This window comes from Humulus lupulus, chromosome 6 (genome assembly GCF_963169125.1).
Source record: "Humulus lupulus chromosome 6, drHumLupu1.1, whole genome shotgun sequence".
Lineage (NCBI taxonomy): Eukaryota > Viridiplantae > Streptophyta > Magnoliopsida > Rosales > Cannabaceae > Humulus > Humulus lupulus.
The window spans coordinates 32283625-32415420 of NC_084798.1; the positions used below are offsets into that span (position 1 = coordinate 32283625).

A 131796-nucleotide genomic window follows, 5' to 3' on the forward strand; every position below is an offset into this window, starting at 1 on the left:
GTTACTTTCTTAGTGTTCCTGTACAAAGTTGTTGCACGCATGCTTAAAAGCTTAAATAAACATTGATTTCAGGTTTGACTACTCTGTAGATGCCACTCGTGCTGAGCGATATTAGAAAGTACTACCCAAATTTGAAGGATGGTTCTCTTCAGCCCGAATATGCAGGAATTCGACCAAAACTTTCAGGTCCTGGACAGCCACCCGTCGATTTTGTAGTACAGGTCAGTTCTTGTGCTTTTCTTATGCCTGATATTATTTCTTAGTATGTGTTTTTACTAGACTATCTGTAATTAATATTGATCAGAAAACATATACCGTAGTTGAGGGCCAGTGCTAGCATCTTCTATTGTATTGTTATATTTGTACTTCTTAAGGGAGCATATTTTACTTATAGTTTCTCAGTTGAATGCTTTGAAGAATCTTTATAATTGAATTTTTATCTTATTTTGTGTCCAATTTTGAGGTACATAGCCATTTCTATATTTTTCTGTTATCCATATATTGGAGATTTAGGCAGGGAGCCCAATTTCTAATTTGGACCTGCTGTGCAAGTTTGGGAGATGTCTGAGTAAAAAAACAATCGCGAGGAAGATTCAAATAATGTGTAATAGCTTGGTGATTTGATTGTGAAATAAACTAAACGAAGTAATTACAACTTAGAAAATGCATCAATAGTTTGTGTGGAATTGGCTTAAACCTTCAAGACAAATATGCTTGGAGAGTATTGGCAGAAATCAAGAAAAATCAAAATAGATTTCAATATTAATTGTATTATATTCTAGCAGTAGAATCAGTTTGTGGTTTGCCATGATTTTGGGAATAGTCATTAGCATTTGTTTGATTTGTTTTTCTACAGTCTATATATACCATTTAGAGGGATGTTCTAACGCAATCTAGCCAAACTGATTTTCCTTTCCTAGTTTGGTTTTATTCAGCTTTCAATGTGCTTTGTCTAAAGATTTTGGCTGGTAAATTTGTTTGATTAAAAACAAAATTACTACTTTGATTTTCTTCATTCAGGGGGCGGATACCCATGGTGTAGCTACTCTTGTTAACCTCATCGGAATCGAGTCACCGGGTTTAACTTCAAGTTTAGCTATTGCAGAACACATTGCAACCAGATTCTTATGATGGAGAACCAATCTTTAATGTGTATTGAAGATTTCTGATGTAGGACATTGAAATACTACCCTCTGTTTCAACATATGAAGATCCTAACATCTTTGTTGTATCATGTACTCTTACCTGTTGTGTAAAGAGCAAATAAGATTAGTGAGTGCATAACAAGTAAATTTGTACATTTTCATTCTAACTCGGATGTCAGATTTATAATGAGAAGAATATCTATGTTATAAATATGTTATTTTATTTTTGTAAAAACGTTCTTAAAAATCATTTTAATATTATAATATACACTTTCATATTGTTATTATTTTCATGATCTTTTTATTGTTCCCCATTTTAATTATTACTTTCAATGAGTCAATCAATAGCAAGCCTTAATCTATCCACCATTCCAGCATAAAAATAAAGAATAATATTATTAAATATTGAAAAATGATGTTAAAATATTATATATTGATTGATGTCATTCAGAATGAATTATTGAGAGGCCAAAATAATCTGTGTAGATTAAAGTTTAGGTCCAAATTGAGAAGTTATTGTAGACTGAGATGATAAATAATAATATAGCAAAGCGTTGAAGAGAACAAGTTAAGAATCGAGTATTGTATTGTTTTGTTTGAACCTGACAATATGCCACGCCCTCGCACTTAATTTGAGCTACTTTTCTTTGTTTGTCCCACATGGATTAGAGAGAGTTAGGTTTTGCTTGAGTTGTAATATAAAACCAATTGGAAGAGCCCTGACAAAAGCATCTTTGCGCTTGGGGCAATGACGCAGCTAGTGAGGTTATAACCGAGGCGCGTCTATTGCTGGTTGAAAACTATTTCCAAACCCCCTCTTAGGCCTGGGTTTTGCTCAGGCCTTCGAGAATTTCTGGAAGGGCTCCCTTTGGGGTAAAGTCCTACAATTTTAGTTCTAATATTTTTCCCTTTTTTGAAGGCGTTTCTAACTCTTCAGTCGAGCCATAATTCCGTGGGGCTTTCCCAAGTCATTTTTTGAATATATAGTTTTAATATTGTTTGGTGTTGAATAATGTTAAATTAGGTCAAAATGCAGTCTTATTGTATATACAACCTTTGGTGGATTTTCATCAATAGTGACACCAAAATATTTAGTTGAATCCATTTCTAACTACTTTTTTTTCTATTTTACCTCTATTGGGAATAGTTTCCGAGACATTGAAATTTTTTTGCTCTAAGAATTTAGTTCATCATCATTGGAGGTCTGCAAGCCACCAGAGTGATCATTAGTGGTCGTATATGTTGGGGTTTTATGCCCTAATTAAAACCCAAATTCTTTGTAATCTCATTTTATTATCAATAAAAGAATATAAATCATTTTTTTACTTGGTCAATCACTTTGCTCACGTGTTTTATTTTCATGATTATTTGTTTAATATAAACTTCTATTAAATCCCGAGCATATAACTAATCTTATTTATAGTGACGTAATCACATTGGAATATAAATATGATTATATGTTCATAATAAGTTAGTCCTATGATTAGTCAGTGCACAGGATTTACATTGACTTGCCAATCTACGATATGATCTACTTACACATTACAGTGTTATGTTCTTTCCAGAACATTAGCAAAGTAGATAAGACCGGATGTATTTGTTACATCGGACATGACCGATATTGACAGTTGATAAGATAAGTAAACATATCGTTATTATCTATTCTAGTCATATCATATAGTTGACCGTATGTCAATTCAATCTCAATTCTGAGTGGTTAGTATTCTAACTGATTGTATTATTTGAGTTCTTTGACTTGTTCGTTACCAGCTTACCCTACGGAATAGCCCGTACTTACATCTTGGGAACCCGGTAGTATAATTGAGTGGGAGTGTTAATCATAGATATGAACATCTATAGCTTCTGATGAAGAAGTGAAATGATAGTTTCATTTTAGTTTGGTTCAAGGTGTTAAATGATAGAGATCTCATTTCAGTAATTAAATTAGTTTACTGAAATATCATTTATAAGGAACTAAGTGTTTTAAGGATAAAATATAATGAGGGGTAAAACGGTATTTTAGTCCTATCTCATTGTAGACTGTCTATAGAGGATTGAGTGACAATTATGGTTGTAACAATGGATAATTAATAGCGTATCTATATTTGTTATAGAGCGTTCTATGAATTCAAGAGTGCAATTCCGAGTCTATAGTGGAGTCACGAGGAATTAATAAGTTAGTAAATTTATTTATTAGATTTATGATAACTTATTGGAGCTTGATTTCATAGGCCCATGGTCCCCATTGTACCTTGGATAAAATCATCTAGATAGTCTCAATTAATTGATTTAATCATCAATTAGAATTATCAAAGTTGACCAGGTCAATTTTGAATAGCTTCACAGAGTTGTGTAATTTTGAGAAGAAAAGAGAAATTATGGCAGATTTATTAATTAAGATAAATTGGTATCTAAATTAATAAATAAATTTAAATCAAGGTTCAAATTATAAATAATTAATTTGATAAAGGATTTAAATAATTATTTAATTAATTAAATCAATAGAAAATAATACATGTCTTGATTTTAAGTCCAATGGGCTTATAATCAAATGGGAAATTTCACGGGCTTATAGCCCATGATAATTTCGACCTAGGGCTTCAAAATGACTGTTATTTTATTGATTTTTTAATTAAATTAAATGGCCTAATTAAGTCTGTAAAATGAGTGCTTAGAGAGAAATCAAAACATAAGTTTGATAAGTCACAAGTTAGATTTTCTGATAGTTGTAGATTCTCTCTAAACACAAGTCATTTTCTAAGACTCTTTGTTATTTTCTCTTATTCTCTCTATATATATCTCATGTGTTGAGAATTACCCACACTAGTCTAGGTGGTTATAAGGATACATTGGCAGATTGTGAAGAAAATAGAAGATCGGTTTAGTTTCTTGATAATACTCTGCGACAGAGAGGATACAAGAGTTAGAGAAACTGAAGGAAGGACTCTTTAATTCCGCTGCGTATACTGTAAGTATTCTATTCTTTGTTTCTCTTTGAATTCAATTTTAGAAACATGTTTTAGGCTATCTCGTATTAATTTCTTTAATATTAGATATACAAGAAAATAAATAAGGATCCTGTATAAGCTTATCCCACAACTGGCCTCAGAGCCTTTGGTAATCTTTATTTTCATGCATGAACATGTTTAAAATTGGATTATTTGATATGTTTAAATAATTGGATGGTTTTCATGTTTTTATGAAGCATATTGATTTTATGTGAATTTTAGCAATTTTTAGGTTATTTTGTTGTGTTTTCTATGCTATTAATTTTTATATATGCTTTATTTTGTGTAAAACATGTTAAAAATTAATTAGAAAATAGTTTTGGTTTGAAAAATTGCTCAAAAAAGTTTTGGAAATTTTTTTTGCACGGGCTCCCATGCGCACGCGCACCCCAGCCATGCGGGTGAACAGTACTCGATCCAGTTTTTTTTTTTAGAATTTAAAAAAAAAATTAATTGTGAAAATACATTATTTATTATCAAAACCAAAAATATCTTTTTTTTTGTTTTATAATTTAATTATTTTAAAATAAAGATATTTTTGTTAGTTGAGATTTAAATAATTAGATATTTTCTACAAAGATTCAAATTCAAATTTCAAAATAGACTAACAACTTAATTTTAATTCTTTTAAAATATTAGAATTATGATATAAGATATTTTAGATATTTTCATTTAAATTCTTGATTTTTTTTAAAATCTTTATTTGAAAATATAAATATCTTTTTATTCTATAGTTTTTAATATTTAAATTTTTTGAAATTTGAATATTGTTAGTTAGATATTTTTATAGATATTTGAATTTGTTTAACTATTTTGAGATATTTTAGGATTGTTATAACTATTTATATTTTATTTTTTTAAAATGGTTAAAATATTAGCAAATAGTTGTAACAACACAAGATATTTTGGAAAATAGTTAAGATATTGATTTTAAAATTTAAAATTGGTTAAATTTTGAAAAATATCATTTTTTTTTTCAGCCAATTAATAAAATATTTTTTTTAATAAATAGGATTTAAATTAACTTTGGTTAATTGTTGATAAATCCTATTTAAATTAAATTAATTTTTTTTTTCAAATTAACCTAAAACCAAGTTGATTGTTGATAAATGAAATTTAAATTAACTATTGTTAATTATTGATAAATTTCATTTAAATTGACTTATTTTTTGTAAAAATTTAATTAATTAAATTTTTTGTGATAAATTCTAGATAATTAATTGTGGTATTTTTGCAAATGAAATCAATTGTGGTATTTTTGCATAAATTCATAGAATTGCTCATATAGTAACATGATTAGGCCCATCCAATTATAACATGTCTGTTTGCACTATATGTGGTATTTTGGCAATTGGGCTTAGATGCATATAGTGGCTCATATGTTTGTTAGATATATGATATTTTGCCAAATAAAATATTCATAAAATGATAGGCTTTATTTGGGCCCATTAGAAAATGTAAAGTTTAAATTCCTCTCTTGTAGGTGATTCCACTTGTGAATGCTCATTTGCTTTGCATGACTATAATGGGCCTGATCAATTAATAACAATTAATAAATCGAAGGTTTAAATTCTTGTCTCTTGGACCTTGTATGGAAGATAGAGGGTCTTTGTAGTGGGAACGACATGCTGAACCCAGCCCTCCTCCATACAAGTCCAATTGTTAATGCTCATTTACCTGAGTTGGACTTAATTGTATAGGTTCATTATATTAGTTAAACTTAAATATTTATTAACAACAAATTAATTCTAAATTAATTGAATTTGTTTCAATGTGACACTTTAGAATTAATAAGAAATTATAGGACTTTGGTTTTAAAAAATTTTAATCTGTTTAATTTTTTTGGAAAAACCATAGTCATTGATTTTCTAAAAATAAATAATAAAAATACTATTTTAATTTTATAATGAGCTTATTTTAAGGATTTTATTCGATCTCCACCGTTGGTTTAACATAGTCAATAGCTTAATGGGGCCTCGAGGCGCTTTGATTCGTCCCCCTACGGAAGGTGTTCATTAGTTATTTTGACAAGGTTAGATTTCGAAAGATAGATAATTATAGGTCAAATTCTACTAGACTCACCCCTACGGTGACTACTATAACTAAATCTATGATTATTGAAACCGTGGGTCTAGCTCATAAAATAAGAGATTTTGTTTTCTTATTTTGATCGAATAGTAGGTTGTTAATAGTGGTGTCCATTATTAAATGAGTTTACAACTCTATTTAACTAGTTGTATTTTTTACTCTCGCCAACCAGGACAAGTGTATCATAGATTAGTTAAAAACCTAAAGAAATAGAGATATGATTGTTTTTGGTATTTTTTCTCATATCTTACATATTTTTGGTATATGTTGTGTTATTTCTTGAAATTTGTGTGAATAGAAGTTTTATTGAGCAAATGTGATTGATTTCTATTTTATTGGTAATTTGTAGTTTTGAGTTATGGCTGTGTCTACTCCCATCCTTTCTCAACTTTCGATGGAAAAACTCACTGGAGAAAACTTCCTTAAATGGAAGCAAAACATCAACATTGTGTTGATAGGTGACAACTCCAAGTTCGTCATGACTAAGGAATCCCCGAAAGTTCCAGCTGAAGGAGCTACCAAGTCTGTGAGGGACAAGTATGAGCGTTGGCAGGCGGCTAACAACAAGGCGTGGTACTACATGTTGACTAGTATGGTTGACACTCTCAAGACAAAGATGGAGAATGTCGAGACAGCCTACGAAATCATGGATTAGCTCCAAGACATGTTTGGTGCCAAGTCAGTGCAGACTCGTTTTAAGGCCACCAAGAAATATGCCAATGCTCGAATGGCACCTTCTCAACATGTTCGTGATCACCTGATCAAAATGACAAACTACTTTCAAGAAGCTGAACTGCACGGAACCATAATAGATGAGGAAACTCAAGTTGTCTTAATCCTCAACAATCTTTCTTCAGCTTTCCTTCCATTCACCACCAACTATGTGTTGAATAAACTCAACTATGGTCTGACGTAGCTCATGAATGAGCTTCAGACTTTTGAGTCTATCATGGGTGGACTTAGTAAGGGAGGAGAAAAGAAGACAACTACTACTACTGCTGCTCATCCAGCTAAGGCTGAAGCTAACCAAGCTTCTTCTTCAAAAGCTGGAAACAAGAGGAAAGGTGGGCAAAACAACAACCCCAAGCCTGCAAAGGCGAGTGCACAACCAAGTGCGCAGACGCCTAAGGGGAAAAACAAGAAGGGTAAAGGTAAATGTTTTCACTGCAAAGAGAAGGGGCCTTGGAAACAAGATTGCCCCAAGTTTCTAGCAAATAAAAACAAAGGTACTGATTATAGTTCATTTATTTTGGAAACATGTGTTTTAGAGAATGATAACTCTATTTGGATTATTGATTCTGGATCTACTAACCATGTTTGTAACTCTTTACAACTTCTTGAATCGTGGGAGGAAGTGAACAAAGGCGGCTTAAAGCTTAGAGTTGGGAACGGAGCATTCGTTGCGGTCCAAGCTAGAGGAAGAGCTCGTCTGAAGTTCGGAAATAAATTTTTAATTTTAAAAGATGTATTTTTTATTCCGGATTTTAGTAGAAATTTAATTTCAGTTTCCATGTTGCAATTAGAACGATTTTTTTTTACTTTCACAAGTTTTAATATATCTATTTCTTTCAATGGATCACAATTGTGTATTGCATTTTTGGAAAACGGGCTTTATATTTTGCGATCTAACGAACCCCTCGCTCTTAATAATGATTTATTCAAAATAGATAAACCTAGGACCAATAAACGTCAAAAGACCGATAACAATAATATGACGTATTTATGGCACTTGAGACTAAGTCACATTAGCTATGATAGGATTCAAAGACTTACAAAGGACAGACCTTTGAGGGAACTCACCTTAGGTGAATTACCTGCCTGTGAATCTTGTCTAGAAGGCAAACTGACCAAGCGTCCATTCTCTGCAAAGTGTGATAGGGCCAAAGAACCACTTGGTCTTGTGCATTCAGATGTTTGTGGACCTTTGAATGTACAAGCCAAGGGTGGTTTTGAGTATTTCGTCACTTTCATTGACGATTACTCTAGATACTCATGTTTACCTAATGCATAGGAAATCATAAACATTTTCAAAGTTTCAGGAATTCCTAGCAATGGCTCAGAACCAATTAGGTAAAACGTTAAAGATCTTGTGATCTGATAGGGGTGGAGAATATTTGGATATGCAGTTCCAAGATCATTTAACTGAACTTGGGATTTTATCACAACTTACTACCCCAGGTACTCCGCAACAAAATGGTGTAGCGGAATGCCGGAACAGAACTTTATTGGAAATGGTTAGATGCATGCTTAGTTACTCAACTTTACCAACTTCGTTCTAGGGACATGCAATTGAAACCGCGAATGACATTCTCAATGTCGTGCCATCAAAATCAATAATGGTCGTGAACCTAGTTTACGCCATTATAGAATCTGGGGGTGTCCCGCTCACGTCCTGAGGAAAAAGGAGGGAAAGCTAGAACCACGAACTGAAGTTTGCATGTTTGTTGGCTATCCTAAAGGTACTCGGGGTGGACTTTTCTATAGTCATTCAGAAAAGAAAGTGTTTACTTCTACAAATGCTATTTTTCTGGAAAATGACTATGTCCAAAACTTTAAACCTCGCAGCAAAGTAGTTTTAGAGGAGATGGTTAAAGAATTGACTCCAACCAATGTTCCATCGTCATCAACGCAAGTCGATGATGAAATTCCCACTCTTCATGTACAAAAGGCACAAGTCGATTTAAATGAAGAAAGTACCACTGTTCCTGAGCAAACAGTCACGAAGCCTCGTAGTAGTGGGAGGGTTTCTAGGAACCCGGTTCGCTATGGTTTGGATGGTGAAACCAATATGGTTGTTGGTGACACTAGTGATGATGATCCATTGTCTTTCAAACAGGCAATGGCTAGCCCTGAAAAGGAACTATGGCTCGAAGCCATGAAACGACAAATGGAGTCCATGCACTCAAATTCTGTCTGGGATCTTGTGGAAGCACCTAGTGACTTTAGGGCCATTGGGTGCAAATGGATCTACAAGAAGAAACTAGGTGTTGATGGAAATATCAAGACTTATAAAGCCCGATTAGTGGCAAAGAGTTATACCCAAAGAGAAGGCGTGGACTATGAGGAAACTTTTAGTCCGGTAGCCATGCTTAAATCCATTCGCATCCTCCTATCCATAGCAGCTGCTCTCGACTATGAGATCTGGAAAATGGACGTCAAGACAACTTTTTTTAATGGAAAGCTTGACGAAGTCATTTATATGGATCAGCCAGAAGGATTTAAAGTATCTGGACAAGAAGGAAAAGTTTGTAAGTTAAATAGGTCCATCTATGGACTTAAGCAAGCTTCTCGTTCCTGGAATCTTAGGTTTGATGAAATAATCAAAACCTATGGCTTTGAACAAAATATTGATGAGCCCTGTGTTTACCAACTAAAGGCAAATCAAATAGTGGTATTCTTGGTTCTTTATGTAGATGATATCTTACTCATTGGAAACAATGTTAAGAAATTATCAGATGTGAAGAATTGGCTGAGCACTCAATTCCAGATGAAGGATTTGGGTGAAGCAAGTTATGTTCTAGGTATCCAGATCATCAAGGATAGAAAGAACAAACTTTTAGCTCTATCTCAAGCAGCTTACATTGATAAAGTGCTTGAACGTTTCTCAATGACAAATTCCAAGAAAGGCGTCTACCGTCCCGCCATGGAATTCATCTTTCAAAGAAGCAGTCTCCCCAGACTCCTGAAGAGGAAGATGCAATGAGAAAAGTTCCTTACGCATCTACAATTGGAAGTCTGATGTATGCCATGTTGTGTACTAGACCAGATATCTACTATGCAGTGGGAGTAGTGAGAAGGTATTAGTCAAACCCATGACTGGAACATTGGATAGCAGTTAAGCATATCCTGAAGTATTTGAGATGGACTAGGGATTATATGTTAGTCTACAATAGTGGTGTTCTGAATCCTATAGGCTACACCGATTCAGATTTTCAGACTGGTGTCGATGACAGGAAGTCTACTTCTGGAATGGTGTTTACTCTTGGGGGTGGAGCTGTGATTTGGAGAAGTGTAAAGCAGTCTGCAATCTCAGATTCCACCATGGAGGCTGAGTACATAGTTGCGTCAGAAGGAGCTAAGGAAATAGTCTGGCTAAAGAAGTTCTATTCGAATCTTGGTGTTATTCCAGAAATGGATAAACCGCTTGTGTTGTTTTGTGACAATACAGGAGCGATAGCCAACTCGAAAGAACCTCGAAGTCACAAGAGGAGTAAGCATATAGAAAGGAAGTATCACATTATTCGAGAATATGTGGCTAGGGGAGATGTGAAGGTTATGAAGATTGCAACTGAAGACAATCTTGCGGATTCGGTTACAAAGACACTACCAGAAGCTACATTTGATAAGCATATCAAGGAAATGGGATTAGTAGAATTAAGGCATTAGTTTCAATTAGTGCAAGTGGGAGTTTGTTGGGGTTTTATGCCCTAATTAAAACCCAAATTCTTTGTAATCTCATTTTATTATCAATAAAAGAATATAAATCATTTTTTTACTTGGTCAATCACTTTGCTCACGTGTTTTATTTTCATGATTATTTGTTTAATATAAACTTCTATTAAATCCCGAGCATATAACTAATCTTATTTATAGTGACGTAATCACATTGGAATATAAATATGATTATATGTTCATAATAAGTTAGTCCTATGATTAGTCAGTGCACAGGATTTACATTGACTTGCCAATCTACGATATGATCTACTTACACATTACAGTGTTATGTTCTTTCCAGAACATTAGCAAAGTAGATAAGACCGGATGTATTTGTTACATCGGACATGACCGATATTGACAGTTGATAAGATAAGTAAACATATCGTTATTATCTATTCTAGTCATATCATATAGTTGACCGTATGTCAATTCAATCTCAATTCTGAGTGGTTAGTATTCTAACTGATTGTATTATTTGAGTTCTTTGACTTGTTCGTTACCAGCTTACCCTACGGAATAGCCCATACTTACAACTTGGGAACTCAGTAGTATAATTGAGTGGGAGTGTTAATCATAGATATGAACATCTATAGCTTCTGATGAAGAAGTGAAATGATGGTTTCCTTTTAGTTTGGTTCAATGTGTTAAATGATAGAGATCTCATTTCAGTAATTAAATTAGTTTACTGAAACATCATTTACAAGGAACTAAGTGTTTTAATGATAAAATATAATGAGGAGTAAAATGGTATTTTAGTCCTATCTCATTGTAGACCGTCTATAGAGGATTGAGTGACAATTATGGTTGTAACAATGGATAATTAATAGCGTATCTATATTTGTTATAGAGCGTTCTATGAATTCAAGAGTGCAATTCCGAGTCTATAGTGGAGTCACGAGGAATTAATAAGTTAGTAAATTTATTTATTAGATTTATGATAACTTATTGGAGCTTGATTTCATAGGCCCATGGTCCCCATTGTACCTTGGATAAAATCATCTAGATAGTCTCAATTAATTGATTTAATCATCAATTAGAATTATCAAAGTTGACCAGGTCAATTTTGGATAGTTTCACAGAGTTGTGTAATTTTGAGAAGAAAAGAGAAATTATGGCAGATTTATTAATTAAGATAAATTGGTATCTAAATTAATAAATAAATTTAAATCAAGGTTCAAATTATAAATAATTAATTTGATAAAGAATTTAAATAATTATTTATTTAATTAAATCAATAGAAAATAATACATGTCTTGATTTTAAGTCCAATGGGCTTATAATCAAATGAGAAATTTCACGGGCCTATAGCCCATGATAATTTCAACCTAGGGCTTTAAAATGACTGTTATTTTATTGATTTTTTAATTAAATTAAATGGCCTAATTGAGTCTATAAATGAGTGCTTAGAGAGAAATCAAAACATAAGTTTGATAAGTCACAAGTCAGATTTTCTGATAGTTTTAGATTCTCTCTAAACACAAGTCATTTTCTTAGCCTCTTTGTTATTTTCTCTTCTTCTCTCTATATCTGTCTCATGTGTTGAGAATTGCCCACACTAGTCTAGGTGGTTCTAAGGATACATTGGAAGATTGTGAAGAAAATAGAAGATCGATTCAGTTTCTTGATAATACGCTGCGACAGAGAGGATACAAGAGTTAGAGAAACTGAAGGAATGACTCTTTAATTCCGCTGCGTATACTGTAAATATTCTATTCTTTGTTTCTCTTTGAATTCAATTTTAGAAACATGTTTTAGGCTATCTCGTATTAATTTGTTTAATATTAGATATACATGAAAATAAATAAAGATCATGTATATGCTTATCCCACAGTATGAAACTAGCATGCATCCTGACTCCCGAGACTCTTTCATAGAAATCCAACACTTTCTCCCGCTTTTCTCTTCTAATGGTTGGTGTTCTGATGATTTCGACAATCACCTTTTCCCCGAGAAAATGCCCTACCTATGAGCCTTTGCGACGAGACGCGGACATTCTCCATGCTGCAGTTCCCTCCGGTCCATTCCCAGGTTGGGTTAGGGGAACATCCGAGTGATTTCCTTCATGGATCCTGATGTCGAATTTTGATTGAAACCTACTTTTAACTCAACACAGACGTTGGCACATCACTTTGACATAAGTTACATATGTGTGCAAAGGTGTCGGCCAATTTCAGGCTCTTTTTAAATCATTTCTTCAGTGAGAAATCTCGTTCCTAAATTTGGTAGTTACTCGTTTAAGGGTTCAAAAACTTTTTTTTTTCCTAATAATTGTGTGTGATCCTGCAGCGGCTATCAGAGGGACATTACATGGACAATTATAGGTGACCCTCCTCCATTTCGAATAGAACGATTTCTCATGAGAAAAGAAAGCTTCTTCTCGAGGTTGGACGAGCACTACTAACCAAGCCAAGCCTAGTTCTCACTGATAGGTGCTACTAGCTTGCTTCCAAGCCTTGCCTTATATAATAGTTGTGGCCATGGCCCGAAGGAGCCTTAAGCACTTGTACAATGCTCAAGTTAAGGCTCTAGGCAACGAGGAGGATGGATCCTTGACTTGATATTCTATTAGTAAAGCATGCCATATATATTGAGGGAAGGGAAAAAGGGGGTCTCTTTCCTCCCCCAATGGTAGAGGTCGATCCCCTATCACCTTCGGTGCCTCCTTGAGGTCCTTCTCTTTAGCTTTCCCTTGGCCTTTAGAGCTAGTGATAGGCTACTTTCCACATCCGTTGCATCAAGATTTCATCTTGGATTTCTAACCTCATGCCTAATTAAGCAAGGGATTCGTTCAAGCCATTGCGCATAAACAATTGGTAGAACTTCGCAACTTGTTAGGAGTGGGCGCTTTCTTCTACGCTTCTCTCCCCCTATCCTTTAAAGTGAAGTGCAACCTTTTGAGCAAGCTTTGGGTCTAAGCAGAGGGTAGAAATTTCCCCGCTACCTTGATCGCATCTTGTCTCATGTACTTCCCTTTGCCTTTCCGCTCATGCCTTGCTTGGACTTGATCCCACCAAATTAAGGCATGACCCGTGCTCAGGAATTTCACCTTCGCACACCTCGGATAATTCTTTCCAATCAAAGAACTTCTCCATGCTACTTATCCAATCAAGAAAGTCCTCAGGATGCAGTCGACCATGGAAATCGGGAACGTCCACTTGGATCCCACGATCTCCTTTATCTCAAAGCCATTTTATTGCCCTAAAGAGAAGACTCGGCTTCTTCTTCTTTCTTTTGCGAATCCGGAAAGCGAAAACCCTTTCTTCTCTTGAGTGATTTCTTGAGTTAAGCCTTCTTGACTAGTTTTGAGTCTCAATTTGAAGTCCTTGGATGATCTTTAGGGTCTTAGTACAATGGATTCCATAGGCTTTTCCTATGCTCTTCCGAAAGAAGCATCTGGAAATGACTTGTCATGGGCTTATGCGATGAAGAATGATTTTCTCGGGAAAAAAATTTGTGCTTATGTGGATGGGTCGCTTCAATTTCCCAAGACTAGAAAAAGGGATCTTCCTACAAAAGATGAAAAGTGCTTAGCTTCAAATGTGATTACTTGTGTATTTCCTTTGAGCCCCATATACACCATCACCTCTTTTGCGACTGCTAAAGATATTTGGGATTACATAAGTAATCTTAATTCATAGGATGATTCTCCATCTTTCTATCAGTTGCAACATGAAGAGCATGCCTTAGCTTATGGGGAAAATAAAGAAAGAAGTGTGCTTCACTATTTATTATTACTGAAGGCTTAGGCTTCTATGGGACCAGCTGAACATGAGGGACTCCTTTTAAAGATAGGGGCTCTGATTCTAAAAGCTTTTTTCGGGAAGAATTTCATATAACATAGAATAGCTTTATTTATAGAGTATAAAGGGGCTCTCTAAAAATTTTATGGGCTTGAGACCTGAGTTCGAGAATGTTAGATCCTCAATTCAATTTCATTGCCTCCACCAAACATTGAAAGAGCAGTTGCTGATGTGAGATCCTAGGAGACTCAACTTGCTCCCCTTTACTAGGTTGGGTGCTGAGGGTCGATCTTCTATTACTCAGGGTGCTTCATGTGATTGGAATTCGTTTTTCTTTGTTTGTATCACCAAGACACCCAAAGGGCCAGCCATATGTACCTCGGGAGACTCGACCCATTCAAATCAAAATAGAATGAGCACCCACGACTAAGGGGAATGGAATGTTGACCACGGGGTGAGATGATCTTCTAATACAAGGGTGAGTGACTGGTCAAGTCATGAAACTTAGTCATTTTGATCAACATGGCTGGAGTGGTCTGGGTTTATGTGTTTGAACTGACTATGACCAACTTCAACCAAAAAAAGGGCTACCCCCTATTCAAATCGAAAGAAGTACCTCACCTCGCTTACAAAGAAATAGTTGGAGCTGGGCTCCAACTATGAGAGTTTGCTTTTGTTAAATCTTTTCAAAGAATAGTAAGCTTCTTTCCTTGCTACTTGAAAGAATGCATTGGCACACTCATAATAGAAGTCAAAGAAAGAACTTAGGTCTAAGCTCTCAACTTCAAGGAAAGAAACCGAAAGAGGAGAAATGTCATCTACCTTTCCAATGGAATCTTTGACCGGCTAACGTGAGTTCTAGGAAGAAAAAAAATTGAAAAAAAAAAAAAAACTAATGGAGGGAGAAAAATAAAAATAAAATTTAATAAAGTTGTAAAAGCTTAGCTATATTTGGTGAAAAAAATATTGGTATTAGAACCTATGTTTTATAGCTAAATATTTAGATTAGAGCACCCAAGGAAGTTGAATTTTAAGTTCTTAGTTAAAATGATTTCAATTATAACTCGATATCTTCATATAACAATCAGACAAAATTGGGTTGCCTGGTAATATTGTGTTTGTTTTGGATTAACTGAGGTTTCATTAATTATCTTTTTCCTCGATGTGAATTTATTGTATCATGTTGCTAGGTAGTCGATGTAGGAGCTAAGCTACGTTTGCATTAGGATTAGATAATAATGAATAAATATAGGATGATGTTTATCAATATTCTACTTTTATTATACTTGTACTTGATGCTTTATCTAATTGATGGATTTTTTTTCTATATATAAGAAAAATCTTTATACAAATATGATTAAATTACGTAAATAGAAAAAATTACATTTAAATTAATATTAAAAGTCAGGATATGATTAGGGTGATCGCAACTGTTTTATTATTATTATCTGAGTAGTAGAAGTGCTAATTATTTTGTCATTTCAGGCACCGCATGTCCATACTATTTGCCAATGATTTTTCAAATGTGAGAAAGAAAAAAAAACAATAATACACTAACTTTTGTCCAATATTTACATTACAAAGGCCTAAAATCTCATATCATATTAATTGATAGCACATGAAACACATATAGGCAGTCCAAACCATTATATATTACATATAATTTATGCCAAGATACCTAAAATTAAGGATATCAATACAACAGATATCAACAAAATATTTTAGTATCAAAGTGGTTAACAATTACTATACAAAACACATATATGGATATGAGACATTAGTTGATATATTTTATATCCTTATGTTATCAATGCAGGATTTCATATAGCACTTGCTGCTTTGTTGAAGTTGTATGTACTCGTTGTAGGACATGCCGGAGTACGCCGGAGATTGGCCTTCTCTCTCTAATAACTCCGGCAATGGCACGACCACCGTGTTGACCGACGGTCCATGTGGCTCTGCTATGGAGATCCTTGTCCTTGTGTTGTTCACCACTGCTCTATGACATACACTCTTGTATTTGCCATTGGTCAGCACCTATATATATATATATGTACATACAAACAATAACACTTTATACACATTATAATAAATTGTTCTAATAAGTATGAACTTTTTTCTTTACCAACATTACAATTTGGTTCTCATGATTTTTTTTTTAATTTTAAATTAATGCTGATAAAAGGGTAGAGATCATTAATGTTAAAAATATAGATTATAGAAAGTCAGATAGAATATAGTAGAGCATATGTGACTAGCTTGTCAATAGATTGGGTTACATCTCAAATAATCTACTTATTTTAATTATATCATCATTTTACGTATATGATTATTTACTATAGAACTATTCGTAATATTATAACTATAGTGCTACAAATATATATATATGTATATATATGGAAAAGTTCTCAATGGTTATTACCCACACATGGGTACCTAGATAAATGTGCAAATATGCTGACATGGCATGTAGGTGACTTGGTACATAAAGTTACCAACAAGTAAAGATTCTTTTTTTTTTTTGCATTAATTTCGAAATTGGTTTTTTTTTTTTGGTCATTAGGAATGGTGATACCAACCAATAAAAGGTAAACTCTCTTTTCAAGTTTTGAATTAATTTAAAATTTTAAAAATTAGGGTTTCATAATAAATGCACATTCATTTCTTAAACTCTCTATTCTTCTTCTTCTTCTTTCAAAGTAAAAAAATAAACATAAAAAAATCAAAATTGCACCATCATTTTCGTGAGCATGTGAAGGAGAGAAAGAAGAAAAAAAAAACGTGTGAGGAAAAAATAGAGGGGGAGAGAGAGAAAACGTATGGGAGTAAAGGGGAAGGGGATGAAGAATAAAAGAAGTAGATCTAAGGATTTAGAAGGAAGGGTTGGAAAGAAGAGACAATTTTTTTATGATAGCTCATTGTCTCCTAATCGAATCAGGTCAAAATTGCTTTTAGATCGCGCTCGTCGGTATAGATCTCCTATGAAAAGTTTGGAGTCGTCATCTTCAATGTTTGAAAGTAGAACTCGGCGTTGTCTTCATAATGAGTCTTATTGTTCTTTTTGTAAGGCAATATCTTCATATCTATATATGTGTCTATGATTGAGATCTCATTTTATGTTTATATTAGAACACTTAGATTATATTTTTCTAAAATATTTTTTCTATTTAAAAATTAGGAATACGAAAACCATGTATGTGTAGATGAGGTAGACCGTGATGTTCCTATCCCACCATGGAGTTTTGTCATACCTGATGAAGATGGTGATGCAATGACCATTAATATACCATCAGATGTAAACAAAGGGAACCTTCAAATTCCAGACCATGTAAAATGTGTATGTATTATTTTTATTATTATTATTATTATTTTAATTATTTTTTAAAATTTATATTAGTTTATTTTTTATAGGTTGGGGTGGCAAAAGTAAATGCTTTGCTCACAATGGTTGTTGGTTTGCAAAATATTTTGGTTACAAAGATCCTTGAATCTAGAGATAGGTTAGATGGTTCAAATAATATTATCCATCAACTTCGTCGTCGTCTGGTTGGTATATCTTAATTAATTTCATAATTTTACAGTATGAAACATTATCTGGTTGGTATATGTTTATCTAATTTTATTTATTTATTGTTTTGTACAGCAACTATGTGAAGCATCTCAAATATCTGAAGACCATAATCAAGATATCATTGATAGTAGCAATGTAATCAATAAATATAGAGATGTGGAGTAGTAATTTGGTTTACTTTTGTATTTTTATATTGTTGATCGAAATAAGTTTGTTTAATTTCCAATGTAGCATTTTAAATATTATTTGGTGCAAGTATATGTAATTTCCAATGAACTAATTGAAATATATTTTTTTAATTTCTTTAATGTATTAAATTTTAATTTCAAAATTATTATTTCAAATTTGAGATTTTATTATTTAAATCTTATATTGGAAATCACAACTAATTAATGATTTTTTATGTACCCTAAAATAATGGATGACTATTGGTTTTTCTAACAATAATAGAACATCAAAACAAAAATAAGAAATAAATATTTCCATATTACAGTATAAAATACAAATTTAAAAAGAAAAAACAACTTTGATTTATGCCAAAGTACTTTGATTATAGGTAAAATGAATCAATACAACTCTTCATTTTTTTCCAAAAAATGTTAACTTAATTAATTTTATTTTTTCCATAAACTACAAAACAATACAACTTTTCAAATTTTCTATTATCAATAAATGAGCATTTATTGATAAGATTACATCACAACCAATAACTATTGATATTCTTTACCTTGAAAATATATTTTTTAATTGAAACTTTTTTAAAATCATTATTTTCGGCATGCACTAATTAAAAAAAAATTCAGCTAGCATTAAAAAACTATTTTGATTTTTTAAAAGAAGCATCTCTTTGTATTCTCTTGGGAAAATCAAATTATGATGTTTTGAAATTATATATTTATTCATTAGTCCTATATTGCCCAATAAGGAATCTTATTCATTTAATATAATTGGTTAGGTAATTTATAAAATCCATTAATTTAGAGATTGCTTAATGGTAAATTGTTAATTTTTAATTAAAATTTTACATTGAAAACCGAAAATTAATATACAATTTCGGCATTAATTTAAAAAAAAAAATTGGACAATTTCACTCCAAAAAAATTATTAACATTATTAATAAATAAATAATAATAAGATTTTATCTGAAGACCCAAAAACAAATAAAAGTTTCTTTTCATAACAAATCCTCATAAGAAAATGTCCATAAAAAAAATTAAAACATAATAGAATAAAAATATTATAGTAAGACCTAAGGAAACACATAGAAACAATAAATTTAAAAATAAAAAAAAACACTTGAAGCATTTTAGAAATTGTCATTCTTCTTTGTCATCTTCTTCTCCTTATCCTTCAAATATTTCTCCCACACCTCGTTCTTTTTCCTCTCTACATCAAAATAGTTGGCCACTGATTCATGCAGAGTTTGCATCGCAAAAGTGCATCTTGTCATCTCTAGAACAAATTCATCCATGTTGTTCTTCAATTACAGTAGACGACTGATATTTTCATTAAATTTTTGGAACATAATATCGAAATATATTACTTTTGGATTGTACTCTAGTTGAGCATCAAGTGGATTCACATCTTTTTCACCACCGCTAAACTTCTCAGTCTTGATATTCTTCAATTGAGACTTTGCATCATTGTCAAACTTCTCAACCTTGATCTTCTTCAATGGAAAATTTACTTCATCATCTTTAGAATCAAAGGGTGAAGAGTTATCTTCATTCTTTGAATATGTTGAATATGATATGTTGATGATAGACATGGTAGTTGAATGTTTGTAAAACTTGATTTAAAAAAAAAAAAAAAAAAATAGGACAATCGATTTTGGCTATATGGGAATATATTTATAGTGTGTGTTATGAAGAAACAATGCAACCTTTCACATTCTTAATAAAATATTTTGGATTTATTTAAAAATAAATAATAAAATATTATTGAAAGAATAAATAATTAATATTTGGTAACTTCCCAATGTAAACACTAATCATGCATTCACATTAATTAAATATTATTTCTATTTTATAAAAGAGACCCATTAATTTCGGCCACCTATATTTCAATAAGCAATTTCACAAATTAAATGCATTTAACAAAAAAAAAATCAAAAACCGAAAAAATAATAACAATATTAAACTATGTCATATAATACAAGAACCACACTTTCTTAATTTAATGAATAAATAATTAATATGTTATTACTTCCCAAATGTAATTAGTAATCATGTAGCAACATTTAATTTAATATTGTCTTTTTGAATCATTTATCAATAAATTTCAGCTACAACCAATTTTTATAATTTAATATTAAATTTTTAATAAAAATCACTCATTAATTTCAGCCACTATGTTTTTATTACAAATTTGACCAATTAAATGCTTTAAAAAAACAAAAAAATAAATAAAAAACCGAAAAAATAATAACAATATTAAACTATGTCATTTAATGCAAGAACCACACTTTCTTAATTTAATGAATAAATAATTAATATGTTGTTACTTCCCAAATGTAATTAGTAATCATGTAGCAACATTTAATTTAATATTGTCTTTTTGAATCATTTATCAATTAATTTCGGCTGCTACCAATTTTTATAATTTAATATTAAATTTTTAATAAAAATCACCCATTAATTTCAGCCACTATAATTTTAATTACAAATTTGACCAATTAAATGCATTAAAAAAATAAATAGAAAATAGAATTAATAATTTAAGACACTTAATACAACTACCACAATTTTTTGATTTAATGAATTTAAAAAAATAAAATTAAATAAAAATTTGATAAGGTGAAACTGTATAATTTTATTATTGGTAGATATTTACAAATTTAATTAATTCTTATCCTAAACTAAAAAAAAATTCAGGAATTTAATAAATCATTAAATTATAGTATTGATTTTATTTTATTAATAATGATAATTATTTTAATAATACAAAAAGAAATTAGAATTAAAAAAACCTTAATTGAAAATTTTAAAATAAAAAATATATATTTATTGTTATCCAATAAATTAGCATTGATGACGTGGCAAGTAATCCCTGGACACGTGGCTGACACCTGGAAGCGTCTGCTAGAGTATCGACCAGAGGACACAGTAGAAGCAGGGTAAGCCCGTCTTACCCGCGACCAGTCTGGTCGATGGTTCCGTGTACAAGGCAACATTTATGGGAAGATCTTTGTAATCCCGAATTTATCTCACTCAATCTCCTGGGTACCTGATTATTCAGGGGAGAATATCTGTAACAATCTTTTGTAACCCCCCTTGAGCCTATAAATAGCAAGAGATAGCTCAAGGGAGGGGACTTTTGGCTTTTGAATCATTCGAAACTATAGCAATTCTCCTAAAAACTTGTATTGTTCTTCAGAGGTTAGTGAAACTCATTGAACCCTAGTTCTTTGATCACTCTTCTAATTCTTATATCAATATCAGTCTAAGTGGACATAGGTCATTACCAGATCCTGGGGCCGAACCACTATAAAAATTCTTGTGTGATTTACTATTTTTTCCATACGTTCTTCTCTATACATTCATTCATATCAATCACATTTTGACTCCGTGTCAGTTGGCCAAATCTTGGGTCAACTTTCTGGTGCTTTCATTGAGAGATTGATTTATTGCTGTTAAGAAAACTAATGGCGAAAGCAGGAAAGAAAACTGGGCAGGCGACCGCCGCTGCACCGTCAAACCCGCCACCTCCTCCTCCTCCTGCAAGCATAGCAGAAGATGAGCCGCAACTGGATTTTGAAGAGGAGGAAATGGATGATGCGACGCTGAAGAGTACTCTGGGCGCGTTGCAGGAAGAGCTGGCTAGTCTGAGGGCCAGTCAAGAGACCGCCGCTGAAGTTATGGCGCGGCAGCAGCAGGAGATTGAAAGGCAGCGCGCGGAATTGAGCGAAAGGCAGGCGGAGGTGGATCGCCGCCATAACGAAGCCATGGCATCCCTGGAGGCCGCCTTGCTGTTGGCTAGAAATCAGCCTGCACCTGCCTCGCAGCCTGACCAACCGGTGAATGGGCCACCCTAGAGGGGTCCTAATCCGAGCCCACCGATTCAGCCTTCGAGTCCGCAAAGGCCCGAGCAGCCTCAGATGCCCCATGACGATGTCCCACAGGATCCTGAGGCACAGCCACCATCCCAAGCTGCTCGGGGTAATCCCCCGCAACAGAGGCAGAATAGGGCCGAGCGTCAACCTCGCAGCCCTAGACGCCATAGAGATGATGGGCCGAACCTACCGAACAGAGGTCAGTACCCTCCTGGCAACAGGAGAGACTCGGAGTTAGGCTCTGCGGTCCGGGGCCCCCCACGGCACGATGGTGCACGGGGACACCACGACCAGCGCAGACCACCCTCTAACGCTCGGGATGGTTCAGCCAAAAACGGGCATCGAGGGAACAATCGATCTCACCATAGCCAGTCAAGGTTCAGAGATGACCACGGATACAATGAGGCTGACTCAGGCAAGGGAAATGCCGGTGGGAGGAATGGAGAAAGAGGTAAAAGCAGGAGCCAAGTACCTCAAGATGACCAACCAAATAGACAAGACGCTGGGGGGCAGCCCAGACAAAATAATGTCTTCAACCGGCTCGGTGGTAGCGAGCAGCGAGGAAGAGAAGAGGACCTGAGAAATGTACTCAATGATCGCCGCGAGAGACACGGCGAGAACGTCCTCCCAGCAACAGAGGCCACCGCGATTCCTACCACAGTGCAGGCCCAGATAGATGCACTCAACCAGGCTGTGCAGCAGCTGGTCGGAGGAAGGACTTCTTACATCGACCACGACAGGAGGAAAGGCACTCCTTTCGTCCAAAGGATAGCTAACGCCGAAACCTCCAGCGAATTCAAGATGCCTACGCTCCCAAACTTTGATGGATATGGGGAGCCAGTCTCGCATGTGAATAAGTTTGAGATTCAGATGGACATTCAGAAAGTGTCCGAAGACGCTCGGTGCAGGATCTTCCCTGCAACACTTTCTGAAGCAGCGCAGGAGTGGTTCTTTAAGTTCCCGCCTGCAAGCATAGTCTCTTGGGAAATGTTCGTAAGGGAGTTCTACGGACAGCTCTATGCAGGTCGTGTGCACCCAACCGAAGCAAACAAGCTAGTCGAAATTCGCCAGCAGGACGGGGAGTCAGTGAAGGATTACGTCTAGCGCTTTATGCTAGCGGCAGCTGGAGCAAAAACAGTCGGAGATGAAGGCAAGATGATGGCCATTACCGCAGGGGTTAAACATTGCTCTCCCCTCTGGAAAAGTCTCCGAAAGGAAGGAGTTAGAACAACCCAGGAGTTCTTGGACCGAGCTGATCGTTACATCAAGCTCGAAGAGGCCATTGCTGATGATGGAAAACCCTCGAACAAGGGTAAGAAGGCCGCCGAGCTCGCCAAAGCCGCCAATGGTTCCAAACCTAATGGCAACGGCAAAGGCAACGGAAACGGCAACGGTAATGGCAAGAATGGTGGAAAACGGCCGTATAACGAGCCTTCCACCTCCGACAACAAACGAGCCAAGGGTAATCGTTATGAACCTAGGTTCACTAACTACACTGCCCTCGTTGAGTCTCGGGGAGAGGTTTACCAGGCCACAAGCTCTAGTGTGCCTTACAAGAAACCTGGACCCATTTGAAAGGACATTTCGAAAAGAGACACTACCAAGTTCTGTCGTTACCATAACGACTACGGACATGACACTAATGAGTGCAACCAGTTAAAAGACGAAATCGAGTTCCTTATTAGACAAGGACACTTGAGAAGATACGTACGGGCCTCGGGAAATTCTCAACGAGAAGCTTCAGGTGGCAACGAGCAGGCGACCACACGCCAACGCTCGCCACCATTACAGCCTGCCCCCGTAGCTGGAACACTCTTAACCATCTGTGGAGGCCCGCACCTCGCGGGAAACAGCGGAAAGGCCAGAGAACGATATGCCCGGACTCAGCGCCACGACCAGGACATCGAGATGATGACTGTGGAGGACCGTGCACCAAAAAAGGCTCGGTCAGAGGAAGGTGAGATAACCTTCTCTGATGGCGATGCCCAACACGTCCGGTTCCCACATGCCGATCCGTTGGTCGTGGACATCCAGATGGCCAAGATGATGGTAAAGAGGGTACTAGTCGATACAGGAAGTTCAGTGAACATTCTGTATAAGTCAACACTGGAACGCATGAAATTGTCCGTAAAGGACTTGGAGCCCTGCAATCAGACGATATATGGCTTCTCTGGAGAAGGACTCGCCCCAACCGGAATGATCAAACTTCCAGTAACGACGGGTACGACGCCTACAACAAGGACATTACTCGCCACTTTTGTAGTGGTCGATTGTCCTTCGGCGTACAACGCCGTTATCGGAAGGCCCATACTGGTTGATCTACGGGCCGTCACCTCTATGTGGCATCTAGCCATGAAGTTTCCAACAAACGCGGGGGTAGGACGCGTTTTAGGAAACCAAAGGGAAGCCAGGGAGTGCTACAACACCTCGATCACAAAGGCGAAAAGTGGAACGTCAAGGAGCACTACCCCAGACCGATTGCAGATGGCAGTAGATACGCAAGCCCAATCAGGTGGTGAAGTCACCAAATAGGGTGTTGCCCAAAGCGAGGATGGAGATTTGGATCCTCGCTTTGGGGATTTTGAAGAGAATGTTGGAACCGTCGAGGACCTGGAGGAGGTCCAACTCGACAAAGAAGACCCGACCAGAGTCATGAAGGTTGGGAAAAACTTAGAGCCTACCACGAAGCATGCACTGGTGGAATTCTTGCGAAGGAACCAGGAAGTTTTCGCCTGGTCGCACAAAGACATGGTGGGGATAGATTCTGCGGTAATCAGCCATGTCTTGAACATAGATAAAACTTTTCCACCCGTGCAACAAAAAAGAAGGCTGCTTGATAAAGATAGATCAAGAGCCTTGAAATAAGAAGTCGAAAGACTTAAGGAGAATGGGTTTATCAGGGTGGCGTTTTATCCGTCGTGGGTCTCAAATCCGGTGCTGGTCCCCAAGCCTAACGGCAAGTGGCGGACCTGTGTGGATTTTACAGACCTCAATAAAGCCTGCCCAAAAGACTGCTTCCCACTCCCAAGAATCGACCAGCTGGTCGATGCGACCACAGGACATGAGATCCTCTCGTTCATGGATGCGTATTCGGGCTACAACCATATTAGCATGCATCCCCCTGACGAGGATCACACCAGCTTTCGGACCGATACGGGCTTATACTGTTACAAAGTCATGTCCTTCGGACTGAAAAACGCAGGTGCGACTTACCAACGGCTAGTCAACCACATGTTTAAGGAGCTGATCGGTGCAAACATGGAGGTATATGTGGATGACATGCTGGTAAAGTCTAAAAAGGCAGAAGGACATGTGAGGGATCTACAAGAGTGCTTTGATGTGTTAAACAAGTACCAGATGAAGTTGAATCCCCTCAAATGTTCCTTTGGAGTCGGATCAGGGAAATTTTTGGGGTTTATAGTAAATTCAAGAGGAATCGAGGCCAACCCTGACAAGATAAAAGCCCTGATCGACATGAAGTCGCCGGAGAAGATCAAGGATGTACAAAGTTTGACCGGAAGGATCGCCGCCCTGAGTAGATTCATCTCGAAATCAACTGACAAATGTGTCCCTTTCTTCAATCTACTCAGGGGCAATAAAAAGTTTGAATGGACGGGAGACTGCGAGCAAGCATTCCAGGCCTTGAAAGCTCATATGGCGCAACCTCCCATCTTGTCAAAACCGATCGAAGGAGAAACTTTGTTTATTTATCTGGCGATTACTGAAGTTGCTGCTAGTGCGGTACTTGGACGGGAAGAAGAAGGCGTACAGAAAGCAGTCTACTATGTCAGCAAGAGGCTAATCGGTGCAGAATTAAGATATCCGCCAATCGAAAGGTTAGCATATTGCTTAATACTAGCCTCCAGGAAGTTGCGTCCTTACTTCCAAGCCCATCCTATCACAGTTCTAACCGACCAGCCCCTTCGGCAAGTCCTCCAAAAACCTGAGGCGGCTGGGCGATTGTTAAAATGGGCAGTCGAACTAGGGCAGTTCGATATAACGTATTCACCGCGAGCAGCAATAAAGGGACAAGTCTTGGCCGATCTTGTTGCGGAGTTCACCGAACTCCCAGACAGTGAGCAGCGCGAACAGCCTGAAGCGCCCATGCCTCAAGACAAAACTCCTTCGTGGAAGCTATTCACGGATGGTTCATCCAACGAATCCCACGCTGGAGCGGGAGTGATATTGATAACGTCGAAAGGGCATCAATTTCACTGCGCAATCAGGTTCGACTTCACCGCGTCAAACAATGAAGCAGAATATGAAGCACTCCTCGCTGGATTGAGAATGGCCAAAGACATGAGCATAAAGAAGCTTGATATTTATAGTGACTCACAGCTAGTCGTGAATCAAGTCCTGGGAGAATATCAAGCACGAGGCTTAAAGATGATGGCCTACCTGAATAAAACGAAGGATTTGCTAGCCCAGTTTACAAAGTACACCCTCCAGCAAATTCCGCGAGACCAGAATTCGAATGCAGACGCCCTGGCTAAACTCGCGAGCACAAAGGATGCAGACACCTTGAACATAGTTCCAGTAGAAAGACTGAATAAGCCGAGCATAGAAGCGGCCGAAGCCAATATGGAGATTCATCTAGAAGATACATGGATGGCGCCTTACTTGGAGTATCTGACGAATGGTACACTGCCAGCAGATAGAAACAAAGCCAGAACTCTGCAAAGGCGAGCCGCTAGGTACATACTGGTCGATGGTGTTATGTACCGAAGAGGATATTCAATGCCACTACTCAGGTGCGTTACACCAGAAAAAGCTAAGGAACTCATGAAGGAGGTGCATGAAGGCTTCTGCGGAGATCACGCTGGGGGGCAAAGTTTGGCGAAAAAGATTCTAAGGCAAGGCTACTTCTGACCAACAATGAACGAGGATTCGATGGAGTATGTACGAAGATGCGACAAATGTCAAAGGTTCTCCAAGATTCCACGAGCAGCTCCAAATGAACTAAAACAGATGCAGAGCCCGTGGCCTTTCGCAGTATGGGGGATAGATTTGATTGGATCCTTGCCTACAGGGAAAGGCGGAGTAAAGTATACAGTTGTGGCAGTTGATTACTTCACCAAATGGGCCGAAGCTGAACCACTCACAACCATCACGATCAAGAAAGTTCTTGACTTCGTCAACAAGAACATTGTATGCCAGTATGGTCTGCCCAGGAAGATAGTTTCAGACAATGGGACCCAGTTTGACAGCGACTTATTCACCGATTTCTGCGAAAGGCATGGAATTGTTAAAAGCTTTTCTTTAGTCGCACACCCCCAAGAGAATGGGCAAGTAGAAGCCGTGAACAAAACTCTTAAAGACACCCTAAAGAAAAGACTTGAAGAAGCTAAAGGAGCGTGGCCAGAGCAGCTGCCTGAAGTCCTATGGTCGTATAGAACGTCCCACCGAACAGCAACAGGCCATACCCCATTTTCCTTGGCCTATGGATATGAGGCCATGTTGCCTGTCGAGTTAGATCCCCCCTCACATCAGCGCTTAACTTACGACCAGGATCAGAACAGCCAGCTAATGATGGACTCCCTAGACACAATCGACGAGATGCGAGAGAAATCTCAACTCTGAGTTGCTGCTTACCAGCAAAAAGTCGCCCGGTACTTTAACTCCAAAGTTAAAGAAAGAAAATTCAATGTCGGTGACTTAGTGCTACGATGAGTTTTCTTAAATACCTGCGACCCCACTGCTAGAGTGCTCGGACCTAATTGGGAAGGACCTTACCAGATTGAAGAAGTCCTTCACCCAGGCACATACAAACTTGCACGCTTAAACGGAGATCTCGTTCCACGTTACTGGAATGGAGAACACCTGCGCAAGTATTATCAATAAACAGTCCTTTTTAAAGGACTGGCTTGTGTAAAGATTTTCAATTTTTTACAAGTTTTGTAAAGAGGGTTAGCCACGCTGTATGGCTAACTACTCGTATATGTAAGGTTCTATTATAGAATCACTCGTAAAGACATGTTTAGTCCATTTTTAATACGAGATTATAAGGGACTGTGCGCAGCCAGTCATTCTTGCCAACCTTTGTGAATTTACATTTGCAAGTATTTGTTCATTACGTGTGTTGTTTTGTTGTATTACAAGTATCGTTTTTTACACGAACAGGAATGTTCGAACAGGCCATGGTCAAGGAAAGTGACCAAGGACCTAAAGCTCCTCGATCACTTGGGGGGCATATAAGGCACATCGATAGAAAAGTATACTCTCAAGGTATGTAAACACATGAACAAAATGAGTGAAAGCATGCTACAGTACTTAGAGTATTTTTCAAAATTTAGGTTTTGTTAAATCATGCCAAAGTACTATGCTAAGTTCAGTCATTCGGACAAATGTTATAATAAGTAAAAATATTATAGCATCAAGATTTAAGCTTTTACACCACAAGCATCGCTGCTTGGATGTAACTGTTCAAGTAAAAGAAAAAAAGATTTACTGCCCGTGCAGCAAAGTTTAAAAAAGAAACTATTGTCTTTACATCACGACCCGTGGGTCGTATATCCAAAAAGAAAAGAAAAAAAGAAAATTCTAAGAGGCATTCGGGGCCGGAGGGTCCTGGGCAGCATCCTGGTTGGTCGCGTCCTCGACAACTTCTTCTTCCACACCAGCGACACTTGGAGATGCGGGGGTTGCAGCTCTTGCCTCCTCTTCGGCCAGTTGGGCAGCGCATCGAGCCAACTCTGCAGTTCTGACTTCCTTTGAAAGGTAACTAAAGTCAGCACCCTGATTATGTTTCCAGAAATTGTAGAAACACCAGAGTGTCGTCCTCTTGTACTTTTCCAGATTCTTGGAGTTGTCAAGCTCCAACTGCTTCACCTTGCCCCCGAGAGTGACAATAGCCTCATCCTTGGACTTGAGTACCTCTCCCAGATGCTTGATTTCGCGAAGATGGGCTTGGTTGAAATCTCGATACTCCTGCCTCAACTTGACTGCTGCATTCTTCGCAGCTTCAGCCTCTGATAGCTTAGTCACCGCCGCATCCCTCTCTCGGACCATTGCCTCCAACTCCTTGGCATGCCTAGCCTCAGCAGCCGAAAGCTCCTCGGCCGCCTTCACCTGATACCTCTCGATGGCCTTTGCCTTAGCCTGCTCGAGGTAAGCCTGGGCTCGGGTACGAGCAGTAGTGGCAGACAGCAAGGCCTGTAAATAAAGCAAAAAGGAGTTAGAACTTATCATGAGGACTAAAAGACTAAAGCTTAAAATACAAAGAAGTACTTACGCTGGAGATTTTGTTCAGAGCCCTGTTTAGGATCTGGTCGACTAGCAGGTCTTCAGCTTCGACCATTGCAGCTCTAACACGGTCGCCTTTGCCGATGCGATCGAGGCGATCCCTGGCAGATCGAATGGCACGGCTCATGAGTCTGGCCCCAAGAGCTTCTTCACGAGTAAGCTGCTCTCTGGCAGGCGCGGCTGGAGGTTTCGACGGGGCAGGGGGAGTCTGCTGCTCGGAAAGAACTGGAGGAGGGGTAGAAGTTTGCCCTGTTGGCGCAGGACTTTGCCCAGATGGCGCGTCTTGAGGAATGTCTTCTGTTCGACCCTTCTTGGCTGGAGGGCCTCAGCTGGATTCACCAGTTCTTTTCTTAGGCTTCCGTTGGAGTTGAGGAACCTCCTCTTTGTCCTCGGCCTGGTACATGTCGAAGATGTTGGGAGTAGACATATCTGCATGTAGGTAAACACAACAAGTTAATAAGAAAAGAGGCAGGTGAAAGTATGTTATACAACTGAAAGGAGGTAACAAAGTAAATACCCGAGCTACAACTACTGGTCGCTACACTATTGACTCTATTAGTCATATACTCATTATCTGGCATGAAGAAGTCTGGCCCTAGATTTGGAGCATATGTAAAGTTACCATCCCCGTCAAACAAGTGACAGGGAATTGGCAAACCATTTAAAAGCGAAATAACTTTACCGTTATCGTCAGATGATTCTCCCAAGTCAACAATAGGCTCTTTGGCCTTTTCTTTCCCCTTGCCTTGGGGAGCAGAAGGCCTTTCTGCGGAAGGGCTACCCGTGGGTTCCCTGATTGTAACCCCCGTTGGCCTCCTTCGGGGAGGAGGCACAGGAGGTTGCTGCTCGGGAACCCCCTCGGCAGTGGCTTCGTCCACCACGGACCCTCTATTTTCATGGCGAGGAGCCAGGAGGCCAGACAGCCTCAAGTTTGTTTCAGTTATCAGGGTCTTGACACTTTTTACTGCGTCAGACGTCCTGGCCAGAGCATTGGACCTCAACACCATGTCTGGTGTTGGGGTCGGACGTAACCAAGGGCCTGAAAAGCAGATTAAGGTTTGAGAAAAATGAAAGGAGACACCTTAGATTAAAATATCGACCAGTCAAAGACAAGCTCTTACCTCCTCGTGCGAAGGACAAATTGTTGCTGGTTATGTATGGAGTAAGGAAATACTCCTTATTGTAGTGCCCCACGTTTGATATATGGGTAGTGCCACTCAAGAACGTCCGGCCGGTCTCCTGGTGGCAGAAGTGGAAGAAGCCCGTCCCGTTGTGTTGCGGGTTAGATTTAAGATCAAAAAGATAGTTGACCTCGTGGGGCGAAGGTTCTGGCCATTTGTTAAGTTTATACAAGATATAGAGTGCGGCCAGCATCCTATATCCATTTGGAGTTATCTGGAAGGGGGCGACACCAAAATAATTGGCCACCCCCACAAAAAAGGGATGAAGAGGGAGGTAAGCTCCCGCCTCAATGTGATACCGGGACCAGGCGCTGTTCGCACCTCCTGGGAGGTTAGCCCTCTGGTCTGCGATAGGACGTATAATAGTAACCCCCGTGAGGGGGAATTTTCTGAAGCAGTTAGCGACCATTCGAGGGGTCACTAGACTGTCTGGGGAAGTATACCACTTGACATTAGGCGGATTCCGATGGCGAGGGCGGGCCCTAGTTTGGATATTAGGGTCAGGAATGATATTTTCTTGACCACTGGTCGAGGGAACCCTAGCCTGTGAATCAGGCTAGGCAGGAGAATTTGGATTGCTTTCGGACTCAGGTCTTTTCTTGCCAGTAGACTTGGAGCGGGCCATTGGAGAGGAAGGATGGGGTCTGGAAGAGGATCACGAGAAAGGAATATTGTGGACACGGTCAGCTGGTTGTTCTTCTCCCTCGAGCAGCTGGGCGAGAAGGTCGTCGTCGATGGGTCTTTCACCTCCCCACAAATCTGGCATTAAATTCTGCAAATAGAAGAATGGGGAGGTGAGGATATAGAACTTTAAAAGGCTTTTTAGAATAACGCTGGTCGAGTATAAAAGTTAGGCTTTTATACAACAGCATTCTAACAAAAAGCTAAATCCTTCTACACGAACAGTTTGAAAAACGGGTCAAAGGGTGAAAGTAAAAAGTTTTTCTGGAAAAGCTTTTTCAACTCCCCTTAGGGCAGGAAAAATTTATTTTTCAACTGGCTTAAAGATCGAAATTTTACTTCGATTTTACGTCCTAAAAAGCATGATCCTGGGTTTTAAACTAACTCGTAACTCTACTTTACCTACAAAAACATTCTGTCTACAAGCACCTTAAACCAGAAACAGAAAAACTTAAACAGTCCACCATCAGAAGCACGCACCACGAGAAATTAGAAGCATGGGGTTTCGAAAACTTACCAAGAAGAGTGATCGTGGAGGTGGAAGAAAGGTCTTCGGAGATAAAGGAGCTCACGGTCTGAGTCTTGGAAGAGCAGGAAAACGGTCTCCGGAGAAGTTTAAAGCTCTGGTTTTTAGGGTTTTCTGCAAAGACAATGGCGTGCGTAAAAAGAAAAAGGAGGCTTCGACGATCTTATATAAGTTTGTTTCTGATATTAAAAAAGTGTAATCATTAGTTTTCCTTATTCAAAGTATGGGGAAACGGGATGGCCGTCGAAATCGTTTCGGGGGAACTGAAAAGGCATGATTAGACAGAAGTGGGTTGCTTTTTCCAAGAACACACGAAGGGTTCTGACACGTCAAGTGGGGTTACCGAAGAGTCATTCGTTCAAAAGTTTATTTACTGTTCGTAGTAAATAAACTTTGGGGGGAAAATGTTATCCAATAAATTAGCATTGATGATGTGGCAAGTAATCCCTGGACACGTGGCTGACACCTGGAAGCATCTGCTAGAGTATCGACCAGAGGACACAGTAGAAGCAGGGTAAGCCCGTCTTACCCGCGACCAGTCTGGTCGATGGTTCCGTGTACAAGGCAACATTTATGGGAAGATCTTTGTAATCCCGAATTTATCTCACTCAATCTCCTGGGCACCCGATTATTCAGGGGAGAATATCTGTAACAATCTTTTGTAACCCCCCTTGAGCCTATAAATAGCAAGAGATAGCTCAAGGGAGGGGACTTTTGGCTTTTGAATCATTCGAAACTATAGTAATTATCCTAAAAACTTGTATTGTTCTTCAGAGGTTAGTGAAACTCATTGAACCCTAGTTCTTTGATCACTCTTCTGATTCTTATATCAATATCAGTCTAAGTGGACGTAGGTCATTACCAGATGCTGGGGCCGAACCACTATAAAAATTCTTGTGTGATTTACTGTTTTTGCCATACGTTCTTCTCTATACATTCATTCATATCAATCACAGTTTATCTCCGTGTCAGTTGGCCAAATCTTGGGTCAACATTTATATATTAGGGACATCATATTTGCACTCCAATAATATATAAAGACACTCCATTAATTAAACAAAAAATTAATTTTATATTCATTTCTAACACTTTTTCTCAAAAAAAAATTATTGGCATTATTTAATTTTTTTTTTGTTAATTTCAAAAAGCTTTTTTATATTATTTTCATCATTATTTTTAAAAAATAATGATTTTTTTTTATGAAAAAGCCTCTTATTTTAACAAGTTTTTAATATATATATATATTTTAATATTATTTATTTAAATATTTTAAAAATATATTATTTATATGTATTGTTTAAAATATGAAAAATAAAAAAATTATGTCATAATTAGGACTGCTTAGTGCAATGTTATCTAGTAATAATTTTTCGGGATCGGATCCCCTTCTAAATTCTCTACTATATCTTAGTGCAATGTTAACTAGTAGTATTTTTCGGGATCAGATCCCCTTCTAAATTCACTACTCTATCTTACTCAGCATGACAACTATATGAGACCCTAGCGGTAGTATTGGTTTACTAGTGTACCTTGGAACAGTTCATTATGTCAAAATTAGGTCTGCTTAGTGCAATGTTATCTAGTCATAATTTTTCTGGGATCAGATCCCCTTCTAAATTCACTACTATATCTTAGTGCAATGTTATCAAGTAATATTTTTCCGGGATCGGATCCCCTTCTAAATTCACTACTCTATCTTACTCAGAATGACAAATATATGAGACCCTAGCAGTAGTATTGGTTTACTAGTGTACGTTGGAACGGTTCATTATGTCATAATTAGGTCTATTTAGTGCAATGTTATTTAGTAATAATTTTTCAGGATCAGATCCCCTTCTAAATTCATTACTATATCTTAGTGCAATGTTATCTAGTAGTATTTTTTCGAAATCGGATCCCCTTCTAAATTTACCACTCTATCTTACTCATAATGACAACTATATGAGACCCTATCGGTAGTATTGGTTTACTAGTGTACGTTGGAACGGTTCATTATGTCATAATTAGGTCTGCTTAGTGCAATGTTATCTAGTAATAATTTTTCAGGATCGGATCCCCTTCTAAATTCACTACTATATCTTAGTGCAATGTTATCTAGTAGTATTTTTCGGGATCGGATCCCCTTCTAAATTCATTACTCTATCTTACTCAGCATGACAACTATATGAAACCCTAGTGGTAGAATTGGTTTACTAGTATACGTTGGAACAATTCATTATGTCATAATTAGGTCTGCTTAGTACAATGTTATCTGGTCATAATTTTTCTGGGATCGGATCCCCTTCTAAATTCACTACTATATTTTAGTACAATGTTATCTAGTAATATTTTTCCGGGATCGGATCCCCTTCTAAATTCACTACTCTATCTTACTCAGAATGACAACTATATGAGACCCTAGTGGTAGTATTAGTTTACTAGTGTACGTTGGAACGGTTCACTATGTCATAATTGGGTCTGCTTAGTGCAATGTTATCTAGTCATAATATTTTGGGATCAGATGCCATTCTAAATTCATTACTATATCATAGTGCAATGTTATCTAGTAGTATTTTTTCGAGATCGGATCCCCATCTAAATTCACTACTATATCTTACTCAGAATGACAACAATATGAGACCCTAGCGGTAGTATTGGTTTACTAGTGTACGTTGGAAAGGTTCATTATGTCGTTATTAGGTCTACTTAGTGCAATGTTATCTAGTAATAATTTTTCAGGATCGGATCCCCTTCTAAATTCACTACAATATCTTAGTGCAATGTTATCTAGTAGTAATTTTCGGGATCGGATCCCCTTCTAAATTCACTACTCTATCTTACTCAGAATGACAACTATATGAGACCCTAGCGGTACTATTGGTTTACTAGTGTACTTTGGAACGGTTCATTATGTCATAATTAGGTCTGCTTAGTGCAATGTTATCTAGTAATAATTTTTCAGGATCGGATCCCCTTCTAAATTCACTACTATATCTTAGTGCAATGTTATCTACTAGTATTTTTCGGGATCGGGTCACCTTCTAAATTCACTACTCTATCTTACTCAGAATGACAACTATATGAGACCCTAGCGGTAGTATTGGTTTACTAGTGTACGTTGGAACGGTTCATTATGTCATAATTAGGTCTACTTAGTGCAATGTTATCTAGTAATAATTTTTCAGGATCAGATCCCCTTCTAAATTCACTACTATATCTTAGTGCAATGTTATCTAGTAGTATTTTTCGAGATTGGATCCCCTTCTAAATTCACTACCCTATCTTACTCAAAATGACAACTGTATGAGACCCTAGCGGTAGTATTGGTTAACTAGTGTACGTTGGAATGGTTTATTATGTCATAATTAAGTCTGCTTAGTGCAATGTTATCTAGTAATAATTTTTCAGGATCGGATCCCCTTCTAAATTCACTACTATATCTTAGTGCAATGTTATCTAGTAGTATTTTTTCGGAATCGGATCCCCTTCTAAATTTACTACTCTATCTTACTCATAATGACAACTATACCAGACCCTATCGATAGTATTGGTTTACTAGTGTACGTTGGAACGATTCATTATGTCATAATTAGGTCTGCTTAGTGCAATGTTATCTAGTAATAATTTTTCAGGATCGGATCCCCTTCTAAATTCACTACTATATCTTAGTGAAATGTTATCTAGTAGTATTTTTCGAGATCGGATCCCCTTCTAAATTCATTACTCTATCTTACTCAGCATGACAACTATATGAAACCCTAGTGGTAGTATTGGTTTACTAGTATACGTTGGAATAGTTCATTATGTCATAATTAGCTCTGCTTAGTGCAATGTTATCTAGTCATAATTTTTCCGGGATCGATTCCCCTTCTAAATTCACTACTATATTTTAGTGCAATGTTATCTAGTAATATTTTTCCGGGATCAGATCCCCTTCTAAATTAACTACTCTATCTTACTCAGAATGACAACTATATGAGACCATAGTGGTAGTATTAGTTTACTAGTGTACGTTGGAACGGTTCATTATGTCATAATTTGGTCTGCTTAGTGGAAAGTTATCTAGTCATAATATTTTGGGATCAGATGCCATTCTAAATTCATTACTATATCATAGTGCAATGCTATCTAGTAGTATTTTTTCGAGATCGGATCCCCATCTAAATTCACTACTATATCTTACTCAGAATGACAACAATATGAGACCTTAGCGGTAGTATTGGTTTACTAGTGTACGTTGGAACGGTTCAATATGTCTTTATTAGGTCTGCTTAGTTCAATGTTATCTAGTAATAATTTTTCAGGATCGGATCCCCTTCTAAATTCACTACTATATCTTAATGCAATGTTATCTAGTAGTATTTTTCGGGATCGGATCCCCTTCTAAATTCACTACTCTATCTTACTCAGAATGACAACTATATGAGACCCTAGCGGTACTATTGGTTTACTAGTGTACGTTGGAACGGTTCATTATGTCATAATTACGTCTGCTTAGAGCAATGTTATCTAGTAATAATTTTTCAGGATCGGATCCCCTTCAAAATTCAGTACTGTATCTTAGTGCAATGTTATCTAGTAGTATTTTCCGGGATCGAGTCCCCTTCTAAATTCACTACTCTATCTTACTCAGAATGACAACTATATGAGACCCTAACGGTAGTATTGGTTTACTAGTGTACGTTGGAACGGTTCATTATGTCATAATTAGGTCTACTTAGTGCAATGTTATCTAGTAATAATTTTTCAGGATCGGATCCCCTTCTAAATTCACTACTATATCTTAGAGCAATTTTATCTAGTAGTATTTTTCAAGATTGGATCCCCTTCTAAATTCACTACTCTATCTTACTCAGAATGACAACTGTATGAGACCCTAGCGGTAGTATTGGTTTACAATAGTACGTTGGAATGGTTCATTATGTCATAATTAAGTCTGCTTAGTGCAATGTTTTCTAGTAATAATTTTTCAGGATCGGATCCCCTTCTAAATTCTCTACAATATCTTAGTGCAATGTTATCTAGTAGTATTTTTCTGGATCGGGTCCCCTTCTAAATTCACTACTCTATCTTACTCAGAATGACAACTATATGAGACCCTAACGGTAGTATTGGTTTCCTAGTGTACGTTGGAACAGTTCATTATGTCATAATTAGGTCTGCTTTGTGCAATGTTATCTAGTAATAATTTTTCAGGATCGGATCCCCTTCTATATTCACTACTATATCTTAGTGCAATGTTATCTAGTAGTATTTTTTGGGACTGGATCCCCTTCTAAATTCACTACTCTATCTTACTTAGAATGACAACTATATGAGACTCTAGTGGTAGAATTAGTTTACTAGTGTACTCTGGAACGGTTCATTATTACATAATTAGGTCTGCTTAGTGCAATGTTATCTAGTCACAATATTTTGGGATCGGTTGCCATTCTAAATTCACTACTATATCTTAGTGCAATGTTGTCTAGTAGTATTTTTTTGAGATCAGATCCCCATCTAAATTTACTACTCTATCTTACTCAGAATGACAACTGTATGAGACGCTAGCGGTAGTATTGGTTTACTAGTGTACGTTGGAATGGTTCATTATGTCATAATTAAGTCTCCTTAGTGCAATGTTATCTAGTAATAATTTTTCAGGATCGGATCCCCTTCTAAATTCACTACTATATTTTAGTGCAATGTTATCTAGTAATATTTTTCCGGGATCAGATCCCCTTCTAAATTCACTACTCTATCTTACTCAGAATGACTACTGTATGAGACCCTAGTGGTAGTATTAGTTTACTAGTGTACGTTGGAACGGTTCATTATGTCGTAATTAGGTCTGCTTAGTGCAATGTTATCTACTCATAATATTTTGGGATCAGATGTCATTCTAAATTCATTACTATATCATAGTGCAATGTTATCTAGTAGTATTTTTTCGATATCGGATCCCCATGTAAATTCACTACTATATCTTACTCAGAATGACAACTATATGAGACTCTAGTGGTAGTATTAATTTACTAGTGTACGTTGGAACAGTTCATTATTACAAAATTAGGTCTGCTTAGTGCAATGTTGTCTAGTCACAATATTTTGGGATCGGATGCCATTCTAAATTCACTACTATATCTTAGTGCAATGTTATCTAGTAGTATTTTTCGTGATCGGATCCCCTTCTAAATTCATTACTCTATCTTACTCAGCATGACAACTAAATGAAACCCTAGTGGTAGTATTGGTTTACTAGTATACGTTGGAACAGTTCATTATGTCATAATTAGGTCTGCATAGTGCAATGTTATCTAGTCATAATTTTTCTGGGATCGGATCCCCTTCTAAATTCACTACTATATTTTAGTGCAATGTTATCTAGTAATATTTTTCCGGGATCAGATCCCCTTCTAAATTCACTACTCTATCTTACTCAGAATGACTACTATATGAGACCCTAGTGGTAGTATTAGTTTACTAGTGTACGTTGGAACGGTTCATTATGTCGTAATTAGGTCTGCTTAGTGCAATGTTATCTACTCATAATATTTTGGGATCAGATGTCATTCTAAATTCATTACTATATCATAGTGCAATGTTATCTAGTAGTATTTTTTCGAGATCGGATCCCCATGTAAATTCACTACTATATCTTACTCAGAATGACAACTATATGAGACTCTAGTGGTAGTATTAATTTACTAGTGTACGTTGGAACAGTTCATTATTACATAATTAGGTCTGCTTAGTGCAATGTTGTCTAGTCACAATATTTTGGGATCGGATGCCATTCTAAATTCACTACTATATCTTAGTGCAATGTTGTCCAGTAGTATTTTTTCGAGATCAGATCCCAATCTAAATTCACTACTCTATCTTACTCAGAATGACAACTGTATGAGACCCTAGCGGTAGTATTGGTTTACTATTGTACGTTGGAATGGTTCATTATGTCATAATTAAGTCTACTTAGTGCATTGTTATCTAGTAATAATTTTTCAGGATCGGTTCCCCTTCTAAATTCACTACTATATCTTAGTGCAATGTTATCTAGTAGTATTTTTCGGGATCAGGTCCCCTTCTAAATTCACTACTCTATCTTACTCAGAATGACAACTATATGAGACCCTAACGGTAGTATTGGTTTACTAGTGTACGTTGGAACGATTCATTATGTCATAATTAGGTCTGCTTAGTGCAATGTTATCTAGTAATAATTTTTCAGGATCGGATCCCCTTCTAAATTCACAACTATATCTTAGTGCAATGTTATCTAGTAGTATTTTTCGAGATCGGATCCCCTTCTAAATTCATTACTCTATCTTACTCAGCATGACGACTATATGAAACCCTAGTGGTAGTATTGGTTTACTAGTATATGTTGGAACAGTTCATTATGTCATAATTAGGTCTGCTTAGAGCAATGTTATCTAGTAATAATTTTTTAGGATCGGATCCCCTTCTGATTTCCCTACTATATCTTAGTGCAATGTTATCTAGTAGTATTTTTCGGGATCGGGTCCCCTTCTAATTCACTACTATATCTTACTCAGAATGACAACTATATGAGACCTTAGCAGTAGTATTGGTTTACTAGTGTGCTTTGGAACGGTTCATTATGTCATAATTAGGTCCGCTTAGTGCAATGCTATCTAGTAGTAATATTTCAGGATTGGATCCCCTTCTAAATTCACTACTATATCTTAATGCAATGTTATCTAGTAGTAATTTTCGGGATCGGATCCCCTTCTGAATTCACTACTATATCTTACTCAGAATGACATCTATATGAGACCCTAGCGGTAGTATTGGTTTACTAGTGTACGTTGGAACGGTTCATTATGTCATAATTAGGTCTACTTAATGCAATGTTATCTAGTCATAATTTTTCTGGGATCGGATCCCCTTCTAAATTCACTACTATATCTTAGTGCAATGTTATCTAGTAGTATTTTTCGGGATCGGATCCCCTTCTAAATTCACTACTCTATCTTACTAAGAATGACAACTATATGAGACCCTAGCGGTACTATTGGTTTACTAGTGTACGTTGGAACAGTTCATTATGTCATAATTAGGTCTCCTTTGTGCAATGTTATCTAGTAATAATTTTTCAGGATCGGATCCCCTTCTAAATTCACTACTATATCTTAGTGCAATGTTATCTAGTAGTATTTTTTGGGACCGGATCCCCTTCTAAATTCACTACTCTATCTTACTTAGAATGACAACTATATGAGACTTTAGTGGTAGTATTAGTTTACTAGTGTACGTTGGAACGGTTCATTATTACATAATTAGGTCTGCTTAGTGCAATGTTATCTAGTCATAATATTTTGGGATCGGATGCCAATCTAAATTCACTACTATATATTAGTGCAATGTTGTCTAGTAGTATTTTTTCGATATCAGATCCCCATCTAAATTCACTACTATATCTTACTTAGAATGACAACTATATGAAACCCTAGTAGTAGTATTGGTTTGCTAGTGTACGTTGGAATGGTTCATTATGTCATAATTAGATCTGCTTAGTGCAATGTTATCTAGTAATAATTTTTCAAGATCGGATCCCCTTCTAAATTCACTACTATATCTTAGTGCAATGTTATCTAGTGGTTTTTTTTCGGAATCGGATCCCCTTCTAAATTTACTACTCTATCTTACTCATAATGACAACTATATGAGACCCTATCAGTTGTATTGGTTTACTAGTGTACGTTGGAACGGTTCATTATGTCATAATTAGGTCTGCTTAGTGCAATGTTATCTAGTAATAATTTTTCAAGATCAGATCGCCTTCTAAATTCACTACTATATCTTAGTGCAATGTTATCTAGTAGTATTTTTCGGGATCGGATCCCCTTCTAAATTCATTACTCTATCTTACTCAGCATGACAACTATATGAAACCCTAGTGGAAGTATTGGTTTACTTGTATACGTTGGAACTGTTCATTATGTCATAATTAGGTCTGCTTAGTGCAATGTTATCTAGTCAAAAAATTTCTGGGATCGGTTCCCCTTCTAAATTCACTACTATATTTTAGTGCAATGTTATCTAGTAATATTTTTCCGAGATCAGATCCCCTTCTAAATTCACTACTCTATCTTACTCAGAATGACAACTATATGAGATCCTAGCGGTACTATTGGTTTACTAGTGTACGTTGTTACGGTTCATTATGTCTTTATTAGGTCTGCTTAGTGCAATGTTATCTAGTAATAATTTTTCAGATCGGATCCCCTTCTAAATTCACTACTATATCTTAGTGCAATGTTATCTAGTAGTATTTTTCGAGATCGGATCCCCTTCTAAATTCTCTACTCTATCTTACTCAGAATGACAACTATATGAGACCCTAGCTGTACTATTGGTTTACTAGTGTACGTTGGAACGGTTCATTATGTCATAATTAGGTCCGCTTAGTCCAATGTTTTCTAGTAATAATTTTTCAGGATCGGATCCCCTTCTAAATTCACTACTATATCTTAGTGCAATGTTATCTAGTAGTATTTTTCGGGATCGGGTCCCCTTCTAAATTCACTACTCTATCTTACTCAGAATGACAACTATATGAGACCCTAACGGTAGTATTGGTTTACTAGTGTACGTTGGAACGGTTCATTATGTCATAATTAGGTCTGCTTAGTGCAATGTTATCTAGTAATAATTTTTCAGGATCGGATCCCCTTCTAAATTCACTACTATATCTTAGTGCAATGTTATCTAGAAGTATTTTTTGAGATCGGATCCCCTTCTAAATTCATTACTCTACCTTACTCAGCATGACAACTATATGAAACCCTAGTGGTAGTATTGGTTTACTAGTATATGTTGGAACAGTTCATTATGTCATAATTAGGTCTGCTTAGTGCAATGTTATCTAGTAATAATTTTTGAGGATCGGATCCCCTTCTAAATTCTCTACTATATCTTAGTGCAATGTTATCTAGTAGTATTGTTCGGGATCGGGTCCCCTTCTAATTCACTACAATGTCTTTCTCAGAATGACAACTATATGAGAACTTAGTGGTAGTATTGGTTTACTAGTGTACTTTGGAACGGTTCATTATGTCATAATTAGGTCTGCTTAGTGCAATGCTGTCTAGTAGTAATATTTCAGGATTGGATCCACTTCTAAATTCACTACTATATCTTAGTGCAAAGTTATCTAGTAGTAATTTTCGGGATCGGATCCCCTTCTGAATTCACTACAATATATTACTCAGAATGACAACTATATGAGACCCCAGCGGTAGTATTGGTTTACTAGTGTACGTTGGAACGGTTCATTATGTCATAATTAGGTCTACTTAATGCAATGTTATCTAGTCATAATTTTTCTGGGATCGGATGCCCTTCTAAATTCACTACTATATCTTAGTGCAATGTTATCTAGTAGTATTTTTCGGGATCGGATCCCCTTCTAAAATCACTACTCTATCTTACTAAGAATGACAACTATATGAGACCCTTGCGGTACTATTGGTTTACTAGTGTACGTTGGAACGGTTCATTATGTCATAATTAGGTCTGCTTAGTGCAATGTTATCTAGTAATAATTTTTCAGGATCGGATCCCCATCTAAATTCACTACTATATCTTAGTGCAATGTTATCTAGTAGTATTTTTTGGGAGCGGATCCCCTTCTAAATTCTCTACTCTATCTTACTTAGAATGACTACTATATGAGACTCTAGTGGTAGTATTAGTATACTTGTGTACGTTGGAACGGTTCATTATTACATAATTAGGTCTGCTTAGTGCAATGTTATCTAGTCATAATATTTTGGGATCGGATGCCACTCTAAATTCACTACTATATCTTAGTGCAATGTTGTCTAGTAGTATTTTTTCGATATCAGATGCCCATCTAAATTCACTACTCTATCTTACTCAGAATGACAACTGTATGAGACCCTAGCGGTAGTATTGGTTTACTAGTGTACGTTGGAATGGTTCATTATGTCATAATTAATTCTGCTTAGTGCAATGTTATCTAGTAATAATTTTTCAGGATCGGATCCCCTTCTAAATTCACTACTATATCTTAGTGCAATGTTATCTAGTAGTATTTTTCGGGATCAGATCCCGTTCTAAATTCATTACTCTATCTTACTCAGCATGACAACTATATGAAGCCCAAGTGGTAGTATTGGTTTACTAGTATACGTTGGAACAGTTCATTATGTCATAATTAGGTCTGCTTAGTGCAATGTTATCTAGTCATAATTTTTCTGGGATCGGATCCCCTTCTAAATTCACTACTATATTTTAGTGCAATGTTATCTAGTAATATTTTTTCGGGATCAGATCCCCTTCTAAATTCACTACTCTATCTTACTCAGAATGACAACTATATGAGACCCAAGTGGTAGTATTAGTTTACTAGTGTACGTTGCAACGGTTCATTATGTCATAATTAGGTCTGCTTAGTGCAATGTTATCTAGTCACAATATTTTGGGGTCAGATGCCATTCTAAATTCATTACTATATCATAGTGCAATGTTATCTAGTAGTATTTTTTCGAGATCGGATCCCCATGTAAATTCACTACTATATCTTACTCAGAATGACAACTATATGAGACCTTAGCGGTAGTATTGTTTTACAAGTGTATGTTGGAACGGTTCATTATGTCTTTATTAGATCTGCTTAGTGCAATGTTATCTAGTAATAATTTTTCAGGATCGGATCCCATTCTAAATTCACTACTATATCTTAGTGCAATGTTATCTAGTAGTATTTTCCGGGATCGGGTCCCCTTCTAAATTCACTACTCTATCTTACTCAGAATGACAACTATATGAGACCCTAGCAGTTGTATTGGTTTACTAGTGTACGTGGGAAGGGTTCATTATGTCATAATTAGGTCTACTTAGTGCAATGTTATATAGTAATAATTTTTCAGGATCGGATCCCCTTCTAAATTCACTACTATATCTTAGTGCAATGTTATCATGTAGTATTTTTCGAGATTGGATCCCCTTCTAAATTCACTACTATATCTTAGTGCAATGTTATCTAGTGGTTTTTTTTCGGAATCGGATCCCCTTCTAAATTTACTACTCTATCTTACTCATAATGACAACTATATGAGATCCTATCGGTTGTATTGGTTTACTAGTGTACGTTGGAACGGTTCATTATGTCATAATTAGGTCTGGTTAGTGCAATGTTATCTAGTAATAATTTTTTAGGATCAGATCCCCTTCTAAATTCACTACTATATTTTAGTGCAATGTTATCTAGTAGTATTTTTCGGGATCGGATCCCCTTCTAAATTCATTACTCTATCTTACTCAGCATGACAACTATATGAAACCCTAGTGGTAGTATTGGTTTACGAATATACGTTGGAACTGTTCATTATGTCATAATTAGGTCTGCTTAGTGCAATGTTATCTAGTCAAAAATTTTCTGGGATCGGATCCCCTTCTGAATTCAATACTATATTTTAGTGCAATGTTATCTAGTAATATTTTTCCGGGATCAGATCCCATTCTAAATTCACTACTCTATCTTACTCAGAATGACAACTATATGAGACCCTAGCGGTACTATTGGTTTACTAGTGTACGTTGTTACGGTTCATTATGTCTTTATTAGGTCTGCTTAGTGCAATGTTATCTAGTAATAATTTTTCAAGATCGGATCCCCTTCTAAATTCACTACTATATCTTAGTGCAAAGTTATCTAGTAGTATTTTTCGGGATCGGATCCCCTTCTAAATACACTACTCTGTCTTACTCAGAATGACAACTATATGAGACCCTAGCTGTACTATTGGTTTACTAGTGTACGTTGGAACGGTTCATTATGTCATAATTAGGTCCGCTGAGTCCAATGTTTTCTAGTAATAATTTTTCAGGATTGGATCCCCTTCTAAATTCACTACTATATCTTAGTGCAATGTTATCTAGTAGTATTTTTCGGGATCGGGTCCCCTTCTAAATTCATTACTCTATCTTACTCAGCATGACAACTATATGAAACCCTAGTGGTAGTATTGGTTTACGAATATACGTTGGAACTGTTCATTATGTCATAATTAGGTCTGCTTAGTGCAATGTTATCTAGTCAAAAATTTTCTGGGATCGGATCCCCTTCTGAATTCAATACTATATTTTAGTGCAATGTTATCTAGTAATATTTTTCCGGGATCAGATCCCATTCTAAATTCACTACTCAATCTTACTCAGAATGACAACTATATGAGACCCTAGCGGTACTATTGGTTTACTAGTGTACGTTGTTACGGTTCATTATGTCTTTATTAGTTCTGCTTAGTGCAATGTTATCTAGTAATAATTTTTCAAGATCGGATCCCCTTCTAAATTCACTACTATATCTTAGTCCAAAGTTATCTAGTAGTATTTTTCGGGATCGGATCCCCTTCTAAATACACTACTCTGTCTTACTCAGAATGACAACTATATGAGACCCTAGCTGTACTATTGGTTTACTAGTGTACGTTGGAACGGTTCATTATGTCATAATTAGGTCCGCTGAGTCCAATGTTTTCTAGTAATAATTTTTCAGGATTGGATCCCCTTCTAAATTCACTACTATATCTTAGTGCAATGTTATCTAGTAGTATTTTTCGGGATCGGGTCCCCTTCTAAATTCACTACTCTATCTTACTCAGAATGACAACAATATGAGACCCTAACGGTAGTATTGGTTTACTAGTGTACATTGGAACGGTTCATTATGTCATAATTAGGTCTGCTTAGTGCAATGTTATCTAGTAATAATTTTTCAAGATCGGATCCCCTTCTAAATTCACTACTATATCTTAGTGCAATGTTATCTAGTAGTATTTTTCGAGATCGGATCCCCTTCTAAATTCATTACTCTATCTTACTCAGCATGACGACTATATGAAACCCTAGTGGTAGTATTGGTTTACTAGTATATGTTGGAACAGTTCATTATGTCATAATTAGGTCTGCTTAGTGCAATGTTATCTAGTAATAATTTTTGAAGATCGGATCCCCTTCTAAATTCTCTACTATGTCTTAGTGCAATGTTATCTAGTAGTATTTTTCGGGATCGGGTCCCCTTCTAATTCACTACAATATCTTACTCAGAATGACAACTATATGAGACCTTAGTGGTAGTATTGATTTACTAGTGTACTTTGGAACGGTTCATTATGTCATAATTAGGTCTGCTTAGTGCAATGCTGTCTAGTAGTAATATTTCAGGATTGGATCCCCTTCTAAATTCACTACTATATCTTAGTGCAAAGTTATCTAGTAGTAATTTTCGGGATCGGATCCCCTTCTGAATTCACTACTATATATTACTCAGAATGACAACTATATGAGACCCCAGCGGTAGTATTGGTTTACTAGTGTACGTTGGAACGGTTCATTATGTCATAATTAGGTCTACTTAATGCAATGTTATCTAGTCATAATTTTTCTGGGATCGGATGCCCTTCTAAATTCACTACTATATCTTAGTGCATTGTTATCTAGTAGTATTTTTCGGGATCGGATCCCCTACTAAATTCACTACTCTATCTTACTAAGAATGACAACTATATGAGACCCTAGCGGTACTATTGGTTTACTAGTGTACGTTGGAACGGTTCATTATGTCATAATTAGGTCTGCTTAGTGCAATGTTATCTAGTAATAATTTTTCAGGATCGGATCCCCATCTAAATTCACTACTATATCTTAGTGCAATGTTATCTAGTAGTATTTTTTGGGACCGGATCCCCTTCTAAATTCTCTACTCTATCTTACTTAGAATGACAACTATATGAGACTGTAGTGGTAGTATTAGTTTACTTGTGTACGTTGGAACGGTTCATTATTACATAATTAGGTCTGCTTAGTGCAATGTTATCTAGTCATAATATTTTGGGATCGGATGCCACTCTAAATTCACTACTATATCTTAGTGCAATGTTGTCTAGTATTATTTTTCCGATATCAGATGCCCATCTAAATTCACAACTCAATCTTACTCAGAATGACAACTGTATGAGACCTTAGCGGTAGTATTGGTTTACTAGTGTACGTTGGAATGGTTCATTATGTCATAATTAAGTCTGCTTAGTGCAATGTTATCTAGTAATAATTTTTCAGGATCGGATCCCCTTCTAAATTCACTACTATATCTTAGTGCAATGTTATCTAGTAGTATTTTTCGGGATGAGATCCCCTTCTAAATTCATTACTCTATCTTACTCAGCATGACAACTATATGAAACCCAAGTGGTAGTATTGGTTTACTAGTATACGTTGGAACAGTTCATTATGTCATAATTAGGTCTGCTTAGTGCAATGTTATCTAGTCATAATTTTTCTGGGATCGGATCCCCTTCTAAATTCACTTCTATATTTTAGTGCAATGTTATCTAGTAATATTTTTCCGGGATCAGATCCCCTTCTAAATTCACTACTCTATCTTACTCAGAATGACAACTATATGAGACCCTAGTGGTAGTATTAGTTTACTAGTGTACGTTGCAACGGTTCATTATGTCATAATTAGGTCTGCTTAGTGCAATGTTATCTAGACACAATATTTTGGGATCAGATGCCATTCTAAATTCATTACTATATCATAGTGCAATGTTATCTAGAAGTATTTTTTCGAGATCGGATCCCCATGTAAATTCACTACTATATCTTACTCAGAATGACAACTATATGAGACTTTAGCGGTAGTATTGTTTTACTAGTGTATGTTGGAACGGTTCATTATGTCTTTATTAGATCTGCTTAGTGCAATGTTATCTAGTAATAATTTTTCAGGATCGGATCCCCTTCTAAATTCACTACTATATCTTAGTGCAATGTTATCTAGTAGTATTTTCCAGGATCGGGTCCCCTTCTAAATTCACTACTCTATCTTACTCATAATGACAACTATATGAGACCCTAGCAGTTGTATTGGTTTACTAGTGTACGTTGGAAGGGTTCATTATGTCATAATTAGGTCTACTTAGTGCAATGTTATATAGTAATAATTTTTCAGGATCGGATCCCCTTCTAAATTCACTACTATATCTTAGTGCAATGTTATCTAGTAGTATTTTTCGAGATTGGATCCCCTTCTAAATTCACTACTATATCTTACTCATAATGACAACTATATGAGACCCTATCGGTAGTATTGGTTTACTAGTGTACGTTGGAACGGTTCATTATGTCATAATTAGGTCTGCTTAGTGCAATGTTATCTAGCCATAATTTTTCTGGGTTCAGATCCCCTTCTAAATTCACTACTATATTTTAGTGCAATGTTATCTAGTAATATTTTTCCGGGATCAGATCCCCTTCTAAATTCACTACTCTATCTTACTCATAATGACAACTATATGAGACCCTAGCGGTACTATTGGTTTACTAGTGTACGTTGGAATGGTTCATTATGTCTTTATTAGGTCTGCTTCGTGCAATGTTATCTAGTAATAATTTTTCAGGATCGGATCCCCTTCTAAATTCACTACTATGTCTTAGTACAATGTTATCTAGTAGTATTTTTCGGGTTCGGGTCCCCTTCTAAATTCACTACTCTATCTTACTCAGAATGACTACTATATGAGACCTTAACGGTAGTATTGGTTTACTAGTGTACGTTGGAACGGTTCATTATGTCATAATTAGGTCTGCTTAGTGCAATGTTATCTAGTAATAATTTTTCAGGATCGGATCCCCTTCTAAATTCACTACTTTATCTTAGTGCAATGTTATCTAGTAGTATTTTTTGGGACCGGATCCCCTTCTAAATTTACTACTCTATCTTACTTAGAATGACAACTATATGAGACTCTAGTGGTAGTATTAGTTTACTAGTGTACGTTGGAACGGTTCATTATTACATAATTAGGTCTGCTTAGTGCAATGTTATCTAGTCATAATATTTTGGGATCGGATGCCATTCTAAATTCACTACTATATCTTAGTGCAATGTTGTCTAGTAGTATTTTTTCGATATCAGATGCCCATCTAAATTCACTACTATATCTTACTAAGAATGAAAACTATATGAAACCCTAGTAGTAGTATTGGTTTGCTAGTGTACGTTGGAATGGTTCATGATGTCATAATTAGATCTGCTTAGTGCAATGTTATCTAGTAATAATTTTTCAGGATCGGATCCCCTTCTAAATTCACGACTATATCTTAGTGCAATGTTATCTAGTAGTATTTTTTCGGAATCGGATCCCCTTCTAAATTTTCTACTCTATCTTACTCATAATGACAACTATATGAGACCCTATCGGTAGTATTGGTTTACAAGTGTACGTTGGAACGGTTCATTATGTCATAATTAGTTCTGCTTAGTGCAATGTTATCTAGTAATAATTTTTCAGGATCGGATCACCTTCTAAATTCAATACTATCTCTTAGTGCAATGTTATCTAGTAGTATTTTTCGGGATCGGATCCCCTTCTAAATTCATTACTCTATCTTACTCAGCATGACAACTATTTGAAAACCTGGTGATAGGATTGGTTTACTAGTATACAATGGAACAGTTCATTTTGTCAAAATTAGGTCTGCTTAGTGCAATGTTATCTAGTCATAATTTTACTGGGATCGGATCCCCTTCTAAATTCACTACTATATTTTAGTGCAATGTTATCTCGTAATATTTTTCCGAGATCAGATCCCCTTCTAAATTCACTACTCTATCTTACTCAGAATGACAACTATATGAGACCCTAGCGGTACTATTGGTTTACTAGTGTACGTTGGAACGGTTCATTATGTCTTTATTAGGTCTGATTAGTGCAATGTTATCTAGTAATAATTTTTCAGGATCGGATCCCCTTCTAAATTCACTACTATATCTTAGTGCAATGTTATCTAGTAGTATTTTTCGGGATTGGATCCCCTTCTAAATTCACTACTCTATCTTACTCAGAATGACAACTATATGAGACCCAAGCGGTACTATTGGTTTACTAGTGTACGTTGCAACGGTTCATTATGTCATAATTAGGTCAGCTTAGTGCAATGTTATCTAGTAATAATTTTTCAGGATCGGATCCCCTTCTAAATTCCCTACTATATCTTAGTGCAATGTTATCTAGTAGTATTTTTCGGGATCGGATCCCCTTCTAAATTAACTACTCTATCTTACTCAGAATGACAACTATATGAGACCCTAGCAGTACTATTGGTTTACTAGTGTACGTTGGAACTGTTCATTATGTCATAATTAGGTCTGCTTAGTGCAATGTTATCTAGTAATTATTTTTCAGGATCGGATCCCCTTCTAAATTCACTACTATATCTTAGTGCAATGTTATCTAGTAGTATTTTCCGGGATCGGGTCCCCTTCTAAATTCACTACTCTATCTTACTCAGAATGACAACTATATGAGACCCTAGCGGTAGTATTGGTTTACTAGTGTACGTTGGAACGGTTCATTATGTCATAATTAGGTCTACTTAGTGCAATGTTATCTAGTAATAATTTTTCTGGATTGGATCCCCTTCTAAATTCACTACTATATCTTAGTGCAATGTTATCTAATAGTATTTTTCGAGATTGGATCCCCTTCTAAATTCACTACTCTATCTTACTTAGAATGACAACTGTATGAGACCCTAGCGGTAGTATTGGTTTACTATTGTACGTTGGAACGGTTCATTATGTCATAATTAGGTCTGCTTAGTGCAATGTTATCTAGTAATAATTTTTCAGGATCGGATCCCCTTCTAAATTCACTACTATATCTTAGTGCAATGTTATCTAGTAGTATTTTTTGGGACCGGATCCCCTTCTAAATTCACTACTCTATCTTACTTAGAATGACAACTATATGAGACTCTAGTGGTAGTATTAGTTTACTAGTGTACGTTGGAACGGTTCATTATTACATAATTAGGTCTGCTTAGTGCAATGTTATCTAGTCATAATATTTTGGGATCGGATGCCATTCTAAATTCACTACTATATCTTAGTGCAATGTTGTCTAGTAGTATTTTTTCGATATCAGATGCCCATCTAAATTCACTACTATATCTTACTAAGAATGACAACTATATGAAACCCTAGTAGTAGTATTTGTTTGCTAGTGTACGTTGGAATGTTCCATTATGTCATAATTAGATCTGCTTAGTGCAATGTTATCTAGTAATAATTTTTCAGGATCGGATCCCCTTCTAAATTCACTACTATATCTTAGTGCAATGTTATCTAGTAATATTTTTTCGGAATCGGATCCCCTTTTAAATTTACTACTCTATCTTACTCATAATGACAACTATATGAGACCATATCGGTAGAATTGGTTTACTAGTGTACGTTGGAACGGTTCATTATGTCATAATTAGGTCTGCTTAGTGCAATGTTATCTAGTAATAATTTTTCAGGATCGGATCACCTTCTAGATTCACTACTATATCTTAGTGCAATGTTATCTAGTAGTATTTTTCAGGATCGGATCCCCTTCTAAATTCATTACTCATCTTACTAAGCGTGACAACTATATGAAACCCTAGTGGTAGTATTGGTTTACTAGTATACGTTGGAACAGTTCATTATGTCATAATTAGGTCTGCTTAGTGCAATGGTATCTAGTCATAATTTTTCTGGGATCGGATCCCCTTCTAAATTCACTACTATATATTAGTGCAATGTTATCTAGTAATATTTTTCCGGATTCATGATTCCCTTCTAAATTTACTACTCTATCTTACTCAGAATGACAACTATATAAGTCCCTAGTGGTAGTATTAGTTTACTAGTGTACGTTGGAACGGTTCATTATGTCATAATTAGGTTTGCATAGTGCAATGTTAACTAGTCATAATATTTTGGGATCCGATACCATTCTAAATTCATTACTATATCATAGTGCAATGTTATCTAGTAGTATTTTTTCGAGATCGGATCCCCATCTAAATTCACTACTATATCTTACTCAGAATGACAACTATATGAGACCTTAGCGGTAGTATTGGTTTACTAGTGTACGTTTGATCGGTTCATTATGTCTTTATTAGGTCTGCTTAGTGCAATGTTATCTAGTAATAATTTTTCAGGATCGGATCCCCTTCTAAATTCACTACTATATCTTAGTGCAATGTTATCTAGTAGTATTTTTCGGGATGAGATCCCCTTCTAAATTCATTATTCTATCTTACTCAGCATGACAACTATATGAAACCCAAGTGGTAGTATTGGTTTACTAGTATACGTTGGAACAGTTCATTATGTCATAATTAGGTCTGCTTAGTGCAATGTTATCTAGTCATAATATTTTGGGATCGGATGCCATTCTAAATTCACTACTATATCTTAGTGCAATGTTGTCTAGTAGTATTTTTTCGATATCAGATGCCCATCTAAATTCTCTACTATATCTTACTAAGAATGACAACTATATGAAACCCTAGTAGTAGTATTGGTTTGCTAGTGTACGTTGGAATGTTCCATTATGTCATAATTAGATCTGCTTAGTGCAATGTTATCTAGTAATAATTTTTCAGGATCGGATCCCCTTCTAAATTCACTACTATATCTTAGTGCAATGTTATCTAGTAATATTTTTTCGGAATCGGATCCCCTTTTAAATTTACTACTCTATCTTACTCATAATGACAACTATATGAGACCATATCGGTAGAATTGGTTTACTAGTGTACGTTGGAACGGTTCATTATGTCATAATTAGGTCTGCTTAGTGCAATGTTATCTAGTAATAATTTTTCAGGATCGGATCACCTTCTAGATTCACTACTATATCTTAGTGCAATGTTATCTAGTAGTATTTTTCAGGATCGGATCCCCTTCTAAATTCATTACTCATCTTACTAAGCGTGACAACTATATGAAACCCTAGTGGTAGTATTGGTTTACTAGTATACGTTGGAACAGTTCATTATGTCATAATTAGGTCTGCTTAGTGCAATGTTATCTAGTCATAATTTTTCTGGGATCGGATCCCCTTCTAAATTCACTACTATATATTAGTGCAATGTTATCTAGTAATATTTTTCCGGATTCATGATTCCCTTCTAAATTTACTACTCTATCTTACTCGGAATGACAACTATATAAGTCCCTAGTGGTAGTATTAGTTTACTAGTGTACGTTGGAACGGTTCATTATGTCATAATTAGGTTTGCTTAGTGCAATGTTAACTAGTCATAATATTTTGGGATCCGATACCATTCTAAATTCATTACTATATCATAGTGCAATGTTATCTAGTAGTATTTTTTCGAGATCGGATCCCCATCTAAATTCACTACTATATCTTACTCAGAATGACAACTATATGAGACCTTAGCGGTAGTATTGGTTTACTAGTGTACGTTTGATCGGTTCATTATGTCTTTATTAGGTCTGCTTAGTGCAATGTTATCTAGTAATAATTTTTCAGGATCGGATCCCCTTCTAAATTCACTACTATATCTTAGTGCAATGTTATCTAGTAGTATTTTTCGGGATCGGATCCCCTTCTAAATTCACTACTCTATCTTACTCAGAATGACAACTATATGAGACTCTAGCGGTACTATTGGTTTACTAGTGTAATTTGGAACGGTTCATTATGTCATAATTAGGTCTGCTTAGTGCAATGTTATCTAGTAATAATTTTTCAGGATCGGATCCCCTTCTAAATTCACTACTATATCTTAGTGCAATGTTATCTAGTAGTATTTTCCGGGATCGGGTCCCCTTCTAAATTCACTACTCTATCTTACTCAGAATGACAACTATATGAGACCCTAGCAGTTGTATTGGTTTACTAGTGTACGTTGGAACGGTTCATTATGTCATAATTAGGTCTACTTAGTGCAATGTTATCTAGTAATAATTTTTCAGGATCGGATCCCCTTCTAAATTCACTACTATATCTTAGTGCAATGTTATCTAGTTGTATTTTTCGAGATTGAATCCCCTTCTAAATTCACTACTCTATCTTTCTCAGAATGACAACTGTATGAGACCCTAGCGGTAGTATTGGTTTACTAGTGTACGTTGGAATGGTTCATTATGTCATAATTAAGTCTGCTTAGTGCAATGTTATCTAGTAATAATTTTTCAGGATCGGATCCCCTTCTAAATTCACTACTATATCTTAGTACAATGTTATCTAGTAGTATATTTCGAGTTTGGGTCCCCTTCTAAATTCACTACTCTATCTTACTCTGAATGACAACTATATGAGACCCTAACGGTAGTATTGGTTTACTAGTGTACGTTGGAACGGTTCATTATGTCATAATTAGGTCTGCTTAGTGCAATGTTATCTTGTAATAATTTTTCAGTATCGGATCCCCTTCTAAATTCACTACTATATGTTAGTGCAATGTTAACTAGTAGTATTTTTTGGGACCGGATCCCCTTCTAAATTCACTACTCTATCTTACTTAGAATGACAACTATATGAGACCCTAGTGGCAGTATTAGTTTACTAGTGTACGTTGGAACGGTTCATTATTACATAATTTGGTCTGCTTAGTGCAATGTTATCTAGTCATAATATTTTGGGTTCGGATGCCATTCTAAATTCACTACTATATCATAGTGCAATGTTATCTAGTAGTATTTTTTCGAGATCAGATCCCCATCTAAATTCACTACTATATCTTACTCAGAATTACAACTATATGAAACCCTAGCAGTAGTATTGGTTTGCTAGTGAACGTTGGAATGGTTCATTATGTCATAATTAGATCTGCTTAGTGCAATGTTATCTAGTAATAATTTTTCAGGATCGGATCCCCTTCTAAATTCACTACTATATCTTAGTGCAATGTTCTCTATTAGTATTTTTCGAGATCGGATCCCCTTCTAAATTCGCTACTCTATCTTACTCAGAATGACAACTGTATGAGACCCTAGCGGTAGTATTTGTTTACTTGTGTACGTTGGAACGGTTCATTATGTCATAATTAGGTCTGCTTAGTGCAATGTTATCTAGTAATAATTTTTTAGGATCGGATCCCCTTCTAAATTCTCTACTATATCTTAGTGCAATGTTATCTAGTAGTATTTTTCGGGATCGGGTCCCCTTCTAAATTCACTACTCTAACTTACTCAGAATGACAACTATATGAGACCTTAGCGGTAGTATTGTTTTACTAGTGTACTTTGGAACGGTTCATTATGTCATAATTAGGTCTGCTTAGTGCAATGCCATCTAGTAGTAATTTTTCAGGATTGGATCCCCTTCTAAATTCACTACTCTATCTTACTCAGAATGACAACTATATGAGACCCTAGCGGTAGTATTGGTTTACTAGTGTACGTTGGAACGGTTCATTATGTCATAGTTAGGTCTACTTAATGCAATGTTATCTAGTCATAATATTTCTGGGATCGTATCCCCTTCTAAATTCACTACTATATCTTAGTGCAATGTTATCTAGTAATATTTTTTCGGGATCGGATCCCCTTCAAAATTCACTACTCTATCTTACTCAGAATGACAACTATATGAGACCCTAGTGGTAGTATTTGTTTACTAGTTTACGTTGGAACGGTTCCTTATGTCATAATTAGGTCTGCTTAGTGCAATGTTATCTAGTCATAATATTTTGGGATCAGATGCCATTCTAAATTCCTTACTATATCATAGTCCAATGTTATCTAGTAGTATTTTTTTGAGATCGGATCCCCATCTAAATTCACTACTATATATTACTCAGAATGACAACTATATGAGACCCTAGCGGTAGTATTGGTTTACTAGTGTACATTGGAACGGTTCATTGTGTCTTAATTAGGTCTGCTTAGTGCAATGTTATCTAGTAATAATTTTTCAGGATCGGATCCCCTTCTTAATTCACTACTATATCTTAGTGTAATGTTATCTAGTAGTATTTTTCGGGATCGGATCCTCTTCTAAATTCACTTCTCTATCTTACTCAGAATGACAACTATATGCGACCCTAGCGGTACTATTGGTTTACTAATGTACGTTGGAACGGTTCATTATGTCATAATTAGTTCCGCTTAGTGCAATGTTATCTAGTAATAATTTTTCTGGGATCGGATCCCCTTCTAAATTCACTACTATATCTTAGTGCAATGTTATCTAGTAGTATTTTCCGGGATCGGGTCCCCTTCTAAATTCACTACTCTATCTTACTCAGAATGACAACTATATGAGACCCTAGTGGTAGTATTGGTTTACTAGTGTACGTTGGAACGGTTCATTATGTCATAATTAGGTCTGCTTAGTGCAATGTTATCTAGCCATAATTTTTCTGGGTTCAGATCCCCTTCTAAATTCACTACTATATTTTAGTGCAATGTTATCTAGTAATATTTTTCCGGGATCAGATCCCCTTCTAAATTCACTACTCTATCTTACTCATAATGACAACTATATGAGACCCTAGCGGTACTATTGGTTTACTAGTGTACGTTGGAATGGTTCATTATGTCTTTATTAGGTCTGCTTCGTGCAATGTTATCTAGTAATAATTTTTCAGGATCGGATCCCCTTCTAAATTCACTACTATGTCTTAGTACAATGTTATCTAGTAGTATTTTTCGGGTTCGGGTCCCCTTCTAAATTCACTACTCTATCTTACTCAGAATGACTACTATATGAGACCTTAACGGTAGTATTGGTTTACTAGTGTACGTTGGAACGGTTCATTATGTCATAATTAGGTCTGCTTAGTGCAATGTTATCTAGTAATAATTTTTCAGGATCGGATCCCCTTCTAAATTCACTACTTTATCTTAGTGCAATGTTATCTAGTAGTATTTTTTGGGACCGGATCCCCTTCTAAATTTACTACTCTATCTTACTTAGAATGACAACTATATGAGACTCTAGTGGTAGTATTAGTTTACTAGTGTACGTTGGAACGGTTCATTATTACATAATTAGGTCTGCTTAGTGCAATGTTATCTAGTCATAATATTTTGGGATCGGATGCCATTCTAAATTCACTACTATATCTTAGTGCAATGTTGTCTAGTAGTATTTTTTCGATATCAGATGCCCATCTAAATTCACTACTATATCTTACTAAGAATGAAAACTATATGAAACCCTAGTAGTAGTATTGGTTTGCTAGTGTACGTTGGAATGGTTCATGATGTCATAATTAGATCTGCTTAGTGCAATGTTATCTAGTAATAATTTTTCAGGATCGGATCCCCTTCTAAATTCACGACTATATCTTAGTGCAATGTTATCTAGTAGTATTTTTTCGGAATCGGATCCCCTTCTAAATTTTCTACTCTATCTTACTCATAATGACAACTATATGAGACCCTATCGGTAGTATTGGTTTACAAGTGTACGTTGGAACGGTTCATTATGTCATAATTAGTTCTGCTTAGTGCAATGTTATCTAGTAATAATTTTTCAGGATCGGATCACCTTCTAAATTCAATACTATCTCTTAGTGCAATGTTATCTAGTAGTATTTTTCGGGATCGGATCCCCTTCTAAATTCATTACTCTATCTTACTCAGCATGACAACTATTTGAAAACCTGGTGATAGGATTGGTTTACTAGTATACAATGGAACAGTTCATTTTGTCAAAATTAGGTCTGCTTAGTGCAATGTTATCTAGTCATAATTTTACTGGGATCGGATCCCCTTCTAAATTCACTACTATATTTTAGTGCAATGTTATCTCGTAATATTTTTCCGAGATCAGATCCCCTTCTAAATTCACTACTCTATCTTACTCAGAATGACAACTATATGAGACCCTAGCGGTACTATTGGTTTACTAGTGTACGTTGGAACGGTTCATTATGTCTTTATTAGGTCTGATTAGTGCAATGTTATCTAGTAATAATTTTTCAGGATCGGATCCCCTTCTAAATTCACTACTATATCTTAGTGCAATGTTATCTAGTAGTATTTTTCGGGATTGGATCCCCTTCTAAATTCACTACTCTATCTTACTCAGAATGACAACTATATGAGACCCAAGCGGTACTATTGGTTTACTAGTGTACGTTGCAACGGTTCATTATGTCATAATTAGGTCAGCTTAGTGCAATGTTATCTAGTAATAATTTTTCAGGATCGGATCCCCTTCTAAATTCCCTACTATATCTTAGTGCAATGTTATCTAGTAGTATTTTTCGGGATCGGATCCCCTTCTAAATTAACTACTCTATCTTACTCAGAATGACAACTATATGAGACCCTAGCAGTACTATTGGTTTACTAGTGTACGTTGGAACTGTTCATTATGTCATAATTAGGTCTGCTTAGTGCAATGTTATCTAGTAATTATTTTTCAGGATCGGATCCCCTTCTAAATTCACTACTATATCTTAGTGCAATGTTATCTAGTAGTATTTTCCGGGATCGGGTCCCCTTCTAAATTCACTACTCTATCTTACTCAGAATGACAACTATATGAGACCCTAGCGGTAGTATTGGTTTACTAGTGTACGTTGGAACGGTTCATTATGTCATAATTAGGTCTACTTAGTGCAATGTTATCTAGTAATAATTTTTCTGGATTGGATCCCTTCTAAATTCACTACTATATCTTAGTGCAATGTTATCTAATAGTATTTTTCGAGATTGGATCCCCTTCTAAATTCACTACTCTATCTTACTTAGAATGACAACTGTATGAGACCCTAGCGGTAGTATTGGTTTACTATTGTACGTTGGAACGGTTCATTATGTCATAATTAGGTCTGCTTAGTGCAATGTTATCTAGTAATAATTTTTCAGGATCGGATCCCCTTCTAAATTCACTACTATATCTTAGTGCAATGTTATCTAGTAGTATTTTTTGGGACCGGATCCCCTTCTAAATTCACTACTCTATCTTACTTAGAATGACAACTATATGAGACTCTAGTGGTAGTATTAGTTTACTAGTGTACGTTGGAACGGTTCATTATTACATAATTAGGTCTGCTTAGTGCAATGTTATCTAGTCATAATATTTTGGGATCGGATGCCATTCTAAATTCACTACTATATCTTAGTGCAATGTTGTCTAGTAGTATTTTTTCGATATCAGATGCCCATCTAAATTCACTACTATATCTTACTAAGAATGACAACTATATGAAACCCTAGTAGTAGTATTTGTTTGCTAGTGTACGTTGGAATGTTCCATTATGTCATAATTAGATCTGCTTAGTGCAATGTTATCTAGTAATAATTTTTCAGGATCGGATCCCCTTCTAAATTCACTACTATATCTTAGTGCAATGTTATCTAGTAATATTTTTTCGGAATCGGATCCCCTTTTAAATTTACTACTCTATCTTACTCATAATGACAACTATATGAGACCATATCGGTAGAATTGGTTTACTAGTGTACGTTGGAACGGTTCATTATGTCATAATTAGGTCTGCTTAGTGCAATGTTATCTAGTAATAATTTTTCAGGATCGGATCACCTTCTAGATTCACTACTATATCTTAGTGCAATGTTATCTAGTAGTATTTTTCAGGATCGGATCCCCTTCTAAATTCATTACTCATCTTACTAAGCGTGACAACTATATGAAACCCTAGTGGTAGTATTGGTTTACTAGTATACGTTGGAACAGTTCATTATGTCATAATTAGGTCTGCTTAGTGCAATGTTATCTAGTCATAATTTTTCTGGGATCGGATCCCCTTCTAAATTCACTACTATATATTAGTGCAATGTTATCTAGTAATATTTTTCCGGATTCATGATTCCCTTCTAAATTTACTACTCTATCTTACTCAGAATGACAACTATATAAGTCCCTAGTGGTAGTATTAGTTTACTAGTGTACGTTGGAACGGTTCATTATGTCATAATTAGGTTTGCATAGTGCAATGTTAACTAGTCATAATATTTTGGGATCCGATACCATTCTAAATTCATTACTATATCATAGTGCAATGTTATCTAGTAGTATTTTTTCGAGATCGGATCCCCATCTAAATTCACTACTATATCTTACTCAGAATGACAACTATATGAGACCTTAGCGGTAGTATTGGTTTACTAGTGTACGTTTGATCGGTTCATTATGTCTTTATTAGGTCTGCTTAGTGCAATGTTATCTAGTAATAATTTTTCAGGATCGGATCCCCTTCTAAATTCACTACTATATCTTAGTGCAATGTTATCTAGTAGTATTTTTCGGGATGAGATCCCCTTCTAAATTCATTATTCTATCTTACTCAGCATGACAACTATATGAAACCCAAGTGGTAGTATTGGTTTACTAGTATACGTTGGAACAGTTCATTATGTCATAATTAGGTCTGCTTAGTGCAATGTTATCTAGTCATAATATTTTGGGATCGGATGCCATTCTAAATTCACTACTATATCTTAGTGCAATGTTGTCTAGTAGTATTTTTTCGATATCAGATGCCCATCTAAATTCTCTACTATATCTTACTAAGAATGACAACTATATGAAACCCTAGTAGTAGTATTGGTTTGCTAGTGTACGTTGGAATGTTCCATTATGTCATAATTAGATCTGCTTAGTGCAATGTTATCTAGTAATAATTTTTCAGGATCGGATCCCCTTCTAAATTCACTACTATATCTTAGTGCAATGTTATCTAGTAATATTTTTTCGGAATCGGATCCCCTTTTAAATTTACTACTCTATCTTACTCATAATGACAACTATATGAGACCATATCGGTAGAATTGGTTTACTAGTGTACGTTGGAACGGTTCATTATGTCATAATTAGGTCTGCTTAGTGCAATGTTATCTAGTAATAATTTTTCAGGATCGGATCACCTTCTAGATTCACTACTATATCTTAGTGCAATGTTATCTAGTAGTATTTTTCAGGATCGGATCCCCTTCTAAATTCATTACTCATCTTACTAAGCGTGACAACTATATGAAACCCTAGTGGTAGTATTGGTTTACTAGTATACGTTGGAACAGTTCATTATGTCATAATTAGGTCTGCTTAGTGCAATGTTATCTAGTCATAATTTTTCTGGGATCGGATCCCCTTCTAAATTCACTACTATATATTAGTGCAATGTTATCTAGTAATATTTTTCCGGATTCATGATTCCCTTCTAAATTTACTACTCTATCTTACTCGGAATGACAACTATATAAGTCCCTAGTGGTAGTATTAGTTTACTAGTGTACGTTGGAACGGTTCATTATGTCATAATTAGGTTTGCTTAGTGCAATGTTAACTAGTCATAATATTTTGGGATCCGATACCATTCTAAATTCATTACTATATCATAGTGCAATGTTATCTAGTAGTATTTTTTCGAGATCGGATCCCCATCTAAATTCACTACTATATCTTACTCAGAATGACAACTATATGAGACCTTAGCGGTAGTATTGGTTTACTAGTGTACGTTTGATCGGTTCATTATGTCTTTATTAGGTCTGCTTAGTGCAATGTTATCTAGTAATAATTTTTCAGGATCGGATCCCCTTCTAAATTCACTACTATATCTTAGTGCAATGTTATCTAGTAGTATTTTTCGGGATCGGATCCCCTTCTAAATTCACTACTCTATCTTACTCAGAATGACAACTATATGAGACTCTAGCGGTACTATTGGTTTACTAGTGTAATTTGGAACGGTTCATTATGTCATAATTAGGTCTGCTTAGTGCAATGTTATCTAGTAATAATTTTTCAGGATCGGATCCCCTTCTAAATTCACTACTATATCTTAGTGCAATGTTATCTAGTAGTATTTTCCGGGATCGGGTCCCCTTCTAAATTCACTACTCTATCTTACTCAGAATGACAACTATATGAGACCCTAGCAGTTGTATTGGTTTACTAGTGTACGTTGGAACGGTTCATTATGTCATAATTAGGTCTACTTAGTGCAATGTTATCTAGTAATAATTTTTCAGGATCGGATCCCCTTCTAAATTCACTACTATATCTTAGTGCAATGTTATCTAGTTGTATTTTTCGAGATTGAATCCCCTTCTAAATTCACTACTCTATCTTTCTCAGAATGACAACTGTATGAGACCCTAGCGGTAGTATTGGTTTACTAGTGTACGTTGGAATGGTTCATTATGTCATAATTAAGTCTGCTTAGTGCAATGTTATCTAGTAATAATTTTTCAGGATCGGATCCCCTTCTAAATTCACTACTATATCTTAGTACAATGTTATCTAGTAGTATATTTCGAGTTTGGGTCCCCTTCTAAATTCACTACTCTATCTTACTCTGAATGACAACTATATGAGACCCTAACGGTAGTATTGGTTTACTAGTGTACGTTGGAACGGTTCATTATGTCATAATTAGGTCTGCTTAGTGCAATGTTATCTTGTAATAATTTTTCAGTATCGGATCCCCTTCTAAATTCACTACTATATGTTAGTGCAATGTTAACTAGTAGTATTTTTTGGGACCGGATCCCCTTCTAAATTCACTACTCTATCTTACTTAGAATGACAACTATATGAGACCCTAGTGGCAGTATTAGTTTACTAGTGTACGTTGGAACGGTTCATTATTACATAATTTGGTCTGCTTAGTGCAATGTTATCTAGTCATAATATTTTGGGTTCGGATGCCATTCTAAATTCACTACTATATCATAGTGCAATGTTATCTAGTAGTATTTTTTCGAGATCAGATCCCCATCTAAATTCACTACTATATCTTACTCAGAATTACAACTATATGAAACCCTAGCAGTAGTATTGGTTTGCTAGTGAACGTTGGAATGGTTCATTATGTCATAATTAGATCTGCTTAGTGCAATGTTATCTAGTAATAATTTTTCAGGATCGGATCCCCTTCTAAATTCACTACTATATCTTAGTGCAATGTTCTCTATTAGTATTTTTCGAGATCGGATCCCCTTCTAAATTCACTACTCTATCTTACTCAGAATGACAACTGTATGAGACCCTAGCGGTAGTATTTGTTTACTTGTGTACGTTGGAACGGTTCATTATGTCATAATTAGGTCTGCTTAGTGCAATGTTATCTAGTAATAATTTTTTAGGATCGGATCCCCTTCTAAATTCTCTACTATATCTTAGTGCAATGTTATCTAGTAGTATTTTTCGGGATCGGGTCCCCTTCTAAATTCACTACTCTAACTTACTCAGAATGACAACTATATGAGACCTTAGCGGTAGTATTGTTTTACTAGTGTACTTTGGAACGGTTCATTATGTCATAATTAGGTCTGCTTAGTGCAATGCCATCTAGTAGTAATTTTTCAGGATTGGATCCCCTTCTAAATTCACTACTCTATCTTACTCAGAATGACAACTATATGAGACCCTAGCGGTAGTATTGGTTTACTAGTGTACGTTGGAACGGTTCATTATGTCATAGTTAGGTCTACTTAATGCAATGTTATCTAGTCATAATATTTCTGGGATCGTATCCCCTTCTAAATTCACTACTATATCTTAGTGCAATGTTATCTAGTAATATTTTTTCGGGATCGGATCCCCTTCAAAATTCACTACTCTATCTTACTCAGAATGACAACTATATGAGACCCTAGTGGTAGTATTTGTTTACTAGTTTACGTTGGAACGGTTCCTTATGTCATAATTAGGTCTGCTTAGTGCAATGTTATCTAGTCATAATATTTTGGGATCAGATGCCATTCTAAATTCCTTACTATATCATAGTCCAATGTTATCTAGTAGTATTTTTTTGAGATCGGATCCCCATCTAAATTCACTACTATATATTACTCAGAATGACAACTATATGAGACCCTAGCGGTAGTATTGGTTTACTAGTGTACATTGGAACGGTTCATTGTGTCTTAATTAGGTCTGCTTAGTGCAATGTTATCTAGTAATAATTTTTCAGGATCGGATCCCCTTCTTAATTCACTACTATATCTTAGTGTAATGTTATCTAGTAGTATTTTTCGGGATCGGATCCTCTTCTAAATTCACTTCTCTATCTTACTCAGAATGACAACTATATGCGACCCTAGCGGTACTATTGGTTTACTAATGTACGTTGGAACGGTTCATTATGTCATAATTAGTTCCGCTTAGTGCAATGTTATCTAGTAATAATTTTTCTGGGATCGGATCCCCTTCTAAATTCACTACTATATCTTAGTGCAATGTTATCTAGTAGTATTTTTCGGGATCAGATCCCGTTCTAAATTCATTACTCTATCTTACTCAGCATGACAACTATATGAAGCCCAAGTGGTAGTATTGGTTTACTAGTATACGTTGGAACAGTTCATTATGTCATAATTAGGTCTGCTTAGTGCAATGTTATCTAGTCATAATTTTTCTGGGATCGGATCCCCTTCTAAATTCACTACTATATTTTAGTGCAATGTTATCTAGTAATATTTTTTCGGGATCAGATCCCCTTCTAAATTCACTACTCTATCTTACTCAGAATGACAACTATATGAGACCCAAGTGGTAGTATTAGTTTACTAGTGTACGTTGCAACGGTTCATTATGTCATAATTAGGTCTGCTTAGTGCAATGTTATCTAGTCACAATATTTTGGGGTCAGATGCCATTCTAAATTCATTACTATATCATAGTGCAATGTTATCTAGTAGTATTTTTTCGAGATCGGATCCCCATGTAAATTCACTACTATATCTTACTCAGAATGACAACTATATGAGACCTTAGCGGTAGTATTGTTTTACAAGTGTATGTTGGAACGGTTCATTATGTCTTTATTAGATCTGCTTAGTGCAATGTTATCTAGTAATAATTTTTCAGGATCGGATCCCATTCTAAATTCACTACTATATCTTAGTGCAATGTTATCTAGTAGTATTTTCCGGGATCGGGTCCCCTTCTAAATTCACTACTCTATCTTACTCATAATGAGAACTATATGAGATCCTATCGGTTGTATTGGTTTACTAGTGTACGTTGGAACGGTTCATTATGTCATAATTAGGTCTGGTTAGTGCAATGTTATCTAGTAATAATTTTTTAGGATCAGATCCCCTTCTAAATTCACTACTATATTTTAGTGCAATGTTATCTAGTAGTATTTTTCGGGATCGGATCCCCTTCTAAATTCATTACTCTATCTTACTCAGCATGACAACTATATGAAACCCTAGTGGTAGTATTGGTTTACGAATATACGTTGGAACTGTTCATTATGTCATAATTAGGTCTGCTTAGTGCAATGTTATCTAGTCAAAAATTTTCTGGGATCGGATCCCCTTCTGAATTCAATACTATATTTTAGTGCAATGTTATCTAGTAATATTTTTCCGGGATCAGATCCCATTCTAAATTCACTACTCTATCTTACTCAGAATGACAACTATATGAGACCCTAGCGGTACTATTGGTTTACTAGTGTACGTTGTTACGGTTCATTATGTCTTTATTAGGTCTGCTTAGTGCAATGTTATCTAGTAATAATTTTTCAAGATCGGATCCCCTTCTAAATTCACTACTATATCTTAGTGCAAAGTTATCTAGTAGTATTTTTCGGGATCGGATCCCCTTCTAAATACACTACTCTGTCTTACTCAGAATGACAACTATATGAGACCCTAGCTGTACTATTGGTTTACTAGTGTACGTTGGAACGGTTCATTATGTCATAATTAGGTCCGCTGAGTCCAATGTTTTCTAGTAATAATTTTTCAGGATTGGATCCCCTTCTAAATTCACTACTATATCTTAGTGCAATGTTATCTAGTAGTATTTTTCGGGATCGGGTCCCCTTCTAAATTCATTACTCTATCTTACTCAGCATGACAACTATATGAAACCCTAGTGGTAGTATTGGTTTACGAATATACGTTGGAACTGTTCATTATGTCATAATTAGGTCTGCTTAGTGCAATGTTATCTAGTCAAAAATTTTCTGGGATCGGATCCCCTTCTGAATTCAATACTATATTTTAGTGCAATGTTATCTAGTAATATTTTTCCGGGATCAGATCCCATTCTAAATTCACTACTCAATCTTACTCAGAATGACAACTATATGAGACCCTAGCGGTACTATTGGTTTACTAGTGTACGTTGTTACGGTTCATTATGTCTTTATTAGGTCTGCTTAGTGCAATGTTATCTAGTAATAATTTTTCAAGATCGGATCCCCTTCTAAATTCACTACTATATCTTAGTCCAAAGTTATCTAGTAGTATTTTTCGGGATCGGATCCCCTTCTAAATACACTACTCTGTCTTACTCAGAATGACAACTATATGAGACCCTAGCTGTACTATTGGTTTACTAGTGTACGTTGGAACGGTTCATTATGTCATAATTAGGTCCGCTGAGTCCAATGTTTTCTAGTAATAATTTTTCAGGATTGGATCCCCTTCTAAATTCACTACTATATCTTAGTGCAATGTTATCTAGTAGTATTTTTCGGGATCGGGTCCCCTTCTAAATTCACTACTCTATCTTACTCAGAATGACAACTATATGAGACCCTAACGGTAGTATTGGTTTACTAGTGTACATTGGAACGGTTCATTATGTCATAATTAGGTCTGCTTAGTGCAATGTTATCTAGTAATAATTTTTCAAGATCGGATCCCCTTCTAAATTCACTACTATATCTTAGTGCAATGTTATCTAGTAGTATTTTTCGAGATCGGATCCCCTTCTAAATTCATTACTCTATCTTACTCAGCATGACGACTATATGAAACCCTAGTGGTAGTATTGGTTTACTAGTATATGTTGGAACAGTTCATTATGTCATAATTAGGTCTGCTTAGTGCAATGTTATCTAGTAATAATTTTTGAAGATCGGATCCCCTTCTAAATTCTCTACTATGTCTTAGTGCAATGTTATCTAGTAGTATTTTTCGGGATCGGGTCCCCTTCTAATTCACTACAATATCTTACTCAGAATGACAACTATATGAGACCTTAGTGGTAGTATTGATTTACTAGTGTACTTTGGAACGGTTCATTATGTCATAATTAGGTCTGCTTAGTGCAATGCTGTCTAGTAGTAATATTTCAGGATTGGATCCCCTTCTAAATTCACTACTATATCTTAGTGCAAAGTTATCTAGTAGTAATTTTCGGGATCGGATCCCCTTCTGAATTCACTACTATATATTACTCAGAATGACAACTATATGAGACCCCAGCGGTAGTATTGGTTTACTAGTGTACGTTGGAACGGTTCATTATGTCATAATTAGGTCTACTTAATGCAATGTTATCTAGTCATAATTTTTCTGGGATCGGATGCCCTTCTAAATTCACTACTATATCTTAGTGCATTGTTATCTAGTAGTATTTTTCGGGATCGGATCCCCTACTAAATTCACTACTCTATCTTACTAAGAATGACAACTATATGAGACCCTAGCGGTACTATTGGTTTACTAGTGTACGTTGGAACGGTTCATTATGTCATAATTAGGTCTGCTTAGTGCAATGTTATCTAGTAATAATTTTTCAGGATCGGATCCCCATCTAAATTCACTACTATATCTTAGTGCAATGTTATCTAGTAGTATTTTTTGGGACCGGATCCCCTTCTAAATTCTCTACTCTATCTTACTTAGAATGACAACTATATGAGACTGTAGTGGTAGTATTAGTTTACTTGTGTACGTTGGAACGGTTCATTATTACATAATTAGGTCTGCTTAGTGCAATGTTATCTAGTCATAATATTTTGGGATCGGATGCCACTCTAAATTCACTACTATATCTTAGTGCAATGTTGTCTAGTATTATTTTTCCGATATCAGATGCCCATCTAAATTCACAACTCAATCTTACTCAGAATGACAACTGTATGAGACCTTAGCGGTAGTATTGGTTTACTAGTGTACGTTGGAATGGTTCATTATGTCATAATTAAGTCTGCTTAGTGCAATGTTATCTAGTAATAATTTTTCAGGATCGGATCCCCTTCTAAATTCACTACTATATCTTAGTGCAATGTTATCTAGTAGTATTTTTCGGGATGAGATCCCCTTCTAAATTCATTACTCTATCTTACTCAGCATGACAACTATATGAAACCCAAGTGGTAGTATTGGTTTACTAGTATACGTTGGAACAGTTCATTATGTCATAATTAGGTCTGCTTAGTGCAATGTTATCTAGTCATAATTTTTCTGGGATCGGATCCCCTTCTAAATTCACTTCTATATTTTAGTGCAATGTTATCTAGTAATATTTTTCCGGGATCAGATCCCCTTCTAAATTCACTACTCTATCTTACTCAGAATGACAACTATATGAGACCCTAGTGGTAGTATTAGTTTACTAGTGTACGTTGCAACGGTTCATTATGTCATAATTAGGTCTGCTTAGTGCAATGTTATCTAGACACAATATTTTGGGATCAGATGCCATTCTAAATTCATTACTATATCATAGTGCAATGTTATCTAGAAGTATTTTTTCGAGATCGGATCCCCATGTAAATTCACTACTATATCTTACTCAGAATGACAACTATATGAGACTTTAGCGGTAGTATTGTTTTACTAGTGTATGTTGGAACGGTTCATTATGTCTTTATTAGATCTGCTTAGTGCAATGTTATCTAGTAATAATTTTTCAGGATCGGATCCCCTTCTAAATTCACTACTATATCTTAGTGCAATGTTATCTAGTAGTATTTTCCAGGATCGGGTCCCCTTCTAAATTCACTACTCTATCTTACTCATAATGACAACTATATGAGACCCTAGCAGTTGTATTGGTTTACTAGTGTACGTTGGAAGGGTTCATTATGTCATAATTAGGTCTACTTAGTGCAATGTTATATAGTAATAATTTTTCAGGATCGGATCCCCTTCTAAATTCACTACTATATCTTAGTGCAATGTTATCTAGTAGTATTTTTCGAGATTGGATCCCCTTCTAAATTCACTACTATATCTTACTCATAATGACAACTATATGAGACCCTATCGGTAGTATTGGTTTACTAGTGTACGTTGGAACGGTTCATTATGTCATAATTAGGTCTGCTTAGTGCAATGTTATCTAGCCATAATTTTTCTGGGTTCAGATCCCCTTCTAAATTCACTACTATATTTTAGTGCAATGTTATCTAGTAATATTTTTCCGGGATCAGATCCCCTTCTAAATTCACTACTCTATCTTACTCATAATGACAACTATATGAGACCCTAGCGGTACTATTGGTTTACTAGTGTACGTTGGAATGGTTCATTATGTCTTTATTAGGTCTGCTTCGTGCAATGTTATCTAGTAATAATTTTTCAGGATCGGATCCCCTTCTAAATTCACTACTATGTCTTAGTACAATGTTATCTAGTAGTATTTTTCGGGTTCGGGTCCCCTTCTAAATTCACTACTCTATCTTACTCAGAATGACTACTATATGAGACCTTAACGGTAGTATTGGTTTACTAGTGTACGTTGGAACGGTTCATTATGTCATAATTAGGTCTGCTTAGTGCAATGTTATCTAGTAATAATTTTTCAGGATCGGATCCCCTTCTAAATTCACTACTTTATCTTAGTGCAATGTTATCTAGTAGTATTTTTTGGGACCGGATCCCCTTCTAAATTTACTACTCTATCTTACTTAGAATGACAACTATATGAGACTCTAGTGGTAGTATTAGTTTACTAGTGTACGTTGGAACGGTTCATTATTACATAATTAGGTCTGCTTAGTGCAATGTTATCTAGTCATAATATTTTGGGATCGGATGCCATTCTAAATTCACTACTATATCTTAGTGCAATGTTGTCTAGTAGTATTTTTTCGATATCAGATGCCCATCTAAATTCACTACTATATCTTACTAAGAATGAAAACTATATGAAACCCTAGTAGTAGTATTGGTTTGCTAGTGTACGTTGGAATGGTTCATGATGTCATAATTAGATCTGCTTAGTGCAATGTTATCTAGTAATAATTTTTCAGGATCGGATCCCCTTCTAAATTCACGACTATATCTTAGTGCAATGTTATCTAGTAGTATTTTTTCGGAATCGGATCCCCTTCTAAATTTTCTACTCTATCTTACTCATAATGACAACTATATGAGACCCTATCGGTAGTATTGGTTTACAAGTGTACGTTGGAACGGTTCATTATGTCATAATTAGTTCTGCTTAGTGCAATGTTATCTAGTAATAATTTTTCAGGATCGGATCACCTTCTAAATTCAATACTATCTCTTAGTGCAATGTTATCTAGTAGTATTTTTCGGGATCGGATCCCCTTCTAAATTCATTACTCTATCTTACTCAGCATGACAACTATTTGAAAACCTGGTGATAGGATTGGTTTACTAGTATACAATGGAACAGTTCATTTTGTCAAAATTAGGTCTGCTTAGTGCAATGTTATCTAGTCATAATTTTACTGGGATCGGATCCCCTTCTAAATTCACTACTATATTTTAGTGCAATGTTATCTCGTAATATTTTTCCGAGATCAGATCCCCTTCTAAATTCACTACTCTATCTTACTCAGAATGACAACTATATGAGACCCTAGCGGTACTATTGGTTTACTAGTGTACGTTGGAACGGTTCATTATGTCTTTATTAGGTCTGATTAGTGCAATGTTATCTAGTAATAATTTTTCAGGATCGGATCCCCTTCTAAATTCACTACTATATCTTAGTGCAATGTTATCTAGTAGTATTTTTCGGGATTGGATCCCCTTCTAAATTCACTACTCTATCTTACTCAGAATGACAACTATATGAGACCCAAGCGGTACTATTGGTTTACTAGTGTACGTTGCAACGGTTCATTATGTCATAATTAGGTCAGCTTAGTGCAATGTTATCTAGTAATAATTTTTCAGGATCGGATCCCCTTCTAAATTCCCTACTATATCTTAGTGCAATGTTATCTAGTAGTATTTTTCGGGATCGGATCCCCTTCTAAATTAACTACTCTATCTTACTCAGAATGACAACTATATGAGACCCTAGCAGTACTATTGGTTTACTAGTGTACGTTGGAACTGTTCATTATGTCATAATTAGGTCTGCTTAGTGCAATGTTATCTAGTAATTATTTTTCAGGATCGGATCCCCTTCTAAATTCACTACTATATCTTAGTGCAATGTTATCTAGTAGTATTTTCCGGGATCGGGTCCCCTTCTAAATTCACTACTCTATCTTACTCAGAATGACAACTATATGAGACCCTAGCGGTAGTATTGGTATACTAGTGTACGTTGGAACGGTTCATTATGTCATAATTAGGTCTACTTAGTGCAATGTTATCTAGTAATAATTTTTCTGGATTGGATCCCCTTCTAAATTCACTACTATATCTTAGTGCAATGTTATCTAATAGTATTTTTCGAGATTGGATCCCCTTCTAAATTCACTACTCTATCTTACTTAGAATGACAACTGTATGAGACCCTAGCGGTAGTATTGGTTTACTATTGTACGTTGGAACGGTTCATTATGTCATAATTAGGTCTGCTTAGTGCAATGTTATCTAGTAATAATTTTTCAGGATCGGATCCCCTTCTAAATTCACTACTATATCTTAGTGCAATGTTATCTAGTAGTATTTTTTGGGACCGGATCCCCTTCTAAATTCACTACTCTATCTTACTTAGAATGACAACTATATGAGACTCTAGTGGTAGTATTAGTTTACTAGTGTACGTTGGAACGGTTCATTATTACATAATTAGGTCTGCTTAGTGCAATGTTATCTAGTCATAATATTTTGGGATCGGATGCCATTCTAAATTCACTACTATATCTTAGTGCAATGTTGTCTAGTAGTATTTTTTCGATATCAGATGCCCATCTAAATTCACTACTATATCTTACTAAGAATGACAACTATATGAAACCCTAGTAGTAGTATTTGTTTGCTAGTGTACGTTGGAATGTTCCATTATGTCATAATTAGATCTGCTTAGTGCAATGTTATCTAGTAATAATTTTTCAGGATCGGATCCCCTTCTAAATTCACTACTATATCTTAGTGCAATGTTATCTAGTAATATTTTTTCGGAATCGGATCCCCTTTTAAATTTACTACTCTATCTTACTCATAATGACAACTATATGAGACCATATCGGTAGAATTGGTTTACTAGTGTACGTTGGAACGGTTCATTATGTCATAATTAGGTCTGCTTAGTGCAATGTTATCTAGTAATAATTTTTCAGGATCGGATCACCTTCTAGATTCACTACTATATCTTAGTGCAATGTTATCTAGTAGTATTTTTCAGGATCGGATCCCCTTCTAAATTCATTACTCATCTTACTAAGCGTGACAACTATATGAAACCCTAGTGGTAGTATTGGTTTACTAGTATACGTTGGAACAGTTCATTATGTCATAATTAGGTCTGCTTAGTGCAATGTTATCTAGTCATAATTTTTCTGGGATCGGATCCCCTTCTAAATTCACTACTATATATTAGTGCAATGTTATCTAGTAATATTTTTCCGGATTCATGATTCCCTTCTAAATTTACTACTCTATCTTACTCAGAATGACAACTATATAAGTCCCTAGTGGTAGTATTAGTTTACTAGTGTACGTTGGAACGGTTCATTATGTCATAATTAGGTTTGCATAGTGCAATGTTAACTAGTCATAATATTTTGGGATCCGATACCATTCTAAATTCATTACTATATCATAGTGCAATGTTATCTAGTAGTATTTTTTCGAGATCGGATCCCCATCTAAATTCACTACTATATCTTACTCAGAATGACAACTATATGAGACCTTAGCGGTAGTATTGGTTTACTAGTGTACGTTTGATCGGTTCATTATGTCTTTATTAGGTCTGCTTAGTGCAATGTTATCTAGTAATAATTTTTCAGGATCGGATCCCCTTCTAAATTCACTACTATATCTTAGTGCAATGTTATCTAGTAGTATTTTTCGGGATGAGATCCCCTTCTAAATTCATTATTCTATCTTACTCAGCATGACAACTATATGAAACCCAAGTGGTAGTATTGGTTTACTAGTATACGTTGGAACAGTTCATTATGTCATAATTAGGTCTGCTTAGTGCAATGTTATCTAGTCATAATATTTTGGGATCGGATGCCATTCTAAATTCACTACTATATCTTAGTGCAATGTTGTCTAGTAGTATTTTTTCGATATCAGATGCCCATCTAAATTCTCTACTATATCTTACTAAGAATGACAACTATATGAAACCCTAGTAGTAGTATTGGTTTGCTAGTGTACGTTGGAATGTTCCATTATGTCATAATTAGATCTGCTTAGTGCAATGTTATCTAGTAATAATTTTTCAGGATCGGATCCCCTTCTAAATTCACTACTATATCTTAGTGCAATGTTATCTAGTAATATTTTTTCGGAATCGGATCCCCTTTTAAATTTACTACTCTATCTTACTCATAATGACAACTATATGAGACCATATCGGTAGAATTGGTTTACTAGTGTACGTTGGAACGGTTCATTATGTCATAATTAGGTCTGCTTAGTGCAATGTTATCTAGTAATAATTTTTCAGGATCGGATCACCTTCTAGATTCACTACTATATCTTAGTGCAATGTTATCTAGTAGTATTTTTCAGGATCGGATCCCCTTCTAAATTCATTACTCATCTTACTAAGCGTGACAACTATATGAAACCCTAGTGGTAGTATTGGTTTACTAGTATACGTTGGAACAGTTCATTATGTCATAATTAGGTCTGCTTAGTGCAATGTTATCTAGTCATAATTTTTCTGGGATCGGATCCCCTTCTAAATTCACTACTATATATTAGTGCAATGTTATCTAGTAATATTTTTCCGGATTCATGATTCCCTTCTAAATTTACTACTCTATCTTACTCGGAATGACAACTATATAAGTCCCTAGTGGTAGTATTAGTTTACTAGTGTACGTTGGAACGGTTCATTATGTCATAATTAGGTTTGCTTAGTGCAATGTTAACTAGTCATAATATTTTGGGATCCGATACCATTCTAAATTCATTACTATATCATAGTGCAATGTTATCTAGTAGTATTTTTTCGAGATCGGATCCCCATCTAAATTCACTACTATATCTTACTCAGAATGACAACTATATGAGACCTTAGCGGTAGTATTGGTTTACTAGTGTACGTTTGATCGGTTCATTATGTCTTTATTAGGTCTGCTTAGTGCAATGTTATCTAGTAATAATTTTTCAGGATCGGATCCCCTTCTAAATTCACTACTATATCTTAGTGCAATGTTATCTAGTAGTATTTTTCGGGATCGGATCCCCTTCTAAATTCACTACTCTATCTTACTCAGAATGACAACTATATGAGACTCTAGCGGTACTATTGGTTTACTAGTGTAATTTGGAACGGTTCATTATGTCATAATTAGGTCTGCTTAGTGCAATGTTATCTAGTAATAATTTTTCAGGATCGGATCCCCTTCTAAATTCACTACTATATCTTAGTGCAATGTTATCTAGTAGTATTTTCCGGGATCGGGTCCCCTTCTAAATTCACTACTCTATCTTACTCAGAATGACAACTATATGAGACCCTAGCAGTTGTATTGGTTTACTAGTGTACGTTGGAACGGTTCATTATGTCATAATTAGGTCTACTTAGTGCAATGTTATCTAGTAATAATTTTTCAGGATCGGATCCCCTTCTAAATTCACTACTATATCTTAGTGCAATGTTATCTAGTTGTATTTTTCGAGATTGAATCCCCTTCTAAATTCACTACTCTATCTTTCTCAGAATGACAACTGTATGAGACCCTAGCGGTAGTATTGGTTTACTAGTGTACGTTGGAATGGTTCATTATGTCATAATTAAGTCTGCTTAGTGCAATGTTATCTAGTAATAATTTTTCAGGATCGGATCCCCTTCTAAATTCACTACTATATCTTAGTACAATGTTATCTAGTAGTATATTTCGAGTTTGGGTCCCCTTCTAAATTCACTACTCTATCTTACTCTGAATGACAACTATATGAGACCCTAACGGTAGTATTGGTTTACTAGTGTACGTTGGAACGGTTCATTATGTCATAATTAGGTCTGCTTAGTGCAATGTTATCTTGTAATAATTTTTCAGTATCGGATCCCCTTCTAAATTCACTACTATATGTTAGTGCAATGTTAACTAGTAGTATTTTTTGGGACCGGATCCCCTTCTAAATTCACTACTCTATCTTACTTAGAATGACAACTATATGAGACCCTAGTGGCAGTATTAGTTTACTAGTGTACGTTGGAACGGTTCATTATTACATAATTTGGTCTGCTTAGTGCAATGTTATCTAGTCATAATATTTTGGGTTCGGATGCCATTCTAAATTCACTACTATATCATAGTGCAATGTTATCTAGTAGTATTTTTTCGAGATCAGATCCCCATCTAAATTCACTACTATATCTTACTCAGAATTACAACTATATGAAACCCTAGCAGTAGTATTGGTTTGCTAGTGAACGTTGGAATGGTTCATTATGTCATAATTAGATCTGCTTAGTGCAATGTTATCTAGTAATAATTTTTCAGGATCGGATCCCCTTCTAAATTCACTACTATATCTTAGTGCAATGTTCTCTATTAGTATTTTTCGAGATCGGATCCCCTTCTAAATTCACTACTCTATCTTACTCAGAATGACAACTGTATGAGACCCTAGCGGTAGTATTTGTTTACTTGTGTACGTTGGAACGGTTCATTATGTCATAATTAGGTCTGCTTAGTGCAATGTTATCTACTAATAATTTTTTAGGATCGGATCCCCTTCTAAATTCTCTACTATATCTTAGTGCAATGTTATCTAGTAGTATTTTTCGGGATCGGGTCCCCTTCTAAATTCACTACTCTAACTTACTCAGAATGACAACTATATGAGACCTTAGCGGTAGTATTGTTTTACTAGTGTACTTTGGAACGGTTCATTATGTCATAATTAGGTCTGCTTAGTGCAATGCCATCTAGTAGTAATTTTTCAGGATTGGATCCCCTTCTAAATTCACTACTCTATCTTACTCAGAATGACAACTATATGAGACCCTAGCGGTAGTATTGGTTTACTAGTGTACGTTGGAACGGTTCATTATGTCATAGTTAGGTCTACTTAATGCAATGTTATCTAGTCATAATATTTCTGGGATCGTATCCCCTTCTAAATTCACTACTATATCTTAGTGCAATGTTATCTAGTAATATTTTTTCGGGATCGGATCCCCTTCAAAATTCACTACTCTATCTTACTCAGAATGACAACTATATGAGACCCTAGTGGTAGTATTTGTTTACTAGTTTACGTTGGAACGGTTCCTTATGTCATAATTAGGTCTGCTTAGTGCAATGTTATCTAGTCATAATATTTTGGGATCAGATGCCATTCTAAATTCCTTACTATATCATAGTCCAATGTTATCTAGTAGTATTTTTTTGAGATCGGATCCCCATCTAAATTCACTACTATATATTACTCAGAATGACAACTATATGAGACCCTAGCGGTAGTATTGGTTTACTAGTGTACATTGGAACGGTTCATTGTGTCTTAATTAGGTCTGCTTAGTGCAATGTTATCTAGTAATAATTTTTCAGGATCGGATCCCCTTCTTAATTCACTACTATATCTTAGTGTAATGTTATCTAGTAGTATTTTTCGGGATCGGATCCTCTTCTAAATTCACTTCTCTATCTTACTCAGAATGACAACTATATGCGACCCTAGCGGTACTATTGGTTTACTAATGTACGTTGGAACGGTTCATTATGTCATAATTAGTTCCGCTTAGTGCAATGTTATCTAGTAATAATTTTTCTGGGATCGGATCCCCTTCTAAATTCACTACTATATCTTAGTGCAATGTTATCTAGTAGTATTTTCCGGGATCGGGTCCCCTTCTAAATTCACTACTCTATCTTACTCAGAATGACAACTATATGAGACCCTAGTGGTAGTATTGGTTTACTAGTGTACGTTGGAACGGTTCATTATGTCATAATTAGATCTGCTTAGTGCATTGTTATCTAGTAATAATTTTTTCAGGATCAGATCCCCTTCTAAATTCACTCCTATATCTTAGTGCAATGTTATCTAGTAGTATTTTTCGGGATCGGATCCCCTTCTGAATTCACTACTCTATCTTACTGAGAATGACAACTATATGAGACCCTATTGGTTGTATTGGTTTACTAGTGTACGTTGGAACAGTTCATTGTGTCTTAATTAGGTCTCCTTAGTGCAATGTTATCTAGTAATAATTTTTCAGGATCGGATCCCCTTCTAAATTCACTACTATATCTTAGTGCAATGTTATCTAGTAGTATTTTTCGGGACCGGATCCCCTTCTAAATTCACTACTATATCTTAGTGCAATGTTATCTAGTAATATTTTTCCGGGATCGGATCCCCTTCTAAATTCACTACTCTATCTTACTCAGAATGACATCTATATGAGACCCTAGCACTAGTATTGGTTTACTAGTGTACGCTGAAACGGTTCATTATGTCATTATTAGGTTTGCTTAGTGAAATGTTATCTAGTAATAATTTTTCGAGATCGGATCCCCTTCTAAATTCTCAATTGTATCAAATGAAAATATATTGTACAACTATCCGAGACTCTATGATATTATATGAATATCAAAATTTCAATCCAAGATTCCCTAAAAAATGAAACTAACCATAGATTAATTACCCTCAACGAAAACTAAATTTGTTGTGCATGTACACGTACGGTTGGCCTTTTTATTTTAAAAAACAGAAAAAAATAACAATAATAATTTATGCAATTTAATACAATTACCATAATTTTTTAATTAAATGAATTTAAAAAAATTAAAATTTAGTTCAAATTTGATAAGATAAAACTTTCTAATTTGATGATTGGAAGATATTAAGAAATTTAATTAATTTTTCTTAAAAACTAAATAAATTTTGAGAATTTAATGAAACAACCATAATATAATATTAATTTAAATTTATTAATAAAATAAATAAATTAAAAAAAAATCGGTTACCTTTCTTATATCTAAAAAAAAAAAAAACCATGTTAATGGAAATTAAGATTGGTAGCTTTTCCATCTCACCAAGTGACCACTATTTATCTTCCCTATGTTTTTATCATGTAACATATTTCAACCAATGTTATTAATTGCACCTATAATTTTTTTTTTAAAACACAACAACTTCATTGATGTCTTTTATTCTCTCTATTTTATGTGAACACCTAAGTTGATTCTATATATTTTATAGATTTCCTCTTATATTCTCTACATATTTCATCTTTTGCTTATAGTTATAACGGAAAAGTAACCATTCTAGTCCTGGATTATGGCTCCTCCCGAAATTATAGGTGATCCATACTACCAAATAGTAACAGGTGATATTGATAACACCATCAGACTAGGTGAAGGTTCTAATTATTTCTTTGTTATTCACCTCTTCGCAAAATTTTCACGACATCCACTAACTAGTAGCGAACCAAATTTTACAAATTGGATGGTCAATAACGGCATGGAAGACTCTATTTGTTGTGATACTATTGTATTTCTTTCAAGACAAACGTTGATGGCCAATGAAAATAATCATGCCAAAGTTATCATTGATAAGATGCTAGGTGAGGCTTATCTCCATCCTTCTATATTTTTTCTTTCAGATAAAATTATTGATTACGCTCGAAAGATGTGGAACAAAGAGGATTTTAATTTCTGTGTAAAAGTGGATGTTCATGATTTTGTTTATGATCTTCCTCCACAACACGATTCTGGCATTGATGGTGACGTTGATAGTGAGGAGTATATGGATAATATGACTATTAATTTCATGGCGGCAAGCGAGAAATCCATTGAAAGATTGGAGAAAGTTTTGATTAAAGATGATCAAATTGTATGTTCTATTTTCCTTGAGAATGTTCATGTTGGTTTGGAAGCTACAAAGTTACCTTGCACACACACATATCATGAAAAATGTATTGTTGGAAAGTAGATAATATGGTTATTTTATTAATAAATATGAAACACTTGAACACATAAGATTCAGCCACCTATGTTATTTTGAAAATAATGGTAATTGGCAAGCAATTGTTAATAAATCCAGCAAATTATTAACAAAATTTTGGAATTGATATAATATTATAACATTAAATAACAAAACAACTTCCAATGTAGTACATTTGATTCCCTAAAGAAAATAAAGAGGAACATATGGTTATTTTTATTTGAACCATGCATGTGATTGAAAAGCAAAGACTCATGATAATTAATTTCATATTCAACATCAAACAGTTGTTGCCTCCAAAACAAGTCTTCCTTCTCCGAACCTTCAATAAAAGATAACGCTAAATCTTTTTGAGCTTGTTCAATATCTTTCAAATCCAAAGGATTTGTCGAGTATCGTTGGATTACCAGATCTGCCAAGATCATCCTTATTGTACTTCTTTCATGAAAATTTTGCAAGATGCGCGACTGAATATCATCCCGCAAAGCATGTAAGTCTCCAGTGATGAATCTTTCCTTGCATTTGGAAATGGAATGACGGCGAACAATTTCCACCATAAATTTGTTATGCATTATGTTGTGACTCATCTTAAACTATCACTTTTCAATAATGAATAATGTTGTCACTTATATAGTATGCTTTTATTATTAATCATAATTAACAATGGAATATGAGAGTTCAATGCATTTCTCATTAAAATGGTTACATTGATTATAAAGAGATGTAACATGTTCCAACCTATAACAATTAAATATTCAATTGGTAATTTCGAAAATATATTTACATATCTAAACAAAAATATATATTTGTTTTTTTTTTTAAAATAAAAGTAATTAAGATAGGCTTTTATTATAGTTTTTATAGCATTTTTCATTACTATTATTACAGTGATTAAATATAAATTGATAATTTCGAGAAGACCTTTTACATATCCAAGAATTATAGTTGTGGCATGTGTGTTTTAGTATTTATTATAGTTGTGGGATGTGTGTTTGGGTATTATGTAACATTTTAGTTTTTAATAATTTGTATAGTTTTCGAGATCTACAGAGATATATTAAATAAATTACTATATTTTATATTTAATATACATTTTGATAATTAATATTAATAAATAATTATAGTTATTTTATGTAATTTTTTTTTATTAATTTTAAAAGTTATCAAATTCTAAAAAAATATTAAATAAATTACTAAATTTTAGATTAATTATAATTTCTGAAAATTATTATTAATAAGTAATTATAGTTACTTAAAATATATTATGGTTTAGTGAGAAATTATTATCATAAGTTACTCTTAATATTTTGCCATTTACTTATCGTAACAATTTATAATGTTCATGTGTTGAAGAACATTGCAAACAAATAAATTGAAGAATATTGTAGAGAAACTAAAATTCATAAAATAAAATTCATAGACGACAAATTACAAAGAGAAGAAAACTAATATTGTCAAAATAAAAAATTTAATAAGAAATAACATTTTTCAAAATTTGAGTAGACTATTATCTTTATTTTCATCATGAACAATCTTCAAGAGTTCTTGGAGCCAAAAGTGTTCTTCCTTCTCTACAGCATGGATGAATTTCTAAATGATGATATGTTGAGAAAGTTGCATCTTGCGTGCCTCAGGACTCCATAGGCGACTTGAGATGCATCGAGATGAAAAGAGAGACCCAAGTTTAGTCTTTCTGGTACAGAGAAGAACCAAGAGTTGATTGATTTCATCCTTCTTCTTTTTTATATCTACCGATGTGGTGAGCTCTTTAAGATTAATAATTGTATTATCAGATAGTAATTCAACTACTTTATTGAGGAACACATCGTCTCGTTCCATATCCTTCACATCTACCAATTTTTTTTCCTTTTTCTTTTTCCTCATTCGTAACATCTGCCCATTTTCGCTTTCCTTTTGCTATATGATCAATGTCTTCAATTTTTGGCTTATCTTTCTGTACATCGTTGCTGTCGTCCATTTTTTGCTTGCCTTCCTCAAAAATAATAATATCACTCATTTTTTGCTTCTCTTTCTCCATATCATTGACCATATCTTTGTTTTGATTCTCTTTATCGATAGTCTATTGTTTTCACTCTCTTTCTCCATATCGTTGATGTATTCCATTTTTTTATTACGTTTCTCTATTTTTTAGGTTATCTTTGTAAATTCTTGACCTACATATATAAAGAGTTTTTATAACCTAACTAGATGAAAAAAATAATTAGAAATTAAAAAAAAATCATTTATTCAATTTAATAAATTTTGAAATTCTCATAAAAATTGTATACCACACACCTTTTTATAAATGTATTTAATTACTAGTTTAACTTCCAATACAAAGTTTAAGTTTTAAATTATAATAAAATTATTATGACTTTATTGTAAAGGCAATTGTTCAACTACCCATCATTTATTACTATTATTATTTGAAATACACACTTATATAATATTTCAAAAAATTCGGTCAAAATAATAAAGGTAATTATTTATATATTTATTGCATTTTTTTTATTTTGAGAAATTTTTGCTTATCAATTTAATATGTTTTTCTTTCATTAATTTTTTTCCATAAAGGAATCCAAAATTTCGAACATGCTATTATTATTAGTTACAAATTTTGGTCAAATTTTCAATAATTTTTTAATAAATAAGAAAATATAACCAATACATTTAGTTATTAATTTTAGTTACATATCGTTGATGTACTCCGTTTTTTTATTATGTTTATCTATTTTTTAGGTTATCTTTGTAAATTCTTAACCTACATATATAAAGAGTTTTTATAACCTAACTAGATGAAAAAAATAATTAGAAATTAAAAAATATTCATTTATTCAATTTAATAAATTTCAAAATTCTCATAAAAATTGTATACCACACACTTATTTATAAATGTATTTAATTACCAGTTTAACTTCCAATACAAAGTTTAAGTTTTAAATTATAATAAAATTATTATGACTTTATTGTAAAGGCAATTGTTCAACTACCCATCATTTATTACTATTATTATTTGAAATACACACTTATATAATATTTCAAAAAATTCGGTCAAAATAATAAAGGTAATTATTTACATATTTATTGTATTTTTCGATTTTGAGAAATTTTTGCTTATCAATTTAATATGTTTTTCTTTCATTAATTTTTTTTCCATAAAGGTATCCAAAATTTTGAACATGCTATTATTATTAGTTACAAATTTTGGTCAAATTTTCAATAATTTTTTAAAAAAAAAATAAATAGGAAAATATAACCAATTCTCATGAATGATGCATATAAGTTATTTTTAATAAAATATACATGAAAAATAATAAAAAATTTCGACAAAATAAAAAAAAAAACTTGAAATTCTTAATAATATTAGAGAGATTAATGTAAGAATCAATCACTAAGACTGAAGAACAATGCCATAACAAACTCATAAACTTACAAAATAAAACAAAGAAAAAACTTGATAATAATTTAAGTAAAATAATAAAACTGATAATCTACTCATCCTTGTCGGAGTTCAAATCAATTCCACTGATATCGATTTTTTCATCATCCAAGAGAACTTTCATATTCTTTTTGAATAGTTCTTCGTTGCCACCCAATAATTGATCGAAGACGTCTTCGTCATCCATCCTCACCTTTTGAAGCTCTTCTCTCCAAAGTTCAATTTCATATTCCAAATTTTCAACCATAAGAGAAGTCAAACATTTTCTTCTTTGTTGTTGCTTCTTGGCAAAAAGGACAATTTCAGACTCCGATTCGCTTTCGCTTTGAGAAGTCTCTACTTTGGCAAATGCTTTGACAATGGATAATTGGCGTTCCAGCAGTTCAATCATTGAAAGCATAGGTACATGGAAAGTTATAAAGTCTTCCATAATAATGAAAAATTGTTTAGAAGAGATGTAGGAATTTTCTAGAGAAACTGATGAAGAGATATATATTTTTATGAAAACTATTTAATCTACTTTAGAATATATATATAGCCTAAGAAGATGTTGTGTAGGGTTATGAAAAAATATTTTTTAATTGTTTGTTTATGAAAATAATATATTTAATGAGTAATTGCAACTTTTCAAATACATGCATGTTTCCATTTTCGAAAATAAAGGGTATTATTTGGCCCCATGCAACTTTTCATTTAGTGTGCATTTATGATACAAATAATTCCATCTATTAATTTTGAGGTGGTTATTCCCATTTTAAAAAATATAGGGTATTATTTTGCCACCTATTTTTTTCAAAAATTGTTCCTATTTTCTTGAAATGGTGTATGAAAAAAAGACATTAATTGGAAACCGATTAGGTATCTTTTTAATGGTCATATATTAATTGAATATTAAATCATATTCCTTAATTATTTATTGGGTAAAATAAACATTTTTATTATTAATTGACAATAATCATTTTTTTAAAATTTAATTATTTTTTAAAATTTCACTGTATTAAATATAATTTTGTAAGATGTTAAATAACGATAAGAAACACAATAAATTTTAAACTTTTTACTGAAAAACTTAAAATATTTGTTCATATTAAAAATTAAGCATAAAATAAAAACAAAATACAAATAATTAATATTCTCTAACTTAAAATCTACTCTTCATTTCCCTTTATCTTTTTATTTGAAAATTCCCCTTCTTCATCTTCCATAATCCTCTTCTTGATGCTTTCACGAGTCTTCTTCATTTTGACAAGTTCTTTGTTCCAATCTTCAATTTCTTCCTTCAAGTTTTCAACATACATCTTGTTCAACCCCCTCCTCATTTTTCGAGATATTGTGGCAAACTTGTAGGGAAAATTTGTTCCATCTTCGAACTCAGTAAATTTTGATGAAGGCAAGATCTCTGCTACTGACAAAATGAATTTCAATTTTTTTATCATGCCTTCAGCAAGAGAGATGAGATCTTGAATCATGTTATCCATGAGGAATGTTGAAAGACAAAGAAATATGTGAAAGGAGAGTAAAGTAGGTTGTGTTTGAAGAAGAAGTGTATAATATATAAAGTGTGTTCTTAAATAATTAAAAAAATAATATTAATTTATTAACAATTGCAACTCTTCAACTTCATTGATTTAAATATTATATAATTAGAAAAAAAATATTCAGCCATTAATGTGGTTGGAGAGACAAAAAAATTTCGGCCACATTAATAACTATTATTATATATATATATATTTTCAACTCTAAACCTTCATGCATGTACATAAAACCTAGATTTCACATTTAATTATAATTATTATTATTTTAAACTTTATTTTTAAAATATACATTTATATTTTTTTGGGAAAGTGGGATAAATATGAGGAGTAGAAAGATTTGATTTTATCATCAATATGTATTGAAATAATAATAAACAACATGATTTTTCGGTTTTTTAAAAAGAAAAATCAATATTAAATGCAAATTTTATTATCACCACTATACTTAAACCATGCATAATAATTCAAATATAAAAAAATAAAAATTAATTGGACAATTAAATATATTTTTCGGTATTAATTTAATTTAATTTTTATAGTAAAATAATATCAAATTTTATTATTTTTAAATGAACTTGCAAAGTTTTAATTATAAAAAATAACCATAAAAATTAACTTTCAATTTATAGCCGATAAATCATTATATAATATTTTTAAACAAAGTATGAATATTCCTACATATTCATGAAAGAGTTCAACAAAGTTTCATGATATATTATTTCGCGTCCAACATCATACATTAGACGCCTCCAATACAAGTCCTCCTTCTCAAAATCATCGATGAACGTTTGTGTTAATTCATTATGAATTTCTCTAATCTTACGTACTTTAGTGCTTTCTCCACTCCATTCTCCAAATGCTTGATCGATGAAGACGGTTCTCACTATACTTCTTTCTTCGAATGATCTCATGAGGCGCAACTTAATTTGTTCCACGAAATTGTACAACTCTCCACTTAAGTATTTTTCTTTGCATTTCGAAAGTGATCTAGTAAGAATTATTTCCTCTATCATCTTGTTGTCCATTTTCTTTCTATTTTTCTGGTACCTAAATGGAAAACCTTAGTGATGATGATGAACTAGGGTTGCCTAGTCACACACATATATATAAAGAATTTGTATTCAACATTGTTTTCCTACACAAATAATTAATAAGTAAGAGAAGACATCGGGAATAATAATGAGTGATGAGCAAGACGAGGAGTCAACTACTCCGGAATAATTAATAATATTTATAAAAAATATTTACTTTAAATTTACACTAAGGATTTTTTTTAAATATATCATTTTATATCTTAGTAAAAAATTAGTCATTTTCGAAATACATTTTATAGGATAAATGGCTTTGTTCATTTTTTAAATATATTGCTACAAGAAAACAAAATTGATATGTAAATTGCTAACAATAATAATAATTAAAAAAAAAGATCAAATTTCCATTAACAAGAATAAAATTCTTAATTCAATATAGATGAGCAAACACTCTAATTTTTGTAGACAAAATAGACAATCCCTAAATGTTCTTGAAAGCATCCAACAACATTTCATGATATACAATTTCATGTTCAACATCATACATTTGAGTCATCCAATACAAGTACTCCTGCTCAGAAGCATCGATGAACTTTTGGAATAATTCATACTGAATGTGTCGAATTTCACGTACTTTAGGGCTTTCTCCACTCCATTCTCTAAATGATTGATCCATCATTTCCTTTCTCATTGTAATTCTTTCTTCAAGTGATCTATTGAGGCGTATCTTAATCTCTTCCATGAAACTGTACAACTCTCCACTTAAGAATTTTTCTTTGAATTTCGAAAGTGATCTAGTAAGAATGATCTCCTCTATCTTGTTTATGTCCATTTTCTCTCTATGATGAACAATCTTTATGATGATAAAAAAAATGTTCTAGCCACATATATATAATGAAGTAATAATAAAGAAGATAAAACATGAGGAATTGTAAAGAGCGCCCTAAGCTAATACTTATAAAACATTCGCATAACATAGTTTGTAAAAGAATACCACTCATTATCAAAGTCTCAGTGGGGACTTGCTTAAAACCATGCAAGTTGGCGCCATAAGTTTTAAAAGAAAACATAAATTTTTATGCAAAGTTTAAAAGAAACAAAATAAAATAACTGAGTCCCACTGATAATTTAGGAAAGTCTCTTAAACAAAACATAATTCAAATGGCATTCTACGATGATCGTTTTTCCGTCCATAGGATTTCCCCACGCCATACACCCCATGATGAAAGAACTCCTCACGTCACAACGCGTGCCATACAGAAATCCTATTTGCTACCTGGAAGGAAAGTAAGAGGGGTGAGCTAAAAGCCCAGTAAGGAAGTACAAACAAATAAGCAAGTAAGAATACAACAAATACAAACACTAACGTTCATTTACAACATCATGGCATATCAAAACATAATCATTGCATAACACAATTGTAACATATCATCATATCATAACATAATCGTAACATATCATCATTTCACAAACATACAGCATACATGATGAGCATGGATCGCTAGTTGTCCATGTCACCCTATGAGGTAAACAAGAGATCTCTGGTCCTTGAATAACCTCGGCCCGTCCGCCCTAGGAGTTACGTCTCAATGTCCTTAGTAACTCGTTCGATGTATCTAACATCGTAATCTGTTTGATGTATCTAACATCGTAATCTGTTTGATGTATCTGACATCGTAACTGGTTTGATGTATCTAACATCCATACACATATCACATTCAACATATCATCACGTTATGGCATTCATAATTCATAACAATTCATTCATACAACAGTCTTACCATTCATAGCATAAAATCATAGAATCTATCTAACTTCCTTACCTCAGGTCCAAGCTAAGAAATTTCACAATCTTTCAACGAGCCTATATCATAATCAAAATAACATTTCTTAGGTTCATAAAATTACTATTTTGCCCTTCCATACAACTCATGTGTGCATGGGTCATGCACACGTAATAACAGTTACACAAAACATGCAATTATTCTTAACTACTCATAAAGCCATAAAAGAATAATGCTCGTTTTACCCATTTTACTTGCATGATCGTTTTATAAAAACCACATAGTTGAATAATAAACATAATTTTGGACGTAAAAGTGGAGTTGCATGTAACATGCATACGTGGGAACATTACGTAATTGTGACGTTTTTCAAAAACGATAATTCTACATTTCTTACTTTTATTATTTAAAATCAATAGACATATAACATGCTTTATTTTTCTTAAAATTTCTAAGTTGATTAAATTTCTCAAAACATTATTTTATTTTATAAAATTATTTTATTTTAGCTTAAAAAAATAAAATATGTGACAATTTCATTTATAAATCTCAAATTACAAAGAATTAACCAAAAAGCTTGGATTTAATTAAAATACCTATTTTTAATATGTTTCTTTAGAAAAATAAATTTTATCATTGTGTTACATAAATGATGTGAAAAAATATATTTTTAAGTGTGGAAAATATATTTTTATTTAAATTATTTAAGACTTAGTTTTTATGTAACAAAATCCATATGTGACAATTAAATAATAATTTTTAACCTTTTTAAAACAAACTTTCAGCCACCATTTATTTTCTTCAAAAATCACAAATAAATAGAATCTAAATATTTTTCTCAATCAAAATAAAGGAAAATCATAACTTATCAAAATATGCATTCATACCATTAAAAATACAATTTTTCAATATTACCATAACTTAGGAAAAATAATTTGTTCCAAAAACTCATCACATTCATTTTAGTGAAACTCACTTCATATTTTCTTACAAAAATTCCAGCAACTATTTTTATCATTAAAAATCACCATATTCAATTTAAAAGCTCATATTTTCTCAAAAATTCAATAAAAATTATGTAGGTAATTATTTGAGTAAAATATCATTTTAATGGGACTTAAAATCCCCTTTTTAATTCCATAAAATTAACATAACATCAAGGACATTATTTATGCATGCAAATCATCTTTTTATCAAACTTTTACCCAATTATTTACAAAAATCAGCAAGCTTAATTTCTCAAGAGATTCATCTTTTATCCCCAAAATTTCACATAAAATCATACATGTCCAAAATCTCATCATACTCTTCTTATATACATGATTCTAAGAATATTACTAACATATTCACATGAGATCTTATAAAACCAATTTTTTTCTATTCCATTGAATCTGCACATGAAATCCAACAACAATAACCATGGCAATAACATACATAAATTCATAACACCATATCTCATGAACATGCCTTATAACAATCCTAACATATTCTTATCATATTTCTAAAATCATCATTTACCATTTTACATAAATCAAAGATTAAAAAGATAATCATAGCAATATAAACATAACATATATCCTCATTATAAACCCTATCAAATCCATTCCCTCAATCATACCCATGAACCCTTTTTAAACAAATCATATTCTCAAAAATATACAAATCATAATCATCAATCCTACAATAATCAACCATTAGCATCACTATCAAAAACCTCAAAGACAAACCCATCAAAACCAATATATAGGCTAAGAAAGACCATTACCTCTCTTGATTGTAAAATCAAGAACACAATATGATCAACACCCAAACTTCACACCCTTGTTCAAGCCTAGGGTTTTTATTTGAAAACCACCATGAGGAGGAGAAAGAACCCAATCACACACAACAAATAAACAAAGTCAATAACATATAATCAAGAAAAGAGATTTGACAAACCAAAAATACAAGAAAACATACTCTAAGATGGGTTCCTCTTCACCTTCTTCTTCTTTCTTTCTTTCTTCTTCTCCCTCTCTCTCTACATGCCACTCTCTCTCTCTCTCTCTCTCTCTCTCTCTCTAATTTCGGCAGCCACAAGAGCAAATGGCTCTTCTCCTCTTTCCTTTCCCCTTTATCCTTATTCTCTCATAATGGCTTAATAAAAAGAAAAGGTAAGTTTCCTATTCTCTCCATATTTTCTCTTAATTTTTGTATAATTGTTTTTATCTTTAAATGGCATGGAATAAAAAGATAATCACATCCTTACTTAAAATAACCATGGTCTTCTAATTTTTAATTTATTTGAATCAAGAAAATAAATGGAAAACCATTCTTTTCCCACTACACATACACGTCCACCACATGGTTTCCCATTCCCTTGTTCTTTTTATTATTATTATTTAATTTCCTACTTATTAAAATAAACTACCCAAAAATATCATAAATGACAATTATAAAATGTGTAGAAAATCCACACATGTGCACCTTATTACCATATACTAGTACACACTAAAACACTAGAGTGCATCACTATCTACCATGCACCTTAGTGCATTCAATCATAACTCACATAATTACCTCAATTGTCACATTTATTTAAAATGTAACACTAATAGTAAAATAAACATGTTACACAACTATTCACTTATTAAATTAATTAACCAAACAAACAATTAACAAATTTAAATTCAAAAGATTATACCAAACAATTCTAACAATTAAATAAAATAATAAACAATCAAATAAAACAAACAATCAACTAAATAAAATAACAACACTTAAATAAAACAATTCATCACGCTTAACATTTAAATAAAATAAATCACAAAATTTAAATAATCTAAAAAAAAAAATTTGGTGCACTACAGGAATAATAATGACTGATGGGAAATACAAGGAGTCAATTATGCTAAGTATTTGCCATTTTTGAAATACTACAAATATTATTATTATTATTATTATTATTATTATTATTATTATTATTATAATTAATTAGTTTACCAAATAAAAATATTAATTGTAATAAATACAAATAAATCCATAAATGTCATTGACTACTCATATTCTTATTTGTTTATTTATTAATTCTATTAACATGTATAATTAAGTATTTTTTAACAATATTTTCGAAAAATTGTCATTATTTATATTAAAAAATTATATAAAAAAAGTAATCACTTTTTAAACTTTCGACAAAACCCACTAATTTTTTATTACATTTTTTTATAACGAAATATATATATAAAAAAGAAATATACATATTACAAAATAACAATATTTATAACCATTAAAAAAAAATTCTATTTCATAATAATAAGTTAAACTCAACATACATCTAACAAAAAAAGAGAGAGTACAATCATTTAAATAAAAATTGTAAAAAGAGACAACAGTCTTCAATCTTTGATCCAATTTTTCAAGCACCACTTTTGAAAAGTAATATTGCGTTCAAGCTTGACGAGTTCAATCCGCATGTAGTAATCTTCCTTTTCTAGAGCATGGATGAGCCTTTGACAGGTTTCAGTTTGGAGTATTTGGAGCTCACGGGCCGGAACACAGTTAAGATTAGTAGAGATGCTTCCTGACAACAAGAGTTGTTGAATGGTATTTATTTTACTACTAATGCAAAGAAGACGAGTGTTTATATCATACCTCCTATTTTCGAATTGTATTATAAGTTGTTGGACATCTTTTTTTTTTGGAACAATGGTTTCCAAACACTTTGGTTCCTCCGACGTGTGAGATACATCATTTGTATTACACCCCTCATTCTTTTGCTTCATTTTCCCATTTTTCTTCAGGTCTTCCATTTTCTGCTTCCCTTTATCCTTTTTGTTCATGTCTTTCATTTTTCCTTCTCTTTCTCAACCTTGTTTTTCATGTAATACTAATACATGTAATAGATTATTTATAAATAATTTTAAAACTTATCATTCAATAGTGTAGTTAATAATGATGGTCTCTTATCTTAATATGAGTAACACCTATTGAGATTCCCTATTATTTTTTCGAATTTTTCAATATAAATTTTAAAAAAATTGTGTTTTCAAAAAATGAATTTATTCTCACAAATTTCTACACATTTGTTACATCACATGTTTAATTTATCAAGACACCTATTCATCTTCACAACACCAATTAAAAAAGTTAATAATTATATATTTTCAAAATATAATTAAACAACATTTATTATGTTCAAAGAACCTAGACATAGAATCAAAATTAATTCAATATTTGTATACATTTATTACACTCTATGAATTATTCAAAAGACAAGTTTTCAATTAAAAAATATTAATTTCGAATTTCATAATAAATTTTAAACAAATTTACATTAATTTTTGCCATATTAATTTAATATTATTTTATATTTCGATTTTTATTTAATTTATTTTTAAAAAAATGTTACACATAATTATTAAAAAGACACTTGTTCAACTTCCCATTGAACAAACACATTTGTTCAAATTTAATTTTCTATTATTTTGAAATTAATTTAAAAATTTGTACATAATTATTGAAAAGACTCCTGTTCAATTTCCCATTAAAGAAGCAATTCAATTTACCATTGTATTTTTTTCGAAATTATTTAATAAAAGCTATACATAATTAATAAAAAGATACATATTCAACTTCCAATTTACCAATGTATTTTTTAAAAATTATTTAATAAAAAGTATACATAGTTTTTGAAAAAACACTTGTTCAACTTCCCATTAAACAAAAGCAACTGTTCAATTTACCATTGTATTTTTTTAAAATTAATTAATGAAAATTATACATAATTATTAAAAATATACATATTCACTTCCCATTCTTCCCATTTTGAAAAATACAATGGTTGGAAGTTGAACAAGTGTCTTTTTAATAATTATGTATAACATTTTAAAAGGGAGTTATTCATATTCCTAACCACCTATCATAAATGCTTTTTATTCTTCTCATCAAATTTTAAATATAACACAAAAATTAGTATAATTTCCAAGATGGAGATTACTATGGAGCCTAGAAGGGTTGATGAATATAGTGGCAATCATGAAACAAAAAGTGAATCCAACTATGAAGTCAAAGATGCAGAGAATGATGTTGAATATGAAGACATTATCTCACGTGAACCAGACAAAGACATTGTTGTTGAAGGCGAAAGTAGCAATACAATCGATCAAGTTAAGGAAGAACAACATTTTCATGTACTCGGAAAATGGCCTCAAGCATTACTCGATATGGAGTTTTTGGAAGGCTTTTTTGATGTTGAATCAAGCGACACTGACGGGGAAATAGATGTTGTCCAGTTAATTAAAAATATCAACAGTTCACCAACAATATGTACAGATTCAAATGAATATTATAAGGAGCTTGAACGAAACGATGATGGCCAGGAAGATAACATCCCTTCTTCTACCAAAACCTTTCCAAACTCGAAAGGTTTCTATAACATTCTCATGAAAGCAAAAGACTTGCGTAGAAGAACTAAAGATATGCATGATTGTCTCGATAAAGGATTAAAATTTGAAACTCGCATCAAGCTTTTGGATTTGGAAGATGCTATTAATAATCTTATTGGTGCAATTTGTGATGCATGATTGTCTCTATATATATGCATCAAGCTTTTTTTGTACTAAGAATTATATGAAAGCTATTTATATTTTATGTTTACAAGGATCTTATGAGTGTTGTAAATTAAACCATTATATAATAAAAAGTAAAATTTCATTAGTTCAATCAAACATAAAAATAAAAATCTACAAAGTACAATAGTAGATAAACAAACAAACAATTTCCTTACGCTCTCTTCAACTTTTCCATCATTCTCAAGAGCACATCCATATTTTTCAAGTGCTCATCAACTTTTGTTTGTTCCTCTTCGAATAGTTTCTTCATTTTCTCAAATAATGCTTCGCGATTGTCGAATCCAAAACTCACTCCAACATGATCAATCAAATGTGTAGCAAGCAACACAATCTCTTTAACTTCTTCCTCTCCTAAGTCATCATAATATTGAGTAAATGGACACATTCTTAAAAATATAAAATGATTTCAAACTCTACCTAAAAACAAAGTTTATGTTTGCCTACAAATGATATCAGTGTATATTAGATAAAATGATTTATAAATAGTGTTAAAAACCATATAATTTCGAAATTATGACATTTAAAATATCCATTTAAAAAAAAAACTAAATTCCATTTTGAACCAATACTTGAATTGTTTTGGTTAAATTAATAAATAAGATGGGTAATAATTATGGAAAATATAGCAATTGATGGGCTATTCCATATCCCAAAAATCATGCTCAAAATTATGATTAGTTACACTTCTCAAAACATAAAATGAACATATTTCAATTCCCAAAAATAACACAATAATTTTGTTATTGGTTTGGTTGATTATGCATAATTATACCATTAAATTCTAAATGGTTAGGTTGGTATTAACTAGTTTAGTTACTATGCATTGATTTTTAATTTAAATTGAAAACACAATTTCGAAATATATTTAATTTTTTTTATAGATAAAAAGGTTTGGTTGAGTTAGTTTGTGTAAAAAAAATATATATTTTATTAAAATTTCACTTAAAAAACGTGAGCAATTAATTTAGAAAATGCCACCTAATTGCATTAAATGCATGTATTCATAAATCCATTCCAATACCCTAATATCATGCTCTATTTATGTTTGGTTGAGTTATTAATCATTTCTCATAAAAAAAACGTGTACAATTAAGATCATGTCAACTAATTTCATTAAATGCATGTCTCCATAAATCCATTCCAATTCCCTAACATTATGCTCAAAATTCTGATTGGTTGATATATTAATTAATAAATTCAAAATTAACATTTACATAATAGTTTTTATTTAATAAATATGATATTAATGTCTACAACTACCATTTGAAACTTCCAATAAACATTAACGCTTATTGTGAAAATGATAAAATTTAAATTGTGTTTTAATCTTGTTAATAAATAATTAATTCAGAAATAAACTATTCAAATTCTCCCAAATATTGATCATCTTCTAATTTCTCAAAATTGATAAATAATAATACAAATTTCTTTCTTTTACACAACTTGATTGAGAATAAAAAAATTAGGGCAAAGATCATTGTCCCTAGTACTATATTCCTCTACTTGAAATGAACTCTCGAACATCTTTCAATAATTTTGCTCTATTCTTGTTGAAATTTGAGCATGCAATCCACGAAGCTATGTGACACCTTTCTTCATTAGAGTCGAACTACAATAGTGAAAAAAACTCAAGTATAGTATGATAAGAACAAAATTAAAAAAAAAAACTTAGTATGAAATTTACTTACCACAAAAGACCGCGAGTCGAGCTTACAACTATTCATCATAAATAATATGACAAAGACTCCACAATCGTACAAATTTTGTTGTCTAGGGACATTTCTACCACGAACTATACCAAAACTAGCAAAGTTGAAACTACCAGGTTTCCTTTCGATCTGATTCTCCAAGAACAAATCTAGATTGCGTAGCTTCATTTGCACTCTAACATCAGAATTTATAAATTTATAAAGTAATATATTCAACCAATAAAAACTTACAATATCAACAATCTTAGATGACTGTAATATAGGATTCTTTTCGTCGGCAAGTGAGTCCCAAACTTCAACTTTTTTTTCTTTAAGTATCACTCGTGCAAGAATGAAGCGTCTTACAAGCAACATAGGAATATAAATATACAAGTATAATTGTTGTTAGAAATTACATAATAAATAGATGCTTAAAAATATATTCAACATAAACCATTAGAATTATACTTCATTGCAATGTTCGAGGGAGCCCATAAATCTTTCGTAGTAATGCATTTTCCTCCAAATTTGATATAGTGGTAAATTGGAGTAGGAGTCGGGTAGTAAGTATTTCTATTGTCATAATTTAAAAAAAAAAAAACTTCACAAACATGAAATATGTTTTGACAAAAAAGAAAAACAACAAAAAACTCACCATATTTCGAGCAGGAAGATACCAATTCTTACACTCTTTACCCTTCTTCAACCTCTCATCCTCGGTCAAGAATGAAGAAACCATAGTAACAATCTGCATTTACCAAAAAAAAAAAAAATTATAACGGTCATACTAAAATTATTAATATATACAAATGAATTACCTCAGTCTCCAACTCCGTTTTAGGTCCAAGATACCGGAAGTCGGACCGTCGTAGAAAACTAGACTCACTTTCAACTATAATTTCCCTAGGATAGATACAATAATATACATTAAAATATATTGAAAAAAATGACAAAAAATATATACATTAAGATAGAAAAACTTACAATTGATCAGAGTTTTAGAAAATGTATTCTAACACCTCCCTATCTTTCGGTCTTAAAGTATTACCTAGTTTAAAATGTTCAAAGAATGCAACATCATCTTTGACTAATAACATGTTTTTTTAAAAATAGTGATTGTGAGGCCTTTTCGTTAATGGATTCACATTTAAATTTTTTCTTCTTCTCATATCTACATGGAATTTTATCTTTGGCTTGTAAATCCAGTTTAATAGAGTGTAGTTCATCTCTCAACTCTTTCAACTCATGTTCAATTACTATCCTCCATTCCATTTCTGATTCCATCTCAAAGTTCTATACAAAAAAATTGATGAAGATTATCACTATGTAAGAAATATTTTTTAAAAATAATAATATGTTTGAAAATTTTACATGATGAAATTTTCAAAACTTTAAAATTCCTCACATTTTTAGTTTATTGAAGAAAAATGAACTACAAAATAATTTGTAATAATAATGTTTTAAAATTTCTTTTATAAAATAGGAAATTTTTAAAACCCTATAACCTTCAATGTAAATTTATAAACCTAATAGTTGATATCTAAGAAGTTTGAATAATTTCGAATTTTACAATGGGAGAAAAAAATGATAATTTGTATGTAAAAATAAAGAAATCACATGAATGATTGAAAATCTTGCAAGAAACACTATGAAAAATCTAGAGTTTTTTCATAAAACATTTTTTAAAAAAAATTGTTCTTGTGAGATTTTACTAGACAAGTTTTTCAAGAGAAATAAGATTTAATCATTTTTTTGAATTTCAAATCCTACATGACAAATAAAACTAAGTTGGAATTTAAAAAAAAAAAAAAAAGATCTAGTAATGAATTTCAAAATATGAAATTGGTGAAATAGATAATAAATTGTTTGTAAAAATAAAGAAAGCACAAAAATGATTGAAAATCTTGCAAGAAACACTATGAAAATCTAGAGCTTTTTCATCAAACATTTTTAAAAAAAATTGTTATTGTGAGATTTTACTAAACAAGTTTTCAAGAGAAATAAGATTTAGTCTTTTTTTTTTTAATTTCAAATTCTACATGACAAATAAAACTAAGTTGATATTTTTTTTTAAAAAAAAAACCTCTAGTAGTGAATTTCGAAATATGAAATTGGAGAAATAGATGATAATTTGTTTGTAAAAATAAAGAAAGCACAAAAACGATTGAAAATCTTACAAAGAACACTATGAAAAATCTCGAGTTTTTTCATCAAACACTTTCAAAAAATTAATTCTTGTGGGTTTTCACTAAACAAGTTTTTCAAGAGAAATAAGATTTACTCATCTATGTGAATTTCAAATGCTACATAACAAAAAAAAAAGATGGATTTTTTTTTAAAAAAAATAAAAATAAAAAATCTACTAGTGATTTTCGAAAATGACATAGAAAACTTACTTGAAAACACTTTAAAAAATTGGAGCTTCTTCAATAAACAAGTTTTTTAAGATGAGTAAATTTTGTATAAAAATATATATAATATATAGAAAATTCGAAATATGCTTTATTAATTAACCAACTAATTGTAGTTGGGAAGATAGGAGTCATTAATGCATAAGGAATGAATCTGGAAAGAACAAGGAATGAAGAAGGAATGGGGATATGGAATCTTGGAATGAATCTTAAATAATGATTTTTTTAATTATTTAATTAAATTAAAAGGTGACCGCCATGTCAGCAGGTAGCCCATTACCAAGTTTGAAAAAGTCAAAGATATTATTAATTAACATCTTTAAATGTGGATCATTGGATCTTAATCCAATGGCTATAAATTGACAACCCATCCATGGGGAAAAAACTCAATCACCATTAAGAGTGAACTCATATATATATATACTAAGTGTAAATATGTTGTAATTTACGTTAATTTTATTTAGAAAATTTATTAATTATTTTTAGTTAGATTAAGTAATAAAAAATAACAAGTTTTCTTTTTTAATATTTATAGACATATATATATATATACTAGATACAATCAACGTGCAATATGTACATTTGCTTAGTTTTATTTACAAAATTTATTAATTATTTTTATTAAATTTATATTAATTTCACATAAAATTTGAAATAAATATCTTATTTTAATTAAATAATTTATTTATTTTTGTTTAAATTTATGTTTGTTCTAATTTTTTAATTTAGGAGTGACAACAAGAGATTATATATTATATATTTAATGTAATATTAAATATTATGCGTGGATTTTAAATTTAAGTTTCTTGCTAGTTTTTAAAAAAAAAACAATTTGTTGCTAATTCACAGTAAGTTATATTATATGCTTAATATGATATTATTCTAATAAGTGTGTTTAAGTTTAATTAAATTTTATTTAAGTTATAAAATGTATGATTTTATTATTTTTAAATAATTATTATTGTAAAATATCTCAAAAATATCATATTTTAATTTGTTTAATTATTTATTATTTTAAAATAATTATCATTGTAAAATATTTTTAAAATATTCTATTTTAATTTTTTTAATTATCTATTATTTTTAAATAATTGTCATTGTAAAATGTCTCAAAAATATCATATTTTATTTTTTTTAATTATTTATTTTATTTTATTTAAGTTTAAGTGTTTACAAACCACCATTAAATATAAGAATATTTCGTTAAAGTTAACATTAAAAAAATAAAAAGCCGTTAAAACCAAGAATTTCCGCTATCTACACACTTATTATATATACGATATATCTTCTATATAAAAAATATGTATTTTACGATTTTTTTTGTTAACTTACATAATATTCTAAATATTTATTAATTATATTAATATAAATTAAAATGTTATAATAATATTTAATACAAGACTATATATTTAATAATTATATTATTATAAATTCAAATATTATTATTATAATAATATATAATACAAAATCTTAATTTTTATTAAAAAAATTCATTTATATTTAAATTCAAAAAAACATGTTTTTTTATTACTTAATCTAACTTATATAAATATATATATATATTCATATTAAATAATAACAAACATTATATATATATATTATATATATAAGTTTCGTGTGTACACAAATATTATGATTATGTAACTACATAAGAAATTAGAATAATATTTCTATTATACCAAGAATAAACAAGTTTATTCTTCAATTATTAAGGTGTGATTTAAATAATATTATGCATGTTTTGTATCTTAAATATGGATGTTTGTGATCTAAAATGTTATCATATTCTATATATATTTTTTACAAAGTATAAACAATGTTTTGGTTTAATTTTTTTTTAATATATTTATGTCATTCTTTTATATATAATATTATTTATTTATTTAAAATTTATACGCAAATCATAAAAACTTAATAAAAATAATTAATAAATTTCGAAATAATAAAACTAAGTAAACGTACATTTTGTGAGTTGCTTGCACCTAGTATAAATATAAATATACCTAAGCAATAGTAGTTAGAACTATAATATTCATGTAAAGATGGAATATCAATTAAAAGTACCTGCATTTGATCACCAAGGTTAACAACAAAGGCATCATCAGGCATGGCATTCAACATGACCCACTGGCCTTTGTGGTGAACTTGAAGACCACTCATCTCATTCTGGATTAGAAGAGTGACAAGGCCATGGTCGGTGTGAGGTGGGATTCCAATGGCTCGATGGGGCTGGGGGCAAGCTGGGTAGTAGTTGGCCGCCAGGAGTTGTAAGCCTTCATCCCAATTCACTGCCTTTGCTATATGTGATCATCTTCCAGTCCCAATGTCTCTGATATTGCCTTCACTACTTCACTTGCTACTTCTCTGGTTCTTGCGCTGAACTCTAATGCAACCTCACTAACATACGTACATATACATTACAATAACACTAACGTTATATATATATATATAGGACATGGTTATAATGGTGCACGTTTTTTTTCCAGGTGAATCGTACATTTTCACACACACAAACTCTATTTTTTGTTACATGATGATATTCACTGTAGTCACAGCCAACCACTTGCAATTTTTCAAGAAAATTTGAATAATTCAGGACACTGAAAATAAGGTCTAAAACAATATTTGGGTGCATGAAAAAATGGAAAGTTTGGAATCCTGTTTCGGCATTCTAAGTTATTCAGATTTTCTTGAATTTGCAGGAAGTTCGTTGTGACTACAATAAACACCGTCATATAAAAAACTAATATCTAACTTATACACACGTATAAAAATGTATGATTCATCATGCTAATGTATAAAAAGCGTACTCTATTTTTGTCGTTTTCAAAGATAGAGTCACAATTTATGAGTATGGGAGTCAATTGTTTTTTAATATTGTTGTAAGGTATACTTTTAAGTTGTCATATACAAGATGAAATATATCTTCTTTTGAATTGCTGAATTTTTAAAACCGGGTCTTATTTATTATAATTTAAAATAATAAAATAATTAATTCAACAACTTATAATTAAATGTATTGGACAACTTAATTGATATTAGAATAAGACATATATATGTGCGTATACCTGAAGCCAGAAGGGTTGTGAGGGGAATTGAAATGAGGATGAGTTATAACCTTAAGAAAGTCCCTCCACAGAAAACTTTATCGATAGCAACATTAAAACTAGTGCCATACTTAATGGGGTCCAAAACATTTTTGGTGGCTCTAATTATTTGCGGATTTTGCTCGGCCGGCAGATTGAAAAAATCTCTACACACCTCTATCATTCTCTTCATCACACTCTCCACCACACCGTGGTTAATCAGCTGATCATTCAAAAAAACATTATAATAGAATAATAACTTATTTTTAAATTACCTTTGCTTAATTTTATATAGAATATTAATTAATTTAATTTTATTATGTTTTTATGATTACCATATAAATTTTTTTTAGAATAGTCCATATTATATATAAAAGAAATTATATAAACATATTAAAATAAAAATTAAACCAAAATATTTTCTAAGATTTTTTTTGAAAAAAATAATAATATGATAATATTTTAGATCACATACTAGTTACCCTTTTCAAAGTACAAAACATTCATGATATTATTCAAAATACATCTCAATGATTGGAAAATAAACTTCTTTATTCTTGATAGAAAAGAAATATTATTATAATTTCTTATGTAGTTACACAATTATTCTATTTGTACACATACAACATATTTATAATGTATTTATAATATTTATTGTTATTTAATATGAATATATGAACCCATCTGTATAGATATCATCATCTACATCCAGAAAGTCGTATGCTTTGGAAGAAGCTTGTACAGTTTGGGAAGGGGTTTTGATTGATCAAAAAGAAGAATCTACTTCAACCGATATGCCCTTAGGCACGGCCATACATAACATAGAAATCACACTTGGAAAGGGTGGACAATTAGCTAGAGCAGCAGGTGCTGTAGCGAAACTGATTGCAAAAGAGGGGAAATCGGCCACATTAAAATTACCTTCTGGGGAGGTCCGTTTGATACCCAAAAACTGCTCAGCAACAGTCGAACAAGTGGGGAATGTTGGGGTGAACCAGAAAAGTTTGGGTAGAGCCGGATCTAAACGTTGGCTAGGTAAGCGTCCTGTAGTAAGAGGAGTAGTTATGAACCCTGTAGACCATCCCCATGGGGGTGGTGAAGGGAGGGCCCCAATTGGTAGAAAAATAAGGGGCATGATGACTTGACGTCATCCTCACCTTCCTCCGGCTTATCACCGGCAGTCTGCTCAGGGTTCCAAACTCAACGGTGGCAACTAAACACGAGGGTTGCGCTCGTTGCTGGACTTAACCCAACACCTTACGGCACGAGTTGACGACAGCCATGCACCACCTGTGTCCGCGTTCCCGAAGGAGAGTAACATGTTTTTTTTTTAAATATGAATGATAAATATAAAATTAAGATTGTGTATTATATATTATTATAATAATGATATTTTATAATATTTAAATTTTATTAATATAAGTATTAAATATGTACTTTTCTATTAAATATTATTATAAAAATGATATTTAAAATATTTAAATTTATATTAATTTAATTACTAAATAGTTATTCTACTAAAATTTTATAAAAATTATGATTATATATAATAGATTATAATAATAATTTATAACATTTAAATTTATATTATTATTATAATTATTAAATATACATATTCTTTTATTATATATTATATTAATAATGATATTTTATAACATTTGAATTTATATTAATATAATTATTAAATATCTAATTTTGCATTAAATATTATTATAATATTGATATTTTATAACATTTAATTTTTTTAGCATTATAATATTTGTATTTATACTAATATAATTAATAAATATCTATTTTTAAATAGTTTTAAAAGTATATTCTGTTTAAAATATATAATATTTCGTCAAAGTTAAAAAGAAACGGTTAAATACATACTTTTTATATAGAAAATATATGTTTATATACTAGGTAGAAGCAACGTGCAATGCATGTTGCTTAATTTTAAAGTTGTAAACATTGACTATAATTTTAATAAAAATTGGTTCACTGTTTTTAAAAAATATATATAATAGAATGAATTATAATTCTAAAATATATATGTAAGTTGTTACACCCAGATTTCGAGACCAGAGATATGACCTCGAAAACTGGACTCGTCAAGTGTGAGCTCGAAATGTATGAAAACATTGTATGGTCCAGCTGTAAGATCTCCGAAGTAAAATAACGACCTCGAAGATGTGTAACCTCGGGATGCTTTCTGAGTTCGAAATGACATGACCTTGGGGTTACATCCGTTATCGATTGCCTTCAAATTAAACAGTCCGAGCTTGGGAAGTGCAAGCTCGAGTATGATGCCTTCGATATTGTCAATCTACTCCGAGCATGTCCTGAAGTAGGATGGCAAGCTCGTAGCAATACCATAAGTCTCAACAGCCACAGGGTCGATCGTTGATCTCGAAGACCTGATGAGTCATCTGGGATAGCCCGTTATGTATGAACATATTTATTGTTGTATAATCCCAACATTTAAGGGATATTATTTAGTTTGTTATCTGTTCCCGATTCTTATGGGACGTTCCCATATATGTAGGAGATATTGTATTTAATGTCATTATTTAAATTGATATACAGAATATCTTCCCGAAATATGTGGGAATGAACTCTGTAACCTCCCCTATAAATAGAGGAGGAATGACCACTTGTAAATGATCGATTTCTTTTGGCTGGAGAATAATTTCTGGGTAATTCATCTCTGAAGAATTTCCAGAAATCTGTAAGCCTTAATAACACAGACACGTGGACTAGGCAGAGTTAACTGCTGAACCACGTAAAAACCTTCTTATCTTTCTTCATTATTCATTCGCTCCACAGTATACGTTGTTTAATTGCTCTACGATTTAAGTTGACGAAAAACGGCGACAACGCAAGTATTTGTTGACGCCGTTTTTCGTCAACTTAAATCGTAGAGCAATTAAACAATAAAACAATGAAGTGAATGAATAGTGAAGAAAAACAAGAGGATTTTTACGTGGTTCAGCTGTTAATTCTGCCTAGTTCACGAGTCTATGTTATAAAGACTTGGGAGTTTTCTAGAAATTCTTCAAAGATGAATTACCCAGAGTTTTCCCTTCCGAAATCAAAAATCTGTTCTCTACAAGTGGTGATTCCTTCTCTATTTATAGAGAATGTTGCAGAATTCATTCCCACATATTTTAGGAAGATATTCTGTAATAATGATATTCAATGCATTATCTCCTATATACACAGAAACATCCCATGAAGATCGGGAACGGATAACAGATTAAATGATATCCCTTAAATATTGGGATTACACAACAATAAACATGTTCACATGTAATGGGCTATCCCAGGTGATTCATCAAATATTCCAGATCAGCAATTGGCACTGAGTCTGTCAAGACTATTGGTCAATCACGAGCTTGCCACCCAACTTCATGCTATGCTTGGGATAGGTAGGTGATGACAGGGCTGTCACATCCGAGCTTACACTTCCCGAGCTCGAGCTATCTCGTCTGAAGACAATCGATAAAAAATATATTCAAGTGTCATGCCATTGCCCATCGCGAGCTCGGAGAATATTCGAGGTTACGCATCCTCGATGTCGTTATTTTACTTCAGAGAGGTTTAACTGTTGAACCATATAATGTCTGCATATATTTCGAGCTCACACCTGACGAGCCCAGTTTTTGGGGTCATAACTTCTTATCTCGAAATCTGGGTGTAACAGTATTTATATCAATAATCTCTCATATATCACTACTACAAAAAAGATTTTTTAGGACTCGTGGGGCGCGAGTCCTCTATTTGAGAGCCTTAAAAAGTGAGGTTTTTTAGGACTCGCAACGCGAGTCCTAAAAAATCTGGTTGAGTGTCTTTAATTAAGTTTTTAGGACTTGCAATGCGAGTCCTAAAAGAATGTTTTTAGGACTCGCAATGCGAGTCCTAAAAAATCTGGTTGAGTGCATTTAAGTAATTTTTTAGGACTCGCAACGCGAGTCCTAAAAGAATGTGTTTAGGACCAGCAATGCGAGTCCTAAAAAATCTGGTTGAGTGGCTTTAAGTAATTTTTTAGGACTTGCAATGCGAGTCCTAAAAAATCTTGTTGAGTATCTTTAAATTAAGATTTTAGGACTCGCTTTGCATGCCCTTAAAAGTAATTTTTTTTTTTAAAAATGCAGCTACAATTTTCATTTTGATTTAAAAAAATATATCCATTTTCCAAAATGTATTATATATGTATGACTTCTAAAATTTTCAAAAGAAAATACAACAAAATAATTTTTTTATTAATTCCTCTAAAATATAATTTTAACATATTACATGATAGTTATAATTGCATATGGATATTTTGGTCAAAGTAATGTTAGTCCATGCCATTCCAAACAAAATTTCAACCAAACAAAAGAATTGATATTTCTTTCCCATTCTATTTCTATTCTCACATAAACACTATCATTTCAATCCCAACCATACAAGATTGTATTAAAAAAAATGATAAGAAATCACCTGTACTGTATTACAGTCTAGACAGCCTCAGACTAAGATAGTACATATAAGACATAAAACTACAAACAGAGACCAACAAAGACAGCAAAGAGGCCCTCATGAAAAACTATCGAAACTACAACCACAAGTGTCAGTCACAAAGAAGCATTGAGTATTCCTTAAAGCAAGGAGTGCTACACCAAAAAAAAAATGCCTGAGCATTTTTCTTTTCAAGCAAGGAATGATTTCACAGCATCACAATTTTTTTATTATTATTAAGGATTTCTTTCAAGTATTTCTTCATGAGGAATGAACTTAACTTTACCAGTTTCTACTGGCTTTTTCTTCTTGGAATGAAGCTGTGAAATTGACAATTGCCCCTTGCTCATTGCTATTGTGACAGCCTCATCTCTCTTCCCAGATTCCATCAAAACTGAGTCACTGACACTTTGGCATGATTCACAGACCCAATCTTCAGGGACCTCGTGCTTTACTTTTCTTCCCATGCAATAACTAAAAACAGAGAGATATAAGAATCATTTATGATTGATTATTATCAATACTTGTATCATCACACACACTCAAAAAGTCATGGAAAAAATATATATGAAAGTTAGAAGCAATAAACACGTACAGAAGAATATCTTCATGTTGAAAACAAGAGCATCATAGAGTTGCAGCACACCATAGCTTACAAACATGAAATTTAGGATCATTGTTCTGAGCTAATGTATTAGCAAGCATACGACTTTGCTCCATATCAGCTAAGTTTGCAACATTTACCCCTCTCACATGATCCATTGACATCAACTGAGACTGCTCCTGTGAACAAAATTACAAAATCAAACTCAATGTATGGATGACTACTTTATAATTCTTCAAAAGGTTGAAAGAGCAGTCAAACAATCAATCAAAGAGATAAAACCCTTAAGTGGATGAAGTTGATGCAAAAAAGAAGATAGAATTTATAACAAAAAAATATATTTAACTACATTGTAAATCAAAACTTAAGTGGTCCAATTTGGATACACGGTCCAAGAGCAATTTTTTACTGTAAAGGCTTACGTGCCAATTATCTTTATGGTTAGTCTTTTAAAATCCTATAAATGAATTAACATTATAAGTGTATATCCCATCCTATGATATTTTTTATAAGATAAACATAAGCAAATATTGCAGCTTTTATATCTAGAAAAGTTAAAACATAAAAATAACAATGAAGCTATACTATTCTGATTGACACACCACAAAATTGAGCTCTACAACTAGTGCTAATGGTACTACTGCGGACCTCAAATAATAATGCAAGCTAAAGATATTCAGAGCATTGGCACTGCAAATCTATAATTAGTACAAAAGATATACATTAAGTTCAGCAGAACAAATATTTCAGCAGAAGTCATAATCATGAGGCTCAAACATAATAAAACTAAGCAATCTAGTAATCTACAAATACGCAAGATTAAAAGAAGAGAAAAATATCTTGAAAATTAAAGTTACATTTTCTTTCAAGTCACCAAAGTTGTTTATTTTATTTACTAACTCAGATTTAGGAACAAAACCTCTCAAACCTTGCAAAGTAAGATTTAAGATTGGTACCAATTGACTAAAAAACAAAACAAATGAGATAAAAGTCACAACTTTATTTAGAGGACATACATTCTCAATTATTTGGAGCCCATTCACATATGTTTTATCCTCTCTTCATCAAGAATCAGAATTTGACAGCGTAGAATTTATCAATGGCCAAATATGTGTCATTTTTACACCTCACATTAACCCAATTCAGCTTGAACAAACAATAATGTAGAAGAAAACTACAAGGCTACACTAACAGTATCATTGAAACATATTTGGAAACAGACAGTGTGCAGCGTCAATATTCTCAGAGAAATAAAAGACTACTTAAACCAAATAAGAATCAAACCAGAAATAATGTTTAATAAATAGCATGATACTGAACAAGACCCAAAACAGAGAAATGAAAAACAATAATTCATGGAAAATGAGATATGATAGATTTAGAAATGCATATCAACCATTGTTTTTTCCCTAAAAATTGCCTCATTTCTACTTTATAAATGCATACCAACCATTGTTTTTTTCCAAAAAATTCATGGAAAATAGTCTTCTCCCTAGCCATCCCGAACAATCTCCTCTTGACTATTTCCTGCATTGATCCTGAAGATCCCTTCTGCCTAAACATGGAAAATATGATTTGTACATAAAGATGGTTACCATATGAAGAGTATTGTCTATGCTTTGTTACAGATTATCAAGAAATTGGATTCTGGTAGTATGCCAAAGATATGCAGGGAACAAGGGCAAATAAAATGTTAATAGAGCTTTTTCTTGTGTTGTGACTTGTGTAAGTATTTTTTGTATCTTCCTTTAATTGAATAAGAAAAACATAAACCAGAAAACATGTGTCTATAGCACTTGCTCATATAAGAGCTTATTCCATCATTATATTCTTACAGAATCAGTTGATCAATCCTACCTACAATCTCTCATTTTTACCCGTTAGCATGTACAATAAGCCTAGCTAACTAACTAAGCTTATTGTATCCTGTTAACCATGATTTTGAAGCTGTACTTTTCAATTTCAGTTCAGCAGCATTTGATTTTAAGTTATGGTAATTTTTAACTAGGCTCAGATGAAAACAATACTCAATTTCATGCAACATATAATGCTACCTGCAAGTAGGAAATTTCCACACTATCAAAACCAGGAGATGTACAAGAAAGTATGTCCTCCAGAGCTCTGGCCATTATACCACGCTCAGACGTATCATCTTTACCCAGCCTGCTGAGTGTGTAAGTTTTACCAGTACCTGTTTGACCGTAAGCCATAACTGTTCCATTATATCCATTCAAGACACTCTGCGAAAAATTCATACAAAACAAAAACAAAATATCCATAAGTTACAGAATTTCCATGAAACAAAATTTGAGATCAACAACCAGTCTCAATGTACACTCTCCAAACTAACCATTTGAAAAATAACTAGAAAAACAAACAGATGGGGGACAAAATGCAAAGCATAAACACATACACATACTAGAATCAATATTTTAGAACTTGTTTTGTTATGCTAATTTCAGCACCAATTGCAAAATTAATCAATACTTCATTGATTATTGTAGAAGTCATTAGTCTCTTGATGAGTTACCTCAACTACAGGCTTGGCAACCGCTTCGTAAACTCGCCTTTGGGAGGCAGTGTCTGTAAAAACTTCATCAAATCTATAAGATTCCGAGCTCCAGTTGTTTTTTCTCAACTTCAGTCTCTTCAGTTGCATAAGAGAAAAATATAGAATTATGGTGCTACTCTAAACATTCCTATGGTTGAGGTAAGATAAGTAAGGCTTAGCTGATTTGCCCTTTGGGAGAAACATAAACAGATATATTGGAAAAAATGAATGCACTGTTTTAGAAAGAAGAAAAAAGAATCTACAATCAATTGAAACCAAAAATGTCTTTTTTTTTTATAACTGTATAATCATTAACCATGAAAGTAGTTTATCAAATAAACAATAAAAAATAAGGAATGGCACTAAAAATAAGTAAAATAGAATGAGAAACCTTGGGGCCAATAACGGTGGCGAGCGGTGGCTTCGCACGGCTCGAGGAGCGTCGGTGTACCGTCAACTGGAGGAGTGTGGTCGGCTTTGGAGAAGACAACACCACACAGAGTCGTGGACTGAACACCCATGGCACCATGTCGCACCACCATCTCCAGCCCACGCAACCCAGTCGTCGGTCAACTACAGAGAGAGAGAGAGAGATCGTTACCTGCACCAACGAATCCGAGCCGCGTCGTCAAGCCTCCAGCAGTCCCGTTGAGCCTCTGTCAGCCCCGTCGACCTCCACCGTTGTTGAAGCCTCATATGGCCCCTCGCCGTCGTAGTTGAAGCCCCCAGCTGCTGGTGTTTTGAGCAGGAGAGAGAGAAGGAGATGGATCGGGGAAGTGTGAGAGGGGAGAGTGGCTTGTAAAGAAAAGAGATAGGGTTTTCAGATATTTTGTTTTGGGGAAGGATTTTTTTTTTTTGTTTACTTCTGGGTCAACTACACATTAAAAAACAATTAAAAAATTTATTACTCCAAAAAAATTAAAAATATATGATAATCTTAATAAATAATTTTGTAATAGAATTATAATTTTTTATCTCATTAAGTTATTAATTAAAAAAATATTATTATAAGCATCTTGATATTTATTTCAAATAATAATATACCAATGGGTTGATCAAATTTTTTTTTATTTTAATTCTCATAATTTAAATATAAATCTTTAATTCTAGATGAATCTCATTTATCAAATTTAAAGATTTCTTATTATTTACTTAGCAACAAATAATAATTTAATTTAACAAAAGTAAAACTTTTTAAATTCAATCTATTCTCCATTTCTAAATTTTAATGTCATTTATTAATCATTCCAAAAAATAATACATAATTTGAGGCATAAATCCATCTATTATCTCATTATATTATTAAATTTAAATTTTAATATAAAAATTTTTATAAATACAAAAGTTAATAATATAAAAAATTTAGAAACAAAAAAAATCTAATTTTAAAATTTTTTAATAAATACATCATTTTTATAAATATATATTTACATAATTTAGTTTATTTTAAAAATTATACTATTTATTAAAAAAATTACAAGATTTTTCCAATTAATAAAAAACTTTGTTTTAACTAATACAAGTTTTATAAATATGTTAAAGAACAATTTTAAGGACTTGCTTTGAAAGTCCTTAATACTCTTTTAGGACTCGCAAAGCGAGTCTTTAAAAGTCATCATTCCTAATTTTTCAGCCCAGGTGTTTTTAGGACTCGCAAAGCGAGTCCTTAAAGAGTATTAAGGACTCACAAAGCAAGTCCTTAAAACTGTTAAGTAAAACACTCATTTTTTAGCCCAGATTTTTTTAGTACTCACATATTTTTTTAGGACACTCATTGCGAGTCCTAAATTGTGTTTTTTCAGGACTCTCAATGAGTGTCCTAAAAACTCCATAAATATTTTTAAGGACTTGCATTTATGTGTGTGTCCTAAAAAAGTGTCCCGTAAAGGGTATTTTGTAGTAGTGTATGACATCTAAACACAACGTTGACATAGATATATATATATTTGCATGGCTACATGACATATATATAAAATACAATAATATTTAAAAAGAAATTAATAATAGAAATAAAATAAGAATAGAAAAAGTCATAGTGTACGTAGACAATAATACGCATGCATCAACTATTTTTAGTTTCTAATGTATCTCACAATGTCCTTTGGTGAATTTGATGAAGAAAAAGAGATCCAATCACTTGATAAAAAATAAACTATCACACAAATTTATAAGATAAAAAAATGATGTATGCCTTTATTATTTTTAAATAGATATGGTTTAATTATTTAAATTATCATAAAATATCTTTAAAATATAATATAATATTAAGTTTAAGTTTAACTAAATTTTATTTAAGTTATAAAATATATAGTTTTATTATTTTTAAATAATTATCATTGTAAAATATCTCAAAAATATATTATTCTAATTTGTTTAATTATTTATTTATTTAATTTTATTTAAGTTTAAGTCATGTTTACAATCTACCGTTAAATATAAGAATATTCAGTTAAAGTTAACGGAAAAAAATAAATGTTAAAACTAAGAATTTCCATTATCTACACACTTATTATATAGAAGAGATATGTATACATGAGCCAACATAAATTTATAATAATAATGACAAATATAGAGTAAAAAAATTTCCCATGTACTGGCTGCAAAGGCTCTCTTCTGTTATTTAAATGTGTTCTTAAGTTCGGGTTTGGCAGGTTAGTCTGCCCCCGATTCTGATTCAGTTGATCTCGAAGATCAGGATAGTCATTCTCGTAATTCCCATTATTTCTGGGCTCAGTGTTATATACACTCACCGACAGACTAAGGTCCATACTTCCACTAACTGACATTCCTCTCTGGTTGTTGTTGTTGCGTGGCTCGATTGTTACGAGGTGGGTTTTTTGCTTGCACCCTCGCCCCAGTTGTTTCTGACCTCGACATATGACTTCCCGATGGTTGAGGTGCCCAATTTCCTCGATGAGCCTCTCGCAGGGTCTCACATTCACCACCTTGCTCAGGTCGAGCCCTGTGGCTTCTTTCTCAGCTCCCACTTCGACCACTCCGAGAAGGCCTCTAAGGTGCCCGATCCCCTGCCCGGTTTCCATTGGAAACTAACTGGGGTGCCTCTCGAGCTGAAGATGGATGTCTTATTGGAGAGGGTGGATGCCTTATTGGCGAGGGTGGTGGCCTTCTGTTATTTGGTCTGGAAGGTCCAAAATTGACTCGGACAGGCTTCAGGTTGTTCCTGACAGGTTCAGGGTTATCATTCCAAGCTATCGGAGGAGCTCGGTTATTCCTAGTTCTAGCAGGTACATTTCCTGTAGGATTGTTCCAAGCAACATTTTAATCATCTCCCCTAGGTCGATTGTTGTCGGTATTTGTCCTGGGTCGCAGTTAAGGTTGTTAGGCCCTTTGCTCTACCATCCTGACATTCGTACTACCTCTTAGTTGTCCTCTGGCCCTTCGAGGCATGACTGTACTTCGGCAACTTGCCTAGACAACTCCTCATTTCGTCGTGTAGCCTCGACCAACAGTTCACGCAATCTGCGATTCTCCAGTTCCACAATTGGTATGTACCTTTTTGGATTATAATATAAATATTCATCAGGCATGGGGGTCTGAACAGGCTGCTCCCTAGAGGTCAATGATGCACTCCCCTCTTCGGGGCTCTGATCTACCATGGGCTGGTTCCCAGGCCTCCGTGGGTGGTTCTCAGCCTGAGGAGTACGCTCCTTGGGGATTTGGGGTAATGGTCACCCACCAGTTCCGGGGATGCTCAAGGCGGCCATTGATGTTGTGCAGGAGGTTTTGATTAAACAATACAAAGAATTTCTTAATGCTCTCAACGAAAGCATCAAAATGTTGACACCATTTTTCGTTAGCTTAATTATGAAGAGCACTAAACAATAATATAGAAAGAATATAAGAAATCAGAGAGTTTTTACGTGGTTCAGCAGTTAAATCTGCCTACGTCTACGAGTCACTGTTATTATCAATACTCTCTCGAAGCTTCGAATGAAAGCAATTTGGCAGAGTTTTTTCAGTACAATTTGTGTGTGCATACAAATGAATTAGTCCAAGCTATTTATAGATCTGGTTGTAGAAATATCTTCCCCCCAATTCAGGGAAGTTACAATCAAATATTCAAATTTGAAATAAATACATTCAATGCGTTAATTACGTAATATCCCATGATAATAGATATTCAATATACAACATTAACGAATCCACGGAATAGGGATTTCCTAACAACTATTCCGTGTGGTAAGGGCGTCATTGAGCTCAATCATTGTCTTGATGCGCTTTCGAGACTTGCCATCCTCCGAGCTCGTCCTTCCAGTTGTTGCCTCCTCCTCATTCATTAACTCGGTCGAACTCATTCTTCGGAGAAGATTGGTATCTTCGAGCCTGCACCTCATGCTCGAATTCTAATAACAGCTCTAGAATCATGTCAAATTATACAAGTGTACAGCTAACACTTGTTATTTTTGAGCTTACTCTTTTCGAGCCTATATTTCGAGGCTATTTATTTATTCTTGAAATTTGGGTGTAACATTCTTCTTCTTCTTCTTCGTCTTCCTTGTTGTTTCAAATCTGTTAAGTTTTTTTCAGATCTGGTTTTTTTCCCAGATCTGTCTAATTAACCAGTTACTATCATCATCTGGTTTTATTTTCTAATTTAAGTTTTTTGTGGACCTAGCTTTAACCAGTTACCTTATCCAATATCCTTCTTCATGGTTGTTTTTAAATCTGATTTTATTTTTCAGATCTGATTTCCATTAAAAAAAACTACCTAAGTAACAAGTTACATTCTTCTTCTTGGTTATTTTCATATCTAATTTTGCTTTTCAGATGTAGTTTTTTTTTTTTTTTAAAGATTTGGCTAAGTAACCAGTTAGCATTTAATTGTTATTTTGATAGGGGTAACCAATTACCACATTCTTCTTCTTCTTCTTCTAGGTTTTTTTTATTAATTTTTAATTTTTTAGGTTTTTTTTCTAGGTTTGGCTTATTAACTAGTTATCAATAAGTTATTTTAATAAGGGTAACAGATTACCACCTTCTTCTTCTTCTTCTTTAATTGTTATATTATGATCTGTTTTTTTTTTCTTTCCAAATCTAGCAGTATCTAGTTACAATTCACTTGAGTACTTGCCATGACAGTTATAATTGATAGTGGTAATCGATTACCACCACATTACTAAAAAATCCAAAATTATTTTTATAGTGGTAACCCGTTATTATTTAAAATGTCATAAATACATGTCCAAGAATAATCCAAAACATACATATGTATAATGAACGTAACACAGACATCATCATCATTACCACCACAATGTAATAACCAAGGTTATTAAGTTCTTATAAGCTCCTTAAATATGACCATATGTTAGTTTTATTAGTTTATATTTATGACTTGAGTGGTGGAATTTAAAAAGATTGCTTTAAGTTTAAATTATTTATTTTAAGGTATGATCTTGGAAATAATTATAATTATCAATTATAATTATTATAGCTAGTAATTTATGAGATTTTAGTATATGATTAAATTAGCGTATAGTTTTAAGTTTTTAATTAAATTAAAATATATTTTTATTAAAGAATAATGCACACATGTTATTTGGTGGTCTAAGAAGTATACATGTGGCATTAAATTAAGTCCCAATTATTTAAAATTAGCTTGTATAGCTGAATTTCCCTATGGTTTTATTAGGTGAAATTTTTGTGAATTAATTAAATTAATATTAGAGCTAAATTAATTGAAGAACCAGACTAGGTGGCGTGGGAAGCATAAGAATAGGCAAGGATGGACTAGTTTGAATGAAGTGACTATGTGTCAACAAAAGCTAGTTAAATGGAGATTAGAAATTTAGTTTAAGGAGTCAAAAACTAAGTAGAGAAAGTAGTGGGTTGGTTGTACTAGAAATAACTAAGATTTGAAATCTAATGCATAGTCATAGGCGTGGAGACAATGTAAGAAGCAATGCTTGGACCTTGACTCAAGTTTGAATCAAATGAAGGCTATGTGGCATTTAGAGAGTAATTTTAGCACTTGACTAGGGAAGAGCATGGGCTGGCCGAAACCACTAAAGAGGAGGGAGTTTTGAATTTTTGAAAAATTGTTGAAGTAAAGTGGAGAAGTTTAAGGAAGATGGTTGGGGTTTGGAGCCTATAAATAAAGTCATTCACCTTCACATTTTTCAAACACTAAGTGTCTAACTTGTCATCAAGTAAAGGATGAATAACAAAGACCATCGGGGTTATTAAACAAAACATAAAACACTCTCCCATTTTCGAAATTACTCTCTCCCAAAAGCTCTCATCTCGTTGCCCCATAAACACACCATAGCCAAACCACTATATCATTTATAGTGCTCGGGAATTCATTTCTTCTTCTATTTTTCTATTAAGCCTTAAACACTATTACCCTTAAAAACCCTATAGCTGAAACACTAAACCCTATCAAGCCAATATATAGCCAAAATCTACTCAAGTATTAAAGCTCTTGGTGTCGTTGTTAGAAGATAGGCATTATAGAGAAGGTTCGGGATTTCATCTTTTGGTTCTAGGGTGAAGGTATGACTTTATGAGTTTTACAATTTTTGGAAGTATAGTTTTATTATAAGTCTCTAATCGTAAATTTATATGTCATATATATAGGTTTTGGGCGATTTTCTATAGCAAAAGCAATCTATTTTCTTCTCTTTTTCCACACTCAAGGTAAGGAAAATTAGGTAGTTTAGTTTATGACCTAGTTTGTGATATGTATGACCTTAACATTTCAGGTACAATAAGAAGATAAGTGTGGCTGGACCTAAGGTGTTCAAAAATGTATGACAGACCTAAGTTGTTGTCCGGTAGGCTCGGTTGCCAAAATTGTATGACAGACTTATGTCTGGGGCTTAATTGCCACCCCTTTATAAGCACTTATCTTTTTCTTATACCTGTCTTGTTATTATGACCTATGTTATGACCTAGAATATATTATGATCTTGTATGATTAGTATAAATTAGCGTTGTTATGAACTCTTGCATGAGCTTATGGTATTTTGTTATGATTATGTGGTTATATGATTTCTTGTTTGTGTTTTCCTTACTAGGCTTAGAAGCTCACTCCTTATTACACTACAAGAAAATATGCTTTTAATAACACCAAAAATGTGTTATCAAAACATATCATAACACTTTTTGATGTGCTAAAACCGACTATGTTATCGTAGGTCAGGGTACTTTACATAACACTTTATCATTGTTATACAGATGTGTTATTATACTGTCAACGATAACACACTTTCTGTGTTATTTTAATAAATAGATAAGTGTTTAATTATATTATTTATAGTCGATTATATAACACATTTCAATACTTATAAATTTGTGTTATACTACACTTTAGTATAACACATTATTTGTGTTATATAATGTAGTTTGCATAACAAAATTCTTTACATAAAATGTGTTATTATAATAGATATTATAACACAATTTTCGTATTATTTTAATATTTAGATAAGTTTAAATTCTCATTATATATTCATTTATATAAAACTAATTTATTCTATTATATTTTAATTTTTTTATATAATTAAAATTAGCTTTCTAATATATACTAGCATCATCAAATGAACTTGATTTTCAAATAACAAAAAGTAAAAACATTCAACATTGTATTAACAATCCACAAATTAGTTTAAAACATTCAACGCTGTCATCAACAACAAAATGTTCTTTAAGTATTCAAGTAGTCTTAAATATTCAACATATTGAAAAGTTACTACTTTCAGCACAAAATATTCTACCCTGACAGTGCATATATGCCTAAGCTCCTAGTATTTTCCAAATTAAAAAACAACAGTTGCAATGACTGTACAGTTGCAGGGAGAGGGTCCACTGGTCAGCAATGACTGTACAGTTGCAAAGAATGGGTAGTAATCCCAGACACATTAGAAATATTAGCCACATCCTCGACATATTCCATGTCTATCATGCCACCAAAACGTGAACTGAGACAACAAAACTCCACTGTCGAGAGAAGCAACACAATGAAAAGCTTTATTGTTATGTTAACCTCTGTAGTTGATGGCCTGAAGTCACACAGTACCCGAAGGCCAGAACCTGATGTTTTCAACAAATGTATGCAAACAGATAAGTTGAGGCTTTTACGTGCAGATCTCAAAAGAATCATAAAGTAACATGTCCCAAATGAACCAGTAGCAAAATACACCAAAGCCAATAACAAAATACATATTCTATGCCATTGAACCAGTAGCAAAATGCACCAAAGATGTTAAAGAAAAAAAATAAAAAACTGTCAAAATGCACCAAATGACAAGGAAATCTCAAAATACGGACACAAAAACATGTTTAAAACTATTTCTAAATCATGCATACTTATAGTTACTTCAAGGATAGTTCAATTATGTTTACACCTTGAGTTGCCATTCTTATGGTCTTAAGTAGAAATATCACCCAACAATGTTTCTTTCAGTAAATTAATCAAAGAGTTTCAAGGCAAACGAATGAAACATACCCAAAAACAAAGCAAGTTATAAACAAAATTATGGACTGTCCAATACGCAAAAATAGAACTTATATATATGTATGCATGAAATCTTATGAAATGGAAATAAATGAACAAAAACTTAATAAGCTAGCTGCCAATATAATTTTCAAGATGATTACAATAAACACCATGCCATGATGAGCTTTGATGACCCTATGGCTGTAGACCTATAGTGTACAGCTCTACTTACACTTGTTCCAAATCCAAGGAATATTATTGTTTTCAGGTCTTAATCTACAGTCTTTGCACTCCACTCCAACTATACATAATGAAAAATACAGGACATCCAATCCAACAGATAAATATGTCCTACATTCATTCTCTCTCTCTCTCTCTCTATATATATATATATATGAGTTTAGTCTATATATAAATATGGGAGAGGAAAGGATGGTACCAGTTGGTATGAATAATACAAGGAATTAGATAATCCTTGTATAATCCTTAAATGATATGTTGGGGACGTGAGCAATGATTGACCAGTCCTCCCCTGTTTCCCTTTCGATTCATGGTGTTAGCAATTCACAATAGTAAATGCGTAGATAATAAAGAGAAGTGGGCAGTTATTTAGGCAAGCATCGATATATGAGTTTAGCAAAAATTCATTCCTATTAAGATACAAATACATACAAAGAGAAGAAGGAATAGAAAGAATATCCTTAAGGCAAACAGAAAGTAAATTAAAATGGAAACAGAGAGAGTTAGCTTTTCTCAAGAATGTATAAGAAAGAAGTCTGATGCTTTGAGTCAATACCCTGCACACAAGAATAAGGGGATAAGACCTATTCTAATTATTCATCATGCATGCATAAGCCACGACGTTAATTTAAAGTAATATTCAAGCTGTGAATAGCATATACCTAAATTTAATACATTTAAGAGGGAAAATCATAAAAATCCCCCATCTTCCCTTCCTTTCCAACAACAGTATAATATATATTTATATATAAATAAATATAGTACAAACAATAAACATATGTATTTCAACAAATATATATATATATATTAATATGAAACTGAAAACTAAAAACCATAGATGAGATTTTGAGAGACGCACAGAGAAATCGTCTGAAGGGCTACAAGCGCTTGCTGAAGCAGGTTCTTTGTACCATTCATTTGCTTCTCAAGTCAGAAAGTTGGCCTCTGCATATAAGAAAACCACTTATTTCAAAATATATATTTTTTTTTAAAAATGAAAGGAAATTACTGTAAACAGTAAACACTGCATTGGCAATATCAAAATTTTGAGGGAAATCAGTAGCTAGAGAAATTAATTAAAATAGTTGGACTCCATTTCTGTCATAATTATATCTCTCCAATTGTTCCCTTATTCTTGCTGTGATGAGTGTTGTACCAGTAGATCCTCAAAGGTCATTTTCAGGGGATGAGTCCAACAAAAGCCTCTAGTTCTCAAATGTGGACTGCATTTGATGTAAAGAACGCCCTAGACTTATATTTACAAAACATTCGCATAACATGATTTATAAAAGAATACCATCCATTATTAAAGTCTCAGGGGGACTTATTTAAAATCATGCAAGTTGGCGCCATAAGTTTAAAATAAAACATAGGTTTTTATGCAAAGTTCAAAGAAAACCAAATAATTTAAATAACAGAGTCCCACTGATAATTTAGGAAAGTCTCTTAAAACAAAACATAATTTAAATGGCGTTCTACGTTGATCGTTTTATCGTCCATAGGATTGCCCCACGCCATACACCCCATGATGAAAGAACTCCTCACGTCACCACGCGTGCCATAGAGAAAACCTATTTGCTACCTAGAAGGAAAGTAAGGGGGGTGAGCTAAAAGCCCAGTAAGGAAGTACAAACAAATAAGCAAGTAAGAAAACAACAAACAACCAAACACTAACGTTCATCTAACACATCATGGTATATCATAAATAATCGTAACATTTCATCACATCATAACATAAATGTAACGTTTCATCATATCATAACATAAATGTGACATATCATCATATCATAACATAAATGTGACACATCATCATATCATAACATAGATGTGACATATCATCATATCATAACGTAAATGTGACATATCATCATATCATAACATAAATGTGACATATCATCATATCACAAACATACAGCATACATGATGAGCATGGAACGCTAGTTGTCCATGTCACCCTATGAGGTAAACAGGAGATCACTGGTCCTTGAATAACCTCGGCGCGTCCGCCCTAGGAGTCACGTCTCAATGTCCTTAGTAACTCGTTCGATGTATCTGACATCGGAATCTGTTTGATGTATCTAACATCGTATTCTGTTTGATGTATCTAACATCCATACACATATCACATTCAACAGATCATCACATTAAGACATTCATAATTTCATAACAGTTCATTCATATAACAGCCTTACCATTCATAGCATAAAATCATAAAATCTATCTAACTTCCTTACCTCAGGTCCAAGCTAAGAATTTCACAATCTTTCAACGAGCCTATATCATAATCAAAATAACGTTTCTTAGGTTCATAAAATTACTATTTTGCCCTTCCATACAACTCATGTGTGCATGGGTCATGCACTCATGATAACAGTTACACTAAACATGCAATTATCGCCAAAAAGAATAATGCTCGTTCTACCCATTTTACTAACATGATTGTTTTATAAAAATCTCATAGTTGAATAATAATCATGATTTTGGACGTAAAAGTTGATTTGCATGTAACATGCATACGTGGGAACATTGCGTAATAAAGATGTTTTCAAAAACGATAATTCTACATTTCTTTTATTATTTTAAAATTCATAGACATATTACACGCTTTATTTTCTTAAAACTTCTAGTTTGATTAAATTTCTCAAAAACTTTATTTTATTTTTTTATAAATTTATTTTATTTTAGCTCAAAATAAAATATGTGACATTTTCATTAAATAAATATTAATTTACCAAGAATTACCCAACAAGCTTGGATTTAATTAAAATACCTATTTTAATATGTTTCTTTAGAAAAATATATTTTATCATTGTGTTACAAAAATGATGTGAAAAATATATTTTAAGTGTGGAATAATACATTTTGATTTAATTTATTTAAGACTTAGTTTTTTTTAAGTAGCAAAAATCCATATGTGACAATTTAATAACAATTGTTAACCTTTTTAAAACAAACTTTCAGCCACCATTTATTTTATTCAAAAATCACAAATAAATAGAGTCTAAATATTTTTCTTAATCAAAATAAATGAAAAATCATTACTTATCAAAATATGCATTCATACCATTAAAAATATCATTTTTCAATATTACCATAACTTAGGAAAAATAATTTATTCCAAAAAATTAATCAAATTCATTTTTAGTGAAACTTACTTCATATTTTATTACAAGATTCCAGCAACTATTATTATCATTAAAAATCACCATATTCAAGTTTATAAACCCATATTTTCCCAAAACTCAATAAAAATTCTGTAGGAAATTAATTGAGTAAAATATCATAACATGAGACTTAAAATCCTCTTTTAATTTCATAAAAATTAACATATTCATCAAGAACATTATTTATGCATGCAACTCATCTTTTTATCAACTTTTACCCAATTATTTACAAAAAAAACAGCAAGCTTAATTCTTTATAAAACTCAACTTTTGTCTCAAAAATTACATAAAATCATACATGCTTAAAATCTCATTATACTCTTATAATATGTATGATTCTAATATCACTAACATATTCACATGAATCCTTTTAAAAACCATTTGTTGCAATTCCATGAAAACCAACAAAACACTATCAATAAAATAACATATAGTAATTTATAAGCACCATATTCACATATGCCTTATATTAACCTAACATGTTTCTATCATTATTTTCATGCATCTTATAATTTAATCGTTCAAAATATAACATGCATCTAACAAAATTTCATGATCAAGATATCAAGATTGCCACTTATTCTCTTACCCATATAACATAGGTCCTAAAACATGGATCTAATATATTATAAATCACACAACATATCAAGAACACCCTTGGGTGTACCTAGGCCGAAATCACCAAACATGCACTCATAGATTATCACAATTTTTTTATGCATAGCAAAATCAACATCACAACCCTTTAACACAAATCATACTCTCACAATATCCAAATCCTATACATCAATCCTACCAAAATCAACCATTAGCATTATTAACAAAACCTCATAGACAACCCACCAAAAACAAATATAAGGGCTAAGAAAAGGCCATTACCTCTCTTGATTGTAAAATCAAGAACACAAAAGATCAATACCCAAACTCCACACCCTTGTTCAAGCCTAGGGTTTTTATTGGAAAACCACCATGAGGAGAAGGAAGAACCCAAACACACACAAAAAAAATAACACAAATCAATATCATATTATCAAATAAAGAGATTATGCAAAAGAGAAAACAAGAAGACATACTCTAGGAGGGGCTCCTCCTCACCTTCTCCTTCCTTCTTCCTTTCTTTCTTTCTTCCTCTCTCTCTCTCTCTCTACACGCCACTCTCTCTCTCTCTCTCTCTAGGTCACGGCAGCCACACACAAGAGCAATGGCTCTTCTCTCCTTTCATAACCCTTTATCAAAATCCTCCCATAAAGTCTCCCCTAACACAATAAGGTAAGTTTCCATTTCCCATTTATTTTCTCTTAATTCCTCTTTATTTTAAAAAGATATAAAGGAACAAAATGATCATGCCTATCCCCAAAATAATTATGGTCTTCAATTTTTTATTTTTATCATTTTAAGGAAATCCTTCCTTTCCCACTAGGTCACACGCCCAACACTCTTCTTCCCTTTTCTTTTCTTTTTTTTTTATAAATAAATTAACCCAATTAAAATCTAAAATAAGGAAGTATAAAATGTGTAGAAAAATCTACACATGTGCACCATGCCACCATGCACTAGCACACACTAAATCACTAGGGTGCATTACTATCTATCATGCACCTTAGTGCATTCCACCATAGCTCACATAATTACCTCATTTGTCACACTTAATTAAAATGTAACACTAATAGTAAAATAACATGTTACACATTTATTCACTTATTAAATTAATTAACCAAACAATTCTAACAATTAAATAAAATAATAAACAATCAAATAAAACAAATAATCAACCAAATAAAATAACAACACTTAAATAAAACAATTCATCACACTTAACATTTAAATCAAGTAAATCACAAAAATTTAAATAATCTAAAAAAAAAAAAATTGGTGCACTACATTTGAGTTGACACTTTATTTGTTTTCCTCTTATTCTCAGTGGCTTCACTATGGATATATATATATATATATTATCTAATACATATTTTTATCAAAGTCATGCTAATTCTTGCCTTTGCAGGTAACATGAGACTGAAGGGTATTTGAAAATCATAAAAAACTGTAGCATATTCAATAGTTATAAATAATACCCTTTTATTAACTAGGCTCTTCACCTAATCTTATGCAAGCAAGTTTCACAAGACTAAATCTTGCAGGTTGGTATATGTAGGCAAGACCATCATGGATTTTTTTAAATAACAAATTACCAATTACCACTATATAGTAGGCAAGACCTTTCAATTCTACACCAATCTAGAAGAACAGAATTTTATCAACTATACTATAAATGAGAATTGGTATATGTATATTAACATTCTGATTCCTTCATATGCACATAAAACTACAAAATAGTCAAAAGTTGCCACACTCAAAAATTTCAGTTCTTGCACTCCAATCACACATGATGAAAAAACTCCAACAACCATCAGTATAACCTTATTCATTTTCAATTCTGGTTGTATAAACCTGAAAGAAAGATCTCTTAAAACCTAACAAACAATATATTAAAACATTAAGAAGACAACCAGAAATCTAAACCCAAAAACAATATTAGTTTGCAATCTTCATTTTTAAATCATTTAATCTTATAATAATAATAATAATAATAATATTTCCAATTTATTATTTTCAAATAAAAAATCACTTAACTCCTAATATATCACCATTATCTCCCATGGGCGTTGCAATAAAGCAACTATAATGACCATCAAAATTCAATTTCATCAAGAACTAACCTTTATTGCACTAACACATAAGACATTTTATTGAAACAAATATACATAGCCATCTTGAATCTATTAGGAAGAAGGATGAGCATTCTTTAGTCTCAAGTAAACTTAGTGGTTTGAGTTTTTTATTCATCCATAAAAATCATAAAGTTATCCATCTATATCTATTGGCATCAGAACACTTTGTAATACTAATTTTTGTCATCTTGTAGTTGTAACCATATACACCTAATATCAGACCTATCAAGAAAGAAAAAAAAGACCATAGATTCCTCACCTCTTGAACTAATCCTTGAGCTTTCATCAAATTTCCAAGATTACTGTGTGTATCAACCTGTAACATTAAGAAGAAATGTTATGTTCTATTCAAAGATTTTGTTAAATCATTGAATATCCAAGTGTCAAGAGTCAGAAAGAAATTCTACCAAACGTGGATTCAGTGCAAGAGCCTGGCGACAACATTGAGCTGCCTCGTTAAACTGGCCTTTACGCATATATGCACTTGCTAAATTTGACCATGCATCAGCAAAATTTGGTCGGAGCTGCAAAATAAAACAATCAGTATAATATGGAAAAAATAATTCAAAGAAAGAATATATATTTTTGCTCTTGAATACTTACCTTATCTCTAGTAAATAAAGACATTAAATAAAGAGAATAGACTAATGCAATATATAGGCAACAAAATACTTACCTTATCTCCAGTGCAAACATTGGATCAATTGGATAGGCTATTGCATGGAAAGGTTGCACACTAGGAATAAGAGACATCTAATAGCAAAGATTGAGTGATTTAGAGTGGAACCTGACTGGTAAAGTGGTAATTAGCATCAAATTAAACAACACTTTACCTTTATCCGTCTTCTCATAATTCCTTCAACTTCAATAAACTTATTTTCACGATCATCCCAGTCGAAAACACACTGGAGAATGGCACAAATTCAAATATCATATTAGATAAACCAACAACGAATAGTTATAAAATCTAGACAAAGTTTCACATAGCAACATAAGAGTACAGCATAGAAACTATAGGCTAAGTCAATAATGTGTAAAAATGTACACTATTGAATTAAAAGTGCATTTTCCAAACAGCAAAAAGGAATGGCCGTTTCACCACACATGATGTAACGACCTGAATTTGCTAATTGGGCTTAAGGCCTTGATTAGTGTGCCTGGAGGGCAATAAATGATTTAATGTGCTTTAATATGTTAATGGGTGAATTAATGTGAATATATGATAGTGATGCATGTTTAGTGAGTTAAATGTGCATGTGGGCCCCATCTGGATATTAGGGGCATGAATGTGATAAATGTCGTATGTGTGATATGTCTGTGCAGCACGATCCGAGACAGTCCTGGGGAGCGCTTAGCCAGAGGGTCACAACGGGGTTGAGATTCGGACTCGGGGTGAGTCGAGGGGTAATTTGGGTACTAGGTGTTATGGGATTATCGGGACATGAAAATAAATATTTGGAGATATATTTGAGGATAGAATGTCTAGGCGGGAATATTGGGGAAATTTACCACTTTGCCCTCGGGGACGTTTTGGTACCCCGAGCCTTGAGGTAACCCTTTAGACTTAAGTCAAATAAAACAAAAAGGGGAAATATTTAGAAGCTATAGAAACTGACTTACTCTCTCTTCTTTCAGCTAAGGATAGTTTTATCTCTTCCTTCCTCACTCACTCTCTAAGATAAACACAAGGAAAACTAAGGGAATCAACTTGAAGGTCTAGGGGAATTCAGCTGTGATATTCTAGGAGCTTGAAGCTTAAGGCTTAAGGATCAACTACAGGGATTGAATTCAGCAAGGTAAGCTTTAATTGTTGGGGTTATGTTGAGAATTGTTACTGGTTTGCTAGTATATGCATGCTAGTTAAGTTTGATATGTTCTTGAGTATTTTAGTTGGGTTTTGGAGCAGATTTTGATGGGGTTTTAGTGTTGATATTGAGCTGGTATGTATGTGTTAAGTATATGGGTTTGATAGGTGAGTTTTGGGTGAATTAGCTTGAGGGAAGGTATGGAAAAATGGTGGAAAATCTGGGTTTGGTGGTGAGAGCCGCGGCCCTAGTAGGGGTGCGCCGCGGCCCGTGTGCGCGCGTGGCCATGGGAGGCCGAGAGGTTCATGCGCGTCGCGGCGCCTGGTGGGCGCGTCGCGGCCCGTGTGGGGGTCAGTGTGGTGCTAGCCTCTGTTTTGAGGCTAGCCACGGCTCTTGAGGGTGGGGCCGCGACCCTTAGTGCCAGTATGCATTTTTAAGGGTGTTTAGGCTTGGGAATTCAATGGTTAAAGCTCGGGATGGATTTTATCACCCGGGTTGATAGAATTCAAGGTCCCAGAGGTTAGGGTTGTGGCTCGAAGTTATTCATTGGATTAGAACTTGATGACTGGACATTGTTAATGTGTTGTGACTAGGGTTTCGGCGAGACTCACGTTGGAGGACTGTGCTCAGGGCATTGGTGCTCAGAAAGCTCGGAACTCAGGTAAGAGAACCCTTGTTCCCATGGAGCTTGTGTGCAGGGCTGAGCCCAGTGTGTTTGAATGGATTGATATGCAGGGCTGAGCCCAATGTGTTTGCATGAATTGATATGCAGGGCTGAGCCCAGTGCGTTTGAATGGTTTGATATGCAGGGCTGGGCCCAATATGTTAGAACTGCGGGGCGTAGCCCTTTATCTGATTATGCTAGAATTCTATATTTGCTTGTTATGCTATGTATATTAGGATGTGAATGGTTGGCTTGAGCTGGGAACGGTGTGGACCGAGAACGGCGAAGGGCCGGGAACGACATTGGGCACGTTGAGTGCAAGGCCGAGAACGGCAAGGGGCCGGGAGCAGCGTTGAGCACGTCGAGTGCAAGTTGCCAGGGCGAGTCCCTAGAAGGATACCTGGGATATCCTCACGGCGTGGTCCGCAAATCCAGGACTTGGTAAACGCCTGAGACGGTTAGGCCGTATGTGTTTAGCCATTGGTGGCCTTTTTATATGCTTGATATATGTGTTGCATATGTTATCTGTTTGTGAGTTCTCTTGCTGGGCTTCGGCTCACAGATGCTCTGTGGTGCAGGTAAGGGTAAAGAGAGAGAAGATCAACCAACCATGAGTATAGCAGGCGTGGGGCGGCGTGTACATGTTTGGCCAGCCTGGCTGCCACGGCCAGAGGATTTTGGGAGATGCTTGTAAATAAACTCTGATTTTGTCGTCTAGTCAACCTGGTTTAGTTAATATGTTGTAAACATTTCTAAACTGTATTTTGGGATCCCAAGTGTAAACCTTTTATGATTTTCTATGGAAATTATTATTTCTAAGGTTTTTCCTCTGTTTATATCTTAATTACACTGTTTGATCTAAAACCTCGATTAGCGAGATGAAAGCACGTTTTTAAACTCACTTAGTAACGACTCTAAGGAAGTAGGGCGTTACACATGAGGCCTTTAACTTCACAAAAAACATAATGATTAGATCATACTCTGCACACTAATACTGTATATGAGGCTAAACTAAAAGACCTCGAAAAACAATAATCTACAAGGCCCCTACCCATGTGCCATATACATATTCTATATGAAACAGAAGATGCAATTAAACTTCAGTTGCATTCTCGACTTTTAGAGCACTAATAACTTATTATGCTAGGTAACATAAAAGACTTATATAACAGTCAGTAGTGAGAAAAAATAAAACCGAATTAAAACATAGTTTAATATGCAAAGTAAAGTTACTTCTCACAATACCTGTAATGTATGTAAAAGGTTACAAGTTGCTTTTGGAAAATCGGGACGTAGAAAAAGTGCTTGCTTATAGTTTTTTATAGCAGCTTCAACATGTCCACTGTACATACAAAATCCAGAAATACTCTATGTTAAAACATGGAAGAACCAACAGTATGCAATCAGATAAAAAGCTTGCAACCCCTTATAATTATTATTAAACACATGTCCTTGTAAGCAGAAGCTAGATTAGCATGAGCTTCTGCCATTGAAGGTCGGATATTGATGGCTCGAATATAATCTTGAATGGCTTCATTAACTCTCCCAATCTCTTTATATGTGTTCCCTCTATTGACAAGTGCATCAGCCGCCAAAGGATCAATTTGGAGAACTTCATTATAGCAAGATACAGCATCTGTGTAATTGCCCTGTAGTATTTTTTTTTATATATTATTATATAAGAAACAAACTTTAGTTAATAGAAAAAACTGAATTGTGAAGAGAAGAAGAAATATATTTTTTTAAACAAAAGGAAATAGAATAATACAAAATGAAACCGGAAAGCAAAACAGACTAAACACCAACCATATAACCAAAACGTTCGCTGTAACCATATAACTTAAAATTACCAATGCCATCTTCTCTTAGTTGGAAAAGGCAGAGCAAGAAACAAAACAAATCAAGGTGACCATTCTATAGATGATAACCTTTCTCCATTTGGAAAGAAAAAAAATATTGTATAATTAAGTATTTTCCCAAAACAAATATAAGCAAGCATTACAGGCATGATAAAAATATATGATTACCTGTTGTTTATATATAATTGCTAAATTGTTAAAAGGAGCAGAAAGTCATGTTGTCACAAACAATGTTCCCTTCTCCTGCAGCAGAAACATAATAACTGTCTATTAGATGCTTGCAGGCTAAATACTTGACAGTGGAACCATAAAAGATATTAAAGATTACCTTCCAAGCATTTGCCATGTTTCCATAACACTCAGCAAAGCGAGGATCAATTTGAATAGCTTCTTCATTTTTTGCAATGCACGTATCAAAATCATGTAGCTAAAACAGAATAAAATAAAGTTTAAGAATCAGGTGCAAGTAAATTCACTTACAAGCCAGAAAACACTGAAGAGCGTACATATATTGAGAAAATACATGAATGCTAATAAGCTTCATTGAGAACCTGATAATGGATTGCACCCAAGAGAAGGAGATTATTTGTGCGCCGAGGATTTCTTTCATAAATGGCATTACTATGCTCTAATGCTTGCTTATAGTTTCCAGCTTTGTACTTCTGGTGAGCCAGAGACATGAGCATGTCTTCATTGACTGCAAGGACTCAAAATTAGGCAAAGGAGAATTTGAAATAACTAGAAAAGGACCAAATCATTGAAGTAATATATATATATATATATATATTGGCCCCTTTAAGTTCGCACCTCACTGCTAATTTGGAAAAAATATAAATGAAGTTAAACACAAAGTAAATGATAGGTAGAACATTGTTAAATAAATTAGTTCCGGGAAAAATAAATCACATGCAACTTACAACATATGTTACCTCAAAGTTATATATGCATTATGTGTTAATAAGGATGGCACTTGTCATTGGTTTTTTATTATACAAGAAAACGAATCTATATGTGCAAACAAAAATATGAATGCCTACATGTGGGAGACATTATAACTATTCCACAATATCTTGCTAAATTTTCAGAAACAAGACCATCTGCATTTTAGAGTCCTTGTAGAAGTCATTTACTAAGGTTAACTTCTATGGTATAAACAATATGAATCAATTGCTTTTAGAAAGTGGGAGCATATTTAATACTTATAAAATATTGTTTATGCACATCTTTATGCGTAGTGTGAACAATATTTTAGTTCTGGAGCATAGATCATTTTAGTGGAGAAACAAGACATATTTCACAAGAAAATCTTGTACCCAATCCCCAAAAAAAATACCTTTCACATAGATCTCTCTAAACCTTCACCCGTAGTACTATATAATTGTTTAATCTTTCAGAACTGATGAATTTTCTTCATAATATTATTACTTATGTCAAACAGAACCCAGATTCATTTTTATTTACCATTAAGAGCTTAGACTCAAACCTAAATCCTGTCCTCGTTTGATCATCTTAGATGCGAAATCAATGCGATAATTGCCAAACACAAAGAGATTGTTAGGTTATTCTACAGCCTCCAGATTACTACTACAAACTTTATTTGACTTTCAAGATTCCAAATTAGGTTTTTTTTTTAAAAAAAAAAATAAATGTTTTATGCCTCAAAACCATAATACTCCAGTGTGATCTTAATTTTTTCATTGTGCCAAACTATATCTAGAAAAGCACAACAAAATTTCTCCTAAAAATCTCAGCAATAACATAACTGCAATTTAGCAACTAAAGGAGCAATAAACTATATCTTCTGGTAAGAAAAAAATATGTATAAATTCCATAGAAAGAAAATTGTATTACAATCTCTAGCAAATCAAACACTAAACAACTACAAAAACAGCATTGCACCAAAATCCTAATAACAAAGAACCGATCACTCAAAGACCAAAAACCTAACTCAATTACAATTGAGGAAAACAGGAAAAGACAGTAACCTTCGCGAGAATCCAAGGGCTGAGACTGCTTGATGGCATTAACAGAAGACGAAGCAGAGGCAGCAACTAAATACTTACCTGGCTTGCCAAGACCGAAGAGAAGAACAAATTTGAGAAGCCTAATGACTGGAAATCGAAGGTTGACAGAGAGATAGAGAAAGACGAGAGAGAGAGAGAGAGTGAGGAGTTCGGAGACCGTACGACCAAGCCAAAGAAATGGGTCTCTTCTTTGTGTCGATATGTTGAAGGAAATGGGTCTCAGAAAGGTTGAAGGAAAGAAAATGGGTCTCAGAAATGTTGAAGGAAAGCTCAGAAATGTTGAAGGAAAGCTCAAAAATGGGTGTCTCGGGTCTCAGAAATGTGGAAGAGAAAGGAGATGGGTGTCTCGGGATTCTCAGGGCTCAAAAATGAAAAAAAAAAATTCTAAGTGGCGGGATGATGTAATATATTACCGCCCTTTTTACATAAAGTTGCCCAATATAATACTCTACCATAATACTTTTCTATTAGTATTATATTCATGTGTTGTGGAAAGGGGTATTTGGTGTAGTGTTATATTGTTGTGCAGACAATTGAGGATAGAAAGGTCGGTGGCGAGTTAGACCTAAGAGCTTAGTGATGTATTCGTGGGGACCATATAGCCAATGAATGTTCAACGGGCCTATTACTTTATTTACAAAGCATTTTCTTTTAAGTTTTTCTTTTTATTTAAATGTTGCTTAGTTCATTTTGTTAAAAACCTTATTTTATTTTTGTAAAGATATGAGATCTTTTTGCTTATTATGATTTTCTTATATAAAGGAACAATATTTATGTTTATGATCCAACAATGTGTTCTTGATAATATTATGAGAAATTAGGACATTACACACAATTAGTAAAAGCCAATCTCATCAATTCAAATTTGTATGTATGTATAAAAACAATATAATAACAATAATAATAATATATTCACATATATATATAAATTTGTGTATTGTTTTATAATCGAATATATATGCATATACATATAAAAATAATAATAATAACAATAATATATGTATACATATGATGGAAGAAATTATATTGTTTCATGTATATGATTATTTATATATATATTATTAACCTAAATATAATTAAAAAAATACAGTAATAAAAATATCCTAAAAGTAATTAAAAAAATGAATACTAAGTTTTATATTAAGTTTATGGCATATTTCAATAAAATTATAAAAATATAGGAAAATAATCCCATAAAATGTAAATAAATAAATTATGTTATACAAAACTTTAGAGAAAAAAAGGTCATATTTATCAAAGTTTTTTAAAAAAAAATCTCATATTTCATTTATTTTCCACTACCTTTAAATTGTATGCTTACAATCAAACTTCTCAATTTAAGATATTCAAATCCTGCAGTAGTTTCTTTCAAAGGAGAAGAAGGAAAAGAATACTAAGAAGATGCAATTATGAGAATGGGTGTTTTTAGCTTAAATGAGGAGAAACTTTGTTTACATGAGAAAATGGAAAGACTAGTATGATTTTTTAATCGCAATAGTAATGGAATGGAATAAGAATGGTAATAGGAATTGATTATGATGTTTGGTTTGTGGTTGGAATGAACATTGAAATCAGTAATTAATTGACAAAAATGCCCCTACTTCACTTTTTTGTTTATATTTTTGTTTTAAATAATCAAAATATAAGTAAATTTAAAAAATATTTTTTTATTTAAATACATAACAAAAAATATTTTTAAATAAATAAAAATGATATTTTAAAATAAATGTATTCAGTAATAATAATTATAGTATATGAATTAATATATTTGTAAGGCTTTATATAACTATATATATGTTTATATATGGTTATTATGAACATAACACACTGTTTAACACTCAAACGTGACTTCTATTTAGCGGTTGTTGTAGTATAGATCGGGCGGTCGATTCCACAAGGAGACAAAGAAATAAAGTTAATCAATAAATAAAGTTTAGAGATAAATAATATGGGGAAAATATTACAAGTGATATTTTTGTTGTTTTTTAGATTTAAAGATTAGAAATAAAGATAGATTAAAGTGTGATGTAACAATAGGTAACAAGTAGGAAGGATCAAGAGTCACCAATATGCATACTATTATTTATTTGGATATTTGATTCACAAAAGTTACACAAATGAGAAGTTCACATCCCAACTATTCATTTGGAAGATTTAACATTGATGCACAAATATATTTTACAAAAATGTATTCAAGTGATTATTTTTCTTTACCATGGAAAGATGAGATAAATCTTATGAGAAATCTAAAAATGACATTATACCATTGGCAATAATGCAATAAAAGATTTGACATAAAACCTAACACAAATATTACTTTTACTATTTATAAAATACATAGAAAGAGCATGACTAATTCTATATAGATTTTAGTAAAAGTAAATATATATGAATGAGATGGAGAAAATGATAAAGATATTACCTATATTATTTTCACTAATTTGATAATACATAGAAAGTGCTTGACAAAATCTATATACTATTAGTAAACATAAATATAGATAACAAGATGAAGAAATAGAGATGAAAGAAAATAAATCACTCAAATATATAAACTTTAAGCACATGGTGAATCAAAAATACCAAATAAAGTCATAGTGCATATAGGATCATCCTAACCTTCCTAAGAAGGTTAGCCTATTATGCTAAATATTTTCATGAAATTCTAGAGAGAAAATATGAGAAATGAGACTAAAATTTGGTAGAGTTTTGCTACCTAAAAATTACATTGAGAATGTGAAGAAAGAGTCCCTATTTATAGAGGGAGATATGGTCTAAAAAGAAATTAAACGACAATTTGGGGTTTACAAAATAAATTTGAAATATTAATAATAAAATATGATTTTGAAAAATCAATTCTTATTATAAATATTAGCCTAGTTATTTTGGTGTATGGTCAAAATGTCATTTTTCAAAACCACAAAAAAAGATGAGCTTTAAAGCTCAAAATGGCAATTTTACAAGGCTCAATGTGCACAAAACATGGGCTGAAGGGTGGCTGTGGCAGAGGAGACTTTGACCACTCCCAGCCAATGGGAGCGCGCCACGTAGGTGCTGGCTGGGAGAGGAGAAGACAGATGGGCGGATTGGGCTACTGAGGAAATGGGCCTTCGTGGGGGAAGCTTGGGTCGTTGGGTTTGTTTTGCTAAAGGAGGCTTCATATGTGATAGGTGTGAGCTGTTGCTTGAGTGCATGGCTGAAAGGAATTTGAGAATGGCCTGGACAGGTGGCGCGCAGGGAGGCAACAGGCGGCTGGCTTTGGAGTGCTGCTGGGACACGTGGCGCGAGGACAAGGCGCCACATTGTAACGACCCAAATTAGCTAGTAAGGCTTAAGGGCCTTGATTAGCGTGCCGGGAGGGCATGATGGGATTTATGTGTGATTTTAATGACTTAAATGCATGATTATGATTTAAAGCATGTTATATGACTAATTGAACATTGAGATGCATGACTACGTGGTTAGTATGCATGTTAGGTGAAATAATTATGCATGTGGACCCCGTTTGCATGATAGGGGTAAATTGGTAATTTTAGCCCGTTGAGGGCAAATATGTGATAATTGTATTCTGTGAATTGTACCACGTGAGTGTGGTGTTATTGTTGTGATGCACGTGCCGAGACGGTCCTAGAGAGCAAGTTAACTTAAGAGTCACAATGGGATTTCTATACCCGGCTCGGGAGGAGCCTAGGGGTACCTCGGGAATTTTATGGTTAAGTTGAGATTTAGCGGGTAATGGATATTGGAGATTTAGTAACCTGGGTAACCATTAGTTACTACTGAGAGTAACAAGTTTTAGAAAGAAATGGTAGATATGAAATAGAAATGAAAGGACTGAAGTGCCCTTGAGGTTTAGGTAGGAAAGGTTAGGCAAGGAGGGGCAAAATGGTCATTTGGTTGGGAATTAGATAAATGGCAGCTGGGTTATATGGGGTACACGGTTTGGGGCTTAGTCATTTTGGTCTTGATAGAGTTTGAAGAGAAGAGAAAAGAGAGGGAAAAGCTAGGGCATGAAGAAGAAGAAGATGAGTGGAGGAGCTGAATTGGAGACCTAGGAGATGAAGGAAGCTTAGGGATGGATTCTCCATATGAGGTAAGGAATTTTGTACACATTTAAGGCTTGATTATGTTGTGGGTTAAGAAATTTGAGCATGGTTTAAGTTTGAAC

General features: G+C 33.4%; 2 protein-coding genes, 1 long non-coding RNA gene, 1 other non-coding gene and 1 pseudogene across 11 annotated transcripts; 2 read left to right on the top strand and 3 right to left on the bottom strand.

Annotated features, from left to right (window-relative positions):
• Positions 1–107: 107 nt before the first annotated feature.
• LOC133783945 (uncharacterized) lies at positions 108–1356 on the top strand. The gene is made up of 2 exons (XR_009871040.1): positions 108–221; positions 1021–1356. It is a non-coding gene; the product is annotated as an uncharacterized LOC133783945 (long non-coding RNA).
• A 519-nt stretch (positions 1357–1875) lies between these two features.
• Positions 1876–2026, top strand: LOC133787211 (U4 spliceosomal RNA). Its single transcript, XR_009872245.1, has one exon. It is a non-coding gene; the product is annotated as a U4 spliceosomal RNA (small nuclear RNA).
• Positions 1929–2250, bottom strand: LOC133784937 (uncharacterized). Its single transcript, XM_062224202.1, has 2 exons — positions 2180–2250; positions 1929–2076 (listed from the first exon to the last, which is right to left on the bottom strand). Exons 1-2 carry the CDS (start codon positions 2248–2250, stop codon positions 1929–1931), a joined length of 219 nt encoding a protein of 72 aa, XP_062080186.1.
• A 13959-nt stretch (positions 2251–16209) lies between these two features.
• Positions 16210–100180, bottom strand: LOC133784938 (2-oxoglutarate-dependent dioxygenase 19-like; annotated as a pseudogene).
• Positions 100181–103394: 3214 nt separating this feature from the next.
• Positions 103395–106823, bottom strand: LOC133782013 (kinesin-like protein KIN-UC). 8 transcript variants are annotated; one of them, XR_009870314.1, is made up of 5 exons: positions 106665–106823; positions 106212–106374; positions 105585–105689; positions 104126–104313; positions 103395–104004 (listed from the first exon to the last, which is right to left on the bottom strand). XR_009870314.1 is itself a non-coding variant. In XM_062221153.1 (3 exons), exons 1-3 carry the CDS (start codon positions 106791–106793, stop codon positions 103966–103968), a joined length of 354 nt encoding a protein of 117 aa, XP_062077137.1. In that variant the 5' UTR covers positions 106794–106823; the 3' UTR covers positions 103395–103965. The 8 variants fall into 8 exon arrangements, 1 of the variants encoding a protein (XP_062077137.1); XR_009870315.1 differs by having other exon boundaries at positions 104126–104307; positions 105581–105689; XR_009870312.1 differs by having other exon boundaries at positions 104126–104307; positions 106189–106374.
• Between the last annotated feature and the right edge of the window lie 24973 nt (positions 106824–131796).

Coding starts and splice junctions, on each gene's coding strand:
- LOC133784937 (XM_062224202.1), bottom strand. CDS start 2,250: ATGGATTCAACTAAATATTTTGGTGTCACTATTGATGAAAATCCACCA. Junction 2,077..2,179: donor GTTGTATATACAATAAGACT/GCATTTTGACCT, acceptor GCTCGACTGAAG/AGTTAGAAACGCCTTCAAAA.
- LOC133782013 (XM_062221153.1), bottom strand. CDS start 106,793: ATGCAACTGAAGAGACTGAAGTTGAGAAAAAACAACTGGAGCTCGGAA. Junction 106,375..106,664: donor TTGCCAAGCCTGTAGTTGAG/GTAACTCATCAA, acceptor AATTTTTCGCAG/AGTGTCTTGAATGGATATAA. Junction 104,005..106,188: donor TGGAAATTTCCTACTTGCAG/GTAGCATTATAT, acceptor CTCTGTTTTTAG/TTATTGCATGGGAAGAAAAG.